This window comes from Bubalus bubalis, chromosome 11 (genome assembly GCF_019923935.1).
Source record: "Bubalus bubalis isolate 160015118507 breed Murrah chromosome 11, NDDB_SH_1, whole genome shotgun sequence".
NCBI classification, from domain to species: Eukaryota; Metazoa; Chordata; class Mammalia; order Artiodactyla; family Bovidae; genus Bubalus; species Bubalus bubalis.
The window spans coordinates 100,410,389-100,554,567 of record NC_059167.1 but is presented as its reverse complement, the minus strand read 5'-3'; the positions used below and the strand labels follow the sequence as shown (position 1 = coordinate 100,554,567).

At 40.0% G+C, this 144,179-nt stretch overlaps 1 protein-coding gene, 1 long non-coding RNA gene and 1 pseudogene across 4 annotated transcripts; 2 read left to right on the top strand and 1 right to left on the bottom strand.

Annotated features, from left to right (window-relative positions):
- Positions 1-44,595, bottom strand: part of LOC123328335 — a 46,361-nt pseudogene extending 1,766 nt beyond the window's left edge.
- Positions 44,596-77,308: 32,713 nt separating this feature from the next.
- LOC123328263 lies at positions 77,309-81,421 on the top strand. Its single transcript, XR_006543105.1, has 3 exons — positions 77,309-78,889; positions 79,789-79,979; positions 81,188-81,421. It is a non-coding gene; the product is annotated as an uncharacterized LOC123328263 (long non-coding RNA).
- A 7,857-nt stretch (positions 81,422-89,278) lies between these two features.
- On the top strand, positions 89,279-122,146 carry LOC102409060 (neuronal regeneration related protein). 3 transcript variants are annotated; one of them, XM_025296437.3, is made up of 5 exons: positions 89,279-89,297; positions 89,667-89,708; positions 90,999-91,067; positions 115,382-115,459; positions 120,385-122,146. In XM_025296437.3, the coding sequence occupies exons 3-5, from the start codon at positions 91,065-91,067 to the stop codon at positions 120,508-120,510; spliced, it is 207 nt and encodes a 68-aa protein (XP_025152222.1). In that variant the 5' UTR covers positions 89,279-89,297; positions 89,667-89,708; positions 90,999-91,064; the 3' UTR covers positions 120,511-122,146. The 3 variants fall into 3 exon arrangements, with proteins under 3 accessions (XP_025152222.1, XP_006078327.1, XP_025152221.2); XM_006078265.4 differs by lacking the exon at positions 89,279-89,297 and having other exon boundaries at positions 89,580-89,708; XM_025296436.2 differs by lacking the exons at positions 89,279-89,297; positions 89,667-89,708; positions 90,999-91,067 and adding exons at positions 105,857-107,002; positions 108,280-108,355 and having other exon boundaries at positions 120,385-120,448.
- The last annotated feature ends 22,033 nt before the right edge of the window (positions 122,147-144,179 follow it).

Sequence of the window (144,179 nt, the reverse complement as noted above, 5' to 3'; positions counted from 1 at the left end):
CACATCTAGTGACTTTAAACAATACAAATTTGGAAAAGATCTTGATGCTGCGCAAGATTGAAGGCAAAAGCAGAAGAGGGAAGCAGAGGATGAGATGGTTAGATAGCATCACTGACTCAATGAGCATGAGTTTGAACAAACTCCGGGAGATAGTGAATGACAGGGAAGCCTGGCGTGCTGCAGTCCACAGCGATCACAAAGAATCAGACAAGACTTAACCACCAACAATAGCATGTTCGTAATAGTTTGTGTTATCTTGGGAATATCGTTTAAACCTTATCTCAGCTTCAGTTGGGAATGCGTTTAGCTATAGGTAATAGAAAAATTATCTTCATTAGTCTCTTAAATAAGGGTTTATAGTCTCACATAATAAAATCCAAAAATAGGCTGTTGAACCAGTATTTTTTTTTTCTTTTCATTCCTGGTCACATAATAGCCATGGCGGTTCCAGTCCTCACAATCACATACAAAGCAGGAAGGGAGAGTGGAGGAGCGTTTCAGCTGTAGTTTAGTTCCTTTAAGCAAAAACCAGCACACGTACAACCAAAAAAGATGCCCCAGAAGCCCTAGCAGATTTCTACTTTATGAGACATGAGTCTGAACTGAAGCACATACTCCTACAGCAGGACTAGGAAAAACGAATACCTAGATTGAAGCAGGGCAATTTTTCTCTTGAACACATTGAGGATTTTGTTAGCAATGAGGTTGGGATGATGGAATGAATGGATGTCAGGTAGTCATACAATTATGTCTACCACGTTCCCACTTTGCAAAATGAAGCTAGTAACACCTAACCTACAAACTCCATAGAGTCCTATCAAGTATGTGTGTGTGTGTGTTTTGTGTTAGTCACTCAGTCGTGTCGGACTCTTCACGACCCCATGGACTGTATCCCACCAGACTTCTCTGTCCATGGGAATCTCCAGTCAAGAATACTGGAGTGGGTTGCCGTTCCCTTTTCCAGGGGATCTTCCCAACTCAGGAATCAAACTTGGGTCTCCATGAGGTTCTGATAGGATCACATGTGTGAAAGAGCTTTGCAGAATGCCTTGCAAACTATTGAGTAGTTTATTTTATGCATAAATTAGACAGTATTCTATCCTATGCTCAACTAAGTACATAGTAGGTACACAAATATTTATTTAGATTTTATGTTGAAAAGTAAACTTACCTTGTATTTCTGACAGAGGACTTTTATAAAATAATGCTATACACTGGGCTGATATGGTTTTTTCTTCTTTTGGAATGTATAGATTATCACCATGGTAATAACAGTAACCATAACAGCAAAGACTATCAACACTTCATTACAATTTAATGACAGAAAGGAAGGGAAAATATCTTGTCAGTTTAGTTGTACGGGAGAGTTTTGGTAAGAACATACTGTTACTTGACCAGTAACATCTGTACTCTTAAGAAAACAACAGGAAAAGCCAAAATATTGGTTTTATAGCTGATTGTGAAAAGTCATCATTCTGAGGCATAGTGTCCTGGGGTGTCACGTGGAGCTAGGGGCCAAGTGGGAAACACTCACATTTTGAATCGTCCATATCACTTCCTGTGACTCTGGTCATTGCTCTTCATGCTCTGGAAGGAGAATGCTTTCTGGTCCCTCAGCTAGTGAAAGCAAACTGCATCGCACCCTTAGGTTCCCTCTCATTTAATTTTTAAAGACCAATTTATCATGCTGTGAAGCTCTATTAAATATTAGGCTAAAACTTTATTAACTATTGTTATGCTAAAGCTAATGAAGGGGACAACAGAGAATGAGTTGGTTGGATGGCATCACTGACTTGATGGAAGTGAGTCTGAGCAAGCTCCAGGAGCTGGTGATGGACAGGGAGGCCTGGCATGCTGCAGTCCATGGGGTCGCAAAGAGCTGGACACAACTGAGCAATGGAACTGAACTGACTGAAAGATAATGTAGTTTATGTCAATGGGGATAAAGGCTGGATTTATTTTCTTCATTTTACTAAGCATTATGACTTCATGTAGATTTAGTCAATAGAGTATAATCCATCATCATCATGGCATCTAATCCTTTATTACTTCAAAAGGCATCTCTAGACAATATTGATGTTTTCCTCCATAGATAAGTTTATATTATCTCACCTGTAAAACTGACAATAGCTCCTTAATTATTCAAGAAGTTCATGTTCAAAAATATCCAGTTGTCTCCAATATACCTTTTAGATCTGGTTTATAATATATAGACATAGATTATATATAAAAATAGACTCTATATGTAAATATCATATATATGTGTGTGTGTATGTGAAAACCATGTATCTGTATATGAAATGTATGAATTGAATGAAATAAAGAATTGGTTTATGGGATTATGTAAGCTGGCAAGTCTGAAATCTAAAGGGCAAGCTGGCAGGTTAGACACTCTCAGATGGCAGCTTCTCCCTCAAGGAAACCTCAGTTTTGCTTTTAAGGCCTTTCAACTGATTAAATGAGACCCATCCACATTATCCCATGGATAATCTCTTTTCCTTAAAGTCAAGTGATTGTAGGCATGAACCACATCTAAAAAATACATCCATAGTGATGCCTAGATCAGTGGTTAGCTGAAATCTGGCTGCTATAGCCTAGCCAAGTTGACACATAGAACTAAATTCCACAGTGTTGTTTAGCTTTTTCTTCTAGTCCTGTGGTGTCCTATATGGTGACCACCAGCTCCTAATAAGCACTTGAAATGTAGTTAGTCTGAACTGTAGTGTGAAATCCATCCCAAATTTAGAAGACGTAGTACAAATAAAGAGTATAAATGATGTCATTAATAATTTTTTTATTATTTGGTTATCATTGTTTTTATTATTGCTTATATGAAATGATAGTATTTGAGGTATGCTGGATTAAAAATGTATTAACCACTACAATTAATTTTATTGGTTCATTTTACTTTTTAAAGTGGATGACTAGAAAATTTTAAATTATGTATGTGGCAACATATATATGTGGGGAGGGCAGTGCTACTCTAGCCTCTGTATTTTCTGTAACCTAGAAATTAGACTCTAAAGATTTGGTTCAGTTCAGTTCAGTTCAGTTGCTCAGTTAGATTAAGCCTCAAGTATCCCAATAAGATTGCATTGTCATGGTACTTCATATGGAGTATAAAGTATTATCTTTGTATATACTATTTTTTTTTTTTTTTCACTGCAGCATAATCTTTTTTTTTTTTTTTAATTTTATTTTATTTTTAAACTTTACATAACTGTATTAGATTTGCCAAATATCAAAATGAATCCGCCACAGGTTTACATGTGTTCCCCATCCTGAACCCTCCTCCCTCCTCCCTCCCCATTCCATCCCTCTGGGTCGTCCCAGTGCACCAGCCCCAAGCATCCAGTATCGTGCATCGAACCTGGACTGGCAACTCATTTCATACATGATATTTTACATGTTTCAATGCCATTCTCCCAAATCTTCCCACCCTCTCCCTCTCCCACAGAGTCCATAAGACTGTTCTATACATCAGTGTCTCTTTTGCTGTCTCGTACACAGGGTTATTGTTACCATCTTTCTAAATTCCATATATATGCGTTAGTATACTGTATTGGTGTTTTTCTTTCTGGCTTACTTCACTCTGTATAATAGGCTCCAGTTTCATCCACCTCATTAGAACTGATTCAAATGTATTCTTTTTAATGGCTGAATAATACTCCATTGTGTATATGTACCACAGCTTTCTTATCCATCGCAGCACTGTTTATATCTTTGTATATACTATTAGTGATTTAGAGCTTGGTCGCAGGATTAAGGTGATGAACACTGAATCTCCCATGGTAAAATTAGGTTTGTCTAATGGCCACCTCATGCGAAGAGTTGACTCATTGGAAAAGACTCTGATGCTGGGAGGGATTGGGGGCAGGAGGAGAAGGGGACGACAGAGGATGAGATGGCTGGATGGAATCACTGACTCGATGGATGTGAGTCTGGGTGAACTCCGGGAGTTGGTGATGGACAGGGAGGCCTGGCGTGCTGCAATTCATGGGGTCGTGAAGAGTCAGACACGACTGAGCGACTGAACTGAACTGAACTGAATGGTAACCCATTCCAGTGTTCTTGCCTGGGGAATCCCAGGGATGGCAGAGCCTGGTGGGCTGCCGTCTATGGGGTCGCACAGGAGTCGGACACAACTGAAGCAGCTTAGCAGCAGCAGCAGCAGCAGCAGCAGACCAGAAAGTAATCCACATGGTGTCACTTTGCTGCCATAAGGACATTCTGTTTCTAATTGCCAATTTATCTAATGATTTCAGTAGCCGTTGATAATTCTTGCTTAAATCAATAATTTCATCAGATTTCAAAAATAGCTAATGTTCAATTTTGTCATTTCTTGTACATAAGTAATTATCTTTAGTCCACCAAGTAGAGGTTTCCTGTTTAACTCAGATCATTTGCTATAAATACTTATTGAAAAGATTCTTGTCTCTTTCCTTTCATTCTTACCTCTCTCCTTCAATTGCCAGTTTTCAGTGTAAAGAATTGATTTAGTGAATACCGTAAATGATGATAAATTACTTTTTTCTTGGTTTCTCTTTTTTCAATATCATTATAAACTTGTGGGTTTTCTTTACATACAGAATATCTTTCAGTCACCTTCAATCATTATTCTCTTTGATGCTTGAGTTTTTATACTTCAACTATGGGTGGCCCTTCAGTTTGTTTCCAGTATCCTCTGACACAATCTCATTGATCCTGGAAAGCTTTCTTGCTTTCTGGGAAAGCGATATATCCCAGACCAGACTCACCTTGTGCCTTCCTGCTCATATTTGAATCCACCATTTCTTTTAAAAAGCCTTGTATTAGGAAATGTGTTTAGAAACTAAGATCTTGTGCTTAGAGTCATAACTTTATTTACTTGTAATTATATCTGAATTTTATGGTCATAAACTTGGGGTTTAAAAAAATGGAATTTTATTTCCCTATAAGCAACCTGAATTTCCACTGATGTTAGTAAACTCTTTCCAATCCAATTAAATTCAGTCCCTTCTGGATTTTTCTTAGGCTTAGTTGGATTTAAATTCAATCAAATTTAGATCTCTTTTGTTTCTTGCAATCCTTACCTTTTCCCCAAAGATAGTATAGATGTCAGGGCTGGGAAACACGAGTGTTTTAAGTTGTTCTAGAACCTAAAAGGAGGTGTCATATTCACGCGTAGGATGCCAGACTTTGAAAGTAATAGCACAGGATCCCTTTTCAGCAACATCCACACCTAAGATGTATGTGTTCTCTCTGTTCCTTGGTCCCCAGGTCTCTGCAGACCACTCTCCGTGCTCTCTGTCCGAGCTGCTAGGAATTTCTAGGTCTAATCATCCACTCACAACTGCTGCCACCTGCATTTGGATTGTAAGAAAATTTAGGATGCTCTCTTTCCCTCCCTCTGGGGCTCCCTCTGGGGCTCCCTCTGGGACTGTCTTCCTGTTCCTTACCACATATTTCTACTTTAATGCTGGCTTCTCTTGAAGTGTTTTGTCTCCTACCCAAGACAATAAATACCACTAATTTTGGTGTAGGAGGCCCAAAGAAACACGAAGAAAGAAAGACTTGTGTTATTGTTTCCAAATATTACTTTGCTGCACATCACTTTGGAAAGATTTGCTATTCCCTGCCTTAGCGCCTACCCTTTCTCACCTCCAGAATTTTGCTCATGTGTTCTTTTTGCATAGATTGACCTTTCCTACTCCCTCCCAGGCTCTGTATATTCAGATCCACCCATTCTTCTGGCCCACACAAGCCTAGAAAATAGTCTTTTCTCCTTCTATTCTAATTATACTTCATTTCTACCTTTCTTGTTGAACTTATTTTTTTATTCATTATTCATTCTATGAACATATACTAAGAATTTTCTTCCTACCAAGGATTGTGCCTTTAAAATCTGAACTGGATTGTATATTCTTTGGAAGGAGAATCAGTGTCTAGTTCATCATTGTATTTCTGTACTCATCAGATATTTCTGAAGGAAGGAATGGCTGAATGAATAAGCATGCAAATTGCTGACCACCCAGACTGCAGGAACCTTACATTTTCTCTAGCTCTTAGGGCTCAGATGCCTAAATTCTTGGCTTTCCATACTTCTCTTTCAAACCTACTTTCATCTGCACCTATTTTCTCTTTTTCCTCTCTATGAGGAGAAAGAGATCCATTTTCAACCTCAGACAAGCCTTTCTACTCATCTTATGTCTAGAATACATCTCCTAATTTCCCTAGGATCTTGATTCAGCAGTGGTCTCCCTTGTTCTATCTTTGCCCTTCCTGTTAGCTCCTTCTACTGCTGCTGCTGCTAAGTAGCTTCAGTCGTGTCTGACTCTGTGCGACCCCAGAGACGGCAGCCCACCAGGCTCCGCTGTCCCTGGGATTCTCCAGGCAAGAACACTAGAGTGGGTTGCCATGTCCTACTCCAATGCATGAAAGTGAAAAGCAAAAGTGAAGTCGCTCAGTCGTGTCCGACTCTTAGCTACCCCATGGACTGCAGCCTACCAGGCTCCTCCGCCCATGGGATTTTCCAGGCAAGAGTACTGGAGTGGGCTGCCATTGCCTTCTCCAGTGAGCTCCTTCTACTCAGCATATAAACAGGCTCTAGTATTTCAAATCTTTTAAAGCCCTGTCCCTCTCTTACCCTAAAATGCTCCTACCTGCCTCTCTATCTTCATCTCCTGTAACTTGCAGCCCTAAAGCTATGTTCCTGTCATACTGAAATATCTGACGCTCTATCTTAGTTCACCTGTCTTTTTTACTTTTCATATGCTCTTTTGCTTGAATATTTTCTCATTCTTTGCCTCCAAGTCTCAGCTCAAGAATTCTCTCCTCTGAGGCGTCCTCTACGGCTCCCACAGAATAGATGGTCATGATTTCACCAGTTTCAACTCCCCTCTATAATTTCACCAGTTTCAGATGTGTTATAATTATCTGTTGATTTATCTGCCTCCCGCAAGTGATTGTGGGATCCTTGTGGGCAGTTACATGGTCTTATTACTAACATGTATATTCCCAGTGGTTGGCTGTAGTAGGTCCTAAGGGCTTTAACTGATATACTGATTAATGAATGAACCAATGAGACTGACCATCTCATTGTCTCTAGCTGCTCCACTGTGCTCAGGAAAAATCCGATGGTAGTTCAAGCCAATGTGTGTTCCTCCTGTAGCCAGCTCTGGCAAGGGCACCCTGACCTTGGCAAGGTTGTGTCATGTATTGAGTAGGAAATCAACTAACTTTCTTGTTTGTGTAATACTCTGGCCAAAGGAAAGATGTCTGTGTGTGGTGAGGACAGCAAATGAAAAGACCTTCTGTGCAAGGAATGTTCCTCTCTTTCATTTCACAGGAGTTACCTCCTTGGAATGTAAACCCTAATTCAAGGAGGGTTACAACAAATCTTGCTCACAAGGCCTTGGACAAGTAGACGGTTGTGGAAATCTTTATTCCAGTGTCTGAACGTTCTGCTAAAGCAAATAGGAAAAGAAAAAGAAAAAAAAAACCTCATAATTATCCATCTTGGCTATAAGTCCTTTCTACCATTCATTGAAAACAAGTACCAGGGAAAAAATCTAAAAAATAATCTAACAAAACCCATTCATTTTGCCCACCCTAATTCACATTTTAAAGATGAAGAGTCTAAGGTCCAGAGTAGTGGGAGGAAACCTGTCCAGTGTCTTGCAACCAGTAACTGGCAAAACTGGTATTTGATCTCAGGTTTCCTGATATCCCACCCAATACCTTTTCCACTTCATTATGCTAATTATATGCATAAATAGAAAAAGCACATGAAGAGGAAAAGACTTGACCACAGCAGCTGGAATGTATTATGATACTGTAAGGTAATTTACCAGCATACATATGATTCCAAACATTACTGCATTTGTCATTTCCTAATATTGGTCTATGGAGAAGGCAATGGCACCCCACTCCAGCACTTGCCTGGAAAAGCCCGTGGATGGAGGAGCCTGGTGGGCTGCAGTCCATGGGGTCACTAAGAGTTGGACACGACTGAGTGACTTCATTTTCACTTTTCACTTTCATGCAGTGGAGAAGGAAATGGCAACCCACTCCAGTGTTCTTGCCTGGAGAATCCCAGGGACGGGGGAGCCTGGTGGGCTGCCGTCTCTGGGGTCGCACAGAGTCATACACGACTGAAGCGACTTAGCAGCAGCAGCAGCAATATTGGTCTATGACCTGGTGTTGATCTTTCCTGATACTAAAAATATTTTAGTTTGAAATAATTGTTTCACATTTTGGTTCTTCAACTACAAAATGCATGGTTCTACTTTGGAAAGATCATGAAATCAATGACAGAATTAACGTGTGATAATGAAGCACAGTATTTGATAATGAAATTGCCAGATTACCATTAGATAGATGTTAAGAGCTGGAAAGGGTCTGAAGTTTTACCATCCGTACAACCTTTCAAGTCAGCTTCATGGCTGCTGATGAAGACACAAAACCCCTGGGTTAGAATCACAAGACTTTATCAGTCCTGGCAAGAGCAGTAGTCAGAGTGCATTTGCCTTCGCACTGGTTTCCTAAACCCCAAGTCCTGCAGGGCAACACAAAGAAGGCTGGGTGATAGTAGCTTTCATAGTGGGTTGGTGACAGAAGAACCTGGAGGTTAGGGAATCTGAATCTTCTATAACATGGAGTAAGGCTGGCTGCCTTTTGCTGTAAAGGGAGACACCATCTCTATCTCCAAAGGCTGCCTGCTGTACAAACAAAAAATATCCCTGGAAAACTCATCTGAAACAAAGATTGTCAGAACCTCTATTTACAAAACATGCAAAACCAAGATGGATCCACAGAATATCCCCTTGTACTGATACCTGCCTACTCATTTCTTTACCGTCTTGGCTTCTGGTGATTTTTTCCATGAGTATGCCAGCAGAAGCTGGGGCCACTCTGCTTAATCTGGCTGAGAGAAGCTGGGACTGAATCTGTGAATTAGTCTTACACAGCATTTAATTAAGGATACTCTCACTAAAACTTCAAGCAACAGGATGAGGCCATCTGCTGTGCTTGCTTTAATCGTGCACCTAGGGCTCAGACCCACTTAGCTAAATAAATCCCATAAACCATCCGTGTCTACTGTAGAAAGTGTCAAGTGGTTTCTCCTTGAATTGCTTGGCCTGAGGCATTAATCCAGGTGCAGTAAGATGTATTAGTGATTGGACAGATTCCATCTTGGCCTGCAAGGAGGAAGGAAGTCTAGGAAGATTCTGTCCTCCAGACTAACTCTGGCCTGTGGATTGAGACTGACCTAAATGCCTTCCAGCACCAAAGTGAGTCATCAATCAGTTCAACTAAAGTCAGGGGGAAAATGTGTATTGTCTTTTTTAGTTGAAGGATTCCTTTTGTAGAGAAAACTGTCTTGAGGGTGCCCCTAAGTTACAAGTCAGTTCTCCCTTGAGAATTTTCCCTGAAGTAACCTTATTTTGGAGAGGTCATTGCCGCTGTCTGAGGACTACATGCTCTAGAAGTGGTATTTCTTTCAACACTTTTAGGTCTCCTATGACCATCTCTAAGGTGCAAAGCACTGTGTTTTAAGGAGGGAGGCAAGTTAGTGCCTGGCTTTCACAAAGAAACACAGTCCTGGGCAAGCCGCTGTTGTTTACCATCCTTGGAGCCCACCAGATGGGGCAGACTTCAGTCAGGGGCACGGGCTGCCAGCGCTTCACAGCCCATGTGTCCTCATGGCCAGCCCACAGTTCCAACTTCACTATAGGAATTGAATCTAATCCTTCTTTTTGGAGGAACTGCCTGAGTGTGTTCAACTTTACCAATTTGTCCACAATATCATCGCATTCATCCAGTCTATGGACAGACTGAATATCAACTATGGGGCTAGGAGTAAAGAGATCCAGAGAGGCTGGCAGATATTTTGCATGGAAAGTGCAGAAGTTGGGGCCTTTATAAGACATACAGAGGTTGTTTATGTCTACCACTTTGGCCTGTATGGGTCACTTGGCAAGCAGTGTACCCAACCAGGTGACCCTTATCCTTAGGCCATCATTGGACCATGTAAAACCCACAAGAGAATAAGATGGTAGCACCAGAATTAAGTTTGGATTCTCTAGGTTTCTGTTAATCTGGCTGCCATCAAGAAGTTGCACCAGTCAGGTTGGCCTGAGGTTGCCATTAGGGAAAAGAGAGAAGTGTCATGTCCAGAAATGTCAGGGTGGAACCTCCAGTTTTCAAAACAGATGCACATAATTCCTGATTATTACCCAGAACATGTCTGAGAGAAGATGATTCCTTTCTGGGGGTAGCCACATTCAATGAACAAAACTCCTTGTTAAAAATATTGTAGACCAGGAGGTGAGACAGGTAGAGTCAGAAATCTTTGGGCTTTGTCCTTTGAGAAGGTCAACATTCCACAGTGCAACAAGTTTATGGGTGGGAGGGAGAGTGAAAAGTCCACTGAATCCATTGACAACCATCCCACTATAGGGTGGTTTTTGCAGTAAAACTCATGTATTTTCAAACTCTAAAAAGCAGAAAACATGACATAAATTAGTTTTAAGCACCAGAATGGTATGATCAAGACCAACTGGTGGGACTGAAGCAGTAACATGGGATTTTGTGAGCATTTCAGTGGAAGAGAGGAACTACCAATAGCCCCAAGAAAAAATAAAAAATCCAACTTAGTCTTTCAGGAGCAGATGGAGACACATGCATACAGTGTGGTCTCCTTCACCTTGAGACAGACAGGTCAGCTCTTGGCAGGAATCACAAATCTGGCATGTAGCAGTAGCCTTGGAATTAGAACAAGTGTTTTTGCTTTTGCCCAATCTATGATGGTGGGCATGTTTCCATATCTGGTAAAACATGGATTTAGATGGGAATAGTATCAAGGTGCGTGGTGCAGCTTGATTACAGTTGTCTCATTGAAGAACAAGCCCTTACTGTGGGTGTCTACATAAGTGACTCAAATGGTTGAATCAGCAGCTGTAATTTATTTTTGCTATTCACAGCCCCAAAGAAGGGCTTTCCAAAATGCTAGGCCATTAGTAACAACCCACGAGTCAACAAAAATGGAACAAGGTTCATCAAAGGGAGTATTGGACAAAGAACAGCTTGAATCCTGACCACTGAGGAGAGCAACCATGTCCACTTTTGGTTTGGCATCGATGGCATTGAGATTGAAATACCACAGCAGCACCTGAACACCATTTGGTTTTAGCTGGACTGAGCCATGGGTGAACCAGTCATTTAGGGAAACCTCTGTGCATTGTTGATCTCATTGAACTAGTGGCTTTGCCTTAAGCAATGTCAATTCAGTTCAGTCACTTAGACTCTTTGCGACCCCATGGACTGCAGCATGCCAGGCCTCCCTGTGCATCACCAACTCTTGGAGTTTACTGAAACACATGTCCATTGAGTTGGTGATGCCATCCAATCATCTTATCCTCCATCACCCCCTTCTCCTCCTGCCTTCAATCTTTCCCAGCATCAGGGTATTTTCTAATGAGTCACTTCTTCGCATCAGGTGGCCAAAGTACTGGAGTTTCAGCTTCAACATCAGTCTTTCCAATGAATAGTCTGAACTGACTTCCTTTAGGATGGACTGGATGGATCTCCTTGAAGTCCAAGGGGCTCTCAAGAGTCTTCTCCAACCCCACAGTTCAAAAGCATCAATTTTTTGGCACTCAGCTTTCTTTATAGTCCAACTCTCACATCCTAACATGACTGCTGGAAAATGCATAGCTTTGATTAGGTGGACCTTTGTTGGCAAAGTAATGTCTCTGCTTGTTAACATGCTGTTTAGGTTGGTCATAACTTCTCTATGAAGGAGCAAGTGTCTTTTAATTTCATGGCTGCAGTCACCATCTGTAGTGATTTTGGAGCCCAAGAAAATAAAGTCTGTCACTGTTTCCATATTTTCCCCATCAATTTGCCATGAAGTGATGGGGCCAGGTGCCATGATCTTCATTTTCTGAATGTTGAGTTTTAAGTCAACTTTTTCACTCTCCTCTTTCACTTTTATCAAGAGGCTTTTTAGTTCTTCTTCGCTTTCTGCCATAGGATGGTGTCATCTGTGTATCTGAGGTTATTGATATTTCTCCCAGCAATCTTGATTCCAGCTTGTGCTTCATCCAGCCCAGTGTTTCTCATGATGTACTCTGCATATAAGTTAAATAAGCAGGGTGACAATATACAGCCTTGACATACTCCTTTCTATATTGGGAACCACTCTGTTTTTCCATGTCCAGTTCTAACTGTTGCTTCCTGACCTGCATACAGGTTTCTCAAGCGGCAGGTCAGGTGGTCTGGTGTTCCCATCTCTTTCAGAATTTCCCAGAGATTTTTGTGGTCCACACAGTCAAAGGCTTTGGCATAGTCAATAAAGCAGAAATAGATATTTTTCTGGAACTCTCTTGCTTTTTCCATGATCCAACAGATGTTGGCAATTTGATCTCTGGTTCCTCTGCCTTTTCTAAATCCAGCTTGAATGTCTGGAAGTTCATGGTGCACATTCTCCATGGCTTGGAGAATTTTGAACATTACTATGCTAGCGTGTGAGATGAGTGCAATTGTGCGCTAGTTTGAGCATTCTTCGGCATTGGAATTGAGCCTTTCTTAGGAATTGGAATAAAAACTGACCTTTTCCAGTCCTGTGGCCACTGCTGAGTTTTCCAAATTTGCTGGCATATTGAAGGCAGCACTTTCACAGTATCATCTTTTAGCATTTGAAATAACTCAATTGGAATTCCATCACCTCTACTAGCTTTGTTCATAGTGATGCTTCCTAAGGCCCACTTGACTTCACATTCCAGGATGTCTGGCTCTAGGTGAGTGATCACACCATCATGATTATCTGGTTCATGATCTTTTTTGTATAGTTATGTGTATTCTTGCCATCTCTTAATATCTTCTGCTTCTGTTAGGTCCATACCATTTCTGTCCTTTTGTGTGTATCTTTGCATGAAATGTTCCCTTGGTATCTCTAATTTTCTTGAAGAGATCTCCAGACTTTCCTATTCTGTTGTTTTCCATTATTTCTTTGTATTGATCTCTGAAGAAGGCTTTCTTATCCCTCCTTGCCATTCTTTGGAATTCTGCATTCAGATGGGTATATCTTTCCTTTTCTCCTTTGCCTTTGCTTCTCTTCTTTTCACAGCTATTTGTAAGGTCTCCTCAGAAAACCATTTTGCCTTTTTGCATTTCTTTTCCTTGGTCTTGATCCCTGCCTCCTGTATAATGTCACGAACCTCTGTCCATAGTTCTTCAGGCACTCTGTCTGTCAGATCTAATCCCTTGAATCCATTTGTCACTTCCACTGTATAACCATAAGGGATTTGATTTAGGTCATACCTGAATGGTCTAGTGGTTTTCCCTACTTTCTTCAATTTAAGTCTGAATTTGGCAATAAGGAGTTCATGGTTTGTGCCACAGTCAGCTCTTGGTCTTGTTTTTGCTGACTGTATAGAGCTTCTCCATTGTTGACTGCAAAGAATATAATCAATCTGATTTTGGTGTTGACCATCTGGTGATGTCCATGTGTAGAGTCTTCTCTTGTGTTGTTGGAAGAGGATGACTGACCCTCTGACCAGTGAGTTCTCTTGGCAAAGCTTTATTAGCCTTTGCCCTGCTTCATTCTGTACTCCAAGGTCAAATTTGCCTGTTACTCCAGGTGTTTCTTTTGCACTTCCTACTTCTGTATTCCAGTCCCCTATAATTGAAAAGACATCTTTTTTGGTTGTTAGTTATAGAAGGTCTTGTAGGTCTTCATATAACCATTCAACTTCAGCATTACTGGTCGGGGCATAGACTTGGATTACTGTGATATTGAATGGTAGTGTAATGGGGAATAAAGTTTCCCCCAGGAGGATGGCTGTCATTTCCTCATGTCAAGCCAAGATACTCCCTGGGCTAGGTTAGCTGTATCTTGAGCATTTCATTTTCCTTTGACAAGTGAGGCCTGTTGTGATGTGCCATTCACATCCTGTTAATCGTTGTGTCTGAGTTGATGGCAGTACATAATGGAATTATCAGCCTAAAGAGTTACAAGGGCTCCATGGTCAGGTGTTCAGTGTCAACTGGAGCCCAGTAGCAAACTAAGAGCTGCTTTTCAAAAGGGATGTGCCCAGTAACTTTCTCAGAGAAGTGATGAGTCCACAACCATAGGAGTGCCCCTGATGGAAGCTTCCAGATGAAGGCATCTTCTGCCAGAGGCTTCAGTGGGCGAAATCATTAGCCAGAAGCATATAGCTCCAAGAGGCCATTAAGATTGTAAAGCCCTATTTGGGATGGGCTAGAGAGATGATTAGAAAGCAATTTACATGGTTTTTTTTTTTTTTTTTTTTTTTTAACACTTCTCTACATGCAGCTTTTACCAATCAGAATTCCTCCTGGCACTTATGGGACAAAATGTACAAGCATATAACATATTATTTCTCTTAATAGTGTCAGCTGGAGAATCAGCAGCAACAGTACATTGAATTGGTCCAAATGCCCCACTCATAAATTCACATTAGATTCCCTGTCCCACTGTGGGCCCTGCCAGTACTTAGTAGTAGAATTCTGATGTCCCTACCCCTCATGGAACTGGTAGAATGGTGAATTGGGCATCTGTAGCCACTCCAGTACTCTTGCCTAGAAAATCCCATGGATGGAGGAGCCTGGTAGGCTGCAGTCCATGGGGTCGCTACATGTCGGACGCGACTGAGCGACTTCACTTTCACTTTTCACTTTCATGCAATGGAGAAGGAAATGGTAACCCATTCCAGTGTTCTTGCCTGAAGAATCTCAGGGACGGCAGAGCCGGGTGGGCTGCTGTCTATGGGGTCACACAGAGTCGGACACAACTGAAGTGACTTAGCAGTAGCAGCAGTATCCAACAAAGTCATAAAAGTTTGAGTCTCTCTCCTTCCTGAAATTTGTCAGCATACTCAAATGGGTCTATCTAGCCGCTGGAGACAAAAATACCTTGCCTCACCTCTAATCATACTTTCTTTTAAAGTCCTTTAGCCTGGAGAGAAGGGAGGGATCAAGGGGCAGGGAGGGAGAAGATGGCTCTGTTCCAGGAAACACATCTTTGTAGTCACTTTCTGGTTAGAGTGCCTTGGCAGTGGATCATGGTTCCATCAAATGAACTTCCAATGTTTTGGGCTCACTTAATTCTCTGGGTTGAAAGATGAGATCATCATGACAGATACCATCAGGTCAGTTTGGGGTGCCTTCTGACTCAGCTGTGGCAATCACATTGCTTTCTAGCTCAGACATATTTGCTCCTGTTGCCTGATTGGGCTTGATTCTTTGAGTGACGCTTTTTTATTTTAAAGGATTCCTCCTTAATTTGGGGCATTTCCTGATCCTTCATTGTAATAAAAGCTCCTAAATTTTCTCCTGCTTTTAATGTATGTTCTAGGAGAATTTTCCAGGGAGGTAGGGCCAATCATAAGAGTGTATCTAGATTGCTTTGGGTAAGTTTCTCATCCTCTAGTGAGTTACCTTCGTCAGCATTGTAAACCCAATATAGGGCAGTAAGCACTCATATCATAGTCAATAACACATCTATAGTTTCTTACAGGAGTTTGTCTATGGCAGAATATGTGGGAGAGGTAGCTGAGTTTAAAGGACCAGGAATGGGTTGGACAAATTCAGTAGCTATTCGATGTCTAGGTCCTCTGTCCTCTAACACAGAGGAATAGCAGGATGAATGGGATGCTAGCCCCCAGCCTAGGAGCTGAGTTCAGGTAAGGTCTGGACTGTCATAGGGTCAGACACAAACAGGTATTAATATTTACTTTTTGAGCTCATCCGTTGTTAGGTAAGAAATTTAATGAGGGAACTGAGCTTAGAAGAGTAAGAGTGTATATAAAGGGACAGAATCGGGACTCAAAGATTGAAATCCCATTGGGAACTTGATATATTTGGGTGCGGATTGGGAAGAAGTCTCAGGAACATTGTTTTTATGGGCCAGTGGGTGTCAGGCTCTCTTGGAGGAACAGGTTCAAGATAATCATCTTTTACTGGTCTTCTGCAATAAAACACTAGCTAGTTTCCCTGAGTTCAGACTCTCCCCCTGCCAATACCTCTTCCAGCTGGCTGCCAGAGTTCCATTTATGAAACCCAAACCTTATTGTGTTGGTACACTGCTAGAAAACCCTTCTTTGGGCTTCCACTGCAAAATAATGAAGTCTGAACTCTTTTGTAGGGCATATAACGTACTTCACAAGTTGGACTGTCTGCTCTGCAAGCTCAGCTCTTACGTCTCCCTAACATGCACCCAGTGTTCTAGCCACATGGAATTATATGTTTTCCCCTGAATACACTGGGCTCTTTTATGCCAGTTTGCCTTTACTGTCTTGCCTGGAATGACCTTGCCTTTCACTGCCTGGAAAACTACTAGGCTGAGCTCAGTCTCCCCTCTAGATGGTTCTCTGGCCGGCAGGCTGCGCTGCTGTGGTATCACATGCACACAGATTATGATGCCGCAGGAGGGCAGAGGCCCTGTCTGTGTGCTACCAGACTGTGCCATTTTTGAAGGAACTTGTCTTATTGATTTTGGTAGCCCTGCTACCTACTCTAGTCTTTGGCATATAGTGGGCACTTATTCAATATTTGTTGAATCCATTTATATCTTTATGATGCACATGATTATTTCCTTGAAGCAATAAATATTTCATTTTATCATGTTAAAAAAAATGGATAAGGACCCAAGATATGGATTATAATAAATAATAACACCAATCTATCAGATACAATATTAATGACTTTATATTAGATATTCATTTTTCATTTCCAAAGCAATCAGCAGTAACTGCTGTAATTAAACACTCTAATCTTTAAGGTTATTAAGTGTGAAATTAAGCTGAAGTCATCCAAGGGACAGTAGGTGAACATTGTTTTAGAGAATGAATGTTTATGAGTTTTTTTTTTTAAAGAGATACATGTCACACATATACTACATAGATATTTTTCTGCTATACTCTTTACTTGTTCCCCAAAGCAGCACCTCCAACACTCCACACAACCTTTCTCTTCATTCCTTGCCTAAAAAACAAATATCGAAAAGGAATAGAGATATTGTGTCAAAGTATCCATAAATACAAAAGATATTTATGGAAGCACTATTTGAAATGTTGTCTGAAGGAACATTTGGAAAACATTCTTGTGCACTTGGTGAGGTATTGAATCTCCAGAGGATGCACAGCATTTATTCTTCCTGAAGAACAATTTGACTAGACCATTTTCTGGAAAAGCACAGAAAAGGTCTTGTTACCTTGGAGGAATAGCCTGGTTTCTCAGTATCTTAGTCATTGGGTGACTAGTATGTGAAAAACATTCTTTGATTCTGCTAGAGACCCTTCTGGAGAAGGCAATGGCACCCCACTCCAGTACTCTTGCCTGGAAAATCCCATGGACGGAGGAGCCTGGTGGGCTGCAGTCCATAGGGTCGCTGGGAGTCGGACACGACTGAGCGACTTCACTTTCACTTTTCACTTTCATGCATTGGAGCAGGACATGGCAACCCACTCTAGTGTTCTTGCCTGGAGAATCCCAGGGACGGGGGAGCCTGATGGGCTGCCGTCTATGGGGTCGCACAGAGTCGGACATGACTGAAGCGACTTGGCAGCAGCAGCAGCAGCAGTAGATACCCTTCATGCTAAATATTATCAAAGTGTAATTAAGAAAAAAATGGCATCCCTTAACAATCCTTTGGATGGCTTCCCTAGCTGGCTCGGCAGTGAAGAGAGCCACCTGCCAGTGCAGGAGACGCAGGTGGGGTCACTAGATTGGGAAGCAGGAAATGGCAACCCACTCCAGTATTCTTGCCTGGAAAATCCCATGGACAGGGGAGCCTGGTGGGCTACCGTCCATGGGGTTGCAAAAGAGTCATATGTAACTTAGCGACTAAACAACACTAATCTTTCTGATGTGACAGACTGACCCCACAAGATTCCCTGACACTGAACTGCAGCCACATGTAGGGTGCAGACCCAAAGCGCACACCCCTACACCGAGAAATATTGTACAGAAGTGCCCATCTTTCCACAAGGAAAGACTGACACAGTTAGAGCAATAACAGTCCTTCAGTATATAAGAAAGTCAACACCAGTCAACCACATTTTCCCACTGAGGATGGGGAAGTCTGCTCCTAATAAGCAGTTAGAATTGGTTTTCAAGAAAACATTTGTTTTCTGCTTTTACTCTGGTCCACAAGAATACATCTTCAAATAAGAAAATAAATCCTGGTTATGAAGAAGGAAATCTAACAAGTACTCATTGAGTGTTGTCACATATTTTGTACATGAAGTCATTCAGTACCCATTTTAACCTTCTTCCAACTTGTCTTCTTCCACTAGAGAGGCTTGAAAGATACAAATTATACTTGCATACTCCCTTGCAATTGTACTACAGACATGTGACCTAGGTGCTACCAGTCAGATGGCTCTGAATAACATTTGAATACTAAAATGAGAAACCCGAGGCTTTAGTCTTAGAGAGAGAATAGATCTTCTGACATGCACAGTAGAGTTGGAAGCTGGTTCTTTTGAAATAGCTATGATAGGAGTTGTTGTGTTCATATCTTAACATGCTCAGTACTAAATTTGGGGCAGTAGCTCAGCTGGTAAAGAATCTGCCTGCAATGCAGCAGACCCCGGTTTGATTCCTGGGTTGGGAAGATCCTCTGCAGAAGGGACAGGCTACACACTCCAGTATTCTTGGGCTTCCCTGATGACTCAGCTGGTAAAGAATCCACCAGCAGTGTGGGAGACCTGGGTTCGATCCCTGGGTTGGGAAGATCCCCTAGAGAAAGGAACAGCTTCCCACTCCAGTATTCTGGCCTGGAGAGTGCCATGGACCGAATAGTCCATGGGGGGTCTGAGTCAGACACGACTGAACAACTTTCACTTTCACTTTTCTTTCATGGTATGAGTTGAAAGTTTTTCCTGCCTTCGTTGTACCTGGCTTGGTAGTATCCACGTCTTGTTCTCTAGACCACATGGGGATATGAAAGCTACCAAAAATCCCCTTCTATTTCAACAAATTAGTGTCTTGTATTGTTAGTGGGCTGCCGTCTATGGGGTCGCACAGAGTCAGACACGACTGAAGTGACTTAGTGGCAGCAGCAGCAGCATTGTTTGTAAACAAGAATTCTGCTTGTCTTTGGTGTACTAAAGACATATTTCCTGTTCTTTGGTATATTCTAGAAAGGGAGATACATACTAAACACAGATAGAATGAGAAACATAATTGCCACTGTGGAGTTAAGATGGAAGAAAGCACAGGGAGGTATGGGCCCTCCCAGGTGGCGCCAGTGGTAAAGAGGTCATCTGCCATTGGAGGAGATGTAAGAGACATGGTTCAATCCCTGGGTCAGAAAGATCCCCTGGAGGAGGGCATGGCAACCCGTTCCAATATTCTTGCCTGGAGAATTCCCATGGACAGAGGAACGTGGGGGGCTATAGTCCATAGGATCGCACAGAGTGACTTAGGACACACACATAAGGAGATATGGAAAATAATGGGATTGAAGTTTGAAACTGTGGCCCTGCTTTAATCTCCCAACCCAAGTACCCATCAACCCACTTGCAACTAAGGACTAGTGAGAAACAAATGAGCATGTTGCTGCAGTATGAGCATTGCTAGATGGATCTCTTCTGAAAATATAGAGAAACTTGGGCCTTTTTTTTTCATTAATTGTCAAATGATCTAACATTGCTATTCATAAATAGGTATCATAACAGAATACTAAAACAGTTTAAAGCAAAGGAAATTAGAGTCTGCATGATAACTATATAATATACGTATCCCTTAGCTCTAATACAGCACCATTGTTCTCAACTCTGACCAGATAGGAAACAGTTAATGAAGAATCTTACGTTCCTTCTCTGGTTATTAATTAAGTACAACAAAGATGTAAAAAATTATAATGCATTTATTGAACTACTCATAGTTCTTTATATAGTTCTCTATATCTTAATCTTTTTCTACTTTGTGGAATTAATTTATTTTAACTAATCTATACCCTGTGCACCTACCCACTCAAGGCCACATAACTGAACACTGTGTGCTAAAACTTACCTGGAGAAAAATATCAATGGTGGATGCAAAAATTATACATGAAATTCTATACACTTTTGAAATATGAGATCCAAATTTGATGAATTTCCTTGGTCACACTAAAATTTGAAATATAATAAACTTCACGTAAAAATCCTATTAAATTCCTAACAGGATTATATCCTCATCAGTTTTAACATAAATCTGCCCACTCATCTATTTCTAAAGATAGAAAGCATAATGTACTTGAAAGAATATAGGCTTTGAAATCAAATAGAACTGTTTGCATTCCGTTGTTGCCATTTACTAGGTCTATGGCCATGATCATATTACTTAATTTCTCTGAATATCACTGTATAATGGAAAGAGTAATACCTACTTTAGAAAGCTTCAGTTCACTTCAATTCAGTTCAGTCATTCAGTCATGTCCAACTCTTTGTGACCCCATGAATCGCAGCATGCCAGGCCTCCCTGTCCATCACCAGCTCCCAGAGTTCACTCAAACTCATGACCGAGTCGGTGATGCCATCCAGCCATCTCATCCTCTGTTATCCCCTTCTCCTCCTGCCCCCAATCCCTCCCAGCATCAGAGTCTTTTCCAATGAGTCAACTCTTTGCATGAGGTGGCCAAAGTACTGGAGTTTCAGCTTTAGCATTAGTCCTTCCAAAGAAATCCCAGGGCTGATCTCCTTCAGAATGGACTGGTTGGATCTCCTTACAGTCCAAGGGACTCTCAAGAGTCTTTTCCAACACCACAGTTCAAAAGCATCAATTCTTTGGTGCTCAACCTTCTTCACAGTCCAACTCTAACATCCATACATGACCACTGGAAAAACCATAGCCTTGACTAGACGGACCTTTGTTGGCAAAGTAATGTCTCTGCTTTTGAATATTGGTCATAACTTTCCTTCCAAGGAGTAAGCGTCTTTTAATTTCATGCTTAGATATTAATAAATATTAATATTTCCTTTCCCTTTTTCTCTAATTACCACTCCCTCCTCTGGCTTCTCAGAATTTCTGGAAAATAAGTGTTCATTTCATTAATCTGTTAACTAGTTTTAAAAGAAATTGTTTATCTATATGTATGTGTTTATTTATGTGTACAGTTACATGCCATCCTAAAATTAAACTCATAAAATACTTAAAAATGCACTTGTAACTAAGAAACATCTGTTAAGAAACTAATTGATTAGGCTCTTATTTGTCATGTGACTTCATAAAATAAAGATTTTATTAGATTAAGTAAGAACTTGAGATTTTTAAGTCAGAGAACATATTGAATTACTCCAGACTCCTCCTAGGAAATGTAACACAGTAAGAATTAAGTAATTTTTTGAAACCCCAAAACTATCCGTGACAAGTTATACTATACTCTTACAAAGAAATATCAGTTCAAATAAATACATATTTTTCATTAATAATGGAATTATAAATAGTCCTAATTAATGAATAACTTTACATCTGATTATGAATCAAATAAAATAACACATTTGGAACTATATAGTATATGTAATGCTTTTATTGAACTATTTGTAGCATTCAGATATTCAATGTAACAGTTAGATATTCTTCTTTCTTAGGGAATAAGTGTATTAGAGAAAAATAAAAGATAAACATACATGAGAGTTTTAATTGAGTCAGAATTTGTTGTTGTTGTTATTCAGTCACTAAGTCGTGTCCAACTCTCTACAACCCCATGGACTGCAGCATGCCAGGCTCTTCTGTCCTCCACTACCTCCCAGAGTTTGCTCAAATTCATGTCCCTTGAGTTGGTGATGCTATTCAACCATCTCATCCTCTATCACCCACTTCACCTCCCACCTTCAATCTTTACCAGCGTCAAGGCCTTTTCCAATGAATCAGTTCTTCGCTTCAGGTGGCCAAAGTACTGGCGCTTCAGCTTCAGCATCAGTCCTTCCAATGAATATTCAGGATTGATTTACTTTAGGATGGACTGGTTGGATCTCCTTGAAGTCCAAGGGACTCTCAAGAGTCTTCTCTAGCACCATGATTTGAAAGCATCGATTCTTTGGCTCTCAGCCTTCTTTATTATCCAAATTTCACATCCATGCATGACTGCTGGAAAAACCATAGCTTTGACTATATGGACCTTAGTTGGCAATGCAGAAGGAAATGGCAACCCACTCCAGTACTTTTGCCTGGAAAATCCCATGGATGGAGGAGCCTGGTAGGCTACAGTCCATGGGGTCGCGAAGAATCAGACACGACTGAGCGACTTCACTTTCCTTAGCTGGCAAAGGAAGTGCTGTTTAATAACTCTCTAGTTTTGCCACAGCTTTCCTTCCAAAGAGCAACCATCTTTTAATTTCATGGCTGCAGTCACCATCTGCAGTGATTTTGGAGTCAACAAAATAAAATCTGTCACTACTTGCAATTTTCCCCTTCTATTTGTCATGGAGTGATGGCACTGGCTGCCATGATCATTGGTTTTGAATGTTGAGTTTCAAGCCAGTTTTTTCATTCTTCTCTTTCACTCTCATCAAGAGGCTCTTTAGTTCCTCTTCACTCTCTATAATTAGTGTGAATTTAGTTAATTACAATTGTCAGGGAGCTTCATCAGCTACTGGATTGGGCAGTAGATAGAAAAATATATATGAACATCCATGGTTTTCAGTTTTATAATTTTATTTTATTATTATTTTTTTTACAGATTCCAGTTCTCTGTTGATATTCTTCATCTTGTCATCTATGTTTTGCACACACTAATGGCAAGTATCTTAAAATCCTTGTAACTACAATTTTTTTTTCTATTGATTTTGACTATTTGATCTTGTTGCCTGGTATGCTTGGCATTTTAAAAAATTATCATTATTATTTCATGGTGGACAGTGTCTATGTAGAGTAAATTTCAATTTCAAGCTGTGAATGATTTTAGGGTCCTACCGAGAGTATTTTCTTTAGATTTTGGTAGGCAGGCAGAGTAAAGGCAGCTCACCTTCACCCAGTCTGATAGGAAACAGATCCGGAGCTGAGTTTCAGTCTTTGTAAGGACTGCTCTACTTCTCATCAGTCTTAATTCTAGGATGTAGCCTTTCTAGGGGTCCCAGCTGATAGTCTGGGGGTATTTACCAGGGTTTTTTCTCCTCAAGGCTCTTTTCGGATCTTCCCTGGTGGCTCAGACGGTAAAGCGTCTGCCTACAATGCAGGAGACCTGGGTTCAATCCGTGGGTTGGGAAGATCTCCTGGAGAAGGAAATGGCAACCCACTCCAGTATTCTTACCTGGAAAATCCCATGGATGGAGGAACCTGGTTAGGCTACAGTACATGAGGTCGCAAAGACTCGGACACGACTGAGCAACTTCACTCTCTTAAGGCTCTTTTCAGCTTCAGTCTCAGATATTCTCCCAGTCTCTGCCCCTTGCCTCTAGCTTCTCAGTTTCTCAGATCTACTGTAAATTTACAAATACCTTCAGGGAAAAGTAACACTAAATTTTAACCTCATTCTTCCATACTTCCCCTCCCTCCAGGGTCTTGGATTTCTAATCTTCACTGCTTTTGTAGCTCTCTGATGCCTTCAGAGAGTTGATTAACATTTTTTTCCCCAGATTCTCTGGGGAAATTTTCAGTAGGAGAGTTGGCCTGAAACAAGCTAGTATATACCCTAACTGAAATTAGCCTATGCTTCTATAGGTGTGTATTGATATATAGGCAACTGTTGCTAATACAGAATTTGATTAACCTATTTGCAATTAATTGTGGCTTAAAAATAGTAAAAAGTGCATTAAAATATATGTATATACAGAAAGTATTTCATATTTCTAATATGTTTTCATATTAGAAAGGTTGTTGGTGCTGTTTAGAAAGCAACACAACCTACCTAATTTTGTAGCAACTTGGGATCATTCTGCTCCATTAAAAAAAAAAAAAAAAATCAATATGTATATATAAACATTTTTTCCTCCTGTAAACAGACTTTTCTGAGTCCTAAACCATAGCCGGGCAAGTAGCAAAGGCAAGATAGATCGAAGTAGCTTCCAGTACCAGAGTCAGGCTGTGATGCTGAACAAATTAGATGAAGAGAGAAAGGAACATGAAACTAGTCATATCTCTTGCCTTGCTTGCTTCCTGTTTCTATATGTTAAAAAAAAGAAAAAAGAAAAAAGCTCAGTTAAGAAATACCAGAAACAGACATTTCAATAGAGTAACTGTTGGTATTTGGTTTTCTCAAGAAATTTCTTTGATGTTTTTTGCTCCTAAATATTTGTACTTGAATGTGTTTCACATAGTTGGATTTAGATTAATAAATATAAATGTGTCCCTAAGTATGATTACACTGGTAACTTTAACTCAGATTACATTAAATCTATTTTAGACCACATTTGTAGGTTTCTTTTTTCATATACACATCCATGACTTAAGCAACTCATTTAACACCAAAGAAAAGCATTGGTTTTCTTTAAAAGAAAGGGTGTAAAAAAATGGAACTAAAATGGGTCAGGAGCTGTGTTTCATATTTCACACTCCTGATCAGTCATTAGGTTTCATAATTCCTCACAGTCCCAATCAGAAGTATAGAAATAGTGTCACAGAGAAAGCGCGTGAGTCTCACGGGGCTGCAGCTTTGCACAACCCCAGGAGGCACCGACAGTGGGCTGTGTGCCTAATGGCTTCTGAAGTCCTTATGGGGCCGAAGCCCTGTGTCTAAGGCCAACATCTTGTCTGCTGATTCTCAGTCCTAACTATGTATCTGAATTATCTAGTGAGCTTTGCCAAAACTTTTATTCCAGTCCTACTGAATTAGAATCTGAAAGATTGGAACCCAAAGATTTGTCTGTGTTTTTGAATGTAATCCAGTCATTTTTGCAGCACAGCCACGTTTGGAAACTTGTAGTCAAATTCATTCCTACCTCTGTTTCTAAGATGTTGTTACAGATTTAGAGTTTTGTTGTTCTCAGATATCATCTTTACCTGATGATTTTCCTTATCTTTTCTCAATAATCCACTTTAATCCCTGACATCTTTTATCAAAATATTTTTCATAAATTATCTAATAACACTAATATGTAATTGTGGTTTTTGTTAGTCTTAAACAATGGAGAAAGACAGATCACACTTACACGATTTCTTATTATTAAATATAAAATATTTTAAGTGGAAATTACTAAAACTAATATATCTATGATCAGTGATACGTGTACCAATTTTCTATTAAAAAAAAAAGCAAATTGAGCTATAGCCTTCCCTCATCCCTTTCCATTCCCTCCTTTACCAGAGGTAAAAGAAACTGGTGTTTATCATTTTCATACATAGTTTGGTAACTGCACCTTGGAGACCTGCTGTGGATATAGGTACAATCCCGGGCAAGATTTACAGCCTCTCCCCTGGATTTTGAAGGGCCAGCGAGAACTCACCGGACACCACTAGAACCGCTGCGATTGTGCTATACATATACACAGTTGATCCTCATTTCCTGAGACTCATTTGTAACCCCCAAGTCTACCCTCATGAAGCTTTTGCAGTCATGTACAGAGTAGTAGAGTAGTGAAAGATTTGAGTGACTAGATGTGTGCATTCGCAGCTAAGATTGGCCAAAGCAAGTTCTGTTTTCTCGTTTTCATTCTCATCCTATCAACAGGTGGTCTTTTTCTGGTCTATTTAGTGCCTTTGTTTTGCATTTGCATTTTTGTGCCTTTCTTTTATGATGATTTTGCTGTTTAAAATGTCCGCTAAATTTAGTATTGAAGTGCTGTCCGATGTTCCTAAGGGCAAAAAGCCTACAGCGTGCCTCAGAGAGAAAACACATGCGCTGGGTGAGCTCTGTTTAGGCGTGAGTTACAGTGCTGTCCTTGTGTAGTGCTGTTTCATATTTCTATAAAATACACTGTCTATAAGCACATATTGAGAAATGATTACCACATTGATTTTAGTTAATATCTATCTCCTCATATAGTTACAAAAAAGAAAAAGAAAAAAATACTTTTTTCCTTGTCAGGAGAGCTATTAATATTAAAATTTACTCTGTAAAACTTTCACATATACCATACAGGAAGATCCTCTGGAGGAGGGCATGGCAACCCACTCCAGTATTCTTGCCTAGACAATCCCATGGATAGAGGAGCCTGGTGGGCTACAGTCCATGGGGTCACAAAGAGTCGGACACGACTGAGCGGCTAAGCACAGCACAGCACAGCAATGCTAACTATAGTCGTTATGTTTTACATAACATCCCCTGTGCTTATTTATAACTAGATGTTTATACCTTTTGACCATCTTTATCCTATTTGCCCACCCCTCGTCTCCTGTCTCTGGTAACCACAAATTTCATCTCTTTTTCTATGAGTTGTTTATTATTTCTTTTTCATGTGTTTGGTGTTTTTTATTTTTAATTCCGCATATAAGTAAGATCATGCAATATTTGTCTTTCTCTGTCTTATTTCACTTAATGTAATGCAATTACATTCATTCAATCTGTCCCATATTGCAGATTTCCTTATTTTTATGACTGAATAGTATTCTATTTTATTTATCCATATCACATTTTTAAAAATCCAGTCATTTGTTTGTAGGCAATAGACTGTTTTAATGTGGCTATTGTAAACAGCCAGTTTGTCTTAAATTGTCCCTCTGAAGACAATGGGTCTTTTCCCCCCTCTAACTGCTTTTGAGATTCTTTTCTTTGTCTCTGATTTTAAGCAATTTCACTCTGATGTGACTAAATGTGGTTTACTTGGATCTTACCTTGTTTAGGCTTTATGAATCTTAGATCTGGATTGATATGTATTTTCTGTTCCTTTTACTCTGTTCTACAGTTTGAATCTTTTTTTACTGATCCAGCTTCTATATTACTAGTCATTTCTTCTGTTCTGTCTTACCTTCTTTGAATTCTTTACCAGCTTTGAATTCTTTATTTCCTTGATTGTGTTTTTCAGTTTTAGAATTTCCATTTGCTATTTTATAGACACGTTCTCCATTGAAAAATTTATCTTTATTAATTTTCCTCAACATATTTATAATAGTTTAAACAAATCTTTGTACAATAATCATTGTATGCCTGGTAATTCTCCTTGAGTGGCAGAAAGCAAATAAGAACTAAAGAGCCTGTTGATGAAAGTGAAAGAGAGTGAAAAAGTTGGCTTAAAACTCAACATTCAAAAAACTAAGATCATGGCATCCAGTCCCATCACTTCATGGCAAACAGATGGGGAAGCGATGGAAACAGCGAGAGACTTTATTTTGGGGGGCTCCAAAATCACTGCAGATGGTGGCTGCAGCCATGAAATTAAAAGATGCTTGTTCCTGGAAGAAAAGCTATGACCAACCTAGACAGCATACTAAAAAGCAGAGACATTACTTTGCCAACAAAGGTCCATCTAGTCAAAGCTGTGGTTTTTCCAGTAGTCATGTATGGATGTGAGAGTTGGACTATAAAGAAAGCTCAGTGCCGAAGAATTTATGCTTTTGAACTGTGGTGTTGGAAAAGACTCTTTAGAGTCCTTTGGACTTCAGGGAAATTAAACCAGTCCATTCCAGAGGAAATCAGTCCTGAATATTCATTGGAAGGACTGATGCTGAAGCTGAAACTCCAAATCTTTGGCCACCTGATGTGAAGAAGTGACTCATTGGAAAAGACCCTGATGCTGGGAAAGATTGAAGGTGGGAGGAAAAGGGGACAACAGAGGATGAGATGGTTGGATGGCATCACTGACTCAATGGACATGAGTTTCAGTAAGCTCTGGGAGTTGGTGATGGCCAAGGAAGCCTGGCGTGATGCAGTCCATGGGGTCGCAAAGAGTCGAACATGACTGAGCAACTGAACTGAACTGACAACCAAAGTTATTGTTAAAATTACATAGGCTGCAGATAGTTTTTCTTAAGGGGTGATTTATTTTTTTTCTCCTGGAGAGAAGTTAAAGGATAATCAACTCAATCCAATCAAATATGAAGTTGGCTCAAGGGTGAGTTTCAGACTTGTCAATTTCCAGTTTTTTCTTAATATTATGGCATAACCCAGGCTTCCCAGGTAGCACAGTTGGTAAAATCCACCTGCCAATGCAGGAGACGTGGGTTTGATCTCTGGGTCAGCAAGATCCCCTAGAAGAGGAAATGGCAACCCACTCCGTATTCTTGCCTGGAGATTCCTATGGACAGAGGAGTCTGGCAGGCTACAGTCCATAGAGTCACAAAGAATCAGACACGAATGAAGCAATTTAATATGCACACATTAACTAATTATTTTAGTTAATTAATTATTTTTTTTCTATCACTAATTCCCCCAGAGTTTGGTAACCCACTCCAGTATCTTGCCTGGAGAATCTCATGTACAAAGGAGTCTGACTTGCTGCAGTCCATGGGGTCGCAAAGAGTCAGACACAACTGAGTGACTGAACAGCAACAATCACTAATTCACTGCATTCTTTTAATTTCTTTCAATATTTTCCATAGTCCCTGTACTGTCTTTAAACCTCCCAAATCCAATAATCTCCAGTTCCTACCAACTACTTACCAGCATCACAATGCTGGTAGGACAGTGTATTTTCTCCCACTAACCCCCACACTAATCTGCCCTTCCAATCTTTTACAAGTACTTTCTTTCCAAGCCTGGCTGTTTCTTTAAATCTCAGTCTCTCCCAGCAGAGGATGATGGAGTTGTTTGTAGTTAGTAACCTCCTAAAGTCTTCCAAAGTAGCCAGCACTGTTCCTGGTAGATAGTAGTTGCTCAATAAATACCCATTTATTGCACAAGTCAGTAAATGGCAGACAATGTCAAATTCTACCCTGAGAGAGTATTTTAATCCTGTTTTTGTTATTGTTCAGTTGCTAAGCCGTGTCAGACTCTATTGTGACCCCACAGATTGTAGCCAGCTAGGCTCCTCTGTCCATGGGATTTCCCAGGCAAAAACACTGGAGTGGGTTGCCATTTCCCTCTCCAAGGGATCTTCCCAACCCAGGATCATACCCAGGTCTCCTGCACTGCCGCAGATTCTTTACCGACTGAGCCACCATGGAAGCCCAATTTTAATCCTACTATTTTTCAAAAGATTGACAGAAATCAATCAAAAAGCAAGTCATTACAAGCAGTAGGGAGGTAAAAGTTATTTTTCTGTCTTTGCTTTTTTTTAAAATTAAGCTCTTGAAATGGTGTATAATTATTTTTACTTTATTATATCCTATAATGTATCCTGGTATGAGAATAAATAAGAAATCTTGCTTAAACACTTGCCTGTTCCTTGTGTCTTGATCAAACATTTGAAAATGTGTATAAATAAATAGATAAAGTAAAAAACTTAACTCTCTTTGAATAAGTTTTCTTTTCTTTTACTGATCACATCTGCAGAAGTTCAGTGTCTCAAGTTAACATATCAAATAATCTAAGGACGTTATATTTGTATAACTGAAATTCATGCTTTTTGATTTGCATATGACTACCAGTCTTTAGTAGAATCCTAACCAGACAAATACCTCTGAAACAAAGAAAAACTGGCTGTAAGTTTTAAGACCTTCTTTTCTCCAACACTTGCATAGTTTGGTCGTATAATTATTAACTAAAATTATTTAAGGGTATAAACACAAAAGAACTGCAATGGCAGATTCCACACCTGTGGAATCTGAAAACCATCAGACACTAAAAGAACTAAGAAATAGCATTTATTGTGCTTATGTATATTAGTCCTTTGTTTCCTGAGAGGATAATAAGATAAGTCAGCCAGGAAATTATTAACGTGATTACTCAAAACAAAACTCTGCAGCACTTTGTCTCAAAGTGATTGCACTCACTCCCACTCTCTTTCTTTCTCTCACTTTTGCTCTGTGGTAACCATAACAACCATTTCCTTTCAAAGAGGTCAATTACTAAAAAGAGTATGATCTATATATCATGCAATGTGATCATCTGTAAAGTAGACTTTGGACAATATTCAATTTTTACATAAATTGTTTTTAAGGCTGTGGACAGGTTCTAAAATTGGAGGTTAAAATAAACGAATGAAAATCTATAGGCGTATCTAGAAAATCAAATGGAAATGACAAATTAGAATGTAAATGGTCAGTTCTATTTTTTTAACCATTATCACTAAACATTACAATTTATCCTCAAACAAAACTGTGAGGCTTTCTAATTTGCAAAAAATATTTTAAGTATTAAGTTTGTTTGTTGAAAAAGGAACAACAGAATGACTTCTTTGTGCCTCTAACGTATATACCATATGTCTCAAGATTCTTTGAGAGAAGTCTGTAGATAGACTTGCCCTCAGGAGGCCAGCCCTGCCACTTACCACCTAAATAAACTTTATGGGCCTCAGAATCTTAGTTTGTAAAATGAAAGTGATAATACCTATTTCATATGTTGACTCTCAAAGTCAAATAAGATACTACATGTGAACACAAAATGTAAAGTAACTATAAAATGAAATACAACATAATAATTAAAAGCTAGCATTTTGAGTTAGGCTGGCCTAGATAAATTTGACTCAAAAATGTACTATTGACTACTACCAAGTTACTGAATTGCTTGGATCTTTAGTGTTACACCTACAAAATGAGATTAAGTCATACTCAGCTCTAAGAAATTGTGACACACACAAAAAGTCCTAGGTAAGGTATGTTATTATTAATATGATACAAATATGGTACTTATGCAGCATATAGTATAGTTAGTAACTATACTAGAACTACCACTTAAGCTATATATTGAGTTGGCCAAAAGTTCCTTAGGGTTTTTCCTTAACATCTTACAGAAAAACCCAAACCAACTTTTTGACCAACCCTATCAAACCAGTCAATCCTAAAGGAAATCAACCCTGAATATTCACTGGAAGTACTGATCCTGAAGCTGATGCTCCAATACTTTGGCTACCTGATGGGAAGAGCTGACTCATTGGAAAAGACTCTGATGCTGGGAAAGATTGAAGGTAAGAGGAGAAGGTGGTGACAAAGGATGAGAGGATTGAAAACATAACCGACTCTATGGACTTGAATTTGAGCAAACTGCAGGAGATAGTGAAAAACAAGGAAGCCTGGCATGCTGCAGTCCATGAGATTGCAAAGAGTAGGAGTTAACTTAGCGAATGAACAACATAGAAATGCAAGTTTGAGTTATACAATGTGAGAATGAGGCCCTGGAAAATGTTAAGGATCATATGTGCTTGCTTGGCATGAAAGTGAAAGTGAAGTCGCTCAGTCGTGTCTGACTCTTTGCGACCCCTTGGACTGTAGCCCACCAGGCTTCTCCATCCATGGGATTCTCCAGGCAAGAATACTGGAGTGGGTTGCCATTTCCTTCTTCAGGGGATCTTCCCAACCCAGGGATCGAACCCAGGTCTCCCATGTTGCAGGCAGACGCTTTAACCTCTGAGCCACCAGGAAATAAAGATAAAAGGTTTGTCTTATAAAATTTTGAAAACCTGTTACTTTAAAATCCTTGGCTTAAATTGGTCAATAATATGTTGATTATAATATAGAATTAGATTTTGTTTTGTGTTAAAAGTAATACCAAAGCAGCTTTTCTTCATGCTCCCTTTTTAAAAGCCATGTTAAATGAAGAAATTAAGACATACTTATATTTTGAAATATTTTTATTTTCAAAGATAATATTTTATGACTTTTGCTTAGGTCAAAATAATAGTAAGAATATCTAAGCCACGATATATTACTCTCTTAAGAATTAGAGTAGGACTTTGCAAAATAAAAACCATTTCAGGGACCAAGTTGAGATGAAACAAGTTGAACCCAATTTCATCTAATTAAAAAAATTAGCCTCTAATTTTTTTAAGTTATATTTACCTTTTGTAAACTGATCATTGTTTCTCCAGGACCAGGCATCAGTGAGGATAAGAATGAAAAAGGATCAGATCACTGCCTCTTATTTTAGTTATTCATCACTGTGTAGAAAACAAACCCTTTATGAGAACCCCAGTCATCTGAAACTGATAAAAGCTGCAGCCAAGTCTGAGCTTCAGTTTAGCGCTCGCGTCTCTGAAAAAAGGCTTCTCTGATGTCAATAGAAGAATAAATATACGAGGAGAATGTTTGTCCTCCTCCAGAAAACTCTTAAAACTCTTTAAGTCCTTTCTTCAGGAGTTGATGAGATTGTACCCTGATACTCCCCAGCCTCTGAGACTGGATGGAAGGCCAAAGACAAGTTCAGATATAGGTAACTTGCAGGAGGTATATTCAATAGAATTTGAGGAACTGTACACCTAAGAGTTTCTATTTTGGGTGTGTATATATAAAAGGGATTGCAAAGCCCTTTTTGAAATAGGTGAGGCCTGAGTTCAGGAACTCAAAAAGAGCAATCTATTCTGGACTTCTTTGCTATAGGATCAGGAATGACAGCTGACCAAGCACATAAAAATGTCCTCCAAGCTGAGGTTGAAGACAATTCATGTGTAGTGGCACCTATATTCATAACAGTTTTATTTTCTCAGTGGTACTCAAAATTCCAATAATATAAGAGGCTATTTCACAAGTAATCTGAGATCAGGTCTTGCAGAATAATAGGCGAAGGGCAGGGGAACATAGAGATTAAGGCTGATGGCAAGAAAGGGATTGAAGTGGGATAACTTGGGTGCAGACTGATTAGAGAGGAAAGGAATGTCTAGAGGAATCTGAAGTTTAGGCGAGAATGGAAGCAAAGATTAAGGGGCACGGGTCCACTGTTCATTCCACATCATTCTACTATTTTTTCTCAACAACGTGTGGTTTTCTCCTCCACAATTATTTCTTGTAAGGCTGCTTGGATTTTCTTTTCCCAGTGAACACCAAGAATCCATTCCCTCAATTAATTTACAGAGTATTGACCAGATAAGCCAAGTAATTTTCGATAAGTATGCAGTACTTGTAATACAGTTGAAAAAATTACTTCAGCCAACATTCAATCTTACCTGTCAGTGTTGAAACATAATTACAGTGCTCACACAATTCAGTAACAATTTTGTACAAAAGAATATAAAAAACTCAGTATGTATGAAACTTGTTAAGAGGGAAACCATTTTTAGCAAAGCAAGATGCTCGTTCATTCTTTGCGGTGACGGAACGGCTTATAAAATTTCAGCACCAGAAACTGCATGACACAGAGGCTGCATTGTGGCCTGTGTGGTGAAAGTTATTTCTATTTTATGAATTCCCTCAAGTAAAATTGAATTTCACTGTTTTATAAACTTAAAATGAATCTGTGTGAAGTCTTTCAGAGTGATGCTAATAGAGATTCACCCAGGGTATCTTAAATCAAAAGGCATGATTATTATAACAGTGTGTTTGGAAATAAGGAAGTTTCAGATGCCGACCACATATCATGCATTATAGAAATGAAACGAGTTGTACGTTTGATTTTGTGAAATCTGGCTTATGGGTCAGGGAATGAAGGGTGACTTACGGGCCAGCACAGCACTTGTGACCTGGGTATATCATTGCACCACATCAGCAGAAGGTTAGTAATTCCTGATCTGCAACTGCTACTAACTACCTCACATTCTATTCTGTATACGTTTCTGCTTCTTACTAAACAGCTTCTGTTGCCTCATGGACTCTGCACACATGTCTTATTGCCTGCTTTTCACCTATGTATCTACTGTTTCCTCTCTAACTTTCTCTTTCTCTCTGCCTCTCCTCTCTCTCCCATCTGGGTCTATTTATATCTCTGGCTGAAACTTTATCTGGCTCACCAATATTTCATTCAGATTTCCTTAAGAGACTGATTTGATTGGTTCCTAGATCCCTGTTGTCCACATTAGTCATAACTTGCATTCCTGGTTGCTTCATAGATTCTAGCATATTTCGAGGTTGATTGTTATTTTATCAACCCCTCCAATATGAACATACTTATGCATAACTGCACATCAGGCACAGTCAGCAAGGTGACAAAATTTATATATCAGATCAGATCAGATCAGTCACTCAGTCGTGTCTGACTCTTTGCGACCCCATGAATCGTAGCATGCCAGGCCTCCTTGTCCATCACCAACTCCCGGAGTTCACTCAGACTCATGTCCATCGAGTCAGTGATGCCATCCAGCCATCTGATCCTCTGTCGTCCCCTTCTCCTCCTGCCCCCAACCCCTCCCAGCATCAGAGTCTTTTCCAATGAGTCAACTCTTTGCATGAGATGGCCAAAGTGCTGGAGCTTCAGCTTTAGCATCATTCCTTCCAAAGAAATGCCAGGGCTGATCTCCTTCAGAATGGACTGGTTGGATCACCTTGCAGTCCAAGAGACTCTCAAGAGTCTTCTCCAACACCACAGTTCAAAAGCATCAATTCTTCGGCACTCAGCCTTCTTCACAGTCCAACTCTCACATCCATACATGACCACTGGAAAAACCATAGCCTTGACTAGATGGACCTTTGTTGGCAAAGTAATGTCTCTGCTTTTGAATATGCTATCTAGGTTGGTCATAACTTTCCTTCCAAGGAGTAAGCGTCTTTTAATTTCATGGCTGCAGGCATCATCTGTAGTGATTTTGGAGCCCCGAAAAATAAAGTCTGACACTGTTTCCACTGTTTCCCCATCTATTTCCCATGAAGTGATGGGACCGGATGCCATGATCTTCATTTTCTGAATGTTGAGCTTTAAGCCAACTTTTTCACTCTCTTCTTTCACTTTCATCAAGAGGCTCTTTAGTTCCTCTTCACTTTCTGCCATAAGGGTGGTGTCATCTGCATATCTGAAGTTATTGATATTTCTCCCGGCTATATTAACATATATTACATATGTTAACATTACGTAACATGACTTTAACCAAGAAGACTTTAGGCGGAGGGAAAGGCTGTAGCAAAAACTCTATAGAAGGGAACTATGGATGTGGTAGGTCTTTTTAGTGTAATCACAGAATCACCAATGAACATCAGTTTGTCTAGAGTCGTCTAGATCTAGACTATGATGATTGGCCTAACTCAAGTGGAAGATACAATTAGAACTGGAGGACCTAAGAATAGTAGGAAGAGATTGTATTAAAAAAAATGAGACATAAGAAGCTGAATCTCTGTTATGTAGTAAATTAAGTGGCATTAAAAGGTTTTTAGCAACAAGATGAGAAAGGCAGAGTTTAAGAAAGGCCAGCCGGACAGTGATTCAAAGGATGGAGTGGAGAGTGAGAACCTGAAAGAAGGAGGCTGCTTGTAACTAAAATTATTATAATTTAATACTTCTTCCTCAATGAGTAGTTCTTAAGTGCTCACTATCTTCCAGCAATGTCACATGCTGAAAATAGAAAGGTTTAAAAGGCGGCATGGTCCTGCCATCATGCGGCTCACATTCTGGCAGAAGACTCAGAAAAATGAAACCACTATTAAAATCTGATGAGTAAAAGCTATCATAGGAACAGTGTAGATTTCAAGGACAGCATGTAAAAGCGGTATCAAACCCTGAATTTCAAGGAAGGCTTCCTGAAAGGGAATATAATAAAAAAAACTGAGACCTATGAGCTAGATAGAAAGTATCCAAACAGAGGATTGTGGAGAAAAAGGGGTGGGGTATTCCATTCTACGGAGAAGGCAATGGCACCCCACTCCAGCACTCTTGGCTGGAAAATCCCATGGACAGAGGAGCCTGGTAGGCTGCAGTCCATGGGGTTGCGAAGAGTCGGACACGACTGAATGACTTCACTTTCACTTTTCACTTTCATGCATTGGAGAAGGAAATGGCAACCCACTCCAGTGTTCTTGCCTGGAGAATCCCAGGGACAGGGAAGCCTAGTGGGCTGCCATCTCTGGAATTGCACAGAGTTGGACACGACTGAAGCGACTTAGCACCATTCTGTTCTAGGCCAAAGCAAAGTTGCTAACCAAAACAGTTGTGCCTGACTACCTGATATAATTGAGAAGAAAGTTTTTGGTTTTGTTTTAAACATCAAATGTTCAGCATTTCAGCGAAAACTGGACATATAACCCTGAACAAGACAGACATGCCTCCCTCCCTGGCAGAGAATTGCAACAGAGTGGGGAGGGCAGAGGAACAGTTATTGTAAGTGTGGAAAACATTCTGAATAGCAGACAGAACTGAGATGCAGGCCCATTGGAGGGGAAACTAACATAGTCTTGGGTGTCACACAAGTAAAATTTTGGTGGCATTCTTACAGATAACTAAAGGTTAGCCAGGTGAGGAAATAAGATTCTTGCTCCAGACAAAAAGAAGATCATGTGTATGTGTCTAGAGGCAAGAGAGAATACAAGACTATTGAGAGGTTGTGAAGCAGGAGAAAAAGTCACCTCTAACCTTCCCCAAAGGGGAAACTGCATTTATGCTTTATTTAGTTGAATAATTGAGATTAAAAAGCTTTGTTTTGTTATTATGATGAGCCTTTTCCTCTTTTAAGCACCATCTTGGTGGGTTAACTTCACTCATGGAAATGCTGAGTCATTTCTATGGAAATTTTTATAAACTTATAAAATGTAAGGCATGTTGCAAAAGTTTTCTAAATTGTCCTTGAAAGTTTTTTTTTTTTTAAGTTCTTTAGGTTTCTTCAGAACTTCTAAACATAAACATGAGACTCTCACTCAATTATTTCAATTCTAATAAAATTAATTTCAACTTCTATTGCTTTTCCTATAATTGTCTTTAAAACTTGCTACCTTTAAAGTGACACTTTGTTAAAAAATGAGAGATTTTTTAAATAAAATGTATTTTTATGAAGTATAAACTTTTATAATATGGTAAAATTGGTTGATTTGTTTTAATCAATAAGGATTTACATAATATTTGGTAACTTTTGGGCAAGATTCCTTCGTGTTTATTAGTTATTCTTAAGAGTCATCTGAAAGAAAAGTTAGGATTGTTATTCTCCAAAGATTGAATAACCTGATGGGCTGTAATAAAGTTAGAGATTTTTTTCCATCTTATGAGAGAGTTTGCACTAAAATTGAGCCTCATATGAAGAATCTCAGACTTTCCAGTTGTTTAACATTGAGTCAACAACTGTGAGAGATGTAAGACTTTATTTAGGAGTTATTTTTAAGCTGAAGTCTATAATCAGATACATGAAGTTTTTTTTTTTTTTTTTTTTAAGATAAATGAGATTTAATTATCTTACAAGCAGCCTTGTAAAGACATCAAAATTTGCCAGCCCACATTTTTTTTTTAAATAGACTTTCCAAGTTGCAAATTCCCCAGCACAGTCTGTTCCCTCTCCTCCAGCCAAAAGCCACATCAAGTCTGGCTTTCCGTGGCGGTCCATGCAGGCCCAAGGCAGGTCTCAGGGCTCTACTTCAGGAAGCATGGTCCTGGGGGTCCTATTACAACACCAGAAACCTGCTACCAAAACACATCTTCCTATCCCATTCATCCATACACATTTAGATCAGGCTTGTGACTCAGTCCACCATTTGGTTCACTTCTGGGGATAGAATCAGAGAGAGCCATTCAAACTCATAATAGAGAAAAACAGGTTCCTCCCTCAAAATAAACAAATAAATAAATAAAGGGGGCAAACTTTTTGATTGGCACTGGAATTGAAGTAGTCAGGGTTAGAAGGCCTGAATTAGATGCTTATTATTCTTCCCATGTTGGATCAAGAATTCAAGGTTAAGTTGATCTCCAGGGCTGGAGATTGTAACAAACTGAGTAATTCATCCTCCACCAGTAACACTTGGTGAGAAATTATTTTTCTCTTCTTTATTCGTCTCTATGTCCTTCTCAAGGTGCTAATTTACTATGACAGAATATGAACACACAACTGTAGATCTATTACCCATGGAGAAGCATTGAAAGTCTATTCCTTCTCTGCAGTGGGTCTGTCATCCTTCTTGATGAAGGGTAGCACATATTTTTTAAAACCACATGAATCTCCTCTTTCTTCCTGTATGGAGATATTTTGGGATAGCACAGAATCAAACTGTTTTGTTGTTAGGGCTTTATCATCAGAGGCAGCGATACCCATCCGCAGTGGAAGCTGAGCCTATATGCTCTTTGACTCAGAGGTGCAAGTGGCGGGACAGGACTAGATACAGGCAGCTATTCCTGTCCCTAACATATAGGTATATGTATGTTCTCTCTATCACAGCTTTTTATTTTGAAGTTCCAAACTTTCAGAAGAGAGGCAATAATAAGATAATAATATTCATATACTCTTGTCCTAAGCTCACCAATTGTTAACATTTTGTCTTATTTTCTTAATCTATTTCTTTCTGCTCTCTCATAATAAACACACAAACATTTATTTATTCATTCAGTCATTAATTCATTTATTTGTTAAAGCACTTGAGAGCTAATTACAAGCCTTGTGATACCACCCACTTCAGTATTCTTGCCTTGAGAACCCCATGAACAGTAATGAAAAGGCAAAATGATAGGATACTGAAAGAGGAACTCCCCAGGTTGGTAGGTGCCCAATACGCTACTGGAGATCAGTGGAGAAATAACTCCAGAAAGAATGAAGGGATGGAGCCAAAGCAAAAACAATACCCAGCTGTGGATGTGACTGGTGATAGAAGCAAGTTCCGATGCTGTAAAGAGCAATATTGCATAGGAACCTGGAATGTCAGGTCCATGAATCAAGGCAAATCGAAAGTGGTCAAACAAGAGATGGCAAGAGTGAACGTCGACATTCTAGGAATCAGTGAACTAAAATGGACTGGAATGGGTGAATTTAACTCAGATGACCATTATATCTACTACTGTGGGCAGGAATCCCTTAGAAGAAATGGAGTAGCAATCATGGTCAACAAAAGAGTCTGAAATGCAGTACTTGGATGCAATCTCAAAAATGACAGAATGATCTCTGTTCGTTTCCAAGGCAAACCATTCAATATCACAGTAATCCAAGCCTATGCCCCAACCAGTAACACTGAAGAAGCTGAAGTTGAATGGTTATATGAAGACCTACAAGACCTTCTAGAACTAATACTCCCAAAAGTTGTCCTTTTCATTAGAGGGGACTGCTATGCAAAAGTATGAAGCCAAGAAACACCTGGGATAACAGGCAAATTTGGCCTTGGAATACGGAATGAAGCAGGGCAAAGACTAATAGAGTTTTGCCAAGAAAATGCACTGGTCATAGCAAACACCCTCTTCCAACAACACGAGAAGACTCTACACATGGACATCACCAGATGCTCAACACTGAAATCAGATTGATTATATTCTTTGTAGTCAACAATGGAGAAGCTCTATAGAGTCAGCAAAAACAAGACTGGGAGCTGAGTGTGGCTCAGATCATGAACTCCTTATTGCCAAATTCAGACTGAAATTGAAGAAAGTAGAGAAAACCACTAGACCATTCAGGTATGACCTAAATCAAATCCCTTATGATTATACAGTGGAAATGAGAAATAGATTTAAGGGACTAGATCTGATAGATAGAGTGCCTGATGAACTATGGATGGAGGGTTGTAACATTGTACAGGAGACAGGGATCAAGACGATCCCCAAGGAAAAGAAATGCAAAAAAGAAAAATGGCTATCTGGGGAGGCCTTACAAATAGCTATGGAAAGAAGAGAAGTGAAAAGCAAAGGAGAAAAAGGAAGATATAAGCATCTGAATGCAGAGTTCCAAAGAATAGCAAGGAGAGATAAGAAAGACTTCCTCAGTGATCAATGCAAAGAAATAGAGGAAAACAACAGAATGGGAAAGACTAGGGATCTCTTCAAGAAAATTAGAGATACCAAGGGAACATTTCATGCAAAGATGGGCTCGATAAAGGACAGAAATGGTATGGACCTAACAGAAGCAGAAGATATTAAGAAGAGGTGGCAAGAATACACAGAAGAACTGTACAAAAAAGATCTTCACAACCAAGATAATCATAATGGTGTGATCACTCACCTAGAGCCAGACATCCTGGAATGCAATGTCAAGTGGGCCTTAGGAAGCATCACTACGAACAAAGCTAGTGGAGGTGATGGATTCCAGTTGAGCTATTTCAAATCCTGAAAGATGATGCTGTGAAAGTGCTACACTCAATATGCCAGCAAATTTGGAAAACTCAGCAGTGGCCACAGGACTGGAAAAGGTCAGTTTTCATTCCAATCCCAAAGAAAAGCAATGCCTAAGAATGCTCAAACTACCGCACAATTGCACTCATCTCACAAGTAATGCTCAAAATTCTCCAAGCCAGGCTTCAGCAATATGTGAACTGTGAACTTCCAGATGTTCAGGCTGGTTTTAGAAAAGGCAGAGGAACCAGAGATCAAATTGCCAACATCCGCTGGATCATCGAAAAAGCAAGAGAGTTCCAGAAAAACATCTATTTCTGCTTTATTGACTATGTCAAAGCCTTGGACTGTGTGGATCACAATAAACTGTGGAAAATTCTGAAAGATATGGGAATACCAGACCACCTGACCTGTCTCTTGAGAAACCTGTATGCAGGTCAGGAAGCAACAGTTAGAACTGGGCATGGAACAACAGACTGGTTCCAAATTGGAAAAGGAGTACGTCAAGGCTGTATATCATCACCCTGCTTATTTAACTTATATGGAGAGTACATCATGCAAAATGCCAGGCTGGAAGAAGCACAAGCTGGAATCAAGATTGCCGGAAGAGATATCAATAACATCAGATATGCAGATGACACCACCCTTATGGCAGAAAGTGAAGAGGAACTCAAAAGCCTCTTGATGAAAGTGAAAGAGGAGAGTGAAAAAGTTGGCTTAAAGCTCAACATTCAGAAAAGGATGATCATGGCATCTGGTCCCATCACTTCATGGGAAATAGATGGGCAAACAGTGGAAACAGTGTCAGACTTTATTTTTTGGGGCTCCAAAATCATGGCAGATGGTGACTGCAGCCATGAAATTAAAAGACGCTTACTCCTTGGAAGGAAAGTTATGACCAACCTAGATAGCATATTCAAAAGCAGAGACATTACTTTGCCAACAAAGGTCCATCTAGTCAAGGCTATGGTTTTTCCAGTGATCATGTATGGATGTGAGAGTTGGACTGTGAAGAAAGCTGAGTGCCAAAGAATTGATGCCTTTGAACTGTGGTGTTGGAGAAGACTCTTGCGAGTCCCCTGGACTGCAAGGAGATCCAATCAGTCAGTTCTAAAAGAGATCAGTCCTGGGTGTTCTTTGGAAGGACTGATGCTAAAGCTGAAACTCCAATACTTTAGCCACCTCATGTGAAGAGTTGACTCATTGGAAAAGAGTGTGATGCTGGGAGGGATTGGGGGCAGGAGGAGAAGGGGACGACAGAGGATGAGATGGCTGAATGGCATCATCGACTTGATGGACATGAGTTTGAGTGAACTCCGGGAGTTGGTGATGGAGTTGGACAGGGAGGCCTGGCTTGCTGTGGTCCGTGGGGTTGCAAAGAGTCGGACACAACTGAGCGTCTGAACAGTACCTGTACTGTACTGTGATACTTTATCTCCAAATACTGGTGTATGTGTGCGTGCATGCTAAGTTACTTCAGTTGTGTCTGACTCTTCGTGACCCTGTGGACTGTAGCCCGCCAGGCTCCTCTGTCCATGGGATTCTCCAGGCAAGAATACTGGAGTGGGTTGCCCTCCTCCAGGGGATCTTCCCAAACCAGGGATTGAACCCACATCTCATAAGTCTCCTGCATTGGCAGGTGGGTTCTTTTAATGCCACCTGAGAGGCCTCACTTAAGTGTATATTAAAAAATGTCTTACATAAACACAGTACAATTATCACATGAAATTTAATATTTATCTCTACACAGTTCATATTTTAATCTCATCAACTTTCCCAATAAGGAATTTTACAGTTTTTTGGATTTTTTTTTTAAGTCACATTTCCCATCAGGAGTGCTATATAAGGGATACTGTGTCCTTCTCCAGAGAAGGCAATGGCAACCCACTCCAGTACTCTTGCCTGGAAAATCCCATGGGTGGAGGAGCCTGGTGGGCTGCAGTCCATGGGGTTGCTGAGGGTTGGACACAACTAAGCGACTTCACTTTCACTTTTCACTTTCATGCATTGGAGAAGGAAGTGGCAATCCACTCCAGTTTTCTTGCCTGGAGAATCCCAGGGACGGGGGAGCCTGGTTTGCTACCGTCTATGGGGTCGCACAGAGTTGGACACGACTGAAGTGACTTAGCAGCAGCAGTGTCCTTCTCAATGTGTCAGTCAGGGAGCTCACATTTTAAAAGTTACTTGATTCTTTTTTATTCCCTTCTGTATGCTTATGTTATTTATTTCATATAGCTGAGTTCATTTATTTCTGTTTGAATTGGAGTCTGGATCCTCTTATCCTTTGTTATTTAACTTTGTTATTAAATAAAACATTAATATGGCTCAATATTCAAAACTATATTAGGTCATGTAACCAGTGAAATCCTATCCCATCCTCTATAACTTCTACTGTTTCCTATGAACAACAGATTTCATATATGTAACAGATTTTTTCCTATACACAACAGATTTCATTATTTTATTGTTGTTTAATGTAGCTCAAGAGGCTTCCCCGGTGGCTCAGCGGTAAAGAACCCACCTGCCAATGCAGGAGATGTGGGATCCATCCCTGGGTCAGGAAGATCCACTGGAGAAGGAGATGGCAAGCCACTCCGGTATTCTTGCCTGGAAAACTCCATGGACAGAGGAGCCTGGAAGGTTACAGTCCATGGGGTCCAGAAGTGTCAGCGACTAAACAGCAACAACAATGTTCTTCAAATTGTTAATTGTATCTTTTATTACATCTGGATTTTGAGTCATAGTTAGAAATGTTTCCTTACATTCTGACCTTGAAGGAATTTACTGGTGTTTTCTTCTAGTGTTTTTATAGTTTTATTTTATTTTTAACATTTAGATTGCTGATCTATTTGAAGTTTATTCTTGTATATGTGGCTTAAGGTATCTTTTTCCAACAGACTATCCAGGTGTTCCAAATCATTTATTAAATTACTTATTCCCCTAATGTGTTAAGATACCACATTCAACATATACTAAATTTCCACATGCCATCTTTTTCTAGATTTTTCTATCTTGTTCTGTGACTCTAAGGAGTGCCAGTGCCTCATTATTTGAATTCTAGAGATTTTAGTTTAAATATCTAGTGACATAGTTCCTCCTTCATTTGTCTTATTTTTCTCATTTCATCTCAAATTCTTCTTCACTAAGCCTTTCCTGACCACTTCAGAAGGTGTTTCATAGCAAGTTTGGAACCAACTTGTTAGTTCCGCAGTGGAAGGGGAAGCATTACTAATTTCACTGGGGTTGCATTACAGGGATAATCTATGGAGAAGTCGTATTTGTATGATCTTTATTCATCTTATTCAAGAACAAGGAATCTTTTATTTTATCAAGTATACTTGTGTGTCACTGAGAAAGACTTTCACATAACTTGTTAAGATTATTCTTGCATGTTTTATCTTTTGTGTCTATGTATAACTTTTTTAATCTTCCCCTTCCAAATGTTAACATTAATATCTATGAGGGATGTAACATAAAATGACATTGAAGAACTTGTATCAAGAAATATAACTGATAATATTTCCAAGGGATTTTTAGGTGATAGGGCTATTAATAATGCTGAATATTCTTGCTTTGTGACAAAAATAAATATTAATAAGCATTTAAAATGTGACCTTGTCTTTCTCATCATAAATGCTCTCATCATAAGAGCATCAACATAAATGCTCTGAGCAATGAAAGATAAACAACATCTCTCCTATAAAGGGAGAACCCCAAACATTAGAATATTATCAAAATGAGTATGTAATTAAAAGGAAGCAGATAAAAGCATCAGGAAAGAAGATCACTGTAAAGATGTGTACAACACTTAGACACAGCAATTAGCTGTCTACTGAATGTGTATTTTAGACAGAATATTCACTTGGTTCCTGTGGCTCTATATCAATCTGGATTTCCTAATACCTCTCTGAATTAGTCTTCTCTGCCTTTGGTAACCACCTCTGTCAGTTTTTGCCAAGATCCTCTCTGTTTAAGGCTTTTTCTTTGGAGGGTTCACCTATTTCTATAACTTCATTTCCTATCCAGATTAAATAAAACCCCTACTATTAGACTTTACCAAAGTCACAATTTCTTCTGACCTCTGACTGTATGACTCGTAAGAATGGCACTTAATAGTTTCCATGGACTTGCTCCACAGTTATATTAAATTCACCTTTCCTAAAACCTGATATACTTCTGAAATCTTTTAACTTTTTTCTTTGACACATCATTCTCCAAGCTTTTGATTCCACTGTTTCATAGTCATTTGTAATCAGTCAACAAATCCTGTTAATCTTTCATCATATTATTTCTTGCTTCTGTTATTTCAACTTCATTCTCAGGGTTGTTGTCCAGTCTGGTCCAGTTTTGCTCAAAGGGCCATCAAAGGAGCCCATAGTCCCTTGCAGTCCACTAAATATTCTGCATGATATTCTGCATTTTCAGAGACAAAAGATTTGACATAATTTTTTCATATACACTTTATATATTTTAAATATAAAATTGACTCTAATTAAAAATTTGTTTCAAAATAATTTTTGTCCTCTAACACATGCTGAAGACATGCCAGTTTGCTTTGGCTAGTGTTCAAGTAGTTGGCTGCACCTTAGCTGATATTTTTCACACCATTGGTGTATTGTTTTTTATATCTGTTAAATTTTATTTTTTAAAGTACCTGCTGATGTTGTCCCCTGTCATCTCTCACCTGGAGCTCTGTGATATCATGCTCACTGTCTTTCCTGCTCCCCACCTCTCATTTCAACATCCTCTCCTACATGAGGCACCGGCTCCATTTCTTAGACATGTTCTGCTCTCTCTAATGTTTCAACACTAGACCTCACACTAAAAGTCTTCGACTACGTAATGACTCACCTGTTTCTTTTGTCCAAAACAAATCGTCTCCCTACCGTCCCTTCCAACACTGTATTTGACACACATTCATAGATTCTTTGCCTTCATACCATCCCACTTAAACTCATGCTCAGCCAAATTTTAGTTTTCCTTTAAGGCTCTATGCAATTCTTCTTCATTAAACCTTTCCTGACCACTCTAGGCAGCACTGTCTTCTCCTTAAAACCTATAATAGTGCTTGTTAATCAGAGGTACTCATCAGAATCCTCTACTTTACATTAATAGATTTTTTTAAGTGTAAATGCTGGTGGTCTCTGTCTCTAGATTGTGACTTCATAGATCTGAGAAATTTTTTAAAACTCCATCAGTGATCAGGGATAGCTGCATAATTTGCAGGATTCCCCACAGAGCAAAAATGCAAAGTCCCTTGTTCAAAAAGCAGGGGTTCATGTTGATGTATGGCAAAACCAATACAATATTGTAAAATAATTAGCCTCCAATTAAAATAAATAGATTTATATTAAAAAAAGAATTCAAATAAAAAGAGTTTGCTTTCTAAAAAAAAAAAGCAGGGAGAAATGCCCTTAAAAGTACTAAAATACTATAAAGCTTTTTCCTTTTTTCCCCATGTCTCTTTCTCTCTTTAGTTACCATGATAATTTTTACCTGCTATTTAAGGTTGTTATTTTGTAAAGTACAAAATTTGAAATCATTTGACTGAATTTCATTGTTTATATTGTACAATGCCAGTTTTAAGTACAAATATAAGAGTGTCTAACTTAACTCAACTCCATAGCTTGTACATCATATGTACTTTTTCTTACCAGAAGAATAGAGAACTTCACAGACTAGCTCAAAGATTCTTTCAGGTTTTGTTATGCAGACATTCCATCAATACTCTAACCTTCCACTTACTTCTTAGTAAGCAAAGATAGACTGAAAGGAAATGGACTCACGAAAGGCTTTAACTTTCTCTTTCCTATTATGTCGTTGTTTTATGCCTAAGTGTTTGGCGAACACTGGGAAGTAACACAAGTAAGAAAGGAAATTATATGATTCCATGATCTCCATTACTTACTTTCTGCAATTTTTGGCTTGAAAAGAAAGTATTGTCTCTTGGGGCTGTCAGAACCCCTCTCCCTCGATACACACACACACACACACACACACACACACAAACACACACTCAGTCATGTTGTAAGAGCGAAAACAAATAAAAAATAAGAGGCTTAGTTCTCCCTGTTGAAAATACGGGAAGAGACTTCTTCCCTTTCTTTTCTGAAAGCATTTACTTTAGAAAACTTGCCATTGCAAGTTCTTTCTTTTGTCCCTTTGAAATGTATATAAATATTTTAGAAGCTAAATAATCCTTTTGCCATAGCTCAAGGAATGTCTTTTTCAAAGACTTGAACATATTCATTTGAAATGTAATCTTCAAGAAATAGTCCCATAGCTCCCAGTTTCTATGGCAGGATAGGCTGCCTAACTTCAGCTTCCTCTCCAAAACTACCTCCTGTGGTAAATATATGAGAAATTTATTTTTCCTCTGGATGAAACCAAATATTTAATGTCAAGGTCACCCCAATTTTCAGGTGAATTTAACAAGTGGTGCTGGGAAAACTGGTCAACCACTTGTAAAAGAATGAAACTAGAACACTTTCTAACACCATACACAAAAATAAACTCAAAATGGGCTAAAGATCTAAACGTAAGACCAGAAAGTATAAAACTCCTGGAGGAGAACATAGGCAAAACACTCTCCAACATACATCACAGCAGGATCCTCTATGACCCACCTCCCAGAATATTGGAAATAAAAGCAAAAATAAACAAACGGGACCTAATTAAACTTAAAAGCTTCTGCACAACAAAGGAAACTATAATCAAGGTGAAAAGACAGCCTTCAGAATGGGAGAAAATAATAGCAAATGAAGCAACTGACAAACAACTAATCTCAAAAATATACAAGCAACTCCTACAGCTCAACTCCAGAAAAATAAATGACCCAATCAAAAAATGGGCCAAAGAACTAAATAGACATTCCTCCAAAGAAGACATACAGATGGCTAACAAACACATGAAAAGATGCTCAACATCACTCATTATCAGAGAAATGCAAATCAAAACCACTATGAGGTACCATTTCACACCAGTCAGAATGGCTGTGATCCAAAAGTCTACAAGCAATAAATGCTGGAGAGGGTGTGGAGAAAAGGGAACCCTCTTACACTGTTGATGGGAATGCAAACTAGTACAGCCACTATGGAGAACAGTGTGGAGATTCCTTAAAAAACTGGAAATAGAACTGCCTTATGATCCAGCAATCCCACTGCTGGGCATACACACCAAGGAGATCAGAATTGAAAGAGACATGTGTACCCCAATGTTCATCAAAGCCACTGTTTATAATAGCCAGGACATGGAAGCAACCTAGATGTCCATCAGCAGATGAATGGATAAGAAATCAGTGGTACATATACACAATGGAGTATTACTCAGCCATTAAAAAGAATACATTTGAATCAGTTCTAATGAGGTGGATGAAACTGGAGCCTATTATACAGAGTGAAGTAAGCCAGAAAGAAAAACACCAATACAATATACTAATGCATATATATGGAATTTAGAAAGATGGTAACAATAACCCTGTATAGGAGACAGCAAAAGAGACAGTGATGTGTAGAACAGTCTTTTGGACTCTGTGGGAGAGGGAGAGGGTGGGAAGATTTGGGAGAATGGCATTGAAACATGTAAAATATCATGTATGAAACGAGTTGCCAGTCCAGGTTTGATGCACAATACTGGATGCTTGGGGCTGGTGCACTGGGACGACCCAGAGGGATGGTATGGGGAGGGAGGAGGGAGGAGGGTTCAGGATGGGGAACACATGTATACCTGTGGCAGATTGATTTCGATATTTGGCAAAACTAATACAATATTGTAAAGTTTATAAATAAAATTAAATTAAAAAATAAATAAATAAAAATTAAATTAAATTAAAAAAAAAACAAAAAGATGAGCTATATATGACAAATAGGGCTGACAACTCCTCTTACTTGAGGACTAGCTTTTGTTTATCTTGTAATTATCTCTTGTGCTGTTCTTAGTCCGCTTAGTTTTGTCCAACTCTTTGCAATCCCATGGACCGTGGCCCACCAGGCTCCTCTGTCCATGGGGATTCTCCAGGCAGGAATACCGGAGTGGGTTGCTATGTCCTCCTCCAGGGGATCTTCCTGATCCAGGGATTGAACCCTGGTCTCCTGCATTGCAGGCAGATTCTTTACCATCTGAGCCACCAGGGAAGCCCAAGAATACTGGAGTGGGTAGCCTATTCCTTCTCCAGGGGATCTTCCTGACCCAGGAATCGAACCAGGGTCTGTTGCATTGCAGGCGGATTCTTTACAGACTGAGCTACCAGGGAAGAATTGTCTCTTCAGTTCAGTTCAGTCTCTCAGTCATGTGCGACCCTTTGCGACCCCATGAATCGCAGCACGCCAGGCCTCCATGTCCATTACCAACTCCCAGAGTTCACTCAGACTCACGTCCATCGAGTCAGTGGTGCCATCCAGCCATCTCCTCCTCTGTTGTCCCCTTCTCCTCCTGCCCCCAATCCCTCCCAGCATCAGGGTCTTTTCCAATGAGTCAACTCTTCGCATGAGGTGGCCAAAGTACTGGAGTTTCAGCTTTAGCATCAGTCCTTCCAAAGAAATCCCAGGGCTGATCTCCTTCAGAATGGACTGGTTGGATCGCCTTGCAGTCCAAGAGACTCTCAAGAGTCTTCTCCAACACTACAGTTCAAAAGCATCAATTCTTCGGTGCTCAGCCTTCTTCACAGTCCAACTCTCACATCCATACATGACTACTGGAAAAACCATAGCCTTGACTAGACGGACCTTTGTTGGCAAAGTAATGTCTCTGCTTTTTAATATGCTATCTAGGTTGGTCATAACTTTCCTTCCAAGGAGTAAGCGTCTTTTAATTTCATGGCTGCAGTCACCATCTGCCGTGATTTTGGAGCCCCCCAAAAATAAAGTCTGACACTGTTTCCACTGTTTCCCCATTTATTTCCCATGAAGTGATGGGACCAGATGCCATGATCTTCGTTTTCTGAATGTTGAGCTTTAAGCCAACTTTTTCACTCTCCTCTTTCATCTTCATCAAGAGGCTTTTGAGTTCCTCTTCACTTTCTGCCATAAGGGTGGTGTCATCTGCATATCTGAGGTTATTGATATTTTTCCCAGCAATCTTGATTCTTACTTGTCTCTTACTTGGCTATAAAAAAGGGTGAGATTTCTTTCTGTCTTTGCAGTGTCTTTAGTGCATTGCCCGTGATTCGCATCACATTTTGGTTGAATTCTTACTTAATAAAAAAGGTTTTTTTTCCCCTCTTTTCCCTTTGAGGAAATGTTTTATGGGTTGGGAAAAGATTTTTTAAAATATACCTCCCCAATAATATTCACAGTCTCAGTGTACTCCCATGCTGCTGCTGCTAAGTCACTTCAGTCGTGTCCGACTCTGTGTGACCCCGTAGACGGCAGCCCACCAGGCTCCCCCGTCCCTGGGATTCTCCAGGCAAGAACACTGGAGTGGGTTGCCATTTCCTTCTCCAATGCAGGAAAGTGAAAAGTGAAAGTGAAGTCGGAACTCCCATGAACTCCACCAAAATTCTGTGCTCATGGCACATTGCAAACACTATAGGCAAGTGAGGAGGCAACAGATGACAGGAGATACACATGCACGTGTGCCATTGTTCCACGGGACTTCACTTAGAAACACAAGTTTAAAGATATAATGATTGAGAACTTCAAGATGGCAACAGCAGAGGATTCAGCCAAGTGTGGGACCTTTCTAAGCACGGGGGCCTGTGTCTGCAGAGATAGTATGTCCAGGAAACCTGCTCTATCGGTGATTTTAGTATGAACTCCTGATCTACAGTCACGACTTACAGCAGATACTGTCTAAACCACTGGACTTCCACTCTAATAGAATGCTTTAAAAAATGAAAATGCCAATGATTTCTCTGCATGCTTACTACTTTTAAAACTTTATTTTATTACATATAAAAGTCCAAAAATGACAAAATTCTTTTACTGAATTTCATTATATCTACCTTTTTGAAGTATACTTTTTGTTTGGTCTTGGAAACATTTACAAATAATTTCCCAAGAAAATAACACTTTTCCTGGTTCACAGTTTATGGAACCAGGAATAAGTGACTATAACTTTGGACAAACATATTAGAAATAAGTGGTATCAGGCCCAAGTATTGTTTTTTTTTTTTTATTCTTCAATGGAGATACGGACCTAATCTCAGACTTTTATGTAAATATTTGCATATACAGTATTAATACAATAGCAGATTGGAAGCATGTAGGAAATTTAGGCACTAATAAAAGTAAGAGTAGAGCAGAGGGAGAAAACAAAAGAGAAGGATTTTAAAATAATTGTATGATAGAGTCAATTGTCTCAGAGCCAAAGACCATCAACATCTGTCTGTCTCATGTGGGATTTAACATTAGATAATGCCAAACCTCCCAGGAAATGTTAAAATAGCTATGGTATTCTCTACTGACCAAGGTGTAAACATTTTAAATCCATTTCCAAAGATTTTTGTATTTCATTTTTAGAAAGTTGGGAACTTAAATAACTTAATTTCCCATTTCTCTATGGTCTTACGTAAATAGGAGTTTACCTGTCTTTCAAAATCCAGTAGTACCAAAAGAAATAATCTTTTCAAATAACCATATCATTATACTCTTCAGGTCAAAATATCTAAGTTAGGTCATTAAATTTAAGGGGAAAACTTATTATTTAATTAGTTCCCAGTAATCTGTGCTTAATATAAAATTGCAAAGAATAGCATGGTATAAAAGTGACAAAATGAATGATTTCTCTGTTTCTGGCAGCCTTGATATCTTTTCTTTTCAGTTTTACTTTCTAAACTTTATATACTTTTCTTAGTGCTCCTTTTACCTATTACTTCCCGTCTTCCATAAATGTGTTCTATTGAATTGTATAAAATCTGCCTCTTGCTATTATGCTCTTTTTTTCCCTAAGAAAATCACTTTTTCTAAAGAGGATGAAAGTCCAATCCTCATGAGGGCCTTTGCATTTGGAAGGCTATTCTGACTCATTCAGGCTTCGTCCAGCTCTAGCATCTCAATTATCTTATTTAGCAGTCTCATTTCATTTGAACATAAAGATGGCACAGTTTTGGACTCATTTGACATCCGAAACACTGCAACCAGCAGCCCTGCTACTGGCCTCCCCAGTTTCGCTGCAGGGACTCTAAGAGCTCCAGCACAATTATCAGCTTTATATTTAGTATCTGAAAGTGCGTATATTTAAGTGACAAACTTCATAAATTCAAGGGAAGACTCCCATCCAGAACATGGTGCTTGTAAAGTCTGGACTCCTTCTCAAGTTGTCTTTTCTTTTCTAAATTCTAGTTTTATATATAAGCTTGATCCTAAAAGTGCTAACACTTTTCATAGGATAACAATTGGGTCAGTATTGCTCCACCTAATTTTAAGCTGTAATTAAAAATTGCAATTGCAAGACAATAAAATGTCACAGTATAAATATAAGCTCTGAGCTTTTTTAACCATTTTTTTTAACTTGAAATAGTAATGAATTTTCAGTGTTGTGTTAGCTTCAGGTGATGAGCGTTTCAGTATTTTTTCTCTGGCATCTGCATAGTGCCTGCCTCATAATAAATGCTCAAAAAATAAATGTTTGTTGAAGGGGTGAATTTTTGAATCTCAGTTTTCTTTCCTAATCTGTCCCACAGTCCATGTGTATTTATTAATACCATTAATGAGTGTTTACTTTCTTTTATTTATTTTTATAGACACTACTGTGTTTTCTTGTCTCCTTGGTAAACACTGTCATTCCTTAGACTCTTCTGTTTTTTTCTTAGCAGTTATGGATCCCACTGATTCTTCAGTTTTTAAAATTATTATCCAATTTTACAGCAGGAAGAGCAACCCCCTAAATGCAATTTAGTTCTTATTTATCAGTTTGGTAGTGTTTTGAAAGGTTTCATACAAGGTAAAGTTGACTTTGAAATGTGATTTTTTAAAATTGAAATATAGGTGATTTACAATGTTGTTTTAATTTCTACTGTTCAGCAAAATGGCTCAGTTATACATATATATATATATATATATACACATTCTTTATTAATATTCTTTTTCATTATGGTTCATCACAGAATACTGAATATTGTTCCTTGTGCTCCACTGTGGGACCTTGCTGTTTCTCCATTCTGTATGTAATAGTTGGCACCTGCTGATCCCAAACTCTCAGTCCTTCCCTCTCCCATCCCCTCTCCCTGTGGCAACCAGAAGTCTGCTCTCCACATCTGTGAGTCTGTTTCTGTTTGATAGGGGGGTTCACTTGTGTCATGCTTTAGATTCCACATGTAGGTGATATCATAGGGTATTTTTCTTTCTCTTTCTGACTTACTTCACTTAGTATGATAATTTCTTTCCATCCATATTGCTGAAAATGGCATTATTTCATTCATTTTTATGCTTGAGTAGTGTTCCATTTTACATATATATAAAATATCTTCTTTATCCATTCATTTGTTGGTTGACATTTAGGTTGTTTCCATGTTTTGGCTATTGTGAAGAGTGCTGCTATGAACATAGGGATGCGTGTATCTTTGTGAATTATAGCTTTGTCTGAATATATGCCCAGGAGTGGGATTGCTGGGTCATATGGCAACTCAATTTTTAGTTTTTTGAGGAACCCCATACTGTTTACCATAGTGGCTGTATCAGTTTACATTCTCACCAACAGTGTAGGAAGGTTCTCTTTTCTCCTTATCCACCATTTATTTGTAAACTTTTTGATGATGACCAGTGACTGGTGTGAGATGGTACCTCACCGTAGTTTTGATTTCTGCAATGGGATTTTAAGCTTCTTGAGAGGACGGGGAAATGCCAGAAGCCCCTTTGTTGTACTTACAGGTCACATCAAAGTATTAGTCATTATATTCTGAATATTTGACTGATTAAGTCAAATGAGTCATCTATTAGCAGTTATTCATTAATTCCCCAAATATTTACTGGGCCAGACTGTGATACCACAGTTGGTTTGAGTAGACACTTTTTTCAAACTATTTTCCTTTGCCAAGACTGTCCTTATATGCGCTGTCTCACAATATGACAAAACAATAATTATTATATAAAGAAACAGAAGCCCGGATCTTGTCTTGGCTCAGCTTTCTTGGCTCAGTGACTCTGAGATGCCAGTTAATGTAGTGGTTGTGGTGGGCACAACGAGTGTCCCTCAGAGATGTCACGTCGCCTCCCCAGAACTTCCCCGACAAAGGCACTTTGCACATCTGATTACACGAAAGACTTTAAGCTAGGGAGATTAATCTGGGTTTTCCAGGTGGCCCAATGGAATCACAAGGGTCCTTAAAAACAATGGAAGAAGGAGGTAGAAGGATAGGAGAAGGAGGTGTGAGAACAGAAGCTAGATGTGAGAGAAAAAGAGAAAGAGGTAGGGAGGGAGGAGGAGAGAGAAAAAGAAAGGGAGAGAGGGATTTGAGGATGCTATACTGTGGCTTCAGAGAAGGCAATGGCACCCCACTCCAGTACTCTTGCCTGGAAAATCCCATGGATGGAGGAGCCCAGTAGGCTGAAGTCCATGGGGTCGCTCAGAGTCGGACAGGACTGAACGACTTCACTTTCACTTTTCACCTTCATGCATTGGAGAGGGAAATGGCAACCCACTCCAGTGTTCTTGCCTAGAGAATCCCAGGGACAGGAGTGCCTGGTGGGCTGCTGTCTATGGGGTCGCACAGAGTCGGACACGACTGAAGCGACTTAGCAGCAGCAGCAGCAGCAGCATACTGTGGCTTTGAAGACGGGCCCTTAGCCAAAAATGCAGTTGACTTCTAGAAGCTGGAAGAGGCAAAGAAACAAGATTCTCCCTGAGAATCTCCAGAAGGAATGCAGGCCTGCTGATGTGGTTTTAGCTCAGCAAACGTCAATTTGGACTTTCGACTTCCAGAACTCTTAAGATAATACATGTGTATGGTTTTTAAGTTTGTGATAATTGATTACAGCAGCAATGGGAAACTACTGTGGTTGCCATTCAGGCTTCTCCACTCAAAACCACGGCTCTACCTCAGTTATTCTGTCTCCAAACGAGAATAATGAAAGCATGTTCCTCTTAGATAATTGCTTAGTTATACTTGACTTTTAATAAGTATTTGCAAGTATTCTGTTTTCAGTTGATTTTAAAGCATCCATTGTAGGTGTCATGTATGTATTTTTAAGCCATTTAATTAGCTACTCCTGGAGGAATTAGCTACATTTTACCAAAACAATCTACTCTCAGAGGTCTTAGTATAGTTTAATGGATGAGTCTTTTTTTAAACAAAAATATGTATTACTGGATTTCAAGGTTAAATATAAATTATTTGGCTTGAATATTAATAATAATAGTAACAGAAACTTTACCTCCTATTCAGTTTAGAAAAACATTTTTTAAAATCCTAGACTGTAAAGGACAGGTGAAGCCAAATCAAAAGGATGATTCAAGCAACTGTGGAAAAACTTTGATGTCAAGAGAAAGGGTTCAGAATAATTCAGACTGATTGTCCACACAGCTTGAATTTACCAAATGAAAGCCAAGTTTCCCCTACATTCCGCTGTGCAGGGCTTCTTTGTGAAGCAGCATCAGCAAAATCACCTTGATGTTTCCTACAGGAATCAGCAGTCTTGAATAGAATATAGCGATGAGGTGGCCAGTCCACTCCCTGACTGCTGACATACTCATTTTATTTATTCGTGTGTATTCATTTAATAATGATCCATCTGTGCTTTCCCGTCTATTCATACAAAGTGGGAAGATTAAGAGAGCAGGTTTTTCTCTTTCATTGCAAAATAGAGACATTATATGGTGGAATATCAATATTTCTTTATATGTCATTATAATGCTACTTGGCCCAAAGATACTTATACCTTATAACTGTTTTAAGGCAAGGCAATTCTTTATATCAAATTTTTAATATTGAATTTTGAATGAAACACTTACTAATCTGTTTTCTGTTAAAGATGGATGCTATAGATATCACTGAATTCAGAAATTTTTTATGATAAGTATTCACTTATCAACTTTCCTTGATAATATTGGGTGTATAGCATTATGCAAGAGAGTGAGGAGGGTTGCTAAAACCTAACACTTTACAAAATGAAAAAAATTCTGTCGGGAAATGCCCATATTTCATTTGAATTCCTGCACCCACTTCACTGAGTGGCTTGTGGGGATCCTTGTTATTTGATACGCCTGGTTATAGTTTCTAATCAGTACCACACACCCCCTTTCCCTTGCAAAGGCCCATTTGTATCCTTTATACAGTGATGTTTAACTGCAAAGAGCTGGGAAAACTAAAACTCAGAAAGAACCAACAAATAATAAGAAACATCATCACAGAAGAATTTTCAAATCTTAATGTGGCTTTAATATGCGCCAATTTAGGCAGCTGCCAACTGTATTACAAACGACACACGTGAAAATAAGTTACAGTTGCACCACCAGCGGAAATGAGCTTTACTTGTTCATTTTATTCAACTAATTTCTTCTTGCTTTCTCCTCTCCCTTCTTGTTCTTTTCTTTTTTCTTTCTCTTATTTTCAGATGCTGAAAGTTACCAAAATATTTTTTTCTACTGGTTCTGTGACATCTAACCACTTTCCTTTTCAAATTATGTAGATATTATTTATATAAGCAAAGTACCTTGGAGAGAAGAAAACTTGCTTTGCTCTTTTCTCAGAAGGGCCCTATTAGAGTAGATTCTAAGTTACCTACTTTGCTAAAACCATCTAAGAGAGACTGTCAGGGTGGTAGATAAGTAAGTAAGCATTTATGCAGGCCATAAAAGCTTATATAGTCATAAAACCTGGGCTGTAAAATGGACTCTAAGCTATCAGTTAAATGTGAATTTCTTATTGTCAATCCATTAAAAACAACATATTGGTTCAGAGAAACAAGTAGTTTCTTTATACCTGGGTCTAAAGCAAATTATTTCATGTTAATAATAAAAAATAATTCTCTTTTTCTCTCTCTCACAGATACACATAGATATACACAACACACACAAACTATTGGGTATTTGTATTGATGTGCACGTAGCTGCAGAATGTTCTTGCACTGAGATCGCTGGGGAATACCATTGTCAGATGAGGAGTGGCTGTAGAACCTTGAGCAGAGACCACTACAGGTTGGAACTAGGGAAGGAGCACAGTGAGGGGCTGTCCGGCAGGGTTGAGACTATGAGACGGAGATGAGTTCTGAGGCAGCAGGTCCACTGGCTGCCCCTGGTTCCATGTGGTCCACTCCAATATAGAAAAGTTTAATCATTTTTTCCCTGTAAGGAGATTAACATTACCAAATCTCCAAAGATCCTAATTCCCCAAAAGTGCTATTTTCAGGTACAACAGCATTAATTACATGTTGTACGCTGATTGCATATACTTCATACCAAATTTTAAGAAGCGCACTGGATACCAGACATGTATCCGGGGACGAGTAACAAGAATGGAGGAGTTTCTCAAATTATCATATCTGAGGAACATGTGACAGGGTTAATGATATTTGGAGCAGAAAAATAAACAGTGAGTTCATACTAACTGTCTGTAAACATTTAGAAGAGTCATGTTGAAGACTTTTTCTATATAGTTCAGGAGGCCAGGAAGGAAATGTTCTTGTTCAGAATGTTCTAGAACTAGAACCAACACTGAGGACAGATATGTTAACAAATGTAAGAACGGACCCTCTAGTAATTAGAGTTGTTTGCAAATTAAATTAAGCTTCTTTGAGAACTGCATAAGCACCCTGTCACTAGAAGCAAATGATCAGAAACCAAAGGAACATTAATGAAAGATAGAGGCTCTTTTAGAGGAAATTGGATAAGAAGCCTTTAAGGCTCTTTCCAGTTTCTGAACACCGTGGTGGAAAAGTAGAAAACTCCATTTATTTTTCTAGCTCTTGCCGTCATCTTCCCTTCGCATCTCTTTTCCCCTGCCTTACCATCTCCTTCTTGTAGTTTACATGTAAAGCTTACATGTAAGAGCAAAGGGGACTCAAGAAGACATAAGAGTGCTTTAGATCTCACTCCTGCCCCAGGGTTGCCTCTCACCCTCCCCATTCCCACTCATTGCTGTTGATAATCCACACTTTCCCCAATCTAATAGAATGTGCAGGGACAGGCACAGCTTCAAGTCCTCTTTCTTCCTTCCACCAACTCACCACTTCAAGCCACTTCTTATGTATAAATTCTGGACTCATCATGCACCTATTTTTACCAACAATAGCTTCCAAAGCTTGGAGTAATGATTAGTCACTTTAAGATAGAAATTAGTTATATCTGAGTGCAACACCTCATCTTTAACAAAATCATGCTTCTTGTTAATGAAAAAAATCATGATGGACATTTTGTGGTCTAAAGAATCTGTATTAAAGGAAGAAATGAAACAGGATTTTGCTAGGAACACTTCCTCTTATTTCTCTCCAGGAAGATAGGATTCAGCTTCTGGCCTTCAGTTTCATACACATATCTGGTATTCTGTCTAGGCAAACTACTCAGTGACTCCACAGCTCCACGCTTGATGATAGCACCAGGGGAGCCCTGAGAATATAAGGCTTCCCTCGGCTGGGACACTTGCCCTCTTTCCAGACACACCCCGCCTGAATTCGTGGAAAGGAATTTTGTTCCCAGGTAGTATCATTGTATTTCTTTATAAAAATAAGTGAAATTAGTGATCATTGCCACACCTTGAAAAGTGTAACTTTTTGTTTAATTCCCATCATTGAGTATCCTTTGCCCTAATAGTTCTCAAACCAACCTCTGTGGTCTTTATAGATAATTTGCAACTGAATAAGATTTGGAAATCCTTCACATTCTATTATTCTTGAAGAGTCAAATACACATTAATATATCAAAGGCCAAGAAGTTCTGCAGCAAAGAACATTTTTTAAAAATATGTTTAAACTAAAATTTCCTCAACTTATTTGGCCACTCAAACCCTTTTTTTCAAAGACCATTGGTGATGCAGGACATCATTCCTCTTCTGGATATAGATGAGAAATGCTGCCTCATAACAGCCCAAAGCTAGTAAAGCCTACATATAGCCAAATACCTGGCCCTAAATGGCCTCAGCAGACATCTTCACTAAAATCTTTTATTTTGCATCCACCTAGCTGACAGGGTTAAGGATAATAATGACCAACTGCATTGAATATTTGGATCAAATAATCTCCTATTGTATATTTTCCCCAACATATAGAATATATATGAGGTAATATTAGAAAGATTTTTTTTACCTTTTAAGAAAATTAAAGTTTCAAATTACAAAGCAATAAGACAAGAATTTATATAGGACCCCAAAGTTAGTGCGTCTTCCCTACTCCATCTCTCATGGGAGCAGTCAGCATAGAGATTTAAAATGGAGATATTGTAACCAATTATATAGTTGGTAACTCTATTGAAAGTGTCACCTATAGTTTGGGAGTTGCCTCCTGCTAATATTGCAGAATAATTAGGCCTCTCTAACACAAGTTCATACAAAGCCTGAAAAAATCTATTAAAAAAATATGGTCCTTTGTTTTCCTACACCCACGTACTTGAATTTTCCATTTATTGTGTATATGACAGGAAATTTGTGGTTTTTCTCTGCTTTACTCATCAAAGTATTATTTTTAGAGATAATTTAGAAGAACTCTCAGATGCCCAAAAAATTTATTTTCAGCTCTCTTTTACAGAAGAGTCAAAAGTTTCATATAGTTAAGTATAAATGAAATTAATCATGCAAAATGTAAGAGAGTCTAATTTGAAACACACATTCTCCAAGTTATTAATATGTTCCACCAAAGTTGGCAGAGAGTATGATCACATCTGTAAGGATTGCCATTCTCCAGCACAGGCAGAGGTGAATTCATGCCCTTTGAGCCTGGTAGCTAATAAATCACTTTAGGGTAGGACATTTTGAATGAGTTCAATTTTAAAACTCACTAGTCACACTCATAAGCTGACAATTCCATATACTCTAGAATTTTCTGTCCTCTCCTTATGGAAATCGAGGGATGTAGCCCTAGAAATAGCAGTGCAGAATTTAATAACATGGAATCATATTATTAGTGTATGAAGTGTATTAGTTCCTTAGTGTATGAAGTCACTTGTCTTCTCCTTGGCTGTCCTTGAGATCTACTTTTTTATGCCTAAAATATAAAGCAACACCTCTCCTGTCTTGGTCTTTTCTGGCTGCTATAACAAAATACCATGGACTTATAAACAGCAGGAATTTATCCCTCACAGTTCTGGAGGCTGGAAATGTGAGGTCAGGCTGCCAGCATGATTGTGTGAAGATCCTCTTCTGGGAGGCAGACTTCTCACTGTCAGATAGTGGAAGGGGCCAGGGGTCTCTGAAGCCTTGTTTATAAGATACGAATTCCATTCTGGAGGACTGCACCTTCATGATTTAAACACCTCCCCAAAGCCTCAGCTCCTAATATCATCATCTCGAAGGGCTAGGATTTCAACTTATGGATTTTATGGGCACTCAAACATTCAGACCAGAGCACCTCTCATCCTTCCTTGCACTGGTAGCCTTAGTCTTTTAGGCTACAGAACTCTCAAATTTCAAAGAATAGTACTTGGGTTCTAACAAGTGCCATAAAAACAGATATGACCCAATCCTTTAAGCTTAAGAGAGAATTAATCCAAATTTCATTACAAAGTTCTTTACTTTTTTTCTGGAGATCCTGGAAGTGAGGCTGTTTTATTTATCTATTGCAGCACAACAAATTCTCCCAAAATTAGTGGCTTAAAATAATAATAATCATTAACTACTTCCCAAAGTTTGGAGTATGTCAAGGCTGTATATTGTCACCCTGCTTATTTAACTTATATGCAGAGTACATCGTGAGAAACGCTGGGCTGGAAGAAGCACTAGCTGGAATCAAGATTGCCGGGAGAAATATCAATAACCTCAGATATGCAGATGACACCACCCTTATGGCAGAAAGTGAAGAGGAACTCAAAAGCCTCTTGATGAAAGTGAAAGAAGAGAGTGAAAAAGTTGGCTTAAAGCTCAACATTCAGAAAACTAAGATCATGGCATCTAGTCCCATCATTTCATGGGAAATAGATGAGGAAAGAGTGGAAACAGTGTCAGACTTTATTTTTTTCACTTTATTTTTTCACCATCTGCAATCACTGCTGATGGTGACTGGAGCCATGAAATTAAAAGACGCTTACTCCTTGGAAGGAAAGTTATATATATAGCATATTGAAAAGCAGAGATATTACTTTGCCAACAAAGGTCTGTCTAGTCAAGGCTATGGTTTTTCCAGTGGTCATGTATGGATGTGGAGTTGGACTGTGAAGAAACTTCCTCCTTGGAAGGAAAGTTATATATATAGCATATTGAAAAGCAGAGATATTACTTTGCCAACAAAGGTCTGTCTAGTCAAGGCTATGGTTTTTCCAGTGGTCATGTATGGATGTGGAGTTGGACTGTGAAGAAAGCTGAGCGCTGAAGAATTGATGCTTTGGAACTGTGGTGTTGGAGAAGACTCTTGAGAGTCCCTTGGACTGCAAGGAGATCCAACCAGTCCATCCTAAAGGAGACCAGCCCTGAATGTTCATTGGAAGGACTGATGCTGAGGCTGAAACTCTGATACTTTGGCCACCTCATGCAAAAAGTTGACTCATTGGAAAAGACCCTGATGCTGGGAGGGATTGGGCGCAGGAAAAGAAGGGGATGACAGAGGATGAGATGGCTGGATGGCATCACCGACTGAATGGACATGAGTTTGGGTGAACTCCAGGAGTTGGTGATGGACAGAGAGGCCTGGCGTGCTGCGATTCATGGGGTCGCAAAGAGTCGGACACGACTGAGTGACTGAACTGAACTGAACTGATAGTTTCTTTGAGTCAATTAGGACATGGTGGTGATGGCTTGCCTCTGTTACCCAGTGTCTGGACTCTGCCCCGGAAAATGGGAAAATTAAGAACAGGAGTCATCAGGCTTGTGTGCCCACATTTTTAGGAGTTGATGCTTGCTTGTTGCTTAGTTGAGGCTGTTGCTCAGAATACAAACACACATGACCTTTCCATGGTGCATGAACTTTCTCACAAAATGATGGTATGGTTCCATGGGAGGCCTCCTGTGGGAAAGCAAGAGCCAGATGGAAGTCATATTGCCACTCTGGACCTAGTTTCAGAATTCATGTAGCATTCCTTCTGTCACATTCTACTGGGTGAGGCACTTATGAGCCATCCACCAGGTTCAAGGAGGAGGAGCATAGACTCCATTTCTTGATGGATATGTATCAATGTCACATTGTAAGAAGAGCATGAGGGACGAAGTATACACTGGTGGGGACTTCTTTGCAAAGTTAAGTGAAAGTTGCTTTTTCGTGTCCAACTCTTTGTGACCCCATGGACTATGCAGTTCATGAAATTCTCCAGGCCAGAATATTGGAGTGGGTAGCCTTTCCCTTCTCCAGGGGATCTTCCCAATCCTGGGATCGAACCCATGTGTTCTGCATTGCAAGTGGATTCTTTACTAGCTGAGCCACAAGGGAAGCCCAAGAATACTGGAGTGGGTAGCCTATCCCTTCTCCAGGGGATCTTCCCAAGCCAGGAATCAAACTGGGGTCTCCTGCATTGCAGGCAGTTTCTTTACCAACCGAGCTATCCTATCAAATAAATATTCACAAACAAAAACACTCATTAAAATATTTTCCATGTAGCCGACTTGACTGAGGCTTGCAAGAGTGGATGGAATTTACATTGCAGCCAAACAACTTAGAATATTGGAAATCCCTAATATGAAGAGCCCTCTGGACTCTTTCCTATGTTCCAGGGCTCCCCTCAATGGTTTCCTCTGTTTTCTTATCTACCCCTTGTCTGTCAGGAATAAAAACTTTAAATGTTTTCCATTTTCTTATAAAAATTAATTCATGTTAGCTCTGTTGAATCTCTAGACTCTGTACTCAGTACATAGACTCTCTCTGTGTGTACAAAGACCCACTCATGTATTGTGCTAAAACCACACAGGGCATCTAATTCTAAGCCTCACCCTTGCCTCCTCCACCTCTTTCTGCAAAAGAAAAAGTGAAAGAGATTTAGTCCTTTATATATATGAATTACTCCCTACTTCCACTCCTAGCTTCTCCATGGAAAGGCAGAAGTTGCCACATTCATCTGCGGTTTTAAATAACATTCCCCTCTGCGTTGCACTTGCATGCCCTGAACTGCAGCCAGCAGGATCCACTTCAGTTTTCCATCTCTAATTTCCAAAACATTCAGGAAAAGCTTCAGCCTCAGACTTTACGAATATGCTCCAGAACAGAGCTTCTGAAGCAAAAGTCACCATTCAGTCAAGAGAGAGTCTCCAGTCCCTGTTTATAACAAAACCAACTAGGTATATTCACTTTTGTCCTCTCTGCTAGAGCACAATGCTGGGTCTGTTTGGGTTCCCTTTCCAAAGTCTATCCTTTCATCTTAAGAGCTTTTAGAAATTGATTGACTCAGGAAAGGCAATATCTAAATATGATGGAGATGCTCTCTGAATAATTTCTTACTAGCCAGATTCTGGAAGAATATTGCTTCCCATGTGGCAGCTATAATATAAAGTCCAACTGTTTTCTCCACAGTTATGTCCTCACCACTTCCATAACCCTCTTAGCAAATCTGCCCAGACCCTCTCCTTTCCGTCTCCACAGCCCTGCTGAGAGGGAGTGTACCATGTGATTCCACACACCTGCCTACAGCATAAGGGATTACAGTGGATAACTGGCTCAAACTCATCTAACCAGATGGTTTTCCCAGGATGACAGGATAGGACTAAAAGATAATAGTTAAAATGGCCTGAGCCAGGCACAGCAAACCTCTCAACAGCAGCAGAGCACAAAGCAGATGCTGAGAGATATGATATGGATGCAAACCATTTGACTTCCAGAACTACAAAAAGAAATCTGGTTCCCCAGAACCATCTAGTTCCTGCTTCTAGGCCTTGGGTACACTTGACTCTTGTTCTTGCCCATGGGTTGGCTGAGATGTTGCCAAAATGAAACCATAAACTTACCTTAGTGCTTCAACCACTTTATAATCAAATGAACAGATTATTCTACATAGAATATGAGAAAGAAAATAGAATGATATTTTTATTTTCATTAATTCACTTACTGTCTTCTGGGCATATATATGTTAACAGTAGTGAAGAATTATAAATCAAGGAGTTTCAAGAAAGTGTGATTGATGTTCCTCTTTGGCATTCTAGGATATTTAAAAGGATAAGACACACTTTAATACTGAATGAAATTCCTTGTGAATTTATCCCAGGTAATCAAAGAAATTTCTCAAAAACTGGTAGCTGAAGTACCTACTGGAGTAGCTCTGAAGTTATTTTGCATGAATTAACCCTTAGATACTGAACTTTATTTGAAGGGACCCCATAGCAGGGCTTTGCAAGATGCTAAAGAATATGCTACTCGACAGTTTTCTCAAGAAATCTCTATCACTTCCTTAGGGTGAGCGTCACAGCAAAAACAAACAAACAAGCAAACAAAAACAAACTTGTAAAGCATTTCTGAGAAATGTGTGCCCATTTGAAGAAATGAGGTCAAATGCATTAGTAAATTAAGAAATATAATGGATCTGAGGGAAAGCTAAGTCACAATTAAATAAGGCTTTGGACTCTTTATGAAGCCGCATGTGTAATTCTTTATGTATGGAATTTTTCCCACTGACTGACAATGAACCACGTAATGTACAAACAGGACATGGTTCAGAGGAAAGGAAGTGGGTGGTACACTCACTAACTGCTAAGCAAGCTACTTAGCTCATTGAGCCTGTTTCCTCATTTGTAACCCGAGGATAACAGTATTATTTACTTCAATGGGATACTTGAGGGTTTAACAATATAGTACACATAAAGTACTTGGCATAGGCATTGATGTGATCAGTAAATTTCATAATACTTGTATAGTAGTTGTTATCTTATTTATTACAACTCTATCTGGAAATTCTGGTGCAATTTTCTTGGCATACAGACTGCCCAATAGGCTGGCTAAAGACTAGCAAGCCACTTGCCTCTGCTCACCCAGACCACTCTGGTTTCTGGTGCTTGTACGTGTGTGTGTTTGCACACATGCTAAATTGGTCTTTGCTTAATCCGATAGTTTCTGCCATCAGGCTTCAGTTTCTTTGGCTTTCTTTACCTTGCTTTATTCATGGGCAAAACAGAGAAGCTGTTTTAATATTTTGCTGTCTAACCTTTAAAATTATGGTGGAGGGTTCTGACAAAAAGTGATCCACTGGAAAGGGGATGGCAAACCACTTCAGTACTCTTGCCTTGAGAACCCCGTGAACAGTATGAAAAGGCAAAAAGATAGGACACTGAAAGATGAACTCCCCATGACAGTAGGTGCCCAATATGCTAACTGGAGATCAGTGGAGAATTAATTCCAGAAAGAATGAAGAGACGGAGCCAAAGCAAAAACAACACCCAGTTGTGGGTGTGACTGGTGATGGAAGTAAAGTCTGATGTGTAAAGAGCAATATTGCATAGGAACCTGGAATGTTAGGTCCATGAATCAAGGCAAATTGGAAATAGTCAAACAGGAGATGGCAAAAGTGAACATTGATATTTTAGGAATCAGAAAACTAAAATGGACTGGAATGGGTGAATTTGACTCAGATGACCATTATATATACTATTGTAGGCAAGAATCCCTTAGAAGAAATGGAGTAGCCATCATAGTCAACAAAAGAATCTGAAATGCAGTACTTGGATGAAGTCTCTCGACAGAATGATCTCTGTTTGTTTCGAAGGCAAACCATTGAATATCACAGTAATCCAAGTCTGTGCCCCAACCAGTAATGCTGAAGAAGCTGAAGTTGAATGGTTCTAGGAAGACCTACAAGATCTTCTAGAAATAACATCCAAAAAAGATGTTCTTTTCATTACAGAGGACTGGAATGCAAAAGTAGGAAGTCAAGAGATACCTGGAATAACAGGCAAATTTGGCCTTGGAGTACAGAATGAATCAGGGCAAAGGCTAACAAAGTTTTGCCAAGAGAACACACTGGTCATAGCAAACACCCTCTTCTAAGAACACAAGAGATGACTCTACACATGGACATCACCAGATGGTCAACATTGAAATCAGATTGATTATATTCTTTGCAGCCGAAGATGGAGAAGCTCTATACAGTCAGCAAAAACAAGACTGGGAGCTGACTATGGCTCAGACCATGAATTCCTTATTGCCAAATTCAGATTGAAATTGAAGAAAGTAGGGAAAACCACTAGACCATTCAGGTATGACCTAAATCAAATCCCTTATGATTATACAGTGGAAGTGACAAATAGATTCAAGGGATAAGATCTGATAGAGTGACTGAAGAACTATGGACAGAAGTTTGTGACATTGGGCAGGCGGCAGAGATCAAGACCATCCCCAAGAAAAAGAAATGCTAAAAGGCAAAATAGTGTCTGAAGAGACCTTACAAATAGCTGAGAAAAGAAGAGAAACTAAAGGCAAAGGAGAAAAGGAAAGATACACCCATCTGAATGCAGAGTTCCAAAGAATAGCAAGGAAAGATAAGATAGCCTTCCTCAGCGATCAATACAAAGAAATAATGGAAAACAATAGAATGGGAAAGTCTAGAGATATCTTCAAGAAAATTAGAGATACCAAGGAAACATTTCATGCAAAGATGGGCTCAATAAAGGACAGAACTAGTAGGGACATAACAGAAGCAGAAGATATTAAGAAGAGGTGGCAAGAATATACAGAAGATCTATACAAAAAAGATCTAAATGACCCAGATAACCACAACGGTGTGATCACTCACCTAGAGCTGCACAGCCTGGAATGTGAAGTCAAGTGGGCCTTAGGAAGCATCACTATGGACAAAGCTAGTGGAGGTGATGGAAATCCCGTTGAGCTATTTCAAATCCTAAAAGATGATGCTGTGGAAGTGTTGCACTCAATATGCCAGCAAATTTGGAAAACTCAGCTGTGGCCACAAGACTGGAAAAGGTCAATTTTCATTCCAATCCCAAAGAAAGGCAATGCCAAAGAATGTTCATACTACTGCGCAATTGCACTCATCTCACACGCTAGCATAGTAATTCCCAAAATTCTTCAAGCCAGGCTTCAGCAGTATGTGAACCGTGAACTTCCAGATGTTCATCCTGGATTTAGAAAAGGCATAGGAACCAGAGATCAAAGTGCCAACATCTGCTGGATTATCGAAAAAGCAAGAGAGTTCCAGAAAAACATCTGTTTCTGCTTTATTGACTATGCCAAAGCCTTTGACTGTGTGGATCATAACAAACTGTGGAAAATTCTTGAAGAGATTGGAATACCATACCACCTGACCTGCCTCCTGAGAAATCTGTATGCAGGTAAAGAAGCAACAGTTAGAACCGGACATGGAACAACAGACTGGTTCCAAATAGGGAAAGGAGTACGTCAAGGCTGTATATTGTCACTCTGCTTATTTAACTTCTATGCAGAGTACATCATGCAAAATGCCGGGCTGGATGAAGCACAAGCTGGAATCAAGATTGTCAGGAGAAATATCAATAACCTCAGATATGCAGATAACACCACCCTTATGACAGAAAGCGAAGAAGAACTAAAGAGCCTCTTGATGAAAGTGAAAGAGGAGAGTGAAAAAGTTGACTTAAATCTCAACATTCAGAAAACTAAGATCATGGCATCTGGTCCCATCCCTTCATGGCAAATAGATGGGGAAACAATGGAAACAGTGACAGACTTTATTTTCTTGGGCTCCAAAATCACTGCAGATGGTGACTGCAGCCATGAAATTAAAAGATGCTTGCTCCTTAGAAGGAAAGTTATGACCAACCTAGATAGCATATTAAAAAGCTTTACATTACTTTGCCAACAAAGGTCCATCTAGTCAAAGCTATAGTTTGTCCAGTAGTCATGTATGGATGTGAGAGTTGGACTATAAAGAAAGCTGAGCAGCGAAGAATTGATGCTTTTGAACTGTGGTATTGGAGAAGACTCTTGAGAGTCCCTTGGACTGCAAGAAGATCCAACCAGTCAATCCTAAAGGAGATCAGTCCTGAGTGTTCATTGGAAGGACTGATATTGAAGCTGAAACTCCACTACTTTAGCCATCTAATGTTAAAAACTGACTCATTGGAAAAGACTCTGATGCTGGGAAGGATTGAAGGTGGGAGGAGAAGGAATGAAATGGTTGGATGGCATCACCGACTCTATGGACATGAATTTGAGTAAGGTCCAGAGTTGGTGATGGACAGGGAAGCCTGGTGTGCTTCAGTCCATGGGTTTGCAAACAGTCGGACACGAATGAGCGACTGAAGTGAACTGAACTGACCCTTCAAAGTTCCCAACAAAGCAATCATATTTCTGGACCTCCCTTAATTTGTCTCAGTCATCAAACTATTTCATGTCAGACATTACACAGGGAATCAGGCGTCAGTTGGACTAGATGGAAAAAAGTGACCCAACCAGCTGGCAGAATATTTTTGGAGTCTTGCCATACTTTAACTATGCCTCTGACAGTTTTGGAACTTTGACAGTCTTAAAATCACACAGCTTGCCCTCAGTATGTTTACCTTTTCTTTTTTTAGATTAGTCAGAGCAATACAATCAGCATTTGAACTTAAAAACTGAGCCCAAAACATTTTTTGTTGCTAAATACCACTAGCATACGTATCTCGGTTAACATTTACTCCCGAGTGACCCCACCTCTCTCACATTTCTACTGTCCCCTTTAAAGAGAAATGTGTGTGTTTACATGACATAGTATACAATTCAAATTGTACAACTGGTCATAAAATTAAAAGTGGGCTGCCCACCTCCCTCTCAGAGATAATCAGTTAGTTTCTTGTGTAAAATATACACTTAAACACTCAAGATAGCATATATAAATATTCTCAGCCAAATTTCCTGGAGAGAATTAACCTCTCTAAGGTATCAGCTGTGTGTAATAAATTAACTTTTCTCCTAGGCATCAGGAAGGGTATTATGTACCGTCCTTGGGAGAATTGAAGAAATAATTACAAATAATTTTCTGTGTGCTGTGTTTCAGATGAGGAACTCTAGCTGGGAAATGCTTTTATTTAACAATCTAGTTTGCAGATTATATACATGGATACAATAGAGCTGCTGTCTTCCTCCTACCCATTCTCATCCATTTCCATACTCTTCCTCTTGTACTTTTCTTCATTTTTCACCGAGTTATAAGTTATAAACTGTATACAGTGCACCTATCTTAAGTATACAGCATGAAGAGTCTTGTATTTGTGTACACCCATGTAACCACCATTCAGATGATGATATAGAGCAATTTTATCACTTTCACACCCTCAGAGTCAACCTCTAGTTCTGTCACTACAATTCATCCTGCCTGTTTTGAAACTTTATATAAACAAGACCATATTTATATTTTCCTTCTTTCCCTCAACATATCAGGGAGATTTTCCATGTTGCTGAGCATATCAGTTATTGTTTTTATTGCTGAGTATTATTTCATTATGTTAATGGATTCACCTGTTGATGGACATTTGGATTGTTTCCAATTTGCGGCTATTTCGAATAAAGCTGCTAGGAACAGATTTACACGTGTCTTTTGATGGTTATGGGGGAAACACCTGGGAGCAGACTGGATCATAAGATAGGTCTGTGTCTAGCATTAGTGAACGTTACCCAACAGTTTTCCTAAATGGTTGTTCCAACTTTGTTTATTCTTTTTAACAGATGAATAGTTCTTGCCTGGAGAATCCCATGGATGGAGAAGCCTGGTAGGCTGCAGTCCATGGGGTTGCACAGAGTCGGACATGACCGAAGTGACTTAGCAGCAGCAGTATTATATGATTTTTCCATGATTTCTTTAAACTACCCCACTTTTAGTAGAAATATAAGTTGTTTCCAAGCATTTGCTATTACAGCATGTTTCAGATATTGTCCTTTTACATAAATCATTTTCACATATATAAGAAGAATATTTGCTGGATCCAAGGATATATGCATTTTTAATTTTAGTAAATATGAACTAATTGTCTCTAAAGTGTTTCAACTAGTCAACTGGCAATATTGGACATTGTCTCACCTCACACTCACAGATATAGTATATCATAAACTGTTTTAAACTTCTCTGTCCAATGGGTATAAATTATAAATTATTTGTGCCTTTCATTTTAGTGTTCCTTATGATAAGTGATATTGAGTGCACTTGTATAAGTTTAGAAAGCATTAGTAGTTCCTTTTCTGTGACTTCTTTTAAAATATACTAATTATTCTTTTGAGTTGCTGGTCTTTTATTGATTTAGGGGAACTCTTTTTATACATTAAAGAGTCTTTTCTCTGTGATGTGCATTACAAATATCTCCCTTCAGGTTGTTGCTTGTCTGCCATCACGGTTAGTAACTGAAAGAGCATTTGAAATAGCCTTTATATCAGTTTCCAAAGCATATTACAAAGCTTAAGCCTACCCTTTCTTTCACCTCCCACAAGACAGGTCTTGATATTATTAGTGAATAAAAAGTTCATTCTCATCTATGCTCTCAATGCATTCTATGGATTTTTAAAAATAATCATTCCCTAATGCATACTCCAGAGAACTGAAAGGAAGCCTGTATACAAAAAAGCAATTAGGAGACATACAGAACATGAGCATGGCTGCTATCTTAACAATTTTAGGACAAGTTGCAATCTAGAAAGATTCTGTGTTAGGGTTACTTGTTCAGCTTTGAAAACTGTTTATATGTGGCAATCAGATGCCTTATGCTTCCTTTGCTATGCTATGCTAAGTTGTTTCAGTCGTGTCCAACTCTGTGTGACCCCATAGACGGCAGCCCACCAGGCTCCACCGTCCCTGGGATTCTCCAGGCAAGAACACTGGAGTGGGTTGCCATTTCCTTCTCCAATGCATGAAAGAGAAAAGTGAAAGTGAAGTCGCTCAGTCGTGTCTGACTCTTAGCGACCCCATGACTGCAGCCCACCAGGCTCTTCTGTCCTTGGATTTTCCAGGCAAGAGTACTGGAGAGGGATGCCATTGCCTTCTCTGTATGCTTCCTTTAGAGCAGCCCAAAGTAAGAGAGAGATTGATGGTCACAGCACACTGCTCCCAAATCCTTGGTCAATTTAGAGTACCTCATAAAATGCCCTCAAAATAAGGCATTATTCTAAATAGTTGTATCAGTGAGATGCTTCAGAACGATTAGTCTCATTCCTCAGGATGATTTCTCATCCCCCACTGACCTCTTCCATTAAAATCAAAGCATCGTAAGCTTACAGTGCACTCACTTTCTTCTCCATTAGCTTCTTTGCGGCCAAGTACCATTTATTATTTGTATCAGTTTCCTATTGCTGCCATAACAAATTGCCACACATTTAGCAGTTAAAACAATGCCCATTTAAAAAAAAAATCCTATAGTCCTGCAGGCTAAAAGTTCAGGTCACCATGGTTTGGCTGATTCCTCTGCTTTAAGTATTGTAAGACAGAAATCAGGGTGCAGCAGGGCTATGATTTTTCTGGAGCCTTTGGAGGTGAATCAGTTTCCAAGCTCATTCAGGTGGCTGGCAGAATTCAGTTCCTAGAGAGTGCAGAGGTTGCTGTTTCCTCTCTGGCCATCAGTGAGGAGCTCCTCGCAGTTCCTTCAGGCCACCTGCTTTCCTGTTTGATTGCCACCCCCCATCTTCAGACCCACAGCAGGGACTGACTCCTCATATTTTGAATCTCTCTGAGTTTCCCCTTCTGTGATACCTTGTTGCAGCTAAAAGAGGTTCTCTGCTTTTAAAGGCCTATGTGATTAGGTGGACACAACTGGATAATATAAAATTATCTTCCCTTTTAAGGTCTGTAACTTTAATTATGCCTGCAAAATCCCTTTTGCCATGTAAGGTCACATATTCAGAGGTTGTAGGGAGAGGACACAGACATCTTTGAGGGACCATTAATATGCTTACCTTATGTATTGTGCTTTTTCCTCCTCTCTCCCTCCTCCCCTTTATTTCTGTCTTTCCTTCTCTTTATTTTCTATTCACAGCATCTAGCACAATGCTGGGTTCATAATGTAAGAGAGTGAATATTGACTAGTTGAATGATCTTTTTAGAATTCTTCATCTTGAGGCTTTAGTCTAAATTCTCAGAATATATATTGAATCCAGAATTTGTCAGCTGGTCTATAAACTGCCAGAATATCAGAGTAGAAAAAGCACAAGGGGCTTCTCATTATCTTTCTCCTGCAACCAGGGATGGAGGCCTGCCTGGTCCAGGAGGGTGGCTTTGTGTTTCTTGATCTAAACAAACACTTAGGGTTGTTTGTGCTATGCGGGTCTCTGGGGACAGAACAGATAGACTTCTGCGATGACACAAGCCAAATTTGGACTCACCAGGGTTTTTAGAAAAACAGAAGAATCTTAGGCACTCGATAGAAAGCACTTTATTTTGGAACAAAGAAATACTGTGATAGAGGGAAAACTTTAGGTCATTGTTACCTTATCTTTGGTTATGGGGTCTTCTTGGCAGAGAGCAGAGATATCTTTGCATGAGAATTTGATCACAATCTACACAGAGGCAACTGAGAAAGACAAATTCTCATCGTTCCCCAGCAAATTTCAGTAAAGATAAATCCTTATGGTTAAATATTCTCAGTGGAATAAATAAGTATCTCCAAATTTCTTGAGCAAAGTGATTTTGACTAATATTTTAGCTCCCACTTCTTGGTTGGTATAAAGTAAAAGCATTATATCATTATTGCTTTTTTTTTTTTTGCAATGGTCAAAGACTAATTTCAGTTCAGTTCAGTTCAGTTGCTCAGTTGTGTTTGACTCTTTGCAACCCTGTGGACTGCAGTATGCCAGGCTTCCCTGTCCATCACCAACTCCCGGAGCTTACTCAGACTCATGTCCATTGAATCAGTGATGCCATCCAACCATCTCATCCTCTGTCGTCCCTTCTCCTTCTGTCTTCGATCTTTCCCAGCAACAGGGTCTTTTCCAATGAGTCAGTTCTTCGCATCAGGTAGCCAAGGTATTGGAGCTTCAGCTTCAGCATCAGTCCTTCCAATGAATATTCAGGACTGGTTTCCTTTACGATTGACTTGTTTGATCTCCTTGTAGTCCTTTAGTTACCTTAAAATACTATTTATATTTATTTTAGAGAATTAGATATTTACTAGAGTTTTTATGTATGTTTACAGCACAGTCTTCCCCTCGGCTGCACCTTCCTTGAGCAAAGGATTCATCTTTAACCCAAGAATATAATACATTGTTGGGCATATAATAGTTTCTTTTTTTTTTTTAAATAAAGGCTCAGAGAGTCAAATGAAAGTTATTTGCGCAGTAACTTGCACACACTACTGTCTGTTGGGTCCCATAACCAGAGACATATGGATGATGTATAAACATAAATGATAGTTGAAAGAAAATGTGCTTCTGTGTGGTAAAATTCTGGAATTATCAACACTGTTGACTTTAGTTGAATACAGATAAACATGGAACCTAAAACAGATCATCTGAATATCATTTCTCTGCTACTGACGAGAAAATAAGCAGCAGTAACCATTAGTAACAAGGTAACATTACCTAATCCAAAACTGCTATGTAATGAAACTCAACATCATTTGTGTCCTACCTCGATGATTAATATCAGGAAATGGCAACCCACTCCAGTATTCTTGCCTAGAGAATCCCAGGGATGGGGGCCTGGTGGGCTTCCATCTGTGGGGTCGCACAGAGTCGGACACGACTGAAGCGACTTAGCAGCAGTAGCAGCAGCAACAAGAAAGATTCATGAAAAGGGACATTTTAGGAAAGTAACATCTTTCAAGTTCTGAGTCAAAAGTTATTCCAGTTAGGGTCTTCTTGGGAATCATAGCAACCCCCTGCTCAGAGGGTGTGATTATAATTTCCATTAAGAACCAGGGGCATGTATGTCAGTGTTGAGTGAGAAACTGGATGAGGTGACTTGGTTTTGCAGCTTTCTGTGTGGGACCAGGCTAAGTATGTTCACCAAGTACATAAAGAAGTTCTCCCAAACCGAATGATGATTTGCTTATGGCCGCTGAACTTCCAGACTTTCAGAACTAAGAATATTTCTTAGGTAGAGATTGCCCTTTTAAATAAAGCTTTGCATATTAATGATGGGGCATCTCAGAATCATTTCTAAAATTCAGTGAAACAAGCACTGACAAAAATGACAAAGGAATAGTATTTCAAACTACTGAAAAATTAAAAAATAAAAAACCCTCCATCCTGTTATCTCTGGTTGCTTATCAGGAATGCAGAAGTGAGGAAATGACCAAATAGTGTGATTGAGATAATAATTTTACAAATCATCATAGTTAGAAGGCAAAAAAAGTATTTCATTTAAACAGAAGACTCCACTTATAGATTTTCTTATAATAATTACAGTCTAAGCTTTAAAGCCCAAGGACCTTAGAGTGTTGGAACTAGAAGGGATTTGGAGTACTTTCCAGTCCAAATCCCTTATGTTATAGGTCATGGAATTCCTGAAGTGAAGTGAAGTGAAAGTCGCTCAGTCTTCTCTGACTCTTTGTGACCCCATGGAATTCTCCAGGCCAGAATACTGGAGTGGGCAGCCTATCCCTTCTCCAGGGGATCTTCCTGACCCAGGAATCGAACCAGGGTCTCCTGCATTGCAGGCAGATTCTTTACGAACTGAGCTGTCAGGCCTCTAAAACTTTTTCTAATGACAGTATTTTATAGTGGCATTTATAACAACCTATAAATTAAACTATTTTAACAGCTGATAATTTATTTTTAAATCATTCTGTAATCATGATTCTTTTGCTTTAATTTTTTAGCTAAAACTGGTCATGAAGAATGTTTTTAGATATTTTGACATAATTTTGATTCATATAAGAAAGATAGGGAAATACTAAATATTGATGGCACAGTAAAATCCTGCCTCTAACATGTCTAACTGCTTTAAATATGTATGTATTACATATACACGTAAAAGAGTGTGAAGCCTCTAGTCAGACAGTCCTGCTTTCAAATGCTATCTCTGTCATGTAGTAACTGTGTGATCCCAGCAAATTATTTACTCAGTAATCCCACATCTGTTAAAATGAGTTAAAAATGCCTGACTCAAAGAATTTTGTGAAGTTTAAGGGGAATTATGCAGGAGAATGTACCTAACACAGTACCTCTCAAAACATATAGCTTAATAGCTGCTTCTTTCATTCCTTCCATCCACAATCATTTATCTGTCTTTACCTACTATTTAAGTACATTCTGCATCATTTCGTGATTTCTAAATGGATTAGTCCTATTCTCCTAATAGCTACGCCTTCTAACGCTGAGTCATGTCTGACTCTTTGCGACCCCATGGACTGTAGCCTTCCAGGCGCCTCTGTCCATGGAATTCTCCAGGCCAGAATACTGGAGTGGGTAGCCATTCTCTTCTCCAGGGGATCTTCCCAACCCAGGGATCAAACCCAGGTATTCCGCATTGCAGGTGGATTCTTTACCATCTGAGCTGCAAGGGAAGCTCCCTAATAGCTAGAGGAAACACATTTTTTTTAACATTTGTCAGACTTTATTTTTTGGGGCTCCAAAATCACTGCAGATGGTGACTGCAGCCATGAAATTAAAAGACGCTTACTCCTTGGAAGGAAAGTTATGACCAACCTAGATAGCATATTCAAAAGCAGAGACATTACTTTGCCAACAAAGGTCCGTCTAGTCAAGGCTATAGCTTTTCCTGTGGTCATGTATGGATGTGAGTGTTGGACTGTGAAGAAAGCTGAGCACCGAATTGATGCTTTTGAACTGTAGTATTGGAGAAGACTCTTGAGAGTCCCTTGGACTGCAAGGAGATCCAACCAGCCCGTTCTGAAAGAGATCAGCCCTGGGATTTCTTTGGAAAGAATGATGCTAAAGCTGAAACTCCAGTACTTTGGCCACCTCATGTGAAGAGTTGACTCATTGGAAAAGACTCTGATGCTGGGAGGGATTAGGGGCAGGAGGAGAAGGGGATGACAGAGGATGAGATGGCTGGATGGCATCACTGACTCGATGGACGTGAGTCTGAGTGAACTCCGGGAGTTGGTGATGGACAGGGAGGCCTGGCGTGCTGCGGTTCATGGGGTCACAAAGAGTCGGACACGACTGAGCGACTGAACTGAACTGAACTGGATAAGAAAAATAAATTTAAAACTTTTGTTCTTTAGGTGAAAACAGATTTTTCTAGATTAAATATTTCTTTCCTGGCAGAAGAAAAAGTTGCCATGTATGAGTTTTGGAGAATACTTTGAAAGTAGTCATTCAAGTCATGCTATAGGACTTTTTTCTGTTGCTTTCCCAGGGAGAGGGGATAATTGCGAATAATTCATTATTTTTCCTTCCTGAAGTCTAGGCAAATTAACATCAACTTCATTTCAACTTTGGCACTAAATCAAACTTGAGCTTGCTATGGTTAAGGAGTAAGAAAAATAATTTTAACACCTCAAATGAATTATAAAGCTAACAGCTGCCTTTAGAGCCTAAAGAAAGAAACTAGTTTGCTTTTATAACTCTCCACAGGTTCTGTGCATTTTTGAAGTTGAATATTGGTAATTTATTAAACATTTAGTAAAACTTCATTCTCTTGAACCAGTTGACCACTTAAAACTCTATTTCTGAAGAAAACGTGTGCTATTTTGTATTTATACATTTAGCAGATATTTTACCTACTTTTTATGGTTTTATGTCAGACATCAGGGATCCAAAAATCAAAAGTAATAACCCCCAGTCTGGTGATAAGACAAGCAGACATGGTGGTCTTACAATACAACATAACACGTACTAAATTAGAACAATCCTGCCTTTCTGGTCTCATCTTTATTACTCTTTCCTCTACCTCACTACCCTCTAGTTATCTCAATCACACTTTTCCTTTCCTTGAACACACCCACTGATCTATGCCTCAGTACCTTTGCACTTGCCTCCCACCCCCCATAGGGATGTGTATTCTCCATGTCTTTCAATTGCTGGCTCTATTTCATTATTCAGGTCTTAGCTCAAGTGTCAACTTTGTTCTCAGTCTTTACCACATCGTTTTTTAATTCTTTATCTAAAAATGCCTTGCTTACTAATTTTTTATTTATATCTTGAATATGCAATTGTAATTGTAGAATTAAATTCCATAAGACAGTTCCTGGTCTATCTTGTTCATGGCTCTATCTCCAGTGCCTAGCCCTTTGCCTTGCTCATAGTAAGCAGATACTCAATAAATATTTATTGAATCAAATGAAGGGTGCCATGAGGAGTAACTGGGGCCATCAGGCAAACTTCACAGAGAGGGTAATGCTTGAGGCTTGAAAGACCATATTTAAAATATGGGATTAACACCCAAATTGGGGATTGTTTAGAAGAGGGATTTCTGGAAGTGTGACCATTTGCATAAACAGAGCAGAAGATGGTCCCATACTTCCAAGATAATAACTTCAGTTTTGGATAAGGTGAGTTTATGATGCCTATGAGTCATTCAGGTAGGGATGTGCCGTGGACACTTAGACAAAGGAGAAAATATCTGTCTTGGAGACAGAGGTTTCTGCTACTTTTTTACCTTGTAAAGCGACTCAGGACAGTTGCCAGTGAACTACTCCTAAGCATAAATCTTTCAGGGACTGCTTTAATAATTTTTCTATAATTAGCAGCACATTTTGTGAAAATTACTGAAAATAGGGTGAAGCCAAACTGAAATATAAAGCTAGAGTTTTAAAAGCTTAACTTTTGTTTATCTCATTAACTTGTCTTATAAGAATATATTCATATATTTTTAGCCTAACTAAAGTTTATTTGTATATTTTCATTTATTTTATATTAATATATTTTAAGCCTAACTCAGGTTGAAGCATCAAAATTCCTGACTGCATTCCATTTAAACATCATCAATTTAGACTTTGTTCATGTGTGTCCTTGAATCCCTGGGGGTAGGGGAGAAATTTAAAGTATATTGAAACTTATGAAAATTTGACAAAAAGAATTCAGGACATTTTAAACTACAAAACTATAAAAAGTAAATTTGTTGACAGAAGGAACAAAGAAGTTTCTGAACTTAGCAACCAATGAAGAATTACCATTTATATGATTTGTGACAGAAAGAAATTTTCTTCCCTTGTCCAGCTCTTTGAAGGAAAAAGCCCTTCCCCACCCGTTTCCTGGACCTTCCGCTCTTCTCTCCCACCAGGAAGGACGCCTGACTCCTTGGAGGAGAAGTCAGTAGACTGCTCATCTGAACTTGAGGTTGTGAAGAGGGAGCACCAGAACTCCAAGGGGGATGAGAGGAGGAGAAGCAAGAGAGGCCAAGAGTTAAGAGTGCCTCCTAGACGAGGGAAGCGGGGGAGACCCAAGCAGAGAGGCTTTCAGATGTCCGTCCCAGGGGATTCAGTGTGTAGGAGGCAACTGAAGATACACAGCAGAGAACCACCTTGCACAACCCTCTGCACTTGTGATCTTGATTGTCTAAACAGAAGAATTCTCTCTCTGAAATTGAAAGTGAAGTCGCTCAGTTGTGTCCGACTCTTTGCGACCCTATGGGCAGTAGCCTGCACCAGGATCCTCCATCCATGGGATTTTCTAGGCAAGAGTACTGGAGTGGGTTGCCATTTCCTTCTCCAGGGAATCTTCTCGACCCAGGGATCGAACCCAGGTCTCTCGCATTGTAGACAGACGCTTTACCATCTGAGCCACCAGGGAAGTCCCTGGTGAGTGTTTAATTGAGTGTTTAACACTTTCAGCCCTTCAGGGCATAGTTAAGGGATTACAGCTGGATGCTTTAAGGCTCTGATCTTTTGGTGCAAAATGAGGCAAGGATGCAAATGAAGACCTGGCAGTTTTTCTTGGACTCGTCATATTTCAGCTTCCTAATATGCACATGCTCAGAAGTCTCAGGAAAGTCTCACAGGACTTCCTAATCACATAGTCCAATTCTCACTGTTTTATTATGATGCCTTCCAGAATCAGCAAAAATAAAACTTTACACTTTTAAAAAATGATTGGAACATATTTTTAAACTCTAACAAGGTGTTTAATTTAGAATGAAAGAACAAAAACACACACTGCCAAAACCAAGATGAACCTGAGGTTATGAAATCTGTGTACTTTTACAACAATAGGCATGTAAATGAGTATATGTGTGTGGTATGGGTGGAGAGCTGGGGAAGAGAACCTTAGTTTTTCAGTTCTGTTTTCTGACAATATGTTATTACCAGTATTTGGTGGAGTAACTGGCACATGATGTCATTCAAAACCATTTGCAAAATAAGTTAATCATTTCAGAGAATCTCACACTGTTTTAGGGCCAGTTTACATGTCTTTTTTACAGGTTGTTCTGCCTGTAGAACCATCTCATTTCCGTAAATTGCCAGAATTTACAGGCTAGAAGAAGGAAGATGAGTTGGTGTAAAGATCAAAAGAAGCCAGAAAGTTGGGCTAAGAAATTAAGGGGAGTCAAGAGGTGAAGGACTAACCGGTGTCTGTTGAGTCTGGAAATTTCTAGGCCTCTGTGCTCAGCAGAGGAAGTACAAGAGCATGATGATTAAGAGACAGAACTCTAGAGTTAGACTTCTTGAGTTCAAATCCCAGATCTACTCTTGACAGTACGTTAAGCAGTTGGCTGACTTTCTCTCCACCTCAGGTTTTCATCTGTGAAGTGAGGATACTTCACAGGTCTCTGTAAGCTGACTCCCTGCCCGTGGGGAATGCTTGCTTCCAAGTGCTGGTCTCTGAGTAATGAAGGGTTTTTGGTGAAAAGTAACGCAGTCCAGTCATGATTTAGATAGTCCAGTACTACTAAGTGACTTCTTTCAATATTTTTGCCTTCTTTCTCATGTTAAATAGGAATAACACAATCTGTTTCTTGAACCTTATAGGATATATTTTGGAAGATTTTCACAAGATGATAAAGAACAACAAAACATGTGAAGGTGTTATTTTTAAGGTCAAACACTTTTATCATACTTTGCATGTGTATTCCCATGTATTCCAGGGCACCACAGCATCTGATGTCTGAAAATTGTGGCAAGAGTTTACCTTCTTGAGTATCTCCACAAGGAGAGGAAGTAAATCACTCCAATTTTTTAAAAAGAAGAGCTTCATACTAAAGATAAAAAGTCTTCAGGCTTCCAGTCAGCTGTTTCTCTCTTTGGTCAGCCTCGTCCTTCTATCTCCACTCTCCGTGAGTGGTCAGGTGAGAAGGGTGATGAGGCGAGGAAGGTGCCCCAAACTTCAACCCTGGGTATCTCAGGTGCGGTTGAATCCTGAAGTCTGAGGGTGACCATCCCACCATGAGATGACAGAACTTGGTTTAGCTATCAAGGCATTTAATTTCAAAACTAGATTTAGTATGTATAGAATTTTGTTTTAACCATGGCACAATAGCAAGGGATATTTAAGTCTGGAGACCTTTTCTTGTTACTCCATGTCTTAAATAAGATGTGTACTACCTTCATATGATAGTATATGTTCTGTCAGCTTTTTAGAGCACATTTCTGCATTTTCCCAGTGTTAGAGAGAGTATCCATTGATTAATCAATGTTAAAATTCACAATTTCCCATGGGGAAAACAACAACAACAACATTCTTCTTTGTTAAGGTTAATTAGCTAACACACACACATACACACTGGGATCTTTAAAATAAATTCCCTATACTTGTTTTGGAACAGCATTTACCACTCATATTATTTTTAAGGTTTTACACCACCATTCAGATAAGTTTGAAGGCAAGCAGAAGGCTAATTTTAAAATATGTTTTATATGGGTTTGTTTTGCATAGCAGGATAATCTGAATAAATCTTCCTTTGAGACATTCCTTCCATTTATCTCTCTTGTTTCTACAACAGCCAGCTTGTTCTTCACCTACAGGAGGGATAACAACATTTCCAGATATTGGACAAAATACAAGATTGAGAGAACCATGGTCTTCAAAAGTTATTCATCTCTTACATTTGTCTTTTATCTCTCAAATGCTATGTTCAGCATTATGTTTGATAGAGTGATGTAAATTAGAAGTTATCCTATATCCACTTTACATTCAGATTTCACATCTTCCTAAATGTAAATCTATTTTTCTTCCTTTCATTGCCAGTGTCCCCAACATGGATGGCTCGGTTCTTATCTTGTATTCCTTCCTGAGACTTACTGAATTCTCAAATGTGAAGGCACTTTTCTGAACTTACTTTCGGTGTTTGTCGGTGGTGGAGTGAAGGATCCTCATCTGTGCTGCCTTCAGCAGCTGTGTAAATACAGCTGGAAACTTGCAAGTGGACAGTGTTGATTGTAAGTTGGCTTCCTTATGCGTTTTGGAATGCTGTTCTGAGAACCACGAACCCTCGATTTCAGATGAGCCTTCACGGCTGCAACTTTCATATACATATTTAGTGTAACTTTCTGGGTTTGGACAAACCCTTGCCCTTAGTAGACATGTTATTCATTAGGCCTAGGCTTCTTCTTGGATTTTCTATTGATATTTTACAATATCCTGAAACTGATAACAAATAGAAATCTTACAAATCCTTTACTATCCTGGATGCTTAGTATCATGTGGGTGTATTAGTCTGTTAGGGCTGCAATAACAAAATACCACAAACTGGGTGGCTTAAACAACAGCAGTTTATTTTCTCACAAATCTGGCGATCAAGGTGTCAGCAGAGTTGGTTTCTTTCAAGATGATCTCCTTGACTCATAGATGGAGCATCTTCTCCCAGCATCTGTACACAGTCTTTATTTTGTGTGTGCACCTGGGTCTGAGGGCTTCCCTGGTGGCTCAGACAGTAAAGTGTCCGCCTGTAATGCGGGAGACCTGGGTTCAATCCCTGGGTCGGGAAGATCCCCAGGAGAAGGAAATGGCAACCCACTCTAGTACTCTTACCTGGGAAATTCCATGGACGGAAGAGCCTGAAAGGCCACAGTCCATGGGGTTGCAAAGAGTCAGACACAACTGAGCTAGTTCACTGGTTCTTTGGTTCACAGGGTCTTAATTTCCTTCTTATAAGGACGCAAGTCACACTGGATTAGGGCCTACTCTTGTGAGGTATTTTATCATACATGCTCAGGCACTAAGTCATGACTGACTTTTTGCAACCCCATGGACTGTAGTCCACCAGGATCCTCTGTCCATGGGATTTCCCAGGCAAGAATACTGGAGTGGGTTGCCATTTCCTTTTCCAGGGGATCTTCCCGATCCAGGAATTGAAGCCATATCTCCTGTGTCTCATGCATTGGCAGGCAGATTCTATACTGGTGAGCCACCAGGGAAGCCCCATTTTACCTTAATCATCTCTTTAACACCAGGGGTCAGGACTTCAATATCTGAATTTTGGAGGGGACACAATCATAGGACATAGCACATCATAGGAGGGATGCATGAGGGAAAGGGAGGTTGTGGTAGGAAAATTATTCAAAGCTTGCTGTTGGGCTACTGAATGTATGAGTTCTATACTCAACAGGTACAAAGATGAGCTCATTTCACTTCCTTCTCTTCCCAGATCCACTCTTCTTGTATTTCCTATTTCAGGAGGAACCATCATCATCTAAGCAGTCATAGAGCTAGAAACCTGGAATCATCTTGGATTCTTTTCTCCAGCTAATCCCCATTACTCTGTTAAACTCCTCATGAATTGTGCGATTCTGCCTTGGAGAAGGCAATGGCACCCCACTCCAGTACTCTCGCCTGGAAAATCCCATGGATGCAGGAGCCTGGTGGGCTACAGTCCATGGGGTCGCTAAGAGTCGGACACGACTGAGCGACTTCACTTTCACTTTTCACTTTCATGCATTGGAGAAGGAAATGGCAACCCACTCCAGTGTTCTTGTCTGGAGAATCCCAGGGACGGGGGAGCCTGGTGGGATGCCGTTTAATGGGGTCGCACAGAGTTGGACACGACTGAAGTGACTTAGCAGTAGCAGCAGCCTTGGACTGTAATTTGACTTCCACCCTCATCTCCTTTCCCATGGTCTCTATCTTAATTGGGGACATTTATAATTAGTCACCCGGAATACTAAATCCCCTAATTTATCTTATTTCCCCAATTCTGCCCTTTCTCCCTACTAAAATTTATCCTCCAAACTGCTCTAATACTTTAACCAACAAAGGTCCATATAGTCAAAGCTATGGATGTGAGAGTTGGCCTATAAAGAAAGCTGAGCACTGAAAAATTGATGCTTTTGAACTGTGGTGTTGGAAAAGACTCTTGAGAGTCCCTAGGACTACAAGGAGATCCAATCCTAAAAGAAATCAGTCCTGAATATTCATTGGAAGGCTGATGCTGAAGCTGAAGCTCCAATACTTTGGCCACCATATGCAAGAACTGACTTATTGGAAGAGACCTTGGTGCTGGAAAAGATTGAAGACAGGAGGAGAAGGGGACGACAGAGGATGAGATGGTTGGATGGCATCACCGATTTGATGGACATGAGTTTGAGCAAACCCTGGGAGTTGGTAATGGACAGGGAAGACTGGTGTGCTGCAGTCCATGAGGTCACAAAGAGTTGGACACTTCTGAACTGAATTGAACTAAGGGCAAAAACCTGGTCATGTCAATTTTAGATTAAATTTCGTCAATGGTTCTATATTGCCTTAAGCATGGAATTCAAATTTCTTAGTTCTAACATGCAATATAATTACTTCCCTTCAGTCTGTTGGTCACATGCTCACATCTGGGTGAGCATTATTATATCCAGGCAATTCAATACACCGATTGGCTAAAATAATTAGTATCTACTCTTTAGGGTCACCTTCCCTGGAATCTGAGCGACTGAACTCCCTGGAATCATGGGTTGTATGGGAGAAGAATGGGGACCAAGACAAAATCAGGGTTTCATTAAGAATGTGGAAAAGGAAAGAGACAATGGTGTCAGGCAGGTAATCAAAAATGTCTTTAGTCTGTCCCTTCATGGAATTTGCAGCCTAGTGGTGAAGACAGAAAAATAAAGTAAAAGTTACAGGGCAGTATGATAAGAACATTTATAGAGTTTTGTACAGGGTGCATATTGAGCAGGAAGGTTTCTTTCTAAATTAAACCAGGGCTTCAAAGAAGATTTCCTAAAGGAGGAGATACACAACCCAAATTTGTGAAAAATGAGCAGGAGCTAACACACTAAAGAAGAGGGAAGAGGCACTGTGGCAACAGGAGCCACAAGTGAAAAGACTAGAGTCATGCAGGACTCACTGGGGAGCATCATTTGGGTTGACCAGAGAGGAACTAGAGACAAGGCCAGAAGCAGACATGGGACAAGCCACCATATGTCATGTAAGTTTTACTCTATAAAGTTACCTAGAATACTTCTATTATAGTCTATGAAGCTACTGTGTATGTAATGCTAACTAAATGCTAAACATGGTATGCAGTTCTACCTAATACAGCACACTGGGTTTAGAATGTAAACCCCAACTTAAAGATGAAGAAATTCAGACTAAAGGGTTAAACAATTTATCCAAGGTCATATATGCTTGGCTGGAACCGCGTTTATACACAACTTTTCACTTAGAATTCAAACTCACCTAACTTATTACATAAAGCAATGAGAGGCTTAAAAATAGTTTTCTTGCAGGAATATATATTTGAATATACGAAGATACATTCAATAACCATATATCTAAGAGAGATTGAAGGAAAACCTATATATAAAGCACATCTTCTCCTTCGACCAAGTCCTCTGATGGGCTCTTCTTTTGCATACATGTTAGAAATACAATAGAGCAATCAGGTTCTTATGCACGATTCTTCTGTCAGTGACTATCAACAGTCATTGATCAAATATTGTAGAGTGCAATATTGAACAGGAACCTGGAATGTTAGGTCCATGAATCAAGGCAAATTGGAAGTGGTCAAACAGGAGGTGGCAAGAGTAAATATTGACATTTTAGGCATCAGTGAACTAAAATGGACTGGAATGGGTGAATTTAACTCAGATGACCATTATATCTACGACTGTGGGCAAGAATCCATTAGAAAACATGGAGTAGGCATCATGATCAACAATAGAGTCTGAAATGCAGTACCTGGATGCAATCTCAAAAACAACAGAATGATCTCTGTTCATTTCCAAGGCAAACCATTCAATATCACAGTAATCCAAGTCTATGCCCCAACCAGTAATACTGAAGAAGCTGAAGTTGAACAGTTCTATGAAGACCTACAAGAACTTCTAGAACTAACATCCAAAAAAGATGTCCTTTACATTACAGGGGACTGGAACGCAAAAGGAGTAAGTCAAGAGATACCTGGAGTAACAGGCAAATTTGGCCTTGGAGTATAAAACAAAGCAAGCCAAAGGTTAACAGAGTTTTTCCAAGAGAACGCACTGGCCATAGCAAACACCCTCTTCCAACAACACAAGAGAAGACTCTACACACGGACATCACCAGATGGTCAACACCGAAATCAGATTGATTATATTATTTGCAGCCAAAGATGGAGAAGCTCTATACAGTCAGCAAAAACAAGACTGGGAGCCGACTGTGGCTCAGACCATGAACTCCTTATTGCCAAATTCAGATTGAAATTGAGGAAAGTAGGGAAAACCACTAGAGCATTCAGGTATGACCTAAATCAAATCCCTTATGATTATGCAGTAGAAGTGACAGAGTCAAGGGATTAGATCTGATAGATAGAGTGCCTGAAGAACTATGGATGGAGGTTTGTGACATTATACAGGAGGCAGGGATCAAGACCATCCCCAAGAAAAAGAAATTAAAAAAGGCAAAACGGTGTCTGAGGAGGCCTTACAAATAGCTGGGAAAAGAAGAGAAACTAAAGGCAAAGGATAAAAGGAAAGATATACCCATCTGAATGCACAGTTCCAAAGAATAGCAAGGAGAGATAAGAAAGCCTTCCTTAGCCATCAATGCAGAGAAATAGAGGAAAACAATAGAATGGGAAAGACTAGAGATCTCTTCAAGAAAATTAGAGATACCAAGGAAACATTTCATGCAAAGATGGGCACAATAAAGGACAGAAATTGTATGGACCTAACAAGCAGAAGATATTAAGAAGAGGTGGCAAGAATATGCAGAAGAACTATACAAAAAAGATCTTCATGACCCAGATAACCATGATCGTGTGATCACTCACCTAGAGCCAGACCTCCCGGAATGCGAAGTCAAGTGGGCCTTAGGAAGCATCACTATGAACAGAGCTAGTGGAGGTGACGAAAATCCCATTGAGCTAATTCAAATCTTAAAAGACAATGCTGTGAAAGTGCTGTATTCAATATGCCAGCAAATTTGGAAAACTCAGCCGTGGCCACAGGACTGGAAAAGGTCAGTTTTCATTCCAACCCCAAAGAAGGGCAATGCCAAAGAATGTTCATACTACTGCGCAACTGCACTCATCTCACACGCTAGCATAGTAATTCTCAAAATTCTCCAAGCCAGGCTTCAACAGTATGTGAACCGTGAACTTCCAGATGTTCAAGCTGGATTTAGAAAAGGCATAGGAACCAGAGATCAAAGTGCCAACATCTGCTGGATCATTGAAAAAGCAAGAGAGTTCCAGAAAAGCATCTACTTCTGCTTTATTGACTATGCCAAAGCGTTTGACTGTGTGGATCACAACAAACTGTGGAAAATTCTTGAAGAGATTGGAAAACCAGACCACCTGACCTGCCTCCTGAGAAATCTGTATGCAGGTAAAGAAGCAACAGTTAGAACCAGACATGGAAAAACAGACTGGTTCCAAATAGGGAAAGGAGTACGTCAAGGCTGTATATTGTCACTCTGCTTATTTAACTTCTATGCAGAGAACATCATGCAAAATGCTGGGCTGGATGAAGCACAAGCTGGAATCAAGACTGCTGGGAGAAATATCAATAACCTCAGATACACAGATGACACCATCCTTATGGCAGAAAGCAAAGAAGAATTAAAGAACCTCTTCATGAAAGTGAAAGAGGAGAGTGAAAAAGTTGGCTTAAACCTCAACATTCAGAAAACCAAGATCATGGCATTTGGTCCAATCACTTCATGGGAAATATATGCGGAAATAATGGAAACAGTGACAGATTTTATTTTGGGGGGCTCCAAAATCACTGCAGATGGCGACTGCAGCTGTGAAATTAAAAGACACTTGCTCCTTTGAAGAAAAGCTATGACCAACCTAGACAGCATATTAAAAAGCAGAGATATTACTTGGCCTAGTCAGCCTAGTCAAAGCTATGGTTTTTCCAGTAGTCATGTATGGATATGAGAGTTGGACTATAAAGAAAGCTGAGCACTGAAGTATTGATTCTTTTGAACTGTGGTGTTGGAGAAGACTCATGAGAGTCCCTTGGGCTTCAAAGAGATCCAACCAGTCCATCCTAAAGGAAATCAGTCCTGAATATTCATTGAAAGGACTGATGCTGAAGCTGAAACTCCAAAATTTGACCACCTAATAGGAAGAAGTGACTCATTGGAAAAGACCCTGATCCTGGGAAAGATTGAAGGCGGGAGGAAAAGGGGATGACAGAAGATAAGATGGTTGGATGGCATCACCGACTCAATGGACAGGAGTTTCAGTAAGTTCCAGGAGTTGGTGAATGGACAGGGAAGCCTGGCATGCTGCAGTCCATGGGGGTACAGAGTCGGACACAACTGAGGAGCTGAACTGAACTGAACTGATAGATCAAATGTTTTAGTTCATGCTCTCTTCCCAGTGAACGGTATGGCCCGCTATATCTTCCTCATTGGTTCCCTCAGCCCCATCGAAGAGTCATCTGACCCCAGATGTCAGAATATCCCTGAAATTGAGGCATTTTGGTTTGTCAGTGTTTGTATGAGTTTGTTTCCTAACTGTTAGTGGTGGCGGGATGAATATATGCCCTAAGTAATGAACCATACAGAAGCAAAGGACTGATAAACCATGATTGGGAAAGAAGTGGGGTGATAAAACTAGAATGTTAGATTGTGGTCACATTGTGGCAAATTTTAAGTAGAAGAGTAAGTATGTATGGTCTTTGTACTATAATGGAGCAGGGATTAAAAAGTATTTCAGGAGAGCAGATCTACCATGTCACCCACAGGATAGATGGGAGGGGTACCGAGCATGATAGCCAGGAGCAAGTGAGACAGCTGTTGCTGCATTTCTTGAGTGAGGTGCCATGGCGGGTGCCCCTATGCATGTCCCTAGTGGCTAGTGTAGTCTCCTGCACTCAGAGGACTCAAGAATGTTTCCTATAGTTGGTTTGCAATGGTTTTCTGGAACACAGTAAGTAGATTATGATTCTGACCCATTGTTCTTATTTCTTGAAAACTCCGTGTCACCTAGCTGTCTGTGATTAGACATAAAGAAAAATTAGCATATTATAATTTCCAAGTTTCCCTGTGTTTTGAAAGAATGTCATCTTAGGTAAGTTTTGCATAAACACTAAAGTCAATGTGTGTCCGAGGAAACCAGACTTGAAAGAGACACGTGTACCCCAGTGTTCATCGCACCTCTGTTTACAATAGCCAGGACATGGAAGCAACCTAGATGTCCATCAGCAGACGAATGTTTAAGAAAGCTGTGGTACATATACACAATGGAATATTACTCAGCTATTAAAAAGAATGCATTTGAATCAGCTTTAATGAGGTACATGAAACTGGAGCCTATTATACAGAGCGAAGTAAGTCAGAAAGAAAAACACCAATACAGTATATTAACGCATATATATGGAATTTAGAAAGATGGTAACAATGATCCTATATGCAAGACAGCAAGAGACACAGATGTAAAGAACAGACTTTTGGACTCTGTGGGAGAAGGCAACGGTGGGATGATTTGAGAGAATAGCATTGAAACATGTATATTATCATATGTGAAACAGATCGCCAGTCCAGGTTCTATGCATGAGACAGGGTGCTCAGGGCTGGTGCGCTGGGATGACCCTGAGGGATGGGATGGGGAGGGAGGTGGGAGCGGGGTTCAGGATGGGGAACACATGTACCCCTATGGCTGATTCATGTCAAAGTATGGCAAAAACCACCACAATATTGTAAAGTAATTAGCCTCCAATTAAAATAAATTAAAAAAAATAAAGTCAATGTGTGTGTGGGTATGTTTGTAGAAATGCTTTCTTGTAGACATAACTTTTGAACATATTTTCCTGGGATAGATTTTTGGTCCATGTGGCAGTGCCCTCTTGGGTTTCAAATCTGATTCTGAGGTTACCTACGATCTCAGTGTTGGGGTGCCCTTTCAGACCTACAGAGGCAGCCCCCAGGCTTCTGCCCTACGCCACTGCCTCATTTACTCCCCAGACCTGCCTTCCATCGTTTTCCGGGCAGGTGAACCCTGACCCTGAAGGCATTAGGGACATTCACTGAGACTTGTTTTTTCCCTTTGTTCCTAGTTATGGTTCCAAAGTAAGTTTTGTTGTTGTCCTTAGGAAAATATCTGTGATGTTTTAGATTGATTCAGGGAAGCTCCAAGTGGGCCCCTTCAACTTTACACCCGCTAGCAGTCTAATCAGTATTTGCTGCTACTTTTGTAGTGAAATGTTTAAGAACTTAGTTTTTTAAGTCCATCCGCCCTTTCTTTTGATTGTTATAATGGAAAACATTGCTTTCAGTGATCAGAAGTAAAATGTTGATGGCAATTTTAAAAGACATTATGATCCTTCATATCTTTTTTCTTGGCAAAGCAATTTAATTAGGAAATAGCCCTGCCCTCTAACATCTGACAATTACCATAAAATTATATCCTGTTTGGTTGGCAACAAAATCAGCTTGTTCGAATTTGTAGCAAAATTTTGAGCTTTTAAATTACTGTAAAAAAGACAGTCATATTTTAAGCAAGAAAGATGAGGTTTTTAAAAAATCAGAAATGCAAAGAACCTCTTTTAAAATGCAATCTCCAGTTTTCAAAAGTACCATTTCAGTAGGGCTGAGAGTGGGAACCTACTAAATCTTGGGGAGGGTGTCTTGTGCTGATCATACCAGATCTCAGCCTCTTGCTGTTTGTGCACGCACGTGTGTGTGTGTGTGTGTGTGTGTGTGTGCGCGCGCGCGCGCACGCGCGCACAGCCACAGGGCCCCGGGGGTGCTAGGGCTGCGGGCTTCTTCGCTGCCGGGAGCGGGGCGCGCGTACCCGGCGGGGCCGACCCGGGCCGTGCGCAAACGCGGGCAAGGCCGGCTCTTTGTGTGTCAGTGCGGCTCCGCGCCGCCGCGGGCACCATTTTCTGCTCCGCTCCGGACAGGCACATAAAAGGGAAGGCGGCTGCCGCCGGTCGCCGTCCTCTTTCCCTCAGATGCCCTCTGCTGCAGGTTTATTATTACAGTACGGGCCGCGCCGCCTCTCCCCGGGGCCCTGGCCAGCCGCCGGGCTGTGCAGCGCCCTGGCCGCCTTCACGCCTGGCGCGCCCCCAAACCGCCTCCTCCGCCTCCTTATTTGTCTGAAAAGCAACCGCACGTCGAGGCGGAGAAGCCCGCCAAGGGGGAGAGGCCGGGCCGGGTGTGTGCGCGCCGCGCTCCGGGGGCGGGGCCGGGGCGGCGCGCGGAGCCGCGGGCCCCTTTGTCCCCGGGCCCGGCAGGCGCAGGGGGGCGGCGCGGCGCTCGGGGTTCCCGGGTGCGGGGGGCCGGGGCGCGCGCGCGTTGGCCGCTCGCCGACCGGGCCCCGAGTCGCCGATTCCTGCCGAGTAAGCAGTCTGGCTCCGCCGCGGCCGCACAGTGGCCGCGAGGCTGGGGTGCTGGCGTGGCGCCAGCCCATCAGAATTAGCTCATTGTTCACTAGCACACTAGCAGCAGCAGAGAGAGAGAGAGAAACTGACTCTTAGAGAAAGAGACACACACTCTTGGAGAGAGAGCGCGAGGCAGGGAGACCTTCCCCCTCCTTTTTCCAAGGCTGCACTTCTTGGAAGTGAAGCCGGTTTGGGTTTTGTTTCCCTTCCCCCTCCTCCCTCCTTTTCCTCCACCCCTTTTCCCTCCCCCCGCCCCCTCCCCCCCACCCCCCTTCCCCAGCTGTCTTTCTAGCATGATACCCTTTTTCATCCACATTTGTGTTTCAGGTGTAGAGAGGAGAGAGTGAACAGGGAACGGGGCTTTTGTCTGTAAGTATATACCATTCCCATCCCCGGCCGGGAGCGCTGCTTTCTCTTTTGTGTCGATTTCTTGCCGTTGCTCTTTGCTGGACTCCAACCCTGCAGAGTTCATGCTTCTTCCCTCTAAATTTTAAAGAACGGAAGCCTGTACTTAGAGAAATTCTGGCATTTTGGTCCCGCTGCATTAAGGCTGGAATTTGACTTGGGTGTTTTTTTTTCCCTAATGCACAAGTTAAGAGGGAGAAATCTGTTGGGAAGGGGTGGGGTTTTTCGCTTGTTGGTGTGATTTTTGTTCTTCTTGCTAATAAAGCATTGTTAGGAACTGTTTTGTTTCTTTGCATTAAATGCACTTCGGTGCATGCACACCCCCCCTCCCCTTTTATAAAGTGGATTTGTGTTCCTCCATCCTTAGTCTTTATTACTCTTTCAAAGCTGCTGCGCCTCCAAGGGTCTTTTCAGGCATTCGATCTTGCAACACTTTCCCCCTGCATTTTCTTATAAAGCAGCTGAACTTTGGGGGAGGGATGGCTTAAAAATAAGTGACTGCTTTTTGCTTGATGATGATAATAATCTGATTTGCATTTCTGTGTGTCTGTAATGCCATTATAGGAAAACTCGAAGAGCTTATAATACCCTGTTAGAGAACTTTGTTTCTCCATTCATCTTAATTTTTGTCATAACTTATGTTAACAAAAGAACTGTATTCTGACACAAAGGTTGAGAGGAAAATCACCGCAGCACGTACATTAATGTTTATTTGGTTTAGGGAGAAGGGCATAATGGTGTATATTCCTGACTTTTCCCCCTTAGTGTAGTGTTGTTTTTTTTTTTTTTAAACACGGAAGGTTATGTAATGCAGTGCCATTTCCAAAAATATCCACTCTGAGGCATTACACTACACGGTGCAAGGCTGATTCGTATTCTGCTGTCTTGATTGCAAATATACTGCCAGTAGTATGTCTGGGAACAAAGAGCGGCCAGAAAACAATCTATTTTTATCACTTGATTCTACTTTTAAGTTATTAAGCCTTTTAAACTCCTGCAATTTAAAGATGAACCCAACACTAAGAATAGCCCAGGACTCTGCAAAGCCAGGTACCAGGGATTCCTTTGTCCCCTATTTAAGCCTGCAGACCGTTTGAAAAGCTCTTTCAGAAGCTCCAGTGGTTACAATAATTTGCATGTAACTGAGCTTAACCACAGAAAATGATTATTTGTCTGTAACCTCTAAACAAGCATTTCTCATTTGCTGACCTATGGTAAGGCAATTTGTCTACTGTATTTAAACATATTTTGCAGGTTGGTTGGTCTCCTTGGACTGAAGAGAGGGAGGGTGCAAGGCCAAGACTGTTAAGGATTCTCAAAATGGTAAGAATTGGTCATCAGAGGAGATTCTCAATTGCTTCTTACCAGTCTTTATTCCATATAAATATCAACCACCCACCTTCATCTCCTCTGAACCCTTCATTGTTTCTACCCTATATGACCTTTCAGAGGTTCCTATCCAGCTTGGCAAGCTTCTGCAGTACAGCAATTTATATTAATTGGATGTGATGAATTAGGAATAAGATCTTTTGATTTTCAATCATTTTGAGTAGAAAACTCAAATTCCTTTCAGAAGTGAAAAATTTTTAACTTGAACAACAGAAACTGTTCTGTTCTTTAAGAAGAGTGATAAATTGTGACATGCGTGGAAGAGGTGGCAAGCAATGGGGCTCAAACAAAGCAATGGGTCTTTTAGTAGAGAGAGCCAGAACTTATCCCAAAAGTAGGAGTCTGTGTCCAGCTAATCCAACAGCTATAGTATACGCTAAAGCGGTATATATGTAGAGCATGGACTTTTATGTTAATACACTCTATTGTCTCCCAAATATAATTACTGTTTTATTGTTGTCATTGATTTATAACTTCATTTATGAGAGACATCTGCTCAGTTTTAGAAGATAAGCGTGTTATCCTCTAAATGAAGGTGTAACTATTTCTGACAAGCATTATGATCCACAGAGGAGGCAGCTTAGTGTTCGATGATGGATTAAAGAAATAGATGAAATACACATTAAAAACAGTTGAATACATGTATTACTCTTTTTTGAAAAATTTCCTCTATGGAAATGAAGTTGAACTGAAAAAAAGAACATAAATGTCATGAAACTTTTTAGTTAAGTACAGCATGTCCTACTGCAGATGTTTATGCTCTTTAAAACACCTCTTTGCCACTTAAGAGTGTGTGGTTTCCAAATTTAGTTTTCGTTTTTTCTTTTAAACGAGGGAGGAATTTAATGAATCAAAATTGAATCCGATATACTTGATGTTTTCTTTGAGAGCAATCCAAGTATAAGCTTCCAAGGAGAAAAGTGAGTCAGAAGCAGTTAAATGAATTCTATTTGAATTCTGTTAATAAGTAAGCTGTTTATTTTTTGTGTATGCCTCACTTATCATTTCAACAGGTGGGTGTCAAAGCATCAAATAAAATAGATTTTGCTTGGGCATAGGTTGATAATGACCAAATTAAGTAACTTAAGGTAGAAGGCAAAAGGGATAAACAGGAAATTAATCAGTAGGTTTTGTGCAAATGGTTCCTAAATGGATATTAAATTCCTGACTAGCCATTGTCATAGGGTTCTAGGATGGTAATAAAATAACCTACTGTAAAGTGTTTTTATTTCGTTACCTTTTACTGTGATTGGCCACGCCACCTTGTCCTGTAGCTCTTTATCCCAGAACCTTACCCTGGAATAAAGAGGGTGTGAAGAGTCATGTGTGTTTTAATGTCAGGTGACCAGTTTGGTTAAACATCAGTCTGACCACTGATTCAGCCAAAATTAGTCCTATAGATCAAGCTCAAAGAATAAATATCGTGTTTCCATAGTAGTGAGCGGAGTAAGCTTTGTGGAAGGACAGCATGTGTGCCAAAGCCAAGAATGAAAGTTGGAACAGTTCTAATGCAGAAGAGCAAATTCGAATTATTGTTACATGTTGTCAATTTCGTACAGTTGTCGTCTATTTATGGTGGCAGAATGAGAAATCAGTTTGTTGCTCTTGGAAGGATTTTTAGTCATGGAAAAATTCTCACAACTTTTTGGTGATCCTTTCATCAAGATGTCAGTCCCTTTTGGCACAAGCCCATTGCCTGAAATGAAACCACCGACAGTTATTGTCTGTGGGTGATTCCAAGTAACTTTCTAGCAATTTTCTTATTCTGGGAGGTCTGAGCACTTCAAAGTCTTTTCACATACTAATGTAAAAAAAAATAAATTTTGATTGTCTTTTTTTTTTAAACTGAAATTAGAGGTGTCTTATACCTCCTTTTCTCCTTTTTGGAAAAATGAAGTTATTTTCTGTCCTTGATTAAAACAGGAATTACTTTGCTGATCTTTAAGTCTTTACTTAAAGACTTATCTCTTATATGATAGAAACTAGCTCTGGGGAAGCAGTGGACTTAACACCTAGTCACCTCTAGAACATATATAAACTTTTATGTATTTTCTGTGAGACATATCTTTCCATTTATATATAAACATGGATTTCCATATTTCAAAACACTAAAAAGGGTCTAATTTCAGTGTTTTTGACCTGTTTAGTAAAGGGCTTATTCCAAATACAAATTTATAATGAACTCATTCCAGAGTAAGAAATTAACTAGTAGACTCTAGGATCCAAAACAGAATGGTTCAATATTTGGGCATTTGACATACCCTAAAATGATGTTTCACAATGATAACTTTTTGCATTATGAAAAAAAACAACTGCGTTGTTAATCTATGAGGCGCTAATCACATTGTATTCCGTACACGGAACCCTTTGGGCACAACTCCAGGGGGCATCATTTACATAGGCTACAGAGTGCATCTGGGGTTGTGCATTTTAGGAGTGCTGTTACAAGTTTTAATTTTGAGTGTGGTTTGCCTTATCTTCATTTTCTAGAATGTTCTTTTTAATAACATCCCCCAGTTTTTTTGGTTTTCTAGTAAGCATAACTTTTTCTAGCACCCCACCCCCGACATGTCTTTGCAGTTAACAAGATATTGTGAGTCTGCAAAAATCCTCACCATTTCTTTAATTTATATTTGGCTTTTTGTTAAATTTAATTTCTAAGATTATATTTAATATTGGTCCTTGGGATTTACTTAGTTGTTTTATTTTAAAGGCACTTGCTTTGGATACATCACTGAGAAGAAAATATTTCAAAAATAAGCAGATGGTCTTACTGAATAGTTTGAAAAAATAAATTATTTCATTCAGTGTCAAAGTTAAGTCCTGATTTTCAACATGACTTCCCTTTGTGCTGTAAACTTACCTCCTGGTACGAATGTGCCATGGATTCACAGTGGCAAAAGCTTGGGCTCATTATGTTTTAACAGAGACCTAGGAATTGGAACAATTTTAGATTCTCTCTAAGTCTGATGCTGAGCTTTTCAAAATGATGAGTTGACTCCATTGTACTGCTCATAGAGCTTTGCTTTCTGTACAGTCTGTGAAGTGGCATTCATGAACTTACAAGGAGACTCTTTCAATAATCTCTCCAGTAACATAAGGTTTTCTTGTTTAAAGAAAAAGAGAAAGATTGCAAAGGGATGAGGTACTGTTGGTAGCTGTGCCGTTGGGTTTTGGAATGTAAATTTACAAGTTACTTAGTGATTTTTTGATTGTGGGGATGCTGAAAAGTACCTAGGAGAGTAATTTTAGATGGTACTGTCTTCTCTTTTACCAGTGCTTCTAGCTCATTGTGAGGGGAGAATTGGGAATTGTTTGGGGAATTAGGACAGTAGGGATGGTCTATCTGGGTTTAGCCCCAGTCCCTCTTCCTCTTGAGCTAAATAGATAGGTCAGGCAGAAGAAGGTATTTGAGCAGAAATCTTGGAATAAACAGGTATTTAAAATATCATTCTATTTTTTTATTTGTTCTGTTTTAAACTGATGCAATTCTTAAAACTGGCATGTAAATCAGATCATCATAAATACACTGAAAGAATTCTCTTTATTTTAAACCCTAAGATGAATGGTTTTCCCACGTGGTGCAGTGGTAAAGAATCTGCTGGCCAATGCAGGAGATGCAGGAGACACGGGTTCAATCCTTGGGTCAGGAAGATCCCCTGAAGTAGGAAATGGCAACCCACTCCAGTATTCTTGCCTGGAAAATTCCATGGATAGAGGAACCTGGCTGTCTAGAGTCCATGGGGTTGCAAAGAGTCAGACATGACTGAGCACAACACAGTCTAAGATGAATACTTTAAAACAGGAAAATATACTTCTGAAATATGAACACTTTACTAATCCAAATGAATAACCTCCAGATGATGAGTTTTATACATTGTGCTCACTTACACTAGACTGACCAGGAGCCTTAGAGTGAGGTACTGTGGCTTCCCTGCTCTTGCACATATGTTTTTAAGTGCTGTTTCTGGCTGGTAAGTCTTTTAGGACCTTATCCTCACAACCAAAGTGAAATGGAGGGTTGAGATAATTATCTGAATAATTATGCTTAACACAAAATAACTTGATTTTGTCTGATTCATCTTGCTTTATTCAAAATGTTGCTGGAGTGATGCAGGAGTAGAAGGGATTTGCCTGAATTATCTGAATAATTCCTTTGTTATATGGGAAAAAGACTAGCAATAAGGAAATCTTACCAGTGAATCCAATTTGAATATACCAGAAGAAAATGTAATGGATGTAGCTGGACTGTATCATCTTAGTTGATCAAGATATATTTTAAAAATTCTGGCTTTAAACCACTCCTTTGCTTTATATTGGAAAATTCACTGTAAGTCTCAGTCCACATCTGTAGAAATTATGGTTCCTAAAAATCCTATTTCTTGGATCTAAGTCTATCTGAAATGAGTATTTCTGGACATGTTTTGCACCTATGGACAGCTTCAAGAATCTCTCATCTCAGTGGTTTAAAAAACAGCAGTGATCCTGAAATTGATCTGTAGTGCATGACAGTATCAGCAGTTCTAATGGTTTGGGATTTAAACATTAGCATGGCTCTCAACTAAATTCTAAATATCAATTCAGTTATTAGTAGCAATGACATGGTATTAACCTGGTGTAACACTAGATTATACTCTTCTGCATTATTTCTTAGTTGGCTCACATGCATTTCTTTCACTGACCAGCTAGACTGTAGACTTCCAGAAAGTTTAAAAACTTCATATGCAGTGTTTAATGAAATATTAAATATATGGTAGAAGCTCAGTAAATATTTGGTCCATACATGCTAATATCTGTTAAGTTGGACTTTTAAAAATATCCTTAATGACTTAATCTTGTTTAGTTTTGATGGACTAGAAGTAATTTTTATCCTTCCATTCTTCTAAAGAGCTAGGAAGTTGAAGTGAATGTAATGTTAGCTTCCACAGCAAATTATTTTCCATTATTTATTAGCAGAAGAAAAAAATTATGATTAAGCCATAAAGCCACTTGTCAAAAAAGTGTCTTGCAGTTGCTCACCTTTATCAACATTTAGAGCCATCCTCTGAACAACCTGATGTGATTCTAGCCCTCTAGGTTTGATCCAGCTGTGGTACTCAAAACTGACAGCAACTTTTCACTATAGTCCTAAAAATCCCCTCTGGGATCCAGGAGAAACTTTGCTCCCAGTACTGGAACTTTAAAGCCTTTACTTATTTCCAGTATGATCTCATTCTGTGATACCATGTAAATGATCCCAAGAAAACAAAGTTGCCATGTATGGAAGCACTGAAGAAAATGAGAAGAATTAGCAGTAGGATTGTGGGTCTCTTCCTATGTCAGCTGAACAAGCCTGTTTTTCTTTTTTTAGTATTTTCTTTGTGCTAAGTTTGTTGCATTATGGAATGTAGATTTATAGTTTACTTGTGGCAGGACGACTAATATGCGTGATGAACTTTTACAATATAATCTAGTGCTAAATTGTAAGATGCAGAGGAGTGGTATCACTGGAGACTGGGAATTGGAGGTGAATTCTTTCTTTTAAGGAGGTTAAGCCATAACCAGAGATGACAGATACATGGTTTGTGTGCCATCTCTGCCTCCTCCTCCACTTGAGGCAGACATTGCGAATCAGTGTCTTAACACACATTATTATTATTATTCATCCTGAATATGATTTCCAAATCTTCAGTGTCTTGTTACATTAACAACTGATTGGAGTCGGCACAAAATTTGAAACCTAGAAGGTCCTTGAGAGCAGGTACTGTGCCTTCTTGATGTTTTCAGGGCCTAGCATCTATCCTTAGTAAATATTGAGTGAGTGAAGAATGGGTAGATTTAGATGAGAGAAAAGCATATTTCTGATAAAAGAAATACATTTATTGGAAAGGTATGCTTACAGGAGCGAGCATAATACATGTTTACTGCATTAGTGAATGTCCTCCTCCCTATTTCAGGCCTCTCTGTTCTCAAAGGCGGACCTCACACACTAGACCTAGAAGGCAAAGACTCCACTTGCTGAGCTAGAGGCAGCCACCGCGCAGGGATCTTGGAGATGGCCCCAGGCTCCCACTCAGGTTCCAGCCTGTCTCAGGCTCTTTGCATTTTGACTGTGCCCAACAGAAAAAAGCACACATGTTCATTCACATACACCTTATTTATTGCTGCCTCTCACTGTCCTTGGGCCGTGGTAGAGTGGTAAGAAGGAAGGTCCCCAGTTGGAAGGAATAGGGAAGGGAGCACACTTAACCTCTTTCTTGGGAGAAAGTGGCTGCACTTCCCCTGGTAAATGCCAGAGGATTCCTTAGTGTCCACGTGGCCAGAGAGGGCGGTGTTGCTGTGCCGGCTGTGAAAGCAGACCCCATTCTTCCCTTCTTTGCGGCTAGCCATGTGCTAATCAGTCGCAACCACGCAAACCCAGCTGGTTCTCGCTACTTCTTCCTGATTAGCCAGACGTACATATTCAGAATTCAAGCCAACGCTTACATCATCATAATAAAATTGTTTACAATTTGAGGCCTATGGACCGTTAATAATTTAGACAGTAGTCTAGTGATCATCATAAGGGAATCTCATCACATGTTACTCAAAAGTTGGGGAAAGCCAAGACCAAGAAGGATTTTTCTGGAATCTCTTCTGGAAACAGGACAGACTCAGAAGGCATCAGCTGCAAGATTTTCAATATGAAATGATTTTACCAGTTCTTCTGGACCCTTGAGGTGTGATTGGACTCATCCCCTAGACAGTAAGTGACATACATAAGTGCTGTTTCCTTAAATTCCTTATGCCTACTTTTAAATATTTTTTTCAACTTCTGTGTTTTAAACCTTCATAATCTGAATCTCTGTGGCTGAGCAGCCATTCCAGTAACTATGTGAACTCGTGTTTTATTTCTAGCTACTATAGCATTTATTTTCTTAGAAGGACCAGGCTACTTGTTATTCTGAACATGCCCCAGGAGGCCCTCCCCTCTGTGCCTTTGCTTACTCAGTCCTAGAAAGAATGCTCCTCCGGACAAATAAAGCTCTTCTTCCAGACTGAATTTAAATGACAACACCTCCTTGAAACTCTCCCCAGGACATCTAGCAGGAATGATCTGCTCCCTTGTACACTAAACGCACACACAACATTCTACTTGTGGCTGGCTTCTTTCTGCATGCCTTTCTACCCTCCAAGAATAAACGTGAAGCACGCTGACCACTAGTAAGTGAACATCGGACCTCTTCTTATGGTGCAGTTGAAGCTGTGATGCCTCTTTTTCCCCTTTTCCTGTATCAGGATGGTGAGTTCAGTTGTGGAACAGTTGAGAGGCAACTCTAGAACAGCTAGTGAAATTGACTGGCATTCTTTTCCTACAAAGTGAAAGGAACCCCTAACCTTCATGGACCTTGAAATAGATTACACCTCCATGAGCCAGTCTAACCACTGCTCCAATACCTGTGTGGGAACTGGCACATCCTTAGTTTGTTTAGTCGCTCAGTTGTGTCCGACTCTTTGCGACCCCATGGACTGTAGCCCACCAGCCTCCTCCGTCCATGGGATTTTCCAGGCAAGAAAATCCTGGAGTGGGTTGCCATTTCCTCCTCCGGAGGATCTTCTGACTCAGGGACCGAACCCGGGTCTCCCACATGGTAGGCTAGACGCTTTACCGCCTGAGCCACCAGGGAAGTCTAGTAACACATAATCTTTCTAAAAATCCTTCAGTCTTAATGCATTTGCCTAGAATTGCAAAGTGCAATTTAACATTGATAGCAAAAACACTTGCAGCGAATTCCTAAGCAGAAGCAATTCCTCTTATTGGTTACTAAGGCACATCCTTAGTAACCAATAAATGTCTGTGGAATAAATGAATGAGTGAGAGCTCAGGAATACATGGAGATCTATTATTTCTGGGCAGAGCCAGGTGGCTCACCTTGAGATTTACAACTCGTAGTAGCCCAACACTTTGCAGGGGTGTGACAGTTCTGATTATAAAATGTAGGACCCAGGAAATTAAGTCACTACACACAGGTGATGAATTTGTTGCTGAAAACCATCTCTCACTGAAAAAAGAAGGCTCAGTGTTAAGGAGGTAAGAGCGGAGAGTTAAGTGAAATGTAAACACGATACAAAACCAGCTCCTCTGTTCTGCGCTGCCTTCTGCACTCTTTAGACAGAAGAGGCCCTCAGAGTGTCCAGAAATTTAGTTTGATGTGGTCTGCTGGAAGAGGACTCTCAGCTTTAGGGTAGAGTCACGCGTCCATCCGGCTGGGGGATGTCACTGTGCTTCAGGTCATCAATGTCGTATTGCCAGCGGTCCATGGTTTGCCTCTCAGCAATCTGACTGAGTCAGTCATGACAGTAGAGCATCATCTGCTCTGGTTTCACAAGGTAATGAATTCTTTACAAATAAAATAATTGCCTGTTGTTACCTCGGAATGATTTCCGGTCTAAGCCTGGTGCCTAAGAAGTCGCTCAGTTCATGTCCAGCTCTTTGCCACCCCATGGACTGTAGCCTGCCAGGCTTCCCTGTCCATGGAATTCTCCAGGTGAGAATAGTGGAGTGGGTTGCCATGCCTTTCTCTGGGAGATCTTCCCAACCCAGGGATCAAACCCAGGTCTCCTGCATTGCAGGCAGATTGTTTACTGTCTGAGCCACCAGGGAAGCCCTAGATTTATGTAGCTGGAGGTATTTTTAAACCCTGGATTTTAACTGTGCTTGTTCAGTATTCATCCTAACTCTCATAGACTAAAATACAAGCATCACGCCTGTTTGAAAAGGAGAAGGGAAAGATATTTAAGAGAATGCGGTCAGTGAAAGGAAGGTCTGTTTGCTCCTTTTATGCTGAAATTGGGCATCAGAGCCATTGATTGGAAAGAAAGGGAGAATAGCTGAATAGTTGTTGCCAGTGAAAATATGAGCCAGAGACCTGTACCAATACGTAATTAAAACAAGAGGGAGGTGGATAATGTGCACAAAGTTTTGGTGTGGTTGCCCAGTTCTAGCTCTTGTCCCTTCTCCACTCCAGCCCGTACTCAGATCACCATCACACACCGCTGTCCTTTGATTACTAGGGCAGGTAGCAGCCTTCCTGTCTGAATTGTGTTTGATACAGTTCCAGCTGGGAAAAGTACTGCAGTCCACTCACCGAACAGGGGGAATTTACAAAAGTTGTGTTTAAAATGGATCCAGGCATTTTGTGGTCTCTGAATAAACCCATTGTCAGATATAGTAGGAATTAGGAGAAGATACTGTGTGTTTGGCAGCCAACATTCGAAACTGTCAAGGAAAAACTGGATTCTGTGGTTAGTTGAATAAAACTTATTGACTAAGATACTTAAAAACATGACCCAAGTAAGGGATTGTTATTAAGTACTTTTCCAAGAAGGACTATTTCTTGCCCTTCATTTAAGTCATCATAGTGAAAGTTACCAAAAGGCTTATTGAGACCATGCTGGGAAAGTCTGCCGTCGGGCACATTCGCCAGGCAGTTGCCGAGCCTCTGTGTACCTGGTGCTGTGTGGGTTTGGCAGCACGTGTTTGAACGTTTAGCCTAGTGCCTGCTGCGTTGTGGGGACTCAGTTAACACTGGCTGAAAGAAGGAATGCTGGGCAGAGAATGGACCTACTATTTGAAACATGCAATCTCATGGACTTTCTGAGGTCGCATGGTTATGAGAATTAGAAATTGAAAAGATGAAGTTGTTAATTAACCCTCACCTTTCCTGAATAGATATCCCAAGATTTGGTGGCTTAGCTCTAAAGAAACTTTTTTTTTTTTTTTTTAATGTGTTTTCTTTGCTACTTTAGCACTTGCAACCCAAACTAATGGGGAATTGTCTTTCCTAAGATGTTCATTCTCTGGAGTTGAAAGCTACCTACCAAAATTCAATACTTCATAGAAAATAAGCATTTAGTAAATATTTCTTGACTTATTGATTGGATAATTAATATATATATACTCAACCAATTTAGTTAATACAGCATCAAAAATTCTGTCCACATCTTGGAGCCCTTCTCATCTTTGTAATTTTGATCTTTTATTACCTGGATTTGATTGTTTCCAAAGCCTGAATGCTCTGGACCCTATAAAAAAGCTGTATAACTGAAGCTCCATTTCACGGTGCCCTGTGGAGACTTGGGTCTAATTATACATCGTGGAATGCCTCTGGCCCTTGTATGTTTTGCTCGCTTCTTGATAATAGAATCTTAAATTATTCTGATCTTGTTATCAAGGTCTGGGAGTCAAATCTCTACATCTTTTCATTTCATCTTCATTAAGCCTATTCCTTTTTCTTTTTTTTTCATGAGGACTGCTTTTTAAACTTTAATTTTATTATACAGGATTAACTGTCTACACTGTCACAATCAATTCAATCAGAAATTCAATTAAATTTGGTTTTTGGCATCATAGAAACAATTCATCTGATAATTAATGTGAATTTGTCCCCAATTGATCAATGTTCTTATGTTGTTTAGACAAAACCAGAGGTTCGTCATGTCTTTGACTGAATGAATACAGTACTCTACATGTGGTTTGAGGATCACAAAACACTTTTCTTGTTACATGCTATTTGTTACCTTCATGATAGTAATAACTAATGGTTGGCTTGTTCCCTCATCTCTGTGTTTCCATTTTTGTCATTAGAACTGATTGCATTTCTTAGACTATGTTAATTAAAAGTTCCCAACTGGAATCAGGTTAGATTTGTTTTTCTTTCGAATTACCATTCTTAATAGTTTATACATGCCTGTCTATCCTAATAAGTATTTATTTTCTTCCTCTTCAACTAGGATCACTTTATACTTATATGTTGTGTATGGTTTGCATACCTGCATATTATTGATCAAGAGTTTAATTCTCCTTTGACTAAACAGTTTGTTTTGAAATTGAAATTTTGAAAAGCAAAGTTACAGTGAACATGAGTTCTAATGGTATTTGTTGAAAGATATTCTGAATTAGATTATCCATTGCCTGGTCATCAAAGAAGTTGTTTGAGAGTTTATTTAGGGGTCATATTGAAACAATTTGGCTTCTCAGCAAATACCCTTTGTAATTAGCTGCAGTGTTTGCTATATATTTGTATTGTGCTGAACCTTTCCTTCCAGGGAAAACTGAAAAAAGACAGAACCGTGGTGATCAGTGTTGCTTGGCTTTAATTAGACCCACAGTCTTAAGGTAGCCAAGTGAGAGCCGCCGCTCTAAACGTTGTCCTTCCCCAGTGACTGTAGCGACTGATGGACGCTGGCGAGCACGCCCTGTGTGCCTCCAACAGTGCTGAGTGTTTTAGGCAAGTTATTTTTTTTAATTATTTTAATTGAAGGCTAATTCCTTTACACTATTATGGTGGCTTTTGCCACACATTCACATGAATCAGCCACGGGTGTACATGTGTCCCCATCCTGAGCCCCCCTCCCACCTCCCTCCCCATCCCATCCCTCAGGGTCTTCCCAGTGCACCAGCCCTGAGCACCCTGCCTCATGCATCGAACCTGGACTGGCGATCTATTTCACATCTGATAATATACATGTTTCAATGCTATTCTCTCAGATCATCCCACCCTCGCCCTCTCCCACAGAGTCCAAAAGACCGTTCTATACCTCTGTGTCTCTTGCTGTCTTGCATATAGGGTCATCGTTACCATCTTTCTAAATTCCATATTTATGCCTAGGTATACTGTACTGGTGTTTTTCTTTCTGGCTTACTTCACTCTGTTATTTTTGAAGGGGAGCTATTTATCAGAACACACACACACACACACAAAAGAAAATACAGCTAGCAGAGAAACAAATATTTCTGAGAAAACTACTCTTGATGGTAGGTGTCAACAATCCACTGAGTAGAGACGCTCAGCACCTACCGAGGGATAGAAAGCAGGCCCGCTCTCAGGGCCTCGTGGCGCCACTGCAGCTGGCTCCGGGGAACAGCAGACAAGACTGCTATGGACAGGCCGTGTTCTCTGAGAAGAGAGGCTGGGTGTGCATCCTGTCTTCTCCATTTCTCGGCTGTGTGACCTTGGGCACACTCCCTGACTGCGGAGCGTCCTCCTCTGTCAGACGGTGAGGCTGATGGTGTGACAGCTGACCCAGGCCCACTTGGTCCATCTGTGCTGACCCTGTTGCCGTGGCCTTACATGTGCTGATGCATTTCATCCTTTCAGCGGCACCCTGAAGATTAAAGGGGTGTGCCTAGAAAACGTGCCTAAAATTTAAAAACAAAAAATTATAATGGACTCCAGTGTGCAATTCCCACAGAAAACTGTGGCTCTCCAAACTTAAATATTCTGCCAGTGTGGGTTCCAACCACTCTCATGTCTTGCTCACAGTTCTCTTCCTTTGGAGAAGTATAGTTTTGCTGATTGGTTTACCATGGAAGAAGAACCGAAGGGAAAAGCCCCAAAGATGTCAATATCAGTGCCTTCTCTTGTCTCAGAATGCAGTCAGGATTTAGAATGAAGTTCTGAGTTTCCAATGCTGTCTTTTTCATGCTAATTAGAATATAAGTGATCCCTTTCCCAGAGAATTTAGCCTCCTAATTTGGCATTCCTTTTGCTGTCATCTGCATGACTCTCCAGGTATTTATTGGTGACTCCTGGTCCCGAAACACCACGTCCATTTGGCTCGATGGCCACTGCCTTTGGTCGTCTCTGCTTCCTGTGGCACTGCCGGACTGGCCTTTATCAGGGAGAAGCCGCCTTCTGAGTCAGACCCCACTCAGTGGGCCTGAGAGTCCAGGTGGTGCACAGCGGCACATCTATCCTGACCTGCTCCTCTGTGCTCTCAGTTTTTTGCCAGTTTCCATATAGGAAAGTTCCCCAGAAGCCGCGCGGTGCCCCAGCACTTAGGATGTGCAGATACAGGTCTGGCTGTGTTCCCCTCTTTAAAGCCAAACTTCTTAAAAGATAATCAACTAGCGTCTGATTTAAACCAAGTTTAATTACATCCTCTCCATAATAGAAACCACTTTCCCTCCGAATTTGGTGATCTGTTGTGATGCTGTTTGCTGTTGAAGAGTTATCTAGTCTTCAAATGACCAAGACAGTACATGACAAGCACTGAACTGTGAGATGACTTTTGCTAAATGCTGAGCAGTTTGCAGCTGCCAACAGAAGAGGGTGCATTGATGGAAAGAGTGAATAAATTCTTTTGGAATGAGCACTTTGGGAGAAAATGCAAACTTTCTGGAAAAGTCAGTCTTGCATATGTCAGCAATAGGAATGCTTTGAAATTGTTCATAAGCTCATCAAAAGCAACTGACTATCTCATTATTCACCCAGATCAAGAAAAACCCCAAATCCATATGTCCAGATAAGTATTTATTTCACTAGCTTTTAATTTAGGGCTTTAGGAAAAAAGACCCTGAGATTCAAGGACTTTTTCTTTCACGTTGTTGGCGAAAACTTTCATAGATGTTAGTGAATAGCACAGTAACTTTAGAACAAGAAGAAAGAAAAATTAGCATTCTTGGTGAGTAGAAATCAGACTTCTTATAGTTACATGAAGGTGAAATTCAGTATACCTAAAATTACTCAAACTGGCTAATAAAAGCAAGTCTAGATGTTTCCTATTAACCTTGGAATGTGCTTGGAAAAGGTCCTGCTAATTCCAGATGTCTAGTATTGGAAAGGGTATCAGCAGCATGACTCATTTGTGGCAGAGAATACCGTTCAAAAATTCACAAGTGCAGTTTGGTGCACTCAGGCCCAATATGGTTTTCTTTTCTTCCTTACGGTGTTTATTCTGTCCTTCAGTCTTTTGCTCTCTTTCTTTCTGCCTCCCTCTTTCTTTCTTCCTCTCTTCCCTCCCTTCCTTCCCTTTCATCCTTCCTTCCTTCTCTTACCATAAAAGTAGGAGGAACATTGCAAAATGTGGTGTTTCTAATTTCTTGGTTGCAAATGAAAACCAATTTATATAAGGGAATAAGGTGGTCCAGACTTAGAACTCAGATGTGTTAAGTAAATATTTACTCTGGTTCCACTCCAGGGAGGTAAAAGATTTTATTAACATATTTGTTGAGGTCTTGGGGCAAGGAAAAGCTTATGCTGTGCTTAAATGCCTGAGGGGCCTTTTCTTTCTTTCTTTTTTTTTTTCCTTGCTAGTTAACAAAGGCCAGTATTTTTTATCCTGCTGAAAAGAGCAAATGTCTTATTTTTGTGGCCTGTACTTTCTTCTTGTTCACTCACAAACTGCTTAATCTCAAACCAGAGTTTTAAAAAGCTGCTTTATTTTTTCCCTTTGTTCAGAAAATCTCTTCTTAGATATCCTTTATGAGATTTGTTTCCAAGCTTTCTTCTTGTGCTTTTTCTCCTGGTTTACTTTGGGCTGTTATCAGCTGTTTGTACTTTGTTTTGTCTTCATCACTGAAAAGAAAAATCGCCCATTAAAAGTCTAGATTTGAAGTGTTGAACTTAATTCCTTGAGTCCAGTCCACAATTTGGCTCTGCTTAGCATACCAGGCTGACCTCCAGCACAGGGGAGGGTGCCTTGGCAGAAATCTGAGAATTCCTCGATCAGTAACTCCCTTTTTTGGATTTATGGAGCCTTTAGGTGGATTGCTTTGTGCTAAGCATTTTCCTATTGGAAAGGAATGAGGCTGGGATGAGAGGAGTTTGCACAGCACAAAATGTTTGCAGCCGACCTCCGGTTCAGCGTGCGGGGTTCACCAGCTGCTGCTGCATCCTGTCTTGAAGCACGCGCCATCCAAAGCCCCAAACTCACATCATGAACGGTTTCAAAGAGCGGTGACAAAGCAAAGTTGGGTAATGTTAACCTTTTGTGGCTTGCTTCTGACTTGATTCCTTGCTCCTCTTTAAGTCTTTGTTTTTATTCTTAGAAATCAAATTTTAAAAGACTCAGCAGCCAAACAGGCAGAATATTATACTGTGGTACAGAGTGGCTGTGAAGGCTCTTTGTGCTGACGATTAATTTCACTTGTAAACACTTTCATTTTGTTGCCAGCGAGGAGACTTCCTTTTCCTTTCTCTGCCTAGTTGAAATCTAGAAATGAAATTCCACAGCTGTCAGGCTCCCACATATTCATCAGCGGCCTCTCAAGATGGCTTCACAACAGGCAGAGTGAATCTAGAGGATTCTACTGTTAAACTCTGAACACCACTTGTTTCAAACACCCCAGTTCACAAAGGAAAGAAATGAATCCTTTGCCTGCCTGACATGTCATCATGGGCAGTAACATAATCTGCTGCATAATATGAGTAAAATGTGGACATTTTCTGAGCCCATAGTAAACATCTGCGCCCAAAGCAAAGTTAATTCGATGGGCTTAATCAGCTTGTGTGCTGTGAACCACGGTTGTCTCCCCCACCCCCATTTCTACAGGTTAAGAACTTCAGTTTAGTTCAGTCACTCAGTCGTGTCCGACTCTTTGTGACCCCATGAATTGCTCTGGAGTTATTTCTCCACTGATCTCCAGTAGCATATTGGGCACCTACTGACCTGGGGAGTTCCTCTTTCAGTATCTTATCATTTTGCCTCTTGATACTGTTCATGACTTATCAGGCCATAAAAAACCAAGAGTGTCAGCATGTATTGTAGTGCAGCAATGTCCCCAAAGACCATCCCTTCCTTTCTAGCAGGAGGGCATTTGTGGTTGAGTGCAATAGTCAAGTGTTTGTAATGCTTTCTCTGCGATTATCCATTGGTTACCACAGCCAGCTTGTGTGTGTGTGTGTGCATGCATGCACGCACACTTAAATTAGATCCCTGCACGTTTCACTTAGTTCTCAAACCAGAATGTTTGCCAACTTAGGGACCAACTAACACATTTATTTTACTTTCTAGAATGTGCAGAGATGACGTCCAGTGTGTGAATGACCCGACGTTTTTCTTTTTGTCTTTTAGTTGCAGTGCCTTTTCCGCACTGTGTACGCCATCTCCAAGCAGCATTCACAGGGGTAGGCAGAGCTCTAAGACTTGGTCTCTAGAGAGACAGCTCAGCGCATCATCTTTTGGCACCATCTAATCCTTGATGTAATACTGTTCAGAGAAAATGATCCTTGTAACTCATTTATGGTTTCACTTTACATTCTGCCCTCTCACATGACCAGTCACACCTGGGAGCAGACCAGCTTTTGAGGGAGATTCTTAATAGGGCCACTTCAAAGGGTATTTGCAGAAATGAAGTGCATGTGTGTGCACATAAATTCTGTCTTACAGTACTGGGTTTCATAACCTCCCAGCCAATTAGGCAGAATAGAAGATGTACACACACACATACACGTGTGCACACACACACACACACTCACACACAGAGTAATTGGCAGAGAGATTATACTCTCTTTACACTCTTTATACACTCCTTTGCTGCTCAAAGAATTAATTATGCAGGTTGGACATCTGCTGCTCTGGTTCACTCTTCTAATTACAGGGGGTGGGCACCTATCTTTGATAAATCATAAAAGGGCCATTGTTTAAGCACATAGAACCCCACAAAGGCTAGAAAATAATGTTATAATTATGGTTGTTAACAACCAAGCCATGCAGCATCTTCATCACAGTTTTCTGAGAAGGTATGTTCACTGGTAAAGTAAGCAACATATATATATATACATTTAGGCTCCAAATAAAGCCATGATCCTGCCTTTGAAGATTGTTCTCATCTAACAGTCTCCCCAAAGAAATACTGATAAAGATGGTAAGTGAGTAAAGGGAAATATGGATTAAGAAACAGGTAATAAATAGATGTAATTCAAAATTTTCATGCAGTATGGTAGAAGTGATAGGAATCATGTCAATTAGATTGATTCTGAATATGGACTATGTTGTTATTCTTTAGTTGCTAAGTTGTGTCTAACTCTTTTCTACCCCATGGACTGTAGCTCACCAAGCTCCTCTGTCCATGGGATTTCTGAGACAAGAATACTGGAGTGGGTTTCCATTTCCTTCTCCAGGGGATCTTCCTGACCCAGGGATTGAACACACATCTCCTGCATTGGCAGGTGGATTCTTTACCACTGAGCCACCAGGGAAGCCCTAAACTTTGGTTTATTTCTTACAAGATATTCCCATGTGCTTGCATTTCTGAGATGCTCACACCACCGCCACCACCAAGAGAGAATTTGGTGAAGCTTAAAAAAGGAAGTTGGTTTAATAGGTGTTTATGAAGAACACAAACTTGAATCCAGAAAACTGAATATATGGGAAACAATTTAAGCCATGTGTCCACTTACAGAGCATCATTTGACATATGCCAAGAAGAATGAGCAGCTTTGGCGTCCAGCAAGAACAGGTGACCTCCAAAAAGATAGGTCAGCTTATCCTTTTTTCTGACCTACTTGTTATCAGCACTTGAAAGGCCCTCAACCTTCTGTCTTCCTTGGCTTGCATCTGGCAGCCTTTACATACCCTTGCAGATCTGCTCCCTGCCACCCTCCTTTCCTCTGTTGACAACACTCTGGATGTCTTGCTAATTGTTGGTTTTGTTTGTTTTTTAAATCTGTTGATAGATATTCTGAGAACTATTACATTTGACATAACCTATACTTTAAAAACAATTGCACGTAAAGCACACTCTTCATTTCTAGTCAAGGCTGTGGCTTTTCCAGGAGTCGAGTATGGATGTGAGAGTTGGACCATAAAGAAAGCTGAGTGCTGAAGAATTGATGCTGTTGAACTGTGGTGTTGGAGAAGACTCTTGAAAGTCCCTTGCACTGTAAGGAGATCAAGCCAGTCAATCCTAAAGGAAATCAGTCCGGAATATTCATTGGAAGGACTGATGCTGAAGCTGAAGCTCCAATACTTTGGCCACCTAATGCATAGAACTGACTCACTGGAAGAGTCAGTCTTTCTGCTGGGAAAGATTGAAGGCAGAAGGAGAAGGGGACGGCAGAGGATGAGATGGTTGGATAGCATCACCGACTTGATGGACTTGAGTTTGAGCAATCTCCGGAAGGTGGTGATGGACAGGGAGGCCTGGCGTGCTGCAGTCCTTGGGGTCACAAAGAGTCGGACACCACTGAGCAACTGAACTGAACTGACTCATTTCCTAGGGCTGTCAAAACAGAGTACCACGACTAGATGACTTAAACAACAGAAGTTTATTTTCCACAGTTCTGGAATCTTGAAGTCTGCAGTCAGCGTTGGTTTCTTCTGAGTCCTCTCTCCTTGGCTTGTAGATGGCCATCTATCTCCCAGTGTCCTCGTGTGTCTTCCGTGTGTGCATGTGTGTACTAATTTCCTCTGCTTATAAATAACCAGTCATATGGATTAGGGTCCACCCATATGACCTTAGTTTAACTTAATTACCTCTTTATATACCCTATCTCTATATACAAGTATTAGGGGTCAGGATTTCACATATGGGCATTAGGGGGAACACAATTCAGCCCATACCACATTTAAATGATCTTTTAGATCTTTAAGTGATCTTGAAAATGATCTTTTAGAGGATCTATCACCCCACTGTCTCCCTCCCCTGCCCCTTGATTTGAGACTCTAGGTGACAGGAGCTCTGTCTCTCTTCTGGTGGTATCCAGAGTCTAACTGTCCAGCACACTGCAAGTATTTCAAAAACTCTTGGTGAATGCCGGCATGGACAGAGGTATTCTGAGTTATCTGATAGTAAAGATAATGATTATCATTGATATTTTTTCCCTTAAGTTATTCATATTTAGCTAGTTCAGTTCAGTCACTTAGTCATGTCCGACTCTTTGCGACCCCATGGACTGCAGCACCCCAGGCCTCCCTGTCCATCACCAACTCCCGGAGTTTTCCCAAATGTCCATTGAGTCAGTGATGCCATTAAACCATCTCATCCTCTGTCGTCCCCTTCTCCTCCTGCCCTCAATCTTGCCAGCATCAGGGTCTTTTCAAAAGAGTCAGCTCTTTGCATCAGGTGGCCAAAGTATTGGAGTTTCAGCTTCAGCATCAGTCCTTCCAATGAACATCCAGGACTAATCTTCTTTAGAATGGACTGGTTGGATCTCCTTGTAGTTCAAGGGACTCTCGAGAGTCTTCTCCAACACCACAACTCAAAAGCATCAGTTCTTCAGTGCTCAGCTTTCTTTATAGTCCAACTCTCGCATCCATACATAACTATTGGAAAAACCATAGCCTTGACTAGACGGACCTTTGTTGGCAAAGTAATGTCTCTGCTTTTTAATATGCTGTCTAGGTTGGTCATAACTTTCCTTCCAAGAAGTAAGCGTCTTTTAATTTCATGGCTGCAATCACCATCTGCAGTGATTTTGGAGCCCCCCAAAATAAAGTCTGTCACTCTTTCCACTGTTTCCCCATCTATTTGCCATGAAGTGATGGGACCAGATGCCATGATCTTCGTTTTCTGAATGTTGAGCTTTAAGCCAACTTTTTCACTCTCCTCTTTCACTTTCATCAAGAGGCTCTTTACTTCTTCACTTTCTGCCATAAGGGTGGTGTCATCTGCACATCTGAGGTTATTGATATTTCTCCCGGCAATGATTCCAGCTTGTGCTTCATCCAGTCCAGCATTTCTCATGATGTACTCTGCATATAAGTTAAATAAGCAGGGTGACAATATACAGCCTTGACGTACTCCTTTTCCGATTTGGAACCAGTCTGTTGTTCCATGTCCAGTTCTAACTGTTGCTTCCTGACCTGCATACAAGTTTTTCAAGAGGCAGGTCAGGTAGTCTGGTATTCCCATCTCTTGAAGAGTTTTCCACAGTTTATTGTGATCCACACAGTCAAAGGCTTTGGTATAGTCAATAAAGCAGAAATAGATGTTTTTCTGGAACTCTCTTGCTTTTTTGATGATCCAGCAGATGTTGGCAATTTGATCTCTGGTTCCTCTGCCATTTCTAAAACCAGCTTGAACATCTGGAAGTTCACAGTTCACGTATTTCTGAAGCCTGGTTTGGAGAATTTTGAGCATGACCTTACTAGCATGTGAGATGAGTGCAATTGTGTGATAGTTTGAGCAGTCTTTGGCATTTCCTTTCTTTGGGATTGGAATGATATTGGTGATAGAATATTGGAATTATTGGAATAATTGAAATTACTGGTGATAGAGGCAAGGTCCAATGCTGTAAAGAGCAATATTGCATAGGAACCTGAATGTTAGGTCCATGAATCAAGGCAAATTGGAAGTGGTCAAACAGGAGATGACAAGAGTGAACGTCGACATTCTAGGAATCAGTGAACTAAAATGGACTGTAATGGGTGAATTTAATTCAGATGACCATTATATCTACTACTGTGGGCAGAAATCCTTTAGAAGAAATGCAGTAGCCATCATGGTCAACAAAAGAGTCCGAAATGCAGTACTTAGATACAATCTCAAAAATGACAGAATGATCTCTGTTCGTTTCCAAGGCAAACCATTGAATGTCACAGTAATCCAAGTCTATGCCCCAACCAGTAACGCTGAAGAAACTGAAGTTGAACGGTTCTATGAAGACCTACAAGACCTTCTAGAACTAACACCCCCCAAAGATGTCCTTTTCATTATAGGGGACTGAAATGCAAAAGTAGAAGTCTAGAAACACCTGGAATAACAGGCAAATTTGGCCTTGGAGTACAGAATGAAGCAGGGCAAAGGCTAATGAGAGTTCTGCCAAGAGAATGCACTGGTCATAGCAAACACCCTCTTCCAACAACACAAGAGAAGACTCTACACATGGACATCACCAGATGGTCAACACCAAAATCAGATTGATTATATTCTTTGCAGCCAAAGATGGAGAAGCTCTATATAGTCAGCAAAAACAAGACCAGGAGTGGACTGTGGCTCAGATCATGAACTTCTTATTGCCAAATTCAGACAAGTTGAAGAAAGTGGGGAAAACCACTAGACCATTCAGATATGACCTAAATCAAATCCCTTATGATTATACAATGGAAGTGGGAAATAGATTTAAGGGACTAGATTTGATAGAGTGCCTGATGAACTATGGACAGAGGTTCATGACATTGTACATGAGACAGGGATCAAGACCATCCCCAAGAAAAAGAAATGCAAAAAAGCAAAATGGCTGTCTGAGGAGGCCTTATAAATAGCTGTGAAAAGAAGAGAAGCGAAGAGCAAAGGAGAAAAGGAAAGATATACGCATTTGAATGCAGAGGTCCATAGAATAGCAAGAAGAGATAAGCCTTCCTTTGATCAATGCAAATAAATAAAGCGAAATAAAAGAATGGGAAAGACTAGAGATCTCTAAGAAAATTAGAGATACCAAGGGAACATTTCATGCAAAGTTGGGCTCAATAATGAACAAAAATTGTATGGAGCTGACAGAAGCAGAAGATATTACGAAGAGGTGGCAAGAATAAACAGAAGAACTATACAAAAAATATCTTCTCGACCCAGATAATCACGATGGTATGATCACTGACCTAGAGCCAGACATCCTGGAATGTGAAGTCAAGTGGGCCTTAGGAAGCATCACTATGAACAAAGCTAGTTGAGGTGATGGAATTCCAGTTGAGCTATTTCAAATCCTGAAAGATGATGCTGTGAAAGTGCTGCACGCAATATGTCAGCAAATTTGAAAAACTCAGCAGTGGCCACAGGACTGGATAAGGTCAGGTTTCATTTCAATCCCAAAGAAAGGAAATGCCAAAGAATGCCCAAAAAAGTCATTCATATTAGAGTCTTCAAAATACCACAGGTATAGGAAAGAATGGAGCTGTTATGTAGGTAGCGTGGATTTCCAATAATCTACCACCCTTTCCCAAAACCAAAAAATAGAAGTTTATTCCCCTTTAGGTTTCTGTGTCCAGGAATTTGCTGAGTTCTTAAGAGACCAGCCAGGCAGGTGTTAATAATGTAAATGAGATTCTTCTGTCTCTGCCATTTTGGGGTTAAAATTCTGACTCTGAAGAAGACTATATGAATTTATCACAAAGCCAAAATTACATTTGTCTTTCCTAACACCTACGATGATTATGATTCACACACTAAAAAAAAAAAAAAGCCTAATTAGAAATGCCTTTGGTCACTTTATAGCTAAATTGATATGTTGCACAAGAGCAAATTTGAGGTATGGAAGGAAGTTTGCTTACTCATGAGTTGCTAACAGATACTTACGTTCCTGAGTTCATTGGCAAATATTATTGGCTGTTTAGCTTTTAAAGAAGAAAGTTCTTAGGAAAAAGTATAAAAAGTATTGTGACTAAGTATAAGAATTTCTGAGAGGCAAGCTATTTTCCCCTACAAATCCAGCCTGGGTTGCTTTAGTATTGATGCTTTGGACCTAGAAGTTAGATGCTAATGTAGTGTCATTTTGTTAAAATAGTATATCACAGAAAAGCAGAAGAACACATATATAACATTTAATTGATTTTGCTTTTCACTGTATCCATATGCCTACTAAGCTTATATATGTATTTCTATCAATATTTTTGGTTTACAGTGAAATACTTTTTCTTGCTAATACCTGTCATGTTTTTAATTATACTTAAAGCATGCCTTTAAAAGCAGTAATATAGAGATGCCATCATCTTTTATCTGTTTATATTAAGTGAACTTACAGTGGATCCCAATCTGAGATCTCCTAAAATTTCCTAGAGTGGGATTTTGTGTACTGTGACTTTCTTTTAAGCCTCAAAGCACAGCGTGTGTATCGAAGATTGCAGTTTTGTTTTCTTCACCCATTCTTGGTTGAAGAGAATGTCATGGTGGTTGTTTGTCCCAAATGAGGCAGATGGTGGAATTTTACTAGAAGGAGCTGAGCAGAGGAGGGGAAAGCTGAGCAAGAGGAAGGAGTTTGAGATTGGTGGAACCACATGGCCCAGAAAGCGGGCCCAGTCCAAAGTCAGCAAACAAGCCCAGTTCTTGCAGGAGGAGCTTTCCAATATTTAAGACCTAAATGTGTATGGTGGCTGTGGGCTGGTGTAATTTTGAAAGAGAGGTTGTAGGCAGTTTGCATTCTGGAATAATTTGAGGGCATCTTTAAGGTGCCAATAACTGAAATCCCGCTTTAGAACTGGGAATCTGGCTTGAGTTTGAGCCTTATCCTGTACACTGTGTGACCGTTCTGAGTGGCAGTTTCCTTTTCTCTGTAATGATAAGACCTATTCACAACTTAGAATCAGGATAAATTAGGTAATGTACACAAAATTGCTTTGTTCAGTGGCATGTGCCGTAAATGCTACTGGAGTTGAGCAAAGATAGTTTCTGTTAGACTGTCCCACAGAACCTACACAGCCATCCACATTTCATGCCTCAGACCAGATGGACTGACATTGGGACATTGATATCGTTGCAGTGAGCCCAATGATTAGGCTACCACATCTAATGCTTTCAAAAACAAACCACAAAAAGATGCATAAGTATTTGATAACTGATTAATGAAGTGAGATTCTTAATGTCATTTATTAAATGTAAAGCTTATTTACAGCATTTATAGAATCAGATCTGCAGGGGATCTCATCTAATTTTCTCCCTCCCTTCAAGAAGGGCTGTATCAAATGTAAATTAGCCTTGGCAGATGGTGATTGGATTCAGTTTCTAAATTTCTTAAGGAAGATTTCACAGTTTTCCTCTCTAAATTCTTTCAGTAATTTAACAATTCTTATGCCAAGTTCTTCCTTACAGCTGACCTAAATCTGTACTTGTAAAAGTCCTTCCTTATCCCCCTCCTCCTGTCTTTACCAGAGATAGAGAACAGCTGGCCAGCAGCCTTCTTATGATAATAACCCTTTTCAGTATTGAAAAAAGAGTTACTCAGTTGGACTCAGTCGTTCCATCTCGTCCACCCCTGCACCACCACCCCATTCATCAGCTATTCTCTGAATCATTCATGATGATGATGCCATCCCTCGCCCTGTCCCTGTCTCAGACCCTTGATACTTTCAAGCAGCTGGGCAGACCTGTGACTCTGGGGAGGAGGCAGGCTGCTGCTTCCTCTCCTCCCTATGCTTTGTGCATCATTGAGCCTTCTAACAAATGAATCGGGATAACCCTTAACAGTGTTGGGCGAGTACATGACACATTTATCTCATAAACATGGAGTTTTGCAAGGATACTAATCACAGGTTGCTTTGAAAATTGGGCCTCCCCAGTGCCTTAGTTTGCTTAGCCAGTCAGGCCATGACGCTACCACTTTGCGTGCTAAAGATAACACTGATTGATATCTCTGCTCTCTTGAACTTAGTCTTGGAAGACACTGAGCTAAAACTCTCCTGAGTGTAGAATCTGCACACTGACTGAAAGAGAGAATGGGCTTCCCCAGCTTTCTAAGTTACAATTGGGAAATAAGTGACCATTGAGGACAATTGAGCTCATTAAGCTGATCCCAAGAGGTTTCAGAGTGGCTCCTCTTTTTAATCTGAATGTGTATGCTTTTATGTCTCTCTAGGTTTATTACCCAGAGCTTTCTGTCTGGGTCTGTCAAGAACCATTTCCAGACAAAGAAATGGAGGGAAGGCTTCCTAAGGTAAGATCTCCAGCTGACATTTTGTTATGGTGCTTTTTTTTTTTTAAAATATAGAAACAAACAACAACAGCTATTCCTCATTTTAATACTCATTACTGTCTACTATAATAATCCATTAACCTGATACCATAATCCATAACCTATTATCATCTTGGAAATAACATGTAGTACAAAAAAGAAAAAGAATATCCTGATATCCTGTGATTCTTACAATTCATATTATCTTTCTTTCTTGATGCCCGAAGTCCAAAGCAAATTTTCATTTAAGAACAATGGAACCAATTCGTCATATATACATTTTATAGGTTTTTTAATTTGTTCCATTCCGATGTAGATAAATCCAAATATGAATACATCTAACTAAAAGGTCTCTTAAAAGTATAGATGATAATTTTTTCAGTAATAAAACCTGACTATCTGATAAAATTACCCATGAAACAAAACAGAAAGAATATTAAAAAGCTGCTATATTTTTTCTTCTAAGTTTTAGGCCCAAAAGTATTTTCTGTAATTGCTCAGACATTTTCAGTGTGACAGTTCTCTGCCATAAGAAAATTTGTAAAATTTACATTGTAGATTTCAGCAGCATTTCAAAACAACAACAAAAACATTTACCAGTTTTTACTGTAGATACCTTTGAACTTTGCTTGTTAGGGTAAATTTCAATTTGACCTTAAGCAAGGAGGATTGTATTTTTTACCACTGACCTGTTGATTCTGCAATTACAAAAATAGAGACCATTGAAAATACAATTTCCATTTAAAAATTTCTTAAGTGTAATTGACCAATGGAGAGGACTCCCTAACTATTGCTGCCATTTCAGCTTTGGTAAACTATCTTACTTGCCCTTAATGGTTTCAGCAATTCCCTACCTTTTACTGACAGGCAGACATTAGTTAAAGAGATTATGTTGACTGGCAGTTTGCACTGAAAGAAAACAGTCCTAAATCACTTTTAATCTTTCAGAGAATTTCTGAAGGTCAAGGTCGAAATCATTGGCAAGAAAGTACGTGAACTAAATGATTTGGTCCCAGCCTGGGCCAGACTTTTTCTGATCTTGTAGAGTTGGAGTGGAGGTGAGCAAAAATACAGGAGCTTTATTTAAAACACACTCACACCCAAGCACTGCAGCACCAGGGTTGCAGTGGTCTAGATGTTCTTTGCTGGACCACCTCAGGGCATAATTCCCCGGAGTAGCTGAGGTTAAGATGTGATCATGGAAGGGAAGAGGGGGAGTATAGCTTTTTCATTAGTTCCTGCCCCATTCAGGAGTCCAGAGTTCTTATCTTTGATACATCAACCAGACAAGCAAGACTGGCCAAATTCCTCAGTGAGGTCAACATGCCTCCCTTTCCTCTTGAAAGGCCATCTGAGTCCTAGGCCTTGTCTGCATTGAGGTATGCTCCAGGGGGCTGGTGGATCCTGGAATTCAGGTCTTCTGTTATTTTGAGTTCTTTCCTCTCTAAATATATGAATAGTATTTTAAGCATAATATATTTGTCCTTTTTCTAGCTGTTGCCTTCTGGAAAAGTACATCTTTGCATAATCATAAGAAAAACAATCCTGGCTTACTTGGCCCAAAACACATTACTGAGTAACTGGGGGCCTCATGTACTAACAGTCGTCGGCAGGGAGAGCCACCCAGGAGCACAGTCTCGGGGGCCCCCAGAAACGTATCTGTATCTCCTCCTCCAGCCTTTTGGTTTATTCAAGTTCCTCAGTCCTGTAGGGGCCATTATATGAGGGATGATGGAGGAAAATAGGACAATTTTTGCATAAAATTCTTCCAAGGTCTAACCTTGGAAGACATCTTCCTGTCTCTTTGAAATACCTCCTTCTCTTGTTGCAGAAGCTTGAAATTCCTTCAGTGGGGGCAAAGATATCTTTTTTGCTTTCTTTCTCTCTCTCTCTTTTTTTAATGAATAGGAGATAGGGACTGAAATCTAGCGAATCCCAGCCTCCAAAGGAAGGGCGCACAGAGCGTTAGCTCCCCAGAAGCTCCCAGGGTGTCTGATATCAGAACTCCCTGCAAGGCTTGTCACCACCGCTCTGCTGTCCTCCAGTTACTTGGGTGGCTCCCATATAGCATGTTAATTTGGGGGCAGGCTGGAGGGACTGCTTTTGTCTCTCTTGCCTTAAAATCTAATAACTGTTCAGTCCATTATAGGCATGCAGAATGTGAATAATGAAGGAAGGACACATCTGAATATTTGGGGGTCTTGAAAGAGAGAAAAAAATACTAAAAATGGTAAATTCGAATCTGAAATAATCTCCTTCAAATTTTGTTTTCCTGGAAGAACTTCTTTCCAAATTACCCATATCCCACCCAGCTCCCACCCATCCTCCATCCATTTTGTTGTATTTTTTTTTTTCATGGAAATATGAGGGTAATGAGACTGACACATAAAAAGACTAACTGATGTTCTGTACATTCACTTAGGAGTAGGTCTGAAGTAGGCAGTTTTAAGGCCAGCCATGATGGTAAGTGAAGTGTGTTACGAACTTTTGATTTCCTTTTCTAGGCCTATGACAGTTAGCATTGAATTCTTCATTTGTCTAAAACTTGTTTGTCATACCCTGAACCGTGACGCTAACTGGTTGATACGAGAGGAGAAACAAACATTATTTTAAAGACATCGGGTTTCAGTGGATTTCTTTTTTAAATACTGGGATTGCATGCCAAATTTCAAAATTGAAATTATTTTCACAAAAGAAAGGAATTGTTTGATATAATGCTTTTGGATATTTTTCTGGATCCCTTAGGGCATGTAAATGATGAATAAAATTTTAATTTTCTGGTTTGGCCCTTTTGGCATTTAATGATACCAAAACAACCTCTAAATCACAGACTAAGACTGGAGCATTAAAGTACATACTGAGGGGATTTTATATACATTCTGAAAATGTTACATGCTCTAAAAGTCTGAGATATTTTTTAAAAAATTGAGATAAAACAGATGTTTAATATGAGAACTCTGTACGGTAAATAAAACTTCTTAAAGCTGAATTCTCTGTTACATTTAGTTCACTCTGGGGTTGCTGAGTGAACTGAACAATTTGGTTTCAAGTTGTTTGGATGTCTCTGATTTCTGAATTCTTCAGTTCAGTTCAGTCGCTCAGTCATGTCCAACTCTTTGCAACCCCAGGGACTGCACCTTGCCAGGCTTCCCTGTCCATCACCAACTCCTGGAGCTTTCTCAAACTCATTGAGTTGGTGATACCATCCAACCGTCTCATCCTCTGTCGTCGCCTTCTTCTCCTGCCTTCAATCTTTCTCAGCATCAGGGTCTTTTCCAATGAGTCAGTTCTTCACATCAGGTGGCCAAAGTATTGGAGCTTCAGCTTCAGAATAAGTCCTTCCAATGAATATTCAGTACTGATTTCCTTTAGGATTGACTGGTTTGATCTCCTTGCAGTCCAAAGGACTCTCAAGAGTCTTTTCCAACACCACAGTTCAAAGGCATCAATTCTTTGGCTCTCAGCTTTCTTTATGGTCCAACTCTCACATCCATACATGACTACTGAAAAAAAACCATAGCTTTGATTAGATGGACCTTTGTTGGCAAAGTAGTGTCTCTGCTTTTTAATATGCTGTCTAGATTGGTCATAGCTTTTCTTCCAAAGAGCAAGTGTCTTTTAATTTCATGGCTGCAGTCACCATCTGCAGTGATTTTGGAGCCCAAGAAAATAAAGTTTCTCACTGTTTCTATTGTTTCCCCATCTATTTGCCATGAAGGGATGGGACCTAATGCCATGGTCTTAGTTTTTTGAATGTTGAGTTTCTTAAAAAGATTCAAATATGGTAATTTGTAGATTACAAAGCATGATTATCACTTTAACTCAAGTACCTATGTCCAGTCAAATTGGCTTATTATAACTATCCTTTTAGAACATGTGGCCTTAACAAAAAGAGAACAACAACAACAAAAAATCCTAACAGATCTTTTAAAACCATAATGGATTTTTTTTTTCCCGAGAAAATTCCTGTACTTAATGGTTAGGCTAAAAGAGACTCTTGTCATATGTTCACTGTTTTCATTCCTGAGTGGGACATAACATCTGGTTTTGATAAGACCTTTATTTTGTGGCATCGCTTGGGCAGATGGGCCTCCTTGTCCTGTCCACCTGCTGTTTGGCTGTGGTGGGGATCTCCTCCCTGTGGGCGCTCAATGGGTCCTCAGTCACAGTGTATTTGGATTCTCCTAGTCAGATACACAAATCCTCACTCATCAGGGTTGTGAGGATAGACTAGAAGAGCTGCAGCCAGTCCCAACTAGCTGAGTCTCCCGCTCTCTGGGCCTGGTCTCCCTCTCGTCGCCTCTCTTCTGCAGCTTCTGCCTCCCCAGCCCTGGCCCACATGATTTACCCCCCAAACACTCCCCTGTCTTTAGTGCCCACTTTTGGTCCTCACTGTAAGGCCTCTAGGGCCTGGGCCACTTGCTTCTAGAATAAAATGTTCATAAATTATATTTGTTGCAGTTGTGATATGCTTTAAATATTTTTACTATGTATTATAAAACAATTATCCCTTTCCACCACAGCCATTCAACTCTTAAAAAAAAAAAACCCAAAGCGTTAACACTCCTAGGAACTCCTCTCACCCAGCCTTCTGTCAGGCCGTATTTGATCCCGGAAACTGTCTTTAGAAACCCGACTGTGGGGAATGCTGCCTCCCACATGGCTGGGCTCAGCCCTTAGAGAAGCCCTTGATTCTACTGCAGCCAAGGCAGCTAGTGTTTAATTACTTCATGCCCTCACAGACCTAATATTTACATTCAGGTGAACTGTGTTTAATATGTAAACTCTGCAAAATGTGGGGAGTTCAAGGATAAAAGTTGGGAGGAAGAAGCAAAAATGTTCAAATGGTTTTCAAAGCGTGACTCAGTGTGATTCTTTCTGTGTGTGTCTGTCTGTGTGCTCTTCAGGGACGACTTCCTGTCCCCAAGGAAGTGAACCGCAAGAAGGATGGCGGGATCGGGGATGCCTCCCTGACTCCACTTGGCAGCAATGAACTCCACTCCCCAGGAACCAGTTACCTCCACTCTTTTTAATCACCTCCATTTGTATTACATATGGTGTATGGGTATTGATGAGGTCATGGTATCATATATGGGATTTTTTTCTGTGTAAATCATCAAGTATAAGAAGAAACTATGGGACTCTGAGCCTTGCTTTAGAGATGTACAGTGGACAAATAGGTATCATCAAACCAGTTTTTAATCATTCTGACTCAAGTGAAAACGCTCAGAATTTCACACTGTGAATCCACGTTTACAACCCTTACAGGTGGGCCTTCAGGCCTGGTTTGCTACGACGATGTCTTCCACAACTCAACCCCCCTCTGCTCTCACACAACCGGTCCACTTCTGCCTTTTCACTCACACAGCTCCTGACTGCTTCTTGCAGAGGCTGAGAGTCCCCTTTTTTTTTTTTTTTTTTTTTTTCATTTAGATGTAACAAGCCTAGTAGTTTATGTTCATCAATTGTCTGTATATCTCTATATTTTATCCATGTACTCTTTTGATGTATAGAAGTAGTTTGAAACTCATTGTTTCCTTGTGGTAAGTGACCGAGATGCTGCCACAGGACCTGAGACACTGATGAATGGTGCTATTTTGGACTTTCAACATGCTCCTTGGCGAGGTAGCTCTGATGGAGTTATTTTTTATTTTCATGTTCTAAGAAGGTGTTGGTACTCTGTTTCCCTGAATGTCGTTCTCTAGACTGGATTGACTTGTTCTCCTTGTGTCTTCAGTGTGGCTTTCTTCTTCAGCGTTGTAGGTTGAGCGAGTGCCACCGCAGAGCAGGAGACTCCCGTCTCGCGGGCTGGCACTCCCGGACACGCAGTCACTGTAGCGGGAGCAATCACAAAACTGTAATTTCCTTACCAAATCTCTTCCTTTCAGTAGCCTCGCCTGCCTAACTTAGTGAACGAAAAGCAATAATTTGACAGGCGTTTTTAGGTGTCTCTTTTGGTTCTTTCATTTGAAAAAATATTCAGGGGGAAAGGGGAAAACGTTTATTTTTTTTCTTTTTATAAATGCCCTCTGGGGGGAAAAAATTAGCATCTCAGTAGGAACATGAAAGTTACACCTTTCCCAAAAATTAGGTTGAAGAAACTGTCTTTACCCCCCACCCCCAAAAAATTTTTTTTAAAAGGCAGAGCACTCTTTTTCAACAGTCCTGATAAGCAAGGTGTAGATTTTACATTTTTGTCCTTGCTCCCAATGAAATGGATAAACAAAAATACAATCAGACAATACCATCTACTCATGGAATGTTGTTGTGTTAGCCAGTCTGAAAGCCCACCTTGATTTTTATATAACTGTCTTCTAGCTCTTCCTTTGACAGGGCAGGCTTTGTTCTGAACTGTTCCGCTTCTGACTGTTACACATCGACTGACGCATGCGCTGCACTTCTTCGTTCTCTTCTCGCTCCCCATTGGCCTGAGTTTCCTGTGCATTTCCCCCTACCTCCTTTGTTAGAGTAGGTGTATCCGCTGTGTAAATAGAGCAAGAAAACAGTATTCTGCATCTGTGGCATTTACGTAGAGTTGCAGTTGTGTACTGCTGAATATGCAGGCTTTTGTAACAATGTGATCTTTACTGATGCACTCACGACAAGTACCCAATGTATTTTAGCTATTTTAGTAGTATTTGTTCAATAAATATGCAAGCTGTATGGTAACTGGCTTGGCTCATCATTGGAAATGCCTACTTTTGAATACTTACACTGTCTCATGTTAATTCATGTGCTCTCAGAGACCCAAAAGTAGATCCAAGGGCAAATATCAATAGAGAGAGAATCAGCTCTGCCTTTCATGCATTTTCCCTTCTGAGGGTTTTATGAGATAAGGGCCTAGGCAACGGCTCATTGGGATGGTATTTGTAGAGCTGCCTATGGATACAAAGGAGAATTAAACCAAGCCCCTTTTATTTCTGTACTTTTGTTTTTCTCTTTCCATGCACTCCCTCACACCTCAAAACATTCTTTTTTGCCCTTGCCATAAAGACTTACTCTGTGGTGTTTTTTACCCGTACCAGAAGATACTTGCTTCTTCATGGAATATTTGCACATACACACAAAAATGTATAAATGTATAAGAAAAGTTTTGTAAGTGGGTAGAATTTTGAGATAGAATTTTAAGTCATGAATTCACATGTACCCAGCTACCTGTTATCTAGATCTTATCTAGATCTAGAGAAGCATCACCAGAACCTTCTGGAGGTGTCCTGGAATGCTGAAACCCAACAATTCAGGGAATTTATTCTCTCCCTGTGTATGAGAAATGCCAGCTGGTCCCTCCTCATCTATTATCTGTGAAACCTCATTTGGGTTTACATATTAATACAAGTTGTTAAATTGACTGGTAGGGGTTAGCTCTTTGTTCTGTTTCACCAGAACAGGGGCTAAGGAGCAGATCTCTAAGAGCCAGAGAGAGATAGGAGAGGAGCCAAAGGTAGCATTGCCCCAAGCTGGGAGTTCAGGCTTTGGAGAAAGGGGATCGGATGCTATCTGGGGAATCTTGGTTTTTGACACCTCTGTTTGTGTCAGGAGGGACTTTTAAATTGGGAGTTGCTTTTGAAATTAATGCATATCTCAGATTTTGGTTAAGATTCTTATTTTATCTTAATGTTTAATCTTATTAAGAGAAAGGAGCTTTAGGGCAGAATTGCCTACCAGAAAAAATCTCAGCTGCCTACCAGATAATCGGAATTTGCTCAACTTGGAAGAAAAGTTTTAAATAGGGCTACACTGTTTTGGTAATCCCACCCGAGGTTGGTGCTTCTAAATGTAAGAGAAGTGCTCTTCAAATACAATTACCTTTCATCTTATAATGTTACCATTTTCCTCACTCAGGAGGCTCCCATCACGTGTATGTGTTATCACAGCTGTGAGGGGTTACATCTTGCCTTCTTGCTCTTGTTAAACTCAGAAAACGTGATGGGGCCAGGCCAGGGGGATGGTAGTCTGGGTTGCTTGATGCCCCTCTGTATTCATCTTTTGCCACCTAATTTAACAACCACACTTGACACCTTGGAACAACAGAAGTTTATTTTCTCCCGAATTCCGTTGTTCAGGGGTCAGGAGCAGCTGAGCTAGTGGCTATGGCAGAGCATTTCTTCTGGGTTTGGAGTCAAGAGGTCAGCAGGCTGCAATTATCTGAAGGCTTAACCAGGGCTGGAAAGTCAGCTCCCAGTGTCGCTCGCTCACATGGTTGTTGGCAGGAGAATTCAGTTCTCCCACGCATGGGCTTCTCCACAGGGCCACTCAAGTGTGCTCATGACCTCTGGCTTTCCCCACAGTGAGTAATTTAAGAGAGAGCTGGGAGCAAGCCATAATGCCTGTGACCTGTTCTCAGAAGTTACCATCATCCATCATACTCTATTCATTAGAAGCGAGTCACTAAGTATAGCTCACCGTCATGGAGAGGGAATTAAGCTCTACCTCCTGAAGGGAGGAGTATCAAAAAATTTGTGGACACATTTGAAAACCAGCGCACCATCTGAAGTTAAACCCTCAGGGTAATCGTAGGCCGGGGGCTGAAAGTGAGAACGGCTGATAGTAGACTCATAGTTATTTCTTTGATTGAAGAAGTTTTGCAATCTTTGGAGCTCCAGAGGCTGAAGGCAGAAGAGGAGAGCATCCAGGAACTATAATACTGTTTCTTAACCCAAGTGCTATTGACTTTCAAAAGAATATTTAGAAACTGTTATTGGAAGCTATCAAAACAGGGATGCTAGAATAAATGATGTTTAAAGTTCCATCCAACTCAATGGCTTGGGTTTGATGATGACAACTCCCTCGTTCCCTATGAAGCTTGAAACACTAGATAATTGACCATGCATTTCAATGTAAATTTGCAGGATCCATGTTGTGAAAATCAGCTACAACTTGTTCAGGGTTAATAAAGCTATGGTTTTTCCATATGGTTTCCACATCATGTATGGATGTGAGAGTTGGACTATAAAGAAAGCTGAGCACTGAAGAATTGATGCTTTTGAACTGTGGTGTTGGAGAAGACTCTTGAGAGTCCCTTGGACTGCAAGGAGATCCAACCAGTCCATCCTAAAAGAAATCAGTCCTGAATATTCATTGGAAGGACTGATGCTGAAACTGAAACTCCAATACTTTGGCTACCTGATGTGAAGAACTGACTCATTGAAAGAGACCCTGATGCTGGGAAAGATTGAAGACAGGAGAAGTAGGGAACGACAGAAGATGAGATGGTTGGATGGCATCACTGACTCGATGGACATGAATTTCAGTAAGCTCCAAGAGTTGGTGATGGACAGGGAAGCCTGGGGTGCTGCAGTCCATGGGGTCCCAAAGAGTCAGACACGACTGAGTGTCTGAACTGAACTGAATAAACTGCTGAAGTGGAGCTAAAAAACTGGAGCACTAGCCAGAGTCAGAGCAGGAGGCCCAAACTGATTAAAGACTGTGCTTTGTTCTCTCTCTAGAGGTAAAAATATTACCCTGTGGACTTTGGGCAGAGATTGCTAACCAAAAACCATGGACTAGATATAACCTGCAGACTTGTTTTGCCTGCAAAATGTGTTTTATAAAATTGTTGATTTAATTTCCACCATTTACAAATTGGAAGATTTCACATGAAAATTCAGGTTTGGGGCTTCCCTTGAAAAATGAGAGCTGAGTAGTGGCCTCCATCTCTGATGAGGCATGGCCCCTCACACATCCAGTCCTCACCCTGCTTATCTTCTCGTACCCTGTCTGCTTTGTTCATTTACCTCCCCTGCCTCACTCTGTTGGCATGTGAGTTTGCAACAGGAATCTTCTAATTTCAGAGATGCTGATGTGCGTATTTACACCCACAAATGGTCAAAGGACCTTCTAAGATCTTTGTTTGATAGTTGTGAAGGCCAGACTGGAAACAGAGGCTTCTTGTTACTGGTCCCCAGACAGAGCTGCTGCAGTTCCCTCTGCATCTCCAGGCCCTCTTCTCAACTTTTGAGTTACCCTCCCCCGTTGACTGAGAGTTCCAGGCTAAAACACCTAGGACTGGGTCAGGTTAGACTACATATAGGTCTGAAAAATGCATGGTCCTCAAACCAGGGTATGTGTACCTCAGGGCATGTGAAGTCTTTCCCAGGAGTCTATGCTCATAGATAGTTTTAAGGAAACTCATTTCTAGATCTTCTATGCATACTGGACTCCTTCCTGAGATTGTTCTGCTGAGAATGAGCCTATGTTTATAATAGTCCTCTCCACATTACTTTAAAAAAGATACAGGTCTCATGCATACCAAGTCTTAATATAAGACATTGTACTTAATATGACACAAAAACCGTAGATGTGGCAAAGAGGAAGGTTCCTTTAATGATTAATCATAAATCCATTATGCTTTGGGCTTTCCCTTCTTATACACATTCAAAGTGATAGATTAGAAAACAGAAATGAGGTGTTTGGATTCATGGGATTTCAGAATTCAGATAATTGGTAAAATGCAGTGATGGAAATAATGACAATTTTTATTTAATACTTTGTCCTCCTGACTCTTGTCAAAAAATGCCTCACCCTTAAGGGAGAGTCCTAAGAGGCGGAAGCAAAGAGAAAATCAATAAGAAACACTGAATACCCAAAATGGCTTGTTCATGTGATTTTAAGCATTTTTTACCCACTGGTCTCCATACTTATCCATAGGATATTTCTTACCTGGAAAGAAAGTACCTAGAACAGCTAGCGCAGTAAAAGCTTGCATTGCTGATTATTCTAAATGTAATCAGGATGCCTTTTGAAAATACTCAATTTTTACAAGATAAAAATGAGTAAAATTCAAGGATTAAAAAATTTTCATATGGTCTCTTTCAGACTTGATGTGCATTAGTTAATAAAACTGTCAAAACCTGTGGTATCAAACCATAGCATAAAATACTTGTTTGAATTATAGTCAAGTCAACTTTCATCATATCCTATCTTATAAAATGTTTAATATGTTTTTCATAACATCATCAAAAATATTAGTGTGCTGCTAGACTGAACAGAAGCCTAAAACCCTTCTATTATTTGTGGCGCTTCCCATTTTTTCACAAGTTCTTATTTATCCTCCAAAGTCAGTCAGCAGCATTCAATAGCCTCATTCAGTTTTACTAGAGACATGTCATGCCTTTCATCATTCTTACTTGACTGAAGAAAGTGTAAGGATAATTTTGTTTTTATAACTTATTTAAACATGGAATAATTAATTATGTTAGGTTCATATCATTTTAATTATGATTGGTTTCAGTGGTCAGTTTCACAATATAGACTTTTAATGCTCATTCATTTTTTATAATAATCCTCAACATAACTATCTGAATTGAAAAATGAATTCAGTGTTTTTCTACAGAGAGTGTATCTGATTTGACTAATAGGTTTGACAGTGAAGACTGGCTCTGCCAATGATGTCTGTGATGGACAAGTTCTGTTAATGGGCTAAATCTGCAACTCTAAGGTAATGATAATATGGTTAACGCAAGAAATATGATAAAAATATTTTATCAAAAAGCATTGTTTTGGCAAAAGTGTAATGAAATTAATATCTATCTATTATTCCTTTCATTTCTGAAGACATGGGATTTTAAAAGGTGGGTTTAGGTGAAAGTATTACAACATAATTAACAATCATTTGATAAATCTTAGCAAAGATCTTTCTTCCCAGAAATTGAGAAAGTCAATTAGATTTTAATGATGAGAACAAATCTCTTTGCAAGTCAGGGTGCTTTCCAATTCGTTGCTTATTTAAAAAAATGCAGAAGGACCTAATCAAGTTGTCAGGTGAAAGAAGATTAAAAATATGTTTTGATAGTAGATCATCATATGAATTTTGGCATATAACATGGAAGGAGTTCAAAGAGTTAAATTACATTACTATCATAAAACATTTTCAGTTCCTACAGTTTACAGCTTAAAAACATACAAAAGAAATAGAATTGATGAGAACCTGTGTCTCATTTTAGCATTAAGTAATATTCATCTACAGATGCTTGAACTAATTGAAAAAATTCATCATCTTATTAAGGTGTATTTTCATTCTAATTTAAACTTTTGTATTTAATAATAAATATAATATATTAATATAGTTTTAGTTAGTAGTGAATTGCTAATAATGCTAATTCATACAACCAGCTTGTTTTAATGCTTACAGTTTTATGATCACAGAACATAAAAGTTTTAAAATTTAGATACATTTTTTACTGCAGATAAATGTGATAGGTTGATCAATAAAGTCTTATAAAAATATTATTAATTACAACTCTTGGAACTGGAATAAAAATTTAAGTTCATGAAAAAAACATCAAATTTCTGCAAGTTAAAAAATTGTTTTTAAAAATGAAATTATGGCTTATCAGTTGCCACAGTGTTTAGACTTGATTGCATACATTCATGAAAGAAATTCAACTTTTATGTTAGAAATGTTTCAAATTATAACCTTTGAAAGTATTTAAATTTAAGATGAAAAACTTTACTGTTAACTTAGAAATTGCAGGCTGGAAATACTCTATTAAGATTCTCTTTTCCAAATTTTTAATTTTAATTTTTTTTGCATTTTGGCCACCCTGCACAGCATGTGGGATGGTTCCCTGACCAGGGGTTGAACTCAGGCCTCCCCAGCGAAAGCACCAGTTCCTAACAAGTAGGCCACCAGGGAACTCCCAAGAGTCTCTTTTTTTAGAACAAAAATATTTTAATATCTCTGAACTAGATAACCACCTGTATCCTGGGCTTTGAGGAACTCACTTTTGGCCAGAAGTACTTCTTCCCCAGCCACAATGCCTGAATTCTCCCATTATTCTGCACGGAGAAGCTTTGACGTTTGCTGGCCATGAACTTAGTGTGCTTCAGGGAACAAGGCTCCCAGGGAACATGGGGAAAGGAAAGAAAGACGGAGACTACCTGGTTCCCCAAGCCCCTGACTGCAAAGGGAAACAGGAGGAAGGTCTCAGGGATCGGTCTTCCTGGGCTGCAAATTCATTAAGTCGGTAATTATTCTTAGAGCCTTTACTTCATTCATTTGATTTTCAAGGTCAAATCTCTTTAGTGATAATCCTTTTCTTCCAGAGTCTTTTAAACACTTCAGTATATCTCTGTTCAGCTGCGTCAGTGGTCACAGGAGAGGGGGACCCGGATCGGTGAGAAGTGGGATTGTACAGCAGGCTTCTAACCCTCGAATCCTTGGGACCCCAGCAGCCCTGGAGAAAACCTTAGAACATTAGAGTAGAAAATAGGGTCTTTTTTTCTTTTATCATGAATGTGTCCATTAGGCTTACCTCTGAGCATAGCTACATAGAGGCAATACGCAATTAATCTATTCCCTTTCACAGCACACAGTGCCATTAATAGACAGCTTAGCTATTTCACTGAGAGACCCATGTGGCTATGTGAAAGCCTCATGGAATAGAGCGTTTTAAGAATGCATTAATTTGTGATTCCTTCAAGTTGGGCAGCTTTAATTACTAGTTGGAACCTTTTTGAGCCGAACACTTTTACTTTCCACCCACCCTTTGGTCTTAGCTGAGTTCTCAGCACTACAGAGACTAAGTGGGCTCTTTGCTTCCACACAACAGCCTTTCATGTCCTGTTCCTCTGCCTTTTGCTCTTCCAGGCAGAACTGCCTCCATTCCTTTAGCCAGTTTCCTTGGGATCTGTTTTCTGGAGCTTTCACCACCCCTATTGCCCTCTTAGAAGAACCCTTGTTTGTGGCTGATCCTAGTAGCCGCGGTGTGGGAAGGTTCAAGGGCGGAAGCTTCCGTCAGGAGCACACTGTGTGCGTGCTGGCCATCAGGGTGGCCTGTGACGCGGCTCAGCTGAGGCACTGGGGGCCCCGTTGCTGACCTGGTAGCTGCTGCAGGGCCCCATGTGCCCTGCTCCCAAGTCTTCCTTAGGCTCCTCACCAGTGCCTCTCTCAGGGCCACGAGAAGACAGGAGACAGACAGGCCTCTTTTCTCAGAGGCCCTAGACCTCCTCCCATTCCCTCCTCTCCCTGGGCTGTTTGTGCCTAAGATTCTGGATATCTGGGAGAGGGGAGCTAGCAAGGGTACTTCCTCAGGCCTCTGCGGAAACCACCTCCCCAGCTCACTCCTCCAAATCCCAAAGCCATCTTCCGAAAAACAAGTGTTCCCTGCAGAGCTGAGGGGCACCGCTTTCTTGGAGAGAAGGGTAACTGGTATGCTCTAATTTGTCATTAACAGCTAGGATCTGCTTTGTCAGATGTGATAATGAGAGAGCATTTGATGTGCGTTCTTGTGGAGGAGGACTAGCTCCGAGGGACTTTTAAAAACTGTGGTAGCAGCTCCTGGGAAGAGTGTGAAAAATAGCCGCTTGCTCATTGTCTGTGTAGGACACTTGAGTGACTGTCACTTATATGACTTCACATGTGGCTCCTCGGCAATGATGCGATGCGAGGTCAGAATCGTTAGCTCGGCTCAGGGATAATTAGCTGCCCACAATGAAATAGCTTGTCTGAGATGGCAGAGCCTCTTCCTTAATCTGTGTATTTCCTACATGCTCATAAGTGGCTGTTGGGAATGTAACACAGTATTAAATATAGAACCTACATGTTACTCATCAATCCTACACCTAGGTGTATAGCCAAAGAATTGAAAATATGTGTACACAGAACAAATGTACATGGCGACATTATTCATGTTCACCAAAAAGTAGAAATGACTTAAATGTCTATAAGTTGATGACTAGCCAAGCAAAATGTGATATATCCATACAGTTTAATATTGTACAGCAATAAAAAAGCAATGAAACACTGATACCTCTACAATGTGGATGAACCTTGAACACCTTATACCCAAATCAGTCCCATAACGTTATATATTATATGATTTTATTTATATTAAATATCCCAAATAGGCAAATGCAGAAAAATAGAAAGTAGGTTAGAAGTTGCCAGGGGTGAGGAAGGAGAGAATGGAAAGTGGTTGCTAATAAATACGGGTGATTACCATGTTCTGGAATTACATAAGTGTCATGATTATACAATCTTCTGAATATACTTAAAACTACTAAATTGTACATCTTAAAATGATGAGTTTTATGATATATTACTTATATCTCAGTTTTACAAAATACGATAGTAAAAAACCAAGCTATCCAAATAGAAAATGGCAAAAGGCATGAAAAGAATTTCAACATAGAGAATATACAGATGGCAAATAAGATTTGAAGATTATTCAACATCATTAGCCATTAGAGAAATGCAAATGAAAACCACAATGGGATACCACTATACAGCTATCAGAATAACTAAAATAAGAATGGGGCCAACACCAAATGCTGGTGGGGGTGAGGAAAAACCGCAGCACTCTTACATTGCTGGAGGGGGAAAAGATTCAGTCCCTGTGGAAAAGTTTCTCAGTTTCCTAAAAAATTAAACATGCAACTAACGTATGACCCAGCAATTGCACATCTCTTGAGAAATGCAAAGTTCTGTTCATGTAAACACACCTAAGCCTGAATGTTTACGGCAGCTTGATTCATCATTCCCTCAAAGTGAAAGCAACCCAGATACCTTTCAAAGGGCTGGCTAAACAAACTGTGTATACCCATATCATGGAATACTACTCTTGGAATAAAAAGAAATGAATTATTGATAAATGCAACAACCTGGATGAATCTCCAGAGAATTAGGCTGAGTGAGAAAAAGCCAATCCTAAAAACTTACGTACCGTATGATTCTATTTACATAACTTCTTTGAAATGGCAAAAAGTGGACAAATAGATAACAGATAAGGGGCTAAAAAGGGGCCGTGGGAATGATCAAGTGATTAAAAGCATGACATGAAGGATCCTTATAGTGATGGAAACCTTCTGCATTTTAACTGTCTCAACATCAGCATTCTGATCGTGATACTGTGCTACAGTTTTGCAAGATATTATCACTGGGAAAACTGGGTAAAGAGTACATAAAATCCCGCTGCATTAGTTCTTACAACTGCATGTGAGAGTACAATGATCTCAAAATAAAAAGTTTAATTTAAAAAGTTTAGGAATAAAGAAGATTGAATGGCTGCAAAAAATTCAGTTATGGCAAACTTTCTTATCAATTACCTTATTTTTCACACTCTGAATAATGCTGTGATGAACCTCTTTGCCCCCAAAAGTATATATGGTCGTGTTTCCTTATTATATTTTGCCAAACTGCTTTCTCAAAAGCTGGTATCAAGTTAACACTCTTATCAACAGGGTAGACACAGATGCCTGTCCTAGGGTATACTCACCAGATTTGCAGTATTTGCCTGGTTTCCTACCAACTCATTTTGTAAGAGTAAAATAGTACTTCATTGCCTCTACTGGCTTTTTTTTCACATTAGGGAGGATGAACATTTTTAAATGTTTATAAATCATTTGTATTATTTTATGATTAGTCTACTCATCAAGAATCAAGGGATTCCTCTAACTCTTCATGCATGAAGCAATGGGCACAGGAAACATGAGCTGGGTAAAAATTGATTGTAAAATTTTAAAACGTGGAGTAAAAGTAACAGATTTGGGTGTTAGGGGAATTCTGAGGTGAAATGTAAATTCCGAGTTAGTGATGGACAGGGAGGCCTGGCGTGCTGCAGTCCATGGGGTCGCAAAGAGTCGGACACGACTGAGCGACTGAACTGATAAGCAAGAAATGGGGAGAATGAGCAGACATAACCGGGAAAGGTCAGAGATGGGGCCATACATGATTTAAGCCTGGGAGAAGTCAGGAAATGATGTCTGTACAGATAGAGGCATTATAGCAGGAACTTCCTAAATCAAGGGCTAGTTGTAGTCTCTCAGAGGAGAGAAGGGGCCCAGGGGTGGGTAAATATACAAAAATCATGCAAGAATCCAATGGCTTAGAAATACAAATGGCAGAAATCTAGAGAAGTAGCCCAGGGCACTACTTTAATCCCAGAAACAAGGTCCTATTGTATCTTTTAAAACAAGTAGAGAATGAGGGTTGTTTGAGGGTGTGTGTCTACTGCTGTAAAGTGGAGAACAGGGAATGTCAGACTGGTGGACGTTTGGTTCACCTGAAAGAAACATGAAAGCAGGAAATCACACCGCTTGTAGCAGGAATAAAGGTGCAGCAAAAGAACACTGCACCATTTTTCTTAAAAAGGACAGAGTTAGACATGAAGAAAAAGTGATTTCTCCAGACCAACCTTCTCAATCTGTAAAACTGCAAGGCTAGAGAACCCTTCTGTGACCACCCGTGGATAATCACATTTCAATTACACCTACAAGAAAAGAAAAGGGGCCCATAGTACAGACTCTGTGTGCTGGAGAGAAGGACAGAGACCTCTCTATATCTAATCTTCCACCCTCAGCAGGAATCTCCTCTGAAACCTTAGATAAACCTCTGATAAGTCCACAGCTTCATCTTGAATACTGACCTTGACAGGAATTTATTTCAGCAAAAGATAGCTTCATCTATTTTTATAATACTATAATTGCCAGAAAATTCTTTTTCTGAATTGACTATTTTCTTATTTCTCATTCTTACCCATAAACTCTAGTTCTCTCTCTGTAATTACACAGAACAATGACAATCATAGTTTATGTTTAATATATATTTATTTATATTTAATGAGTGCTGGCTATTTGACACTGTGTACATTATATACATTATTGCCTTTAGTCCCCACAGCAATCTTAAAAATAGGTAGTTTTTTTTTTTTTTTTTTTCAATTATCCCTGCCTTATAGATGAAGAAATGGAAGGCAGAGAGATTATGTAAAATTCCCAAGTTGGTGAATGGGGACAGCCAATATTTGAGCCCAGGCTTTTTTTAGTTTCTGCTAAGCTGCCTCACAGGTCTGAGCCCATGCCTTCATAAGAGCCCTGCCAGTGTTGGAAGCCAGCTCCTCCATAAGAAACACAGATTTCTGCCACTAAAATATTGTTGAATCTGCCTCTAGAAACTTCTCTTTGAAAAGTATGGTCAGATGACATAAAAGGATAGATTGTATGAACTGTTTTGTGCTTATTTACTGATAGATGTTTGCTTATTAGACGTCTGATAGACATGTGGAAGAATTTGTTTGGAGACCTGCTTTCAATATGACTTAGTAGTGACTTTGTAGGGAGACAACTAATCTCACCCATTTATATTATCTGCCAAAACATCTGCATTATCTACAAAAACAAACTAAAAAGAACCTCAGTGAATGATCAAACAGCTCGGGACAGCCAGCAACAATTGGTTCTAGAGATAGGTTTACAAGAGTGAGGAGGATACACCAAGGGACCTGACCCGTGTGGAGTGGAGGGGAGTGATGGGCTCCCTCTCTGACCATGGACCTCTCTGCTCAGTCCCAAGACCGCAGCCGCTCTCAGCACACTCAGCGTCCTGAGACCAGTGGAGCTTCAAGGACTCAGCCTCCAGCCCTCGTCATTTTCACACTTGCTGCTGGGCCATCCCAACTTTGGACAAGCTGATGTGAGATTTTGGTTCACTCAAGGCTAGCTTGTCTATGTATAAAAGACTATTCAGGTGTTGACTTTGTTTTCAAAGATTGATATTCACTTTATTAAAGTCACTACTTTTTAATAACTTCATTCTTCCTCAGGTTCTAAATTCAGTTTATAAATCCTGTTATTCAAGTTGTGCCTAGCAGTTTTAGCAGTTACTCTAATGGCCTTTGAACAATATTTGATCCATTTAAAACCAGTTAATTAAATACTTTCACATATTTTACATTGCATATATAAATTTAATATATTTTATTTCCATTTAATTTGATTGCCTGATTGGCAGACTTTCCAAGTACTGAGTATTTCATATAAATCTAATAAATTGAGTTTATAAATATCATGAACCATGAGTTAAATGTTGAAATATTGTATTATATAGTTAGTAAGAATTCCACTGCAAACCAGACATCTGAATCGATTACTTCAGACAATTTACACTGAAGTTACAAAGCTGTCATTCAAATGCAATTCCTAACATAAGTATGTAAAATATTGAATTTTAAGTTTTCTTGATGCAAAAATATTAGTATTATTGGGTTTTAATTTTCTACAATATTTCTCTACTCAGTTTTCAATTCTGAGACTGTAAGATGCTTACCTTTTAAGGAGGGCAAGTACCATCCTAGTTAACTAATAACTAGAGTGTTTAATCAGGACCTTGATGAGATGCAGTACACCTTTTTAATACTTGATTCCATAACTTTAAGAGTGGCGTGCCATGTATCTACATTTTTGGATTCAAGGCACACACATTATGTCTTTTTCCCTGAGTCTGCTCATAGAAATCTGTTAACTCCCCATTCATGTGCCAAATTGACCACATGATTGATTCTCTGTCTCCCAACGTCTATCTATACATAATCATCTTCCTGCCCAGGCTGAAAGACCTCTGACCAGGCCAGATCCCTGCATTATTTTTCATTGACTTTCTAAAATTACAAATAATAAAATGAATTTTGGAGGTCTCTCCTATGACTTGAAGTTGTAGGTGATATGAAAATTTTACTGACAATCTTATTTTAACCTAATCTTAGGTTTTTATCTTGTCAAACTTAGGCTGAAATCATTTTGGATGGTAACTCTGCCATCTTGTCCAGTTTCATGTTATCCTTGAACGTGATCAACTTCTCATTCTTATCTGAGATATTGATGAGAGTTTTGACTGGAATGGAGCATGCATGGAACCTTGGGACATCTCTCTTCAGGTTGCCTTTGGTCTATCAGTCAGCTTCCTTCAAAGATGTCATCCCTGTCTGCTCCTGGGCGTCATCTGGGGAGCTTACCAAAACCTGACTTCTGGAATCCACTCCAGGGTCTAAAGGACCGTGGCACAGGCATCTCGGACCTTTAACAGCTTCCTAGGCTGCTCTTAAGCAACTGTTTCAGCACTAGTCTAAGGATTAGCTTTTGCCACTGCTGCTTCTGTTTCCCTGACTTGATTATGAGGACAGAACTTAGACTTTGTCAAGTGCCTTGCTTAAGTCTGGCCTCACTAGGTCTAAAGCACCCCCATCTACCTGTAGGGTAATCATAGCTGTAAAAGGAAACCGTATCTTGGCATGACTTTTCTTTATGACACAGACTGGCTCTAAACGTTTGCCTCCTGCTTCATCACAAACTCAGAAAAATCCCCTGAGAAAGACATTAAATGGATTAGTCTTCAGCATTTACCATAGTCTCCCTTTTAAACACTTAGGTCCTTCCCTCCCTCTGTATTGCCCCTCCCCCACTGAATCCTCCAGCTCTGTCTTTGGTCTCCGAGGTTAGTTTCTCAATAATTATCTGTGATGAATCACTGACCTTATCGTCAGCTTTCTTTTATCCATGAATATAAATTTTCCAGGTCTGAAAAAACAAGCATAAACAAAATAGGTATATATTTTAAAAAATAAAACCATACTAAAATGAATTCTAGCATCAAGATGTGAAAAATAGGCTCTGGATCAATAACTCTAGTTGCCTTGAATACTTAAAAATAACTTGTCCAGTTTTTATCTGAATTGTACTCTGGCAAAATGATCTTTCTGTATTTAAGGTTGTTAATAACTTTGCTGCTTCTACTGTTCTCTTTGTGTTCTTATTTTCTGGTATTCCCAAAAGCCCGACCCTTTCCCCCAGCTGCTACCTACCCCTCTCCACACCCAAGCCCTGCCCTGCCTCTGTCTACACTCACTATCCATTCTTTCTGGTTTAGAATAATACTTATAATAGAAATGCATTTTATCTTATGGAAAACACTGTCACAGAACATGATCTCCTTTCCAAATCCCCAGTTTGTATGGGCATCTGTGAGTACCAGTCTGAGATGTGTGACTCTAAATCTCCCTGGCCAACCACCTATCTTGAAAATCTCTTCTTCCAACTGGGAAAGATATTTGCTAACATGCCTATGATAACCTCTTCATGGAGGGCTTTTTCTTGGTCCCTTTCCTGGTCCACCCTGACCACAGTAGAACATCCTCCTGACTCAGGGCTCCATTCTTCCTTCGTCCCCTTTCTTCTCAACCTCCCTCACTTCACTCCAATTTCTGCTTTATCCAAAAGCTCAAATTTCTTTATTTTCTCTCACAAAAGGCTTCAATGGCCCAATTGGTAAGAGACTTGACTCATACTGATTAAACGCGAGCGCAAATCTTCAACTACAAAAAAAACTATCTTTACTTTCCCAATAAGGCAGTTTTCATCCTCAGAAACACAATTACTTTATCCACTGACTGGGATGAACAGGGCACATTTATGTTCCATCCTGGGGAAGGTTACTTTACGTCTTAGAATGTGCCAAGAAATGAAAAATGAGTGAGATTTTATCCCCACAACACGTTTATTCGCATCCTGAATTTTATGTCAGCTCGCCTTTATAGGTGAGTATGCAGATAGGTGGTAAGAAGGTGAGTGGGCATGGTGGGGAGGTGCTAGGTCAGGGGAAGCAGAGGATGTGGACAGGAGTGGGAGGCTGGGGATTAGAAAGTAGGAGTACGGGTGGTACTCTGCAAGCTTGAGCCTTCCTAGAGCTGGGAAGATACCTGCAGCAGTCCAAACCTCTTAGAATTCTCTTGTCCATTATCCCTTAAAACCCACCACTTGAATTCCTGCCTTCATTCTTTTTTTCCCTTGTGTTTGCAAGGAAGCACACTGATTTTCCTTAGTACACTGACTGCTTATAAGAGTTCTTTGATTCCAGAGAGAAGCAGGTGATTCTAAGTAGAAATAAATAGCACCAAGTTTTGTAAATGCGTAACTCTTATTATGACACTAAGCAAAGAATTTTGCAAGGTAAATTTTAGCCTCATCATAGCAGAAGACATCATATGCAGAGAAGATTGCCAATAATGGAAATGAGACTCAGAAAATATAATAGCAGTGTTTTTGAATACTATGGAGTTCAATGGAAATTTTGAATAAACAGATAATTGGATTTATTATTCTGTAATAGAGGAATCATGGTACTAGACAGAGTATAAAGGTGTCATCTTGTGGTTCTCATTCCAGGGTTAACAGAGGCAGTATTGTTGACAAAAGTAAATGGAATTATGTTCATTTAAAAAGCATCTACAAAAAACTGTCAATTAGAAAACCTTTGTTAAGCATTATTGAATGTATTTCCTTGGTCTCCTGTAAGATCTCATTTTTAGCAACTTTAAAGAAGAGAATGAGGTTGGTACTCACCATCTACCACCCACCCACACACACAAGCCACCCAATTTCAAGACACCTGGAACCACCCATAAGGCCTCATATTAAGTTCAGGGAGTTTTTTTTTTTTAATTTTAGAATTTTTGCATATATTTGCATGTTGACTTTTAAACATATGGAATCATACATACAAAAATAAGTTTGATAGCATCCTGCTGTTTTGGTGGCCAAACTCGATTCAAAGAATTATCACATGTAAAGAATTCTAAATTGATTAGATCCTGGAGTATAGGAGAAAAGAAATATATAGAGAGACACAGAGATTTAAGGAAACAAATGGGCTATATGAAAAGAAATTTACACCATGAATGGTCTAATTAAATCTACTTAAAAATATTCCTTTGTTAATATTGCCTGTAAGCTTGTATCCAATTCAATAACAAAAAGGTGGGTTTTTTCCTCACTCCTCAACCTGGGAATTCTGGGAGATTTCCTTAAGCTTATTGTCACACTGCAGAAGCACCTGAAAGAGTCAGATGTAGACAACTGTGGAATCATGACATCCTAATATCATTGAGAAACATTTTTATGTGACTGCTGGCATTTTGTGGAAAAGAAAGTAAGTGTAAAGCAGTTAGTTTCTAAAACAATAATTATGAGGCAGGATTTCCTTAGCTTTCAGTTTCCTCTGAAAGAAGAATGTCTTATGTTTTGGTCTCTTACCAAATGCCCATTATTGACCTCCCTTGTTTCCAGAAGTCACATAATATCTGTTGCTGTATTTTCAGAACAGGTTTCTCTCCTTTCTTCCAATCATCAAAGCAAAACATAACTGTAAAATCAAGTTCAAATGTTCAGAGAGGGTGAAAATGTTCCAAAATCACATAGGCAAGTAATAACCTATCTTCCAGATCCTTCTGTTTGCATATATAACCTATTACACACATATAATTTGTTTTAAAAAGCCAAATTGTTTTATATGTACTGAATAAAACTTGCTTTTTTTAAAACTTAACACATTGTGAATGTTTTCCATGCCTGTTTATGCATCTCCCTCTTGTTTTGAATGTCTGCTTAATATTCTGTCTTTTTTGCTATATCATAATTTAACTATCATATTGATAGACTTTTAAGTTGTTTCCAATTATTCATTACTATAGATATTTCCATAATAATCATACTTATGTAAATTATCTTTGTGCCTGTATGTGGACATTGCAGTGAAGAAGAGAGGTTAGACTGTTTCAAGAAATGAAATTGTTCGGAGTAATACATATAATAGAATATTACTCAGGCATAAAAAAAAAGAATGAAATCTTGCCTTTTGTGACAACATGGAAGGGTCTAGAAGGAATTATGCTAAGAGAAATAAGTCAGATAGAGAAAGATAAATACTGTATGATTTCACTCATATGTGGAATATAAACCAACAAACATATTAAAATAGAAACAGACTCACAGATACAGAGAACAAGCTAGTGATTGACAGACAGGAGGGGTTTGTGGATTGTATATAACAGGTAAAGGGGATTAGAACATACAAACTTCCAGTAATGACATGGAGGTGGTAATGTACAGCACAGGAACTATAGTCAATAAAGATGGAATAAATTTGTATGGTAACAGTTGTTTACTAAACCTATCATGGTGATCAGATTATAATGTATATAAATGTTGGGTCACTATATTGTACACCTGGAACTAATGTAATATCTTATTATATTGACAGTACTTCAATACAAAAAGAAAAAGAAAAAAATAATCTTTTGTGACATGTGAAAATAATATGAAGTTCAAATACCAGTATCCAAAAACAAAGTTTTACCTGAATTTTAAATAAAAGCTATTACCCTGCCCTAAGGATACAGTCTTAGATGAACCCTGAATTATAGATACTCAAACACAATGTTATAAGGTTATAGAAATGAAAAAGATAGATTCCCTTTTAGGGAAATCTCCAGAACCTGTGAATATGTTACTTTACATATAAAGGACATATAAAGGTATAAAGGACTTTGAAGACATGATTAAAGATCTTGAGATGAGGTTTCTGGGACTATTCATATGAACCCAGAGTAATCACAGAATTCTTATAAGAGGCAGACCAGAGGGACAGTGAGGAGTGGTGCGATGGCAGAAGTGGAGAGAGATTTAAAGATACTCGCCTGCTGCCTTTGAAGATGGAAAGAGTGTGGGTGGCTTCCAGAAGCTTGGGAAAGCCAAGGAAACCGCTTCTAGAACTTGCAGAAGGAACACAGACCTGCCAATCGTTTAATGGTAGCCCAGTGAAAGCCATTTCAGACTTCTGCCTCCCAGGATTATAAAGGTATAAATTGGTGTTGTTTTAGTTTGGGGTAATTGGCACTAGAATGCAGATGATTAGGGACAGTTAAATGTAAGATAGTATTTCAACTGACTTTGATGTATAGCTAGGATTCTGATAGAAATGAGAAATGGAATTCTCAGCAAGAGAGCAGCATGGGCAAAAGGCACAGAGGTGAGAAAGTATCAGGTATGTCTGATAGATATTAAAAAGCATGGGCGCCAGTAAGGAAGGAGAGCCTGGGAGACACAAAACAATACCTGACCTTACACGCTCTGTGAGCAGGGAGTGCTTACATGACCTCAGAGAGGAGGCGGAGGAGATCCTCTGTGGCAAGGCCTTGGAAAAATAATATGTGTCTGGCAGCTCAACTAGAGTTAAGTGAAGGATGGGAGGGATGCTCTACCAAGGGGAATGGGATAGCAAAGAGCAAGAATCCATCACTGACAAGAAGGGGCAGGGTAAGGAGCTGCTGGGTGGAGAGGAAGCAGGGAGGTTCAGGGCATGCTAAAGGATGCCTCTAATAACAAGCCAAGGGTTGTGACCTTCTGCAGGGAAACACTGAAGGGATTTGAGGAGGCTAGTAATAGGAGCTGTAATTTGTATCCCTTTGTTCCCTATAGAATGAGCGTGCAAAGCCACGTCATGTCCTTTAGCTGCTCCAGGGCTGGCTGGTGAGGGGAATGGACAATTTTTGAGGCAGGGAAAGAAGAGTAGCGAGCAGCTTCATGTTTTTTGGCTGCAAAGCTCACATCCTCAGACCTTATTTGGTGTGGCATGCAGACAGCTGACTTGTGTAGTCTGGAGGCTTGAGTGGCCCTGTGGGATGGGTGGGACATTGGAGTAACCCTTGTGAGCCACTTGGTATAGTATCAAGAACCCTGAGCTAGAAATCAGGGAACCTGATTATGCTGCTAAGTTGCTGATGAGAGGCAGAGGGCACTGTTGGGTGAATGGTCTTCTCGAAGACATGGGTCCTTGCTGGAGACTGAGGGAAAGAGAGCAGAATGGGACGCTGCAGATGGATGAGGGCACTGTGCTGTGCTCGTCCATGCAGAAGTACAACACAGTCGTATGCACGTAGCCCAAAATAAGCGACCAGCCAAATTCTAGCATATCACGAGAAAAATAACTGGGCTTCAAACAGTTGCAGAGGGTTCCCCCTGGAAATTTGCATTTTGACCAGCATTAATTTTCAGATTTCAAGGGACGCACCATACAAGTCATCATCCATTAGGCAAGAATTCCTGAATCAGCCGTAAGCTAAGTAGTCTTCCAGCTGGAGCTGTGACTAACACTGGAAATCAAAATTTCAAGGGGAATCCAGGGTCACCATTCAGAATTCAGTCTGTGTATTTGCTTGCAAATTGTTGGAATATCAGGCCTCTTCCTTAGACTAGCTATGGGGCAGAGGATTCAGTAATATAGAGTTCATTCAAATTCAGGCACTACAACAGGGGAGTGACTTGACACAGGAAAGTCCTTCGGACAGTGAAATATACCAGAAACACTGCCTTTCTGCCCTGGAAAATGTTGATGGTTATGTTGCACTGGAATTTTCCTGGAAGATTTAACTGAACCATTTCTTTTGGTCCCATCTAGAGTATTCTCGGAGAAGGCAATGGCACCCCACTCCAGTACTCTTGCCTGGAAAATCCTATGGACGGAGGAGCCTGCTGGGCTGCAGTCCATGGGGTCACTAAGAGTCGGACATGACTGAGCGACTTCACTTTCACTTTTCACTTTCATGCATTTCTTGCCTGGAGAATCCCAGGGACGGGAAAGCCTGGTGGGCTGCCGTCTATGGAGTCGCACAGAGTCGGACACAACTGAAGCAACTTAGCAGCAGCAGCAGCTTTATGCTTTGGTGAATCAAATTGGTCTCCTTAGATGTCATCTTCAATCAATGAAATTGAAGGTGAACCTGGGGCAATGCCAGTTAAGTTGTAGCATAAGAACAAGAGCAAAGGGAGATCACTCAATAGAAACAAGATCATTTTTTAATACATTGTGGTTGTTGTTATGTATCAGTGAATTGAAGAAATAAGCCTGTGCCAACCAAACTTATTACTATGTAGCCATTAATTGTTCATTGCTAAAAGACAGCTTGCTTCCAACCTGAAAATCCAGAACTTGCTTTCTACTGCCATTAAAAATAACTGCATGGGCATATTTTATGCTTATGCCAAGAATATTTGTTCTAGAAAGTAAAATTCAGAGAACTCTGAGGAACTTTGAAGTAGATGGTAAAGCAAATAGTATGTCAACATTCTGACATGGAAAATTCTGAAAGAGATGGGAATACCAGACCACCTGACCTGCCTCTTGAGAAACCTGTATGCAGGTCAGGAAGCAACAGTTAGAACTGGACATGGAACAACAGACTGGTTCCAAATAAGAAAAGGAGTATGTCAAGGCTGTATATTGTCACCCTACTTATTTAACTTACATGCAGAGTACATCATAAGAAACGCTGGGCTGGAGGAAGCACAAGCTGGAATCAAGATTGCCAGGAGAAATATCGATAACCTCAGATATGAAGATGACACCATCCTTATGACTGAAAGTGAAGAACTAAAGAGCCTCTTGATGAAAGTGAAAGAGGAGAGTGAAAAAGTTGGCTTATAGCTCAACACTCAGAAAACTAAGATCATGGCATCCAGTCCCATCACTTCATGGCAAATAGATGGAGAAACAGTGGAAACAGTGGCTGACTTTATTTTGGGGGGCTCCAAAATCACTGTAGATGGTGATTGCAGCCATGAAATTAAGACGCTTACTCCTTGGAAAGAAAGTTATGACCAACCTAGACAGCATATTAAAAAGCAGAGACATTACTTTACCAACAAAGGTCCGTCTAGTCAAGGCTATGGTTTTTCCAGTAGTCATGTATGGGTGCGAGAGTTAGACTATAAAGAAAGCTGAGTGCCGAAGAATTGATGCTTTTGAGCTGTGGTGTTGGAGAAGACTCTTGAGAGTCCCTTGGACTGCAAGGAGATCCAACCAGTCCATTCTAAAGGAAATCAGTCCTGAATATTCATTGAAAGGACTGATGTTGAAGCTGAAACTTCAATACTTTGGCCACCTGATGCGAAGAGCTGACTCATTGGAAATGACCCTGATGCTGGGAAAGATTGAAGGTGGGAGGAGAAGGGGACAACAGAGAATGAGATGGTTGGATGGCATTGCTGACTCAATGGGCATGAGTTTGAGTAAACTCTGGGAGTTGGTGATGGACAGGGAGGCCTGGCATGCTGCAGTCCATGGGGTCGCAAAGAGCTGGACACGACTGAGTGACTAAAGTGAACTGAAATGATGTGAACATCCTGGATACTTTGTGTAATTTTCTAGGCCACTATTAACACAAGGAATGAAGCACTGGAAAGCGGCCAGAGAAATGAGCAGCGATGTTGGAGTGCTTTGCCTTGAGTGTGTTTGGATGAAGTGGTGGATGTCCCAGAGGCAGTTGGGAAGTCGAGTGCAGAAAGCAGATTTCTGTGCAGCAAGCCAGGCATCTCTCAGCCATGTTCTTCCTGCTGGGCCTACCAGAGGCTTCTTTCATTTTCTGATTTTAACCCTGCAGTCCTTCCCGCCACACCATTCCACCAAACCCTAATGAAGCCTCTCTATGGAAATCTTCAAGGAAGTTAGCATCAAGGAGATAGCTTAGGATTTTCAGAAAGACAGTCAGTGAAAACCAATGAGGTGTTTGCAGACAAGAGAGAGGATCAGAATAAAGAGGAGAAAGGCTGTTACCCTGATGGTGATGTCACCTGTATCTCCTTTTTTTTGAGACTTCAGGGCCTAGATGTTAATTGCATTTTGACATCTATAGTAACCCCTGAATTGTGTTCCTCCCAAATTCATAAGTTGAAGCCCTAGGCTCCAGGACCTCAGAATACAACTGTATTTGCAGATAATTTTAAAGAGGTGATTGTGAGGTTATTAGGGTTTCCTCATGGGGCTTACAGGACTGGTGTCCTACAAGAGGCTGGAGAGACACCAGGGTTGTGTGAGCACAGAGAGCTACGTGAGAAGGTCTGCAGCAGGAAGGTGGCCATCTGCAAGCAAAGGAAAGAGGCCTCAGAAGAAACCAGTCCTGCTGACACCTTGACTTCAGACTTCTAGCCTCCAGACTGGGAGAAAAACGCATTTTGTTTAAATCATGCAGTCTGTACTATCATTTTATGGTGGTCCTAGCAAATGAAGACAGCTCCAGTGTTGGCAAACTCTCTAGCTTTTTGGGTAACTTTTCCTTTTAATTCAAACAACAATGACAGTAAAACAAACAACCCTCTCCCC

Excerpts from the sequence above, each read along its gene's own strand:
- LOC102409060 (XM_025296436.2), top strand. The coding sequence starts at position 106,891 with ATGTGCAGAGATGACGTCCAGTGTGTGAATGACCCGACGTTTTTCTTT. Across the intron at positions 107,003-108,279 it reads TCCAAGCAGCATTCACAGGG|AGCATCATTTGACATATGCC; the intron begins GTAGGCAGAGCT and ends GTCCACTTACAG. Across the intron at positions 115,460-120,384 it reads TGGAGGGAAGGCTTCCTAAG|GGACGACTTCCTGTCCCCAA; the intron begins GTAAGATCTCCA and ends TGTGCTCTTCAG.